Source organism: Melopsittacus undulatus, chromosome 4, assembly GCF_012275295.1.
Source record: "Melopsittacus undulatus isolate bMelUnd1 chromosome 4, bMelUnd1.mat.Z, whole genome shotgun sequence".
Classification (NCBI taxonomy): Eukaryota; Metazoa; Chordata; class Aves; order Psittaciformes; family Psittaculidae; genus Melopsittacus; species Melopsittacus undulatus.
In genome coordinates this window covers 28,702,778-28,846,956 of record NC_047530.1, presented here as the reverse complement: position 1 = coordinate 28,846,956, position 144,179 = coordinate 28,702,778, and the positions used below count along the sequence as shown (strand labels likewise).

General features: G+C 39.8%; 1 protein-coding gene across 3 annotated transcripts; it reads left to right on the top strand.

The window, feature by feature from the left end:
- The first annotated feature begins 46,300 nt into the window (after positions 1 to 46,300).
- Positions 46,301 to 141,676, top strand: SLC24A4 (solute carrier family 24 member 4). Of its 3 annotated transcripts, XM_031049370.2 has the most exons (18): positions 46,301 to 46,598; positions 49,030 to 49,140; positions 104,290 to 104,366; positions 105,277 to 105,351; positions 107,360 to 107,444; positions 108,501 to 108,604; positions 109,616 to 109,690; positions 111,526 to 111,551; positions 112,226 to 112,279; positions 112,481 to 112,623; positions 115,699 to 115,868; positions 117,860 to 118,004; positions 128,664 to 128,830; positions 130,782 to 130,896; positions 132,844 to 132,956; positions 133,581 to 133,646; positions 134,201 to 134,255; positions 135,381 to 135,467. In XM_031049370.2, exons 1-17 carry the CDS (start codon positions 46,442 to 46,444, stop codon positions 134,204 to 134,206), a joined length of 1,689 nt encoding a protein of 562 aa, XP_030905230.1. In that variant the 5' UTR covers positions 46,301 to 46,441; the 3' UTR covers positions 134,207 to 134,255; positions 135,381 to 135,467. The 3 variants fall into 3 exon arrangements, with proteins under 3 accessions (XP_030905230.1, XP_005149569.1, XP_030905231.1); XM_005149512.3 differs by lacking the exon at positions 134,201 to 134,255 and having other exon boundaries at positions 135,381 to 141,676; XM_031049371.2 differs by lacking the exons at positions 130,782 to 130,896; positions 132,844 to 132,956; positions 133,581 to 133,646; positions 134,201 to 134,255; positions 135,381 to 135,467 and adding an exon at positions 129,256 to 129,355.
- The last annotated feature ends 2,503 nt before the right edge of the window (positions 141,677 to 144,179 follow it).

The window sequence follows — 144,179 nt, the reverse complement described above, 5'->3', positions numbered from 1 at the left end:
TGCCCAAAGAGCAAAGAGTCTTATTTTGCAGAGACAAAGCTCCAGAAAATTAATTCAGCAGCAGCTTCAGCTCTTCTTGGGTTCCTCCAAAGCCTATGCGAAAACCACCCTGCAACTGCCAACAACACCTGAATGTCTTGCAAGTCAGAACAGTCAAAGTTCTGCTGCTGTCTTCTTGCTTTGACTTGCATGTGTGTTCAGAAGTGAGGCACCACATCAGTGATTTATTTCAAATGAAGCAACAGCAGACAAAGCTCCAAAGCAATTTTCAGCCTGAGTAATCACTGCAAATTTGCTCCAAATGTTGAACAGATGGAATCTGTATATGACTTCTTTGAGGATAAACACAAGCACCCTGTCATATTTCAATTGCTGATGTAACAACACAATGTGGCTCTTTCTAAAGGGAAAGTACATGAATTTGGGGGTCTGATTATTTGTTTTCTCAGTGCAGTAAAAGATCTGGCGTATTCACTTGCAAATAACACATGACAATTGCCAATTGGTTCCACTCCATTCAAATATTTTCTCAGCAAAGCGGTAGTAGAAGTTCTCTGCAAAAGTTGTATCCTTGATATCAAAACCAATATGTATTTAGTTTGCCTTTGCTTTTGCCACATTTCGTCATTTCTGATATGCAAACTGGCATGAAAACAAGAGGAAGAGAGGGGGTCTTTTCCTGAGTCCTAGCCTCTTCCCTGGTTGAAGAGGAAGGAGACTTGGTAGTTCCCAAACACAGCCCTCCTACAGTCCCCTCATTTCTTCTCTGGCTTTGGGAAAGTCTGTTACCAATTCATGCCTGGTTCTGTGAACTGAGAATAGGTGGTTATTTACCTTCCATAAAATGCTTTGAGAGCTGTTGATGAAAAATACATGTAACTACTCTTACTGTTATGGCTTAAGATGGGGATTTTAAAGGGGGAAAGTGAGATTCTGTTCTACCTCTGTTGCTGCTGTTTGTGGCCCTGCATAAACACTGTTGGGGCAAATAAGGAATAGGGGTAAGACCCCCACTTTCTTATCAAAGGAATGCCTGGAAACCCTGAAGACTTCTGGTAAGTTGCCTGGGGCAGGTTGTCCTGACCATTCATGGGTGTTTCCCAGAAGGGGCCTGTGCCCTTTCCCCCAGCACCTCCATAGATGACTGGGATCACAGTTTTCCTATGAATGTGTGGGAACTCTGTTGCTGTTCCTTGCCTTGATGTCTGGCTTTAACCTCTCTGTATTGTCCTTCTACTCTAAAGAATGATATTCCTCCTACCTTCTTTCCCTCTACTGCATTGGGTCTCCTACTGCCATTTTCACTACCCGAGTGCCTGAGATCACTACCCCTTTTCCCCCTCTGCTAGCTCCAGACCTGTGAGTGATGGGAGGCATCCCAATACCACCCCTCTTGCTGAATCACCAGTACAGCAGGACTCTTCCTTCAGACAACTTGCCCTACTGCAGGCAAGTCCCCTGAGCTTTTCCTGACACCTTTTCCCAATTGCATAAATTCATAACATCCAAAACATATCCTGAATGGAAGAGGGGCAAAGCAGCCAGATGACTGCTGTAGCTGTTTGCAGCATCTGCTAGAACCTCATTAGTATTTTAGCTTTCGGACGTAGTTGCAGGATAGATTTGCAGCTTCATTTGCTTCCAGCAAAAGCTGCTTTAGGCTTACACATGTGAGGCCAAGTACCCTAAGGGAGGATTTAACATGGCATGCCTATGTGTTAGTGTTTTACATAATGTTTAATAAAAATAACAGCTGTCATTTGCTCTTAGTCAGTTGACATGATCTTTAGCAGTTTCCAATACTTATGGCACACTGCTTGCCTGCTGGAGATGCTAAAGGTGTCAAAACTTCACACACAGAATGATGTTTGGGAACGTGTGATATTCTGAACAGTGTGCAGGAATTTCCAGCTTCCACTCTTTCTTTTTAGATCTCACTAATATCATCTGTATAAATACGCAGACATGCAAATTTTCACACCTCAAACTTCCTTTTACTTCTCTGTTAGCCTCCTCCTCTCTGTTTCAATAGACGTCTTCAAATGCTCTGCTGTCGGCAGGTTCTCATCACCAGCCTCCACCATAGAGTCAGTTATAGCTGCCTGAGTCGTTTTTTGGTGTTGTTTTTTTTTTTTTTTACTTTTTTCAATCTTTCCCCCTCCACTAGAAAAAGAGAGAAAGGAAAAAAGAGTTAGAGCAGTGTTCCCAATACAAACCTCCCCAGGGACCTCTCCTCTTGTGCCTGTGAAATCAGTCACTTGAATTTCTCAGCTCTGCCATGGCTGTCACAAAGTGCAGAAGTTGTTTGGTGAGCTTCTTATAGCATAACTTGCTGACTGCTGCCTTGTTTGTGAGCTCTGACTGATCTAATGATAGGGGCTTGCTATCTCCCCTTTGAAATCTATCATACTACAGAGCTGTCAAAATATTTATCAATAATGTTGGTAACTGAGAAGGTTGTAGTCTAGGGGCTGAAAAGCAATCTGCAGTTTTGGTTTTTCACCTCTGCTATTCCAAGCCTGTCCTCTGTGTGTGTCCCCTCTGACATGTGAGCAATTACTTTCAAGCATACAGATTCCATCATATTTTTGTTGCTCTGAATTATTTTTCACTGTTTTTCAGTGATGGGTGGTGCAGTACAAGTCACAGGATAGTCTTCAGATTCTCACATGATCATTCAAAGGAAATTTACTTTAGTGCCCCAAAGCCTCTGCTAGTGCCTGCTTGCTATGTATCTTTTTCAGGTATGTTCTGAGTGGCTGCACAAACCCTTTCAGGGCACATCATCACAGAGCCTCAACATCCTTTAACTAAAACCTCATCACCCTAAATGTGCTTTGATCTTTGCTGGCTTGTTTCCATTTGACATTCTGCCACTGGGAACTGATGAGATTCATCCCACTGTTTCTGTTGTGTGTATTTACTAACATTTTGCTATCTGATGCAGCGCCTTCCCAATACTAAGCTAGGTAATTCTTCTAGTAGTGCTTTGTATTAGAATTAAATGAAAGCACATTTAAAGACACAGTTTTCTACTGAGTAACAGAAAATTAATGTCTTGTTTTTTGCTCCATTCACTCCTTGACAGAGAAAACCACAATTAAAAAAAAACCAAACAAACCAAACAAAAAGCCGAATTTGGAAAATCAGGATGATAAAATCTTGTTAAAAAAATTATTAATGTGTTCAAGGCTAAGCTTTGTCTTGGACCTTGCATAAGGAATTCTGTGGGGGAAGGTGATACCAAGTGTTACTGCTCTGATGCTATGCTCTAGAGCTTTATCCTTCCTCAGTGTCGCTGTGAGGGGGTAGTCTCCAATGCCATAGATCTAACTCATACTGCTTGCAACAATAACAGGCTTTACCCCTGTGTGTCTCTTACCCTGCTCCTGAGGGAGGGGTCTTGGCTTTGTAGGATTGATCCAATTTGATTTTTCAAGACCCATGGCATGAGCAAATATTTTTCCTTTTCACTAATGCCACTGAGAAAGCATTCACTTTTTCTTTTAGTTTGGTATTAGATGGTAGATGCTTTACTGAGGAAAGAGCAAGGAGGGCATGCCCTTGGGGACCTGACCTCAGTGGGGATGTGATACTGCAGATGCTACTAAAAGAAACTGACCACTTGAAAGATCATGAGATTTGTGTGATGTTTCATAAGCTACCCACTTGTTCGTCCGCGGAAACATTGTTAAAAGGGACATGTATTTTATTACACTGCTCTTCCAAATTCAGCGTAGTTTTCCAAACTATTTAAGAAGCTCTATGTGTATTTTGTCATCTTAAAAATATTTAGCCCTGTTGGCACTTCTAAAGTTTTTGCATATTTTAAACTGCTGGAGATCTTTAAATCCTTCCTATTTCAGTTAGCTTTGAAAAAAACTTGTAGTTCCCTGTACTTACACTTTTGAGGGATGAAGCTGAGCCAGAATGCCTTCACAGATCCTGAAAATGGTAATTCCAGAAATGGCAGTTACATGTATGCACCAGGAACCTGGGGAGCTGCAATGTTTCTAGATGCAAATAGATAACATAACTTAGGAAAGTTTAGAGGGTGGCTGTTGACAACAGAGAAGCACCATGTAACAAATGTGGACCAAAGCAAGTACTTTTCTTCATTTTTATTGCTGTTTTCAGTATTACTTTTGGTCACACGTGGTTTCTCAGAGGAAAGCCCCTACTTAAGTCTCTTACTGCAGGTTTATGTGGCAATCTTAGATGTGAAAAGAGAAGAGAAAGAGGGGCTACAGTGAGGAGAACAGGACCAGAAGACTGCTGGGTACATGAACACCAACTAAGCCATGGTGAGAATTTCTTTTCCCTCCATGGGAAATGCTACTAGAAAATAAAATTGATAAAATTCAGTAGGTATTTTTCATTCACAGTGACTGAACTCCAGGAAACTGACAGTTTTTCACCTTAGCCAAGTTCATCTTTAGTTTGGCTTTCCCAAGAAAAATTACTATTATTTTTAAGATTTTACTAGGAATTATTTTGCCGCAGCACACTCTGGTTTTCCCTCAGGTCACACAAATCTTTCACATAAATTGCATACTGTCTGTTGAAAAAAAGTTCTGAAATAAAATTTCTGGCCAGCCTCAGTCTTTGTACCCAGAACTGCAGCTGGTCTGAGGCGTGGAATCAGACTGAACACAGTCATGCTGCAAATGACCTTCTTCCAACATTTCTGAAGGTTGCTAGTTTGTCATCGAACATTTTTGTCTTGGTAGTTCCTGGTATGTGGCAGCTTTGTGTGTTACCAAAGCATCCCTCCTGTGCTGTATATAGCTAGCACTGCAAGTGCTGTGTTTCTAAAGGTAAGAAAGCAGGCTGCCTAGGAGGATGAAAACCTAAGGCCCGGGTATCAGGCCAAGCTGTACTCAGTAGAGGAATCTAACACGCATAAAGAGCACAGCTTCTGTGATTCCCAGGGTGTTGATGTTCTCCTAGCAAGCATGAAAGTAGCCTCAGTGCTGTTCTGACTTGTCCTGGCTTATGATTGCTCCCAGCAGCACTCTTATGCTGGTTAGATCTTCCCAGAGCCCTTCTCCAAGCACTCTCTCCCTATAGGGCATGTACCCATGGTATTAACAGCACACAGTTTATCTTGTCTACTCAACACTACCTGGGGATTTCTCTTTCCAGTGACAATGTGCACCTGCTTCTTGGAACAAGTTTACAGCTTTTTGTTCCTGGAGCTGTGCACAGGTACTGTTTTGATAGCCAGGATCTAGTCAGTAAGAGAGCCATAGGGTCAGCTTCTTTCTTTAGTGAGGAATTTATACTGATGTTTGTATATTCACCCAAAATACAACTAACAGCAAAAAGGGCACATTTACCTTATGGTGTCTAGAAACACAATCCTGCCCTTGTTGAGTTGTGATGTAATTGGTGATGGAGGTCTTGCACTACTGATCTCAAACAAGGATATTTTTCTGCAGCTAATCTTTGAATAGATAAGCAGATCCTTTAACAGGCACCCTGAAGACATTTCCATATATTCTGAAACAAACTGAGTAACTTGATATTTTTCCTAACAAATTATTATTATGGTAATTAAAGGATTTTTTAAAATTATTATTCCCTCATCATCTTGTTGTAAATCATATCTTTACTCCATCACAAATCTGTTGAGAGCATTTGGAGAAAAAGAAAAACCTAAAAATTCATTGCACCCATAATGCTGCCGTGCCTCACAGCTGGTAGCTGCTTGGTGCCCCATTTCAGTGGAGACAGCCTCTGAAAAGATTTCTGTTGTTTTCCAGAAGCCTTTTTGTAAGAACAGTATCAAAAAGAAGATGACAGGGAACATCCATATATATTATTCACTGTTAATGCCAATACCCTCTTTTGGTCTTTTTATAAGTGACACCAGGTGAAGAAATCTGTGACAACCTGCAACAGAGCAACCTACTTAGCTCTGCTTTGAGTTGGGCCTCTTCTTCAGTACAGGACAGCTTAAAACTTTTTTGCCAATATTATTCAGTAATTTTTTTTTATTATTTTTTATTTTTTTCTCACAGGGTCAGCACTGCATTTTGTAAATGTCTTCCTTGTCTGCAATTCCTAATAGTTTTTCAGGTTATGGAAAATGGGATTGTGTAGGAAACTTTCACTTACTTTTCTTTGATTGCCTTTTACATTTTGCCTGGAAAAAAAATCTAATATGTTTCTTCAGTTTTTTAAAATAGCCTCTCTGCTGCCAGTTCCCTTTGCAGGGCCATATACACTGGCACATTTGTGTTCAGCATCCTGCTGGCTCTGCATCATTCAGCTACCACCCTTCTTAGAAAAACAACCTGAGAAGATAATTTCAATTGCAAAATCAACACTTCACTACCAGGTTCATCCTTCCCCACTGCAGATAACTAACTTAATTGAGGTTTTAGGTGGGTCTTACAAACTTCTTTCATTTCTTTCCATTAGCAGTAGAAGCCAGGGGTGACTATGCTTGGAACTTGTTAGACTCAAGTTGTAACTTGTTTGACTGAAGTTACACGCCTGAAGTGCGGTGGGATGAATCCAGGTTACTGCCTCATGCCCTTTGTGTATCTGTAGTTTATAACAGCATCACAGCGACAGGACCCAGTCTCACGTGCCCTTGCTATTCACAGTAAGGTTTGCAGTAGTATTTCCTGTGTGCTCTTTGAGTCCCCTCTGAAAGCAGAACTAGTACGTTCTGGACAGGCTCTGTGGACTGCAGTGAATTGATTGCCCCATCCCTGATTTCCTATTGTCAACTTTTTGCTAGTAGGAAATTGAGGAAGGGAGAATGTAAGGGCAAAATATCCATGAGATTTGCGCTCTTGGGGTAGCCAGGTTATCTGCACTTCTAGAGCTAGTCTCTTCCTCTTGCTGAGACACAGCCCTTTTTTCTGGGTTTGGGTATAAGACTGTGTCAATATAGCTAAACAAAACAACGTCCAGTAGTGAGCTTAAGAACTGGACAGTAATTGACCATCACAGTTGGCAGGTTACTCCGTGCAGTAGCTGGGCTATGCCAAGTTGGCAGTGTGTGGGGCTAAGGGAAGATGTTGCTCCAGAGATCATCTGCCACAGGTAGGATGGAAGACACTGTGCAGTGTCTGACTCCCTCCTCAGTCCCCTGACACACTCCAGCAAGCCTTGCTTCCTCAGACACTCCTGTATGCCCCCATACCATGCTGCATGACATGGATTTCACATGAGCTTGCTATAAAATTACCACTCTCCTGAAATCACATCATGTGTTTAAGTCCCATGATTTCAGGCATTTTGATATAAACACCATCCCCTTGTCCTAGTAATGTCTTAAGAGCACAAAGCATTACATGGCCCCAGAGAACATGCAGGGTCAAGTCTATGCAATGTGGATATGGCCCACTGTGGGTCATCTGGCCTCGGTCTTAGTCTTATTATTATTTAGCTGTATAGATATAGGCAGAGAGCCTGGAAGTTTGGAGCCAAGTACCTCTGTGGGGAAAGATGGGGGTGCTGACTGTAAGTTTGAGAGAGCTCCAGGTGTTTAGAACAAATATGGAAGAGCCATCTGCCGCACAGAGGCACTGCCAAAAGGCTCTTCTTCAGGCCAACAGTAATGCTTTGGGATTTGGAATGCAAGCTGATGGTGCAGTCAAAAAGTGATAAAGGAATCCCTGAAGGGAAGGCTGAAACAGCTATTGCCTGTTGGGATTTATCTGTGCTACTTGTCCAGATCTCCAGCTCGTAGTTTAGGGCAAAAGTCACAGTATGTCCTATTCTATGTATATGAAAGATCTTTAGTAAAGGGAAGCACACACTGAAATCAGGTAGACAATTACACTTGGATGAATGACTCCCTCCTTTATGCTGGGACTTCTGGGAAAGTTGACAGCCTGAGAGCCTGTCTTGGCTTTTAATCCCGTCTGTCGTGTCTTTCCTCCACCCCCCCCACCCCCTTCCCCTTACTTGGTACTGGAATTAAATGCAGCAGAGGTTGTGCCCAATGGGAACTTCTGCACATTTGACACCTCCCTGAGCTCTAGCACGGATAGTTACTGACTAGCAACAAGTGGTTACTGTTTTCTGTTATTATTTTTAGAACCTAGATATGAAAGCAGAGGAGAAATAATAACGTAGTGCATCAGACTTGCAATATTTTGAAACCAGCTATTGAAGTCAGAGGTTCATGCACCAAGCTCTGGTATAGCTGATAATACTGGCAGGAGTTGGGAGTATATGTCTACAATGTGGGGAGGTAACAGCAAATCCCAGGTGATAGGTCTTGCAAATAAACCAGATATGACATCTGTAATTCACAGCCTGTACCAAAACTCAGTGACTGCATTTCATAAGGCTCACCATGAGGCATAAGTTTGAAATTTTCAGGAGTAAGACACCAGCCTTAGGCTCTAACAGCTGGAAATTATGGAGACTGTTCTCCTGGCTTTGCCACTGCAATGCGTTGCAGCGTGAAGGTTCTTCTGCAAGTAATTTAACCTTTGTAACTCCACTTCCTTATCTGCAAAATAGGAGAGTGGGTGATCATGTCTGCAGAAAAGATCCACTTATGAGAAGAACTAAATGACAACTAAGGGGCATGATTGTTTGCCCACATGCTGAGCAAGCCTTTTCTTTGTCCTTGTTTTGTAATTGCCTAATTGTCCTTTCCTTCACCTGGCATGTGGCCATCCTCTAAAGGGAACCAAGTGAGAAGGGCCATACAAGGCAGCCTCAATCACAGCTGTATTCCTGTGCTGAGTATTACCTGCTAGTTTGCTCTAGAAGAGTTTCCACACAGCAAGTGATGGGACCACCAAATCATTCTTTGGATGGGTCTTACTCTCTTCATTGTCTCTAGTGAACAGGAGTTCATTCCCTCGGAATACGGTCCTTAATGTCAAAGCAAAAGCCAATGTCCTTATTTTGCTTGTTTCATGAAAGCTGTGTGAGAGTAATGTTTATGTGACTTTCATTTGGAACCTGAATTCCACTAGGCTCACTCAAATGTTTAATCAGCATTGCTCAAATGTTTTAACAGCTTCCTACTGAACCTCAGGGCTATAATAAAACCTGAAACTGAGCAATTTATTTGGAAGCCTTTAAGACAATTCAGAAAATTATCTTCTTTTCAGAAATGCATCCTCCAGGAGCACAGAAAGTAATAATTTTCCATTTTACCCGCAAAGAAGAATTAAATTTCATTTTTAGTTAGTCTTTTGCACATTTGCATCCTTCCTCTCTAAGGAACTTGTTTTACTAATAACTACAAAGCTTTCCAAGCTCCCAGAAAGAAGCCAGAAAGGACTGTAAGAAGCAGAAGTTTCCACAGGACATCAGGATTGTACATCTACCACAGACACAGTCCATCTGTAGCTCAAACATTGTACCAAAGCCTCCCCCTCCAGCAGTGCAGCCTGCCAGTGCAGAGGCCCTGGGGAGTTAGGTGGGTGCTCTGGTTCCCTTCCAACAATACATCATCCATCAGATGAAGCTGAGCAGAACTCACTTTCTCCCCTCAGTTCTGCCACCATTTTTGAGTCTTACCTGCAAGAACCTCTGCCCTAACCTTTGCTGGTCTGGCAAATACCACTTCCTCGTGTTTTATTGGTTATATTGTATATAACACCCGTTAATGACTAAGCACTCCATCTACAGAGTGATGTCAGACCAAGACAGAAAGGACTGATGAGGAGTTTTGGTGCCTAGATCTGAATCTGCAAGAGTGGGGTTCATCTCTGTTCCCTCTCCCTTCCGATTCCTTCCTAACCTTTGGGGTTTCTGACCTCCATAGGTATTTGCACCTGTTACTAAGATGTTCTGCAGATACCTTCCGAAGTTACTTTTCCTAGGACCAAAGAGGAAAACAGTTTTGGTTATGTGACAGACTGTGTTTGGCTGGAATGGAGTTAATTTTCTTCATAGCAGCCCATATGGTGCTGCTCAGGGGCTCATTCTGGTGCTGCACTTGGTTTGTAGATGTCAAGGGTTTGATACTAGAGAGTGTGGTGTGGGGATGCAGGTGTGGTCTCTGAGCAGAGGCTGGGGTTACTCTATGCTGGACATGGTGCCAGCCAACTCCCCAATGGACCCACAGCAGGATGCAGCTGAGCCTGTCAGCCAAGCTGGTGGCACCTCTGGAAGGTAAGAAAGGAAGAAAATGGCACAGAGAAGAGGAGCAAAAAAGTTAAAAACAGCAAATGTGACACCAAGGTCAGAGATGGCAGGGAGTATGTGCTCCATGGTGACATAGCAGATACCAACCACTGCAGCTCAGGGAGGACCCAAGCCAGAGCAAAGGAAAAGCGTGACAAGGAAGAAGTAGCAGAGAAGGACTCCTCCATGCCACTCAGGGTGAGGGGAAGAGTCTAGAGTGGAGGAGTTAAGTTGAGCCTGCCTCTGCAGAAAAATGGTCAAATTCTTACCACCCTGCCCTGCTGGCTATGTACTACACTGGTGCTCTGTCTTCCCTGTTAAAGTTGTGAGTTTTTAAAAAAGATTAAATGTTGGCTGAACCACAGATGGTAGAGAAGAGAAAGTGGTGCACTGAACTTGGCAGGCTGATGCTGGCTGCTGTCCTGACCAAGTGTTTCATGTGGACAAGTCATTGAAGGAAATGTATGAACATTTCTGATGAAGCCAGTCTCACTTTCTTCTGCTCCATAACATTACCTGGGGAGCCCCAAACACCCTACCCAGGACTGTGAGGTCTCTCTGGTTCTAGTTCAGTTCCCCTTTGGATTTAGCCCTCAAGTCAAAGTCTCAAATTTGTCTTCTTTGTGATTGATCCTACTTTTAAAAACAGGTCTCTAGAAAGGTGAAACAGTGTGCTTTATCCGTATCCGTTAAGTCTGCACATTACACAGGGCCAGTTTGGAGACTCAAGCTTCTGAGCTAAACAAATTTGAGACAAACTTTTGCAAAGACCTAAGAACATTCTCAGAGTTCCCTCCTGAGCCCTCTCCTGAACCCAGCACAGTCATGAAGAGTTGGACAGTAAAGCAGCTAATAACCAGAGTTCCAGGTGCTACTTAGAGCCTCTTCAGATTAATTTTTGAAGTTGTCTTTTTAGAAGTCTTCAATTACTCAGATACTAGCAACAGCCATAAAGCATATTATGAACACAAGTTTTCTGTTCTTTCAGCAGCAATGGCTCTCTGTACATAAAACCCTGAGAGACTGGATGAAAACCAGTGCAAACTACATTACTTGGTGACTGATAGATGAGCACAAGCAGTTGATCCATCTCTGCTTTCAGCAGTAATCTATGATTAAAAACTTCGTTCTCAGGTGTATGGCTTGAGTCCCTCTCTCTGGGAATGTGCAGCTGAGCAATGCAGCTATTTTTTTTCCAAAGAATCCAGTTGTATTTCCTACACCCTAAACTTTTCTGATGCATATGTATATGTTCTGGGGTCATCATGCCCTTTTGTCTGACTCTGACCAAACTTGTGTTCTGTTCTCTTCTAATTTGGGAGAAAACCAAAATCTCTATGACATTAACTTGGTAAATACTTTTTTTCCTTCAAGTTGAATTATCTTGAAAGGCAGATGTAAGCTGAGGGTGAAACTTCACAGCTGAAATACTTTTTTTATATATAGTTTGTTGGGCTGTATCTTGCTTGAAGGTAACTTTGACCCACTACATCTTTAGTTGATACTCACAGAGTTAGAATTACAGCTGTCTATTGGAAACACAGATTTGATTCATATGCTAGTAATATTTATCTTCCATCTTCTCCATCTCTTGCTTGGTTGAGAACTTCTATTATTGGTCTGCATGTGTCAGTCGATGGAAAATTTCTCTGGCACATCCACATGAAGCTTGTGGATGATGTTTACTGCTCCTCAGGCTGTAACAGTAATTATGGTGGTAAGGCACTGGAACAGGTTGCCGAAAGAAGTGGTAAATGCTCCATCTCTGGCAGTGGTTAAGGCCAGGCTGGACAAAGCCTTGGGTGACATTGTCTAGGGTGAGGCATCCCTGTCCATGGCAGGAGGTTGGAACTAGATGATCTTATGTCTTTTCCAGCCCTAACTATTCTGTGATTCTATGACTCTGCATCAAATGGTAGAGTGAAGCCTTTAGAAATAGGAATTTCCTTTAAAATCTGAAGCCTGTGACAATGCTGTCCACATTCTAATGAACCCTAATTACGTATGTATACATAAACTTTTCCCTACTTTTATTTCCATGTTAAAAACATCATTTGTATTAAGTCTTGTTCTGATTTAAGCAGGAGCTCTTAAATTCTTTTAGGTGTCAGTGATTTAATTCTCACCACACAAGGAAATGCTTTTACCCCTAAGTACAGATGGGAAGCCTGTGGTGAAAAACTCTGATATGGCTGCCAATAGGGAGGATTTGGTGGATAAGAGGCAGAGGAAGGCCACATGGGCATATGGCTGTGCTGGAGTCCTATCTACCCATGCAGAGCTCAAGGGATTTGAATTGAGGTGTGGGGAATCATTGTTTCTCATAATGCTTGCAACAGAGGAAACCATGGGCTCTTACTCTCTGTTCTTCAGTGCCACCTTGTAAATGCAGCTTGAGGAGCTGGATAGAAAAGAGCTAGGATGATTTAAATTCATTATAAATAATGAATTAAATAAATAGGCACAGTGGCTATCTCACTGAGTCTCAATGAACTGTCTATGTGTAAACCAAGCAAGCCCTAGGAGAAAAGAAGCCTTTGCATTTTCATTGAGCTCCAGTGTTTCATATTATTTCATAATAACTTTCCCTATTTTATTTCCTTTGTATTGAGCCTAAGATCAAAGCAATAACTTTGTTAAAAAGCAATCAATTCTAATCAATTTAATAAGCAGCAAAGGAATTGTTTTGACTAAATGAAAAGCTGTTAGCCAACTCTCTGTGACTATCTGCCTGTGCTTGCTGGCATTGCTCTATGCTGTATTTTTCAGCTTCCCTTGTCCTTGCCTCTGTTCAGTCTCTGGGCAGTACAGGGCCTACCTCACAGCACTGCCCATATCCGTATGCTTTTCCCAATCTGGGAGTGTGAGCAGCTTTAGTCTATTCAGCTCACACAAGAAAGGCCTGAATAATTACACCTTGGAGACTTTCTGGAGCTGAGGGCAAACAGCAGGCAAGAGGAATTTTATTCACTTCTAATCTAAGCAGAACTTACACAGCTCTTGATAGCCAGTGTGGAACATTTCAGTTTACTTATTTATTTATTTTTACTTACCATTGCCCAGTCCAAAACCAGGCAGTAAGTTGGTGCATGTGTTCAGGTCATTTACTTCCTGGGGCTTTCACATACCAAGGCCACATTTCTGGAATTCCTCCTATTCTTTAAAACATAAAGCTCTCATTAACTCCAAGCTTCTGGTTTAGCTATGTTCCAGGCACCAAACTTTACCTTTTTGCAGACCAGTTAGGACAAGATATTGCTCCTCCAGAGGAGGCTACTGGTAGCAAGGTAGAACATGGTTCAACAGCTTGATTAACTGTTCAACTTGTGCAGCTGATCTGCAATACCAGGCAAGAAAGCAATGGCTGGCACTTGCATTAGCATTAGCTTTGAGATGGGAAATAGCCATTGCTGACTGGTTCTGGCTCTTCTCTCCCAATGCCTATTTTTGATATGCACAAACCTGCAAAGAGGAGCAGGGTAGAAAAAGAAGGAAGAGCAAAATAAATGCACAACAAAGGCTGAAGCATCAGAAAACCATCACCTGCTCTAGTCACAATTCAAATGAGCCAGTCATGCAGGACACCCTGGCAGCACTGCAAAGAGGTGCACTCTTTGCCATAGCCAAGGCAAATATTGCACCAGTGTATACATTCTGCTTACATAGGTTAAAAAACATGTAAAAATGGAAATTTTTATTGCATGGCCTCAGAATTCCCTACAGAAAAGCATCCTCATGACTTCTTCAGGTCTCAAATCAGACTGACCTCAGCTATGAGTTAAAAGACCAGAAGAAAACTTTTATTTTGGCCTCTTTAAATTAGAAAACTATTTATCATGCCTCAGATATCTTTGGTTAAAAGGCTCTGTTTTAATAGTTTTTAAGTGACAAAATCCCACAAAAACCTGGTAGAAAATGTCCTTATTATGTATTCTCACATGGTCTTGCTCGGACACTTGAGAATGATTATAATGATCTGTGGAGCTTGTACTCAAAGGCAATAAATGATTTTGGTTCTTGAGCAGTAAGCAGCCAAAACTGCAATGTCAGAGAAGTATTTTAAATGCTGTTAGTGGGAAGTTTAAATCCACTCAGGCCTTTGTTAGTGTTTGTATATTTTGTAAGACATTCAGATATTACTGAAGGGATGAGCAACAAGACAAAACCACAAAGTGGAGTGGCAGTAGTAGCTACCACTGTAACAGCTGTAGTTAGGTCAAGGACAGACAAAGTCCATTTGTCAGAAGTAAACTATTAAGAGTTTACACTCACCTAGACTTATCTGATCTAATAATCTCTCTGTGGTGAGCTGCCAGTAGGGTTAGCTCTCAGAAAGTGAATGTTAAAGCAGTCTGCGGATTGCTTTGGCAGTAAGGTAGAAGTCCCATCTGCTTCTGTTACCCGCAGGAATTTCAGAAAAACTTATCATGACCTGTGTATGTTTCCATCACACAGATCTCAGACCCACATAAGAAGCAAGGGCCTTGTAAAATGAAATTTTTGTTCATTACATAGAATTTCTCTTTCAAAAAAGTATATAAATAACCCACAGAATTCAATCCCATTGAAGGTATAGGTTGTATAGATCCTATTCCTACCTCTTGGTCTTAATGCTATGGACTTCAAAACACTTCTTAGTTAAGAACTATTCCTTACTCCCCAGGTGAACTGGTAACCAAGTTTTAAGGGTTGCCTAATTACATATTTAACTGTGAGGCTGGAACTCTTCCATCTCTTGGGTGATAAAACTGCCTAAAATACATACTGACCCAAGATACAGTCTCTTAAGTAAATGAAAGGTAGGTTAGAAATTTTCTCACTGGATATTTGCCATTGAGACTAGAATAACTCACAGGGGTCTTGTGGGGAACAGAGCAATAGCACAGAAGATTTGACAACATAACTGAATGCAAGAAAATTCAATGTCTTTAGTAAAGGGGCTGATCCAGCTATACTTAGTGAAGGAAGGGGTTTTACCAATGCTTTTGAAAGCAAATTGAATTGAGATTGGGTAAGCTTTGACAAGTTGCTGGTGGAATGTGATCAGGAGCAGTCAGCATGGCTTCACCAAGAGAAGTCATGCTTGAGCAACCTGATAACCCTCTATGATTAAATGACTGTCTTAGTAGATGATTGTTAAGGCAGTGATATTGTCTACTTTGACTTCAGTTATTGGCACTGTCTCCCAGAAGATCCACATAGAAAAGCTGATGAAGTATGGGCTGAATAAATAAACAGTGAAGTGGACTGAAAATCACCTAAACGGCTAGGCCCAGAGCATGGTCTTCAGTGGAACAAAGTCATAGTGAATAATGAACAGCAAGACGAGAAGGTAGGATGCCACTGCTCTGTCGTCAGTGCTGCCATTTGCTGCCCTGTGACAATTCTGTTACTGAAATTTTCACTCTTATTCATCACCTTAATGCCAAAGACTCAGAAATGATGGACTAAGTTCCCAGTGTGGTTGGTACTTTGCAATTTACTAATTACTGGTAAATCACCAGTAATTAGTGGTTTACCCGAGGGGTCACTATTGGGTCCAATCCCATTTAATTCTTCATTAATGATATGGCTGATGGGGCAGATTAAACCCTCAGCAAAATTGGGAAGAGTGGCTGATACGCTGTCATCCATAGGGACCTTGACAGGCTGGAGAAATAGGCTCATAGGAACTTCAAGTTCAATAAGAGGAAGTGCGAAGTTGCAAGGTACTAGCTGGGGGACACCTTGCTGAAGAACAGCTTGGAAAAAAAGCATCTGGGGGTCCTGGTAGATATGAAGTTGAACAGGAGCCAGCAAAGAAGAGTGAATAGTATCCTGTGTTGCATTAAGCAAAGCGTTACCATCAGGTCCAGGGAGATGACCCTTCCCCTCTACTCAGTGGTAAGGCCACACCTGAAGTGCTGTGTCCAGATCTAGGCTCCCCAGTACAAGAGAGATATGGAAACACTGGAGAGTCCAGCAATGGGCGTTAAGTTGATGAATGGATTGGAGCACGTCTCCTACAAGGAAAGACTGAAAGAGCTGGGACTGTTCAGTCTGAAGAAGAAAAGGCTGAGGAGGAGCAGGTCTTATCAGTGTATGTAGATACCTAAAGAGAATGGAGCCAGGCTCTTTCAGTGGTGTCTACTGACAGGATCAGAGGCAATGGGCACAAACCAAAACACAGGAGGTTCTCTATGAAAATCAGGAAACACTTTTTTGACGGTGATGGTGATCAGAGAGGTTGTGGAATCTCCATCCTTGGAGATACTCAAAAGCCATCTAGACATGCTCCTGGACAACTGGCTCTAGGTGGCCCTGCTTGGTAACTGGGTTGGACCAGATGACTTGCAGAAGTCTTTTCAACCTCAGTCATTCTGTGACTGTGTGATCTTTCCTTGTAACAGACTGTGAAGGCAGAGGATGAACTTATCATATGATTCAAATTTAATATTGAACATTTTTGCTTTAGGTAACTTAATATATCAGAACAATTTCTTGGTGTAGATCTTTTCCCAGACCAAATACTTTGAACTGGAGAGTATTAAAGGAAAAAAATACCTGAGACTGAAGGAAGCACCCACAGGAAGAACACCTAAAAATAGTTATGTCAGACTAATATGAGCTTTTCTGGGTGCCAGATGACTTGTTACCTAATCATGCTCATCCTTTGCCACCCACGACTTCCTCTGGACACACACCTGGGCTTGGGCAGCGTAAGAACAGCACTGGGGATCTTGCATCCTTCTTCTTCAGAAGTAAAAGGTGTGAAACAATTCTGGAAGAGGTGAATCTCAGCTGATATAAGGGCAGGCCCAGGTATACCAGGGTACTGTGAGACAGTCTGACATTGGGCAGAGCTGTACACAGGCACTAAGTAGTTATTAACACTATTAAAGATCTCATGACATGGCACTTAGTTCTCTTCAAGGCACACTCTGCATAATTGTATTTTTCATTGCAAAGCTGTGTAGAGCTTTAATACAAGAGTAATCAATCACTAGTGTGTTTTCTGATGTTTGCTAATGATCGGCTGTGACATGTTATTTTCTATGAAAGCAGCATCTATCTGCATCATTTCTACTATAGACTGATACTGAATAACCTGGCAAATATATTATTAACCTGTTCATTTGACTTTAGTTTGTCTCAATGCTTCAATCTAGGCTGTGAATTCTTTTACTTACAGAGCATTCATCCCTTCTGAAATAGAGCACCCTACTTGCTTCCTTTTTAAATACCTCCACTATAAAAAAATTGCAAACACCAAAGCCAAACCAGAAAACATTGTGGGAATCATCAGATGAATATTATTATTTAAAATTTACTTTCAGGTAATTTTCCTAAAAATATCAGGGATATATTTCTTGTATTTGATAATGCACATCTTGCTGATAAGCCAGGTACTAATTAACATACATTAAGATTCCCTAGTGTTCAGTCAAAGAACAAAGGTCGTGGGAATGATTAACAATCAAAGCTAAAGATAACAGTTGACTTCAGATCAATCTGATCTTTACCAGAATGCATTTGGCTACAAAGACATGAAGTAACCCCTGTAATCCCTTAAGTTGAGGTTACTCCAATCATAAAGAGGCCACAAAAATAGCACTCGAAATTTAAGAGGTTTACGGTGGTCAGTGCCCTAGACTAGTTGTTCCAAAGAAACATCAAAGGAAAGCATTCATTACACAGAAAGCCTGTTTCAGTTTGGGCAGCTGTTGAACACCTATAACATAGCTTTCAAGCTGGAGAAAAATGTACTTCATTTTCCTGTCCTCTATACAGCTGGTTAACTCAGTCCTGTCTTTCCCTCTGCCCCCCCATCTTCAATAAACACAAGAGATCTTCTCTTATATAACATTTAGGTGACTTACTTTCTTTGCAGTGTGCTGTTGCATTCCACTGTAAATATGCTGAGCTTCTTGCTTTTTCACCTTAATGTTCCACTTTAACTATGCTGAATCCTAAAACATATTCTATTCTGGGAGCATCCTAGCTTTTGGCATGCTTATATATCAAGTCCTCAGCAACCTGAAAGTAGAGTGATGGTTAGTGTCCAAGGCTGTAAATCAGCTTAGCTTGGTTGCTGATAGATATGACAGAAACACGTGTCTGCAACTAGTAATTTTCTCTTGCTGGGACATTTTTAGAGGCAAAAAGGGAAGATTTTAACACGTCCAATTGAAAATCTCTCTCAGACACGTTGTCTACATCATCTTAACATACTGTTCTGAGGCTGTTAGTGTAGAAAGGCAGGAACAGCAATTTAAACCTTACTGAAATCAAGCAAATTGGATTGTGGCAGCTAAGTTCAAGTGAAACCTTCTTGTATATTAAGAGCTTACAACTATTTGGCTGGCAGACTCTTAAAAGTCAAAGGAGACTTCTTGATGGTGACGACTCCTACTATTCCACTGGCTGCATGCGTGTAGGTGAAGAATCACAGAGGTACTGAAATGCATAGTGAGTGATGAACAGCAAGATGGGAAGCAGGATGCCACTGCACCATTGTCATTGCTGCCACTTGCTCCCCCTGTGACAAATGATGGAATTGGTTCTCGGTGTGGTAGGAACTCTGCAAACAAGACCAAAAATGCAATTTCTGCCTCCAGCCCCAAGTTTCCATCTAAGAATAAGATACAATCTAAGAGGATGCAGACATCTAAATGTCTATCCTTCCTGGCACACCAAGTTCTGCTGGGAGTATTTTAGCAGGAACAGGCACCTGGTGAGGCCTTTTTTCGTGCCACAAAGAGGTGCTTGTCCTAAGAGCATGAGCTCGGACAGCCACAGTAGGCAGCAAGATGCTTTGTGGGAGTTACCACAGAGAAGCCCTTGCACTTTTCTGTCACCACCAGCACCTGTTATCCCTTTCTTCTCCAGCTGACTGCTGGAATGAGACAGTGGAAAAAGAGAGAGATCAGAGACAAGGTCTGCCCAAAACAGAGCTGCTTCCTTGCAAGTTTGCCCACATAAAGCATCTGTGTTGAGTAGGACCAAGGTGGGAGAGGATTTAGTGGGCAGAAGTGTTCATGGAGAAGTGTTACTGAAGTGCCACAGAAGGAGGTCAGCATTTTAATGGACAGAAGGCCAGAAGGAAAGTTTGGGGGCTTTTGGTTTTAGTCCAAGTCCAGTTCATGGTGTGAGTTTGAGTGAACATCCTACCTTCCTCTGCCCTCCCTGTCATTCAGCTACCTGTATAAGGTAATATTGTGTCCAGTTCTGGGCCCCTCAGTTCAAGAAGGACAGGGAATTGCTTGAAAGAGTCCAGCGCAGAGCCACAAAGATGATGAAGGGAGTGGAACACCTCCCTTATGAGGAGAGGCTGAGGGAGCTGGGTCTCTTTAGCTTGGAGGAGACTGAGGGGTGACCTCATCAGTGTTTACAAATATGTAAAGGGTGGGTGTCAGGATGATGGAGTTAGGCTTTTTTCAGTGATATCCAGTGATAGGACAAGGGGCAATGGGTGTAAACTGGAGCATAGGAGGTTCCATGTGAACATCAGGAAGAACTTCTTTACTGTAAGAGTGACAGAGCACTGGAACAGGTTGCCCAGGGAGGTTGTGGAGTCTCCTACGTTGGAGATATTCAAGGCCTGCCTGGACAAGTTCCTGTGCGATGTACTCTAGGTTAGTTCCTAGGTTCCCCTGCTCTTGCAGGGAGTTGGACTAGATGATCTTTCAAGGTACTTTCCAACCCTTGGGATTCTGTGATTCTGTGTAAGGGTAGTGTTAACTGGAGGGTATGGGGTTAAACTGATACACGTGCAGTGCTTAGAAACCACTGCATGATCCTATTCTCAAGGTGCACAATATTATTTACCCCAACATTGCAAATATGTTCTTCACATTTTTCACAAGATTTTTGGGAACTAGAGATTCTTCTACTTCCAGACACCTCTTGCTTCACTGCAGGTAGACAAAAAGATTAAAACTAGCTCCATAATTTTCAAGAAACTTTGCTAGCCTAAAGGAACAGTCTGAAGACCATGAGGTTGTGGGGGATGAAGATTTCTTCAGTTTCCTTTCCGAAAGACAACTTAATTTAGCCAAACTTCCCATATGCATTAAGCCAACAGACTTTCAGTGGTTTCCCAGGTTACAGTTCATTAGTGTCTGTATCACAGAGAACCAGGAAGCACACTAAAATAAGGACACTGCAGATTTCATTGTTACATAGTGCTAACAGAGAACTCGCCTCTCATGCAGGTGATTAGACAGGCTGTGGTACTTCAAGTATTTTTAACTTGTGATTGATGAGAGGTTTACAAATAGGGGAGCTGGCATAAAGCATCACATGTAAATCCACAGTTCAGAGCATAAGGTGGTGATCTTACAAGTTTATGGCATCTAACAGCCACTGTAACATAAATGATACCCGTGCGTGGGGAGGATTAGTTTGCTGAACACTCTGCTGGACTTCTCTTTCTAGAACCTGCATGCTGGCAGGTTTTCTGACTACAGGAGGGATGCCTTTAGGCCTGGGTGCTGCTGGAAAACAGGCACTGTGAGCTAAGACACCTACCCAAGTGTGTGGTCACAGAAAATAAACACTCTTAGCACTCCCCCGCCCCACTCCAAGGAAATATCTCTTTCAGCTACATGACACACAATGTGCCATTTAATGGTCATGGGGAGACTGGGGAGATTTATTGCATTTTTGTGCATTCAGAGGAAAGGTTCTTCTTGTGGGAAAACCATGGCATTTGCACAGACCTTCAACAGCTTCAGTGGTCACCTTGTAGGCACAGTGATCCAGGCACACAGAGCATCTTTTAAGGACCAGCACCATAAATTATGAGTCTAGGACTCATCTGCTAGAATCTGCATTGCCATATCAACTAGTGCTGATTCCTTGGTTCCTGTACTTCCCTCCCTGGGTGTATGCCACCAGGTGTCTTGTACTAACTCCTAGGGGCATGCAGCTCTGATGGTCAGTGTTTAATACTGCCCAACACCACAGGCTCCAGCACAGTATTATCACAGAGCAATAGCAGTAACAGAAAGTGGCAGGAGTGGGCAGTGCACTTTTGGTACTTGATACTGTTTCAGAAGAACTGTGTAACAATATGCAGTATACAGTCAGAGTCTGGCTTTAGAGACATTAATAACTACACTTCATTGCAATTTAAAGCTACTGAAGGAAAAGATGAAAACAGGCCTCCTCAATACCTTTTCCAACTGTTCTGTGAAGGAGAAGAAGGGATCTTGGTAGAAACTGTCCAGGAGTACATTCCTTCCCCAGCTACTTTTCTGGATTTGTTGATGGATTGCACAGCTCACTGGAATGGTTATTGGTACATTCAGACATCATTTTCATAAGCCCATTATTACCAGAATCTGTGGGCTACTTAATGCTTATATGAGAAGCTAATGAAGGACAAAGATTCTTTACTGCTGATGGTTTCAGTGAAACAACTGTCCGAAACATAAGAAAAAGCTATTGTCAGTAGCAAATTATCATTACAGAGAGTCCCATGAATATGAATCTCTCACAAAAGGTGACATGCTCTTTATTTTGTGGCTCTTGTTCTAATAGTGGCCTTATGGTCCATGTGCGGTATTTCCTTGATGCACCCATCAGGCTTCTTGGTGGGTATCTGCACAGTCCAATATCTCATCAATCTGCAGTTCTGATGGAGTCCTATTAACCCGCCACCTGAGACTTGTTCTTTTTTCTAAAAGCTCCTGTTCTCAGTCCTATTATCTGTGTCATGACTCATATGATCCCTGAGCCAAGCACCCAGGTGTAACACCAGCATTTTAAGCAACATTAATGTCCTGGGTTCAGCAGTACCAGTAATTTTTCTCCTTCTCAGTAGCTGGTGCAGTGCTGTGTTTTTGACTTTCAGCCTGGGAACAGAGCTGATAACACCAATGGTTTTAGTTGTTGCTCAGTAATGTTTACTCTGACCAAGGACTTTGTGAGTCTCATGCTCTGCCAGGGAGGAGGGGAAGCCGGGAGGAAGCAGAAGCAGGACACTTGACCTTAACTAGCCAAAGAGGTATTCCATACCACAGCATGTCATGGCCAGTATATAAACTGAGGGCAGTTACCTGGAAGGGGTAGATCACTGCTCTGGTCAGGCTGGATATCAGTTGGCGGGTGGTGAGCAGTTTTATTTTCTTCCCTTATTTCCCTTATCATTATTATTATTTTGGTGGTAGCAGCAGTGGGTTTGTGTTATACCTTAGTTACTGGACTGTTCTTGCCTCAAGCCGTGGGAGTTACATTCTTTTCATTCTCATCCCCATCCCTCCAAGAGTGGGGGGGGAGGAAAGGGAGGAAGTGGGCGAGCAGTTCCATGGTTCTGGATTGCCGGCTGGGCTTAAACCACAACAGTTAATGTCATTGTGTGTCACTGAGCAAACAAGTGTCATGTGCCCTTCACCTTTGCAAGGTACTTCTCTTATTAACTTGAACTTTCATTTGGGTAGTAGCTTTATCTCTCTAATGGATAAGAGCCAAAGACCTTGGACATCGACTTGGAGGTACTTTAACTCCTATATGGTAAATCAGATTGAATGGGAGTGTGAATTAGAGCACAAATCCTGATTGAATTCAGGGAAATTAAGAGTAACAGGATAGAGAAGTATAGGGCTGGTTAACAGCACTGACATAATTTTCAGATGGGGTCGTGTTTGCTACTCAGCTTAGAAGAAATGTGACATACAAGCTAGATGTCACCAAAAGCTGCTACACTTTCAGTTTCTTTTGTCCTCTCTTGCACATTTAAGAAAATATTATATAAAACAGCCTTGCTTTTCATTAAAAAAAAAGTAATTTCTGCTGAGTTCTACTTGGCTGGTTGGTGAAATGATTTTCCATATATGTCAGGATTATTTGGCTGGGTGGGTATGAGCTATTCCTCATCCCATCAGCCTGTGATTCTTCTGAGATTGCTATAATTGCCATTAAAGTCCCTAAACTCTATATTTTATTATTAGATTTAAGTTAGTCTAAAGATACATAAAGCTGCCAGGGAAAAGTGAACTCCTTGTTCATTTGGTTACTTGAGAAATTCTTGTACATTGTTTATCCATGCTGGTACTTGAAATTACTAGAAAGGCAAATTAGTGCATGGCTTTACTCAAGTTTCCTGTGTGTTGCACAAGCATAAATCCCGAAAATGCATAGCAGCAAGGGAAAATGCCTTGAATGTGGCCGATCAGACTTTCACATAAAAATAAGCCTGTGACAGCGAAAACTGTCTCAATCCCACAAATACTGTCTGGTACTTGAGCCTATAAGTGACCCTATGAGCATCCTCTTCATTGTGTTTTGGGAGGGCAGTTCATGTATAGACCTGCATTCTGGATCAGACCTTTGCAGCTTCACTTCTCTTGGTCATTCTTCATTGATCTTGCTAAGACGGGAGCCCATTCCTTGTTCGCAGAGAGGTTCTTTTTATGTAATTGCTTCACAGTGGTTACAGTTAAAGAAGAAAGTGGTTTTACTGAAGAGGAAGGAAAGGGCTGCAATGTTTCTGTTAGCATCTTCAGTCAGGTAAAGGCACAAAATATGCCCATAGAATCCCACCTGTATGAAGGATTCTCCCATATTTCCACACAGGGACTGAATCTAAGCCTGGTGGAAGTTTTATTAAAAGCTATTTTTAAAACATCTTAACATAATAGAGAACAAAACTGGCTTGATCACTATGTAGCCTTGAGGAGAAGGAAGGGAAGCAATGGGAAGATTTTTTCTATCCTGTAACGGATCTGATTCAGCTTGAGGAGCAAAATACTGGTGAATCCTTTGCTGCAAACTTTCTTGATTTCATGATAGTCCCTGTGCATCTGTATCACTGTGGAGCAGTCACTTCAGGCATAAATACCACAGTTAAATATTTAGTCATCTTGGTACACACAGGATGAGTGACTCGTCAAAGATCATGCAGGAAGTATAGAGCTGAGCAGGGCATTGACCTACAGTTGTCAATAGGACAGCGACATATTCCATATAGGAGAAGCTGTGAGTGATACTTGCTGAGGGGAGTAGCTTGAGAGAGGATGCCTGTAACACTGGAGCAGAGCAGGGGGAGATCAGCATCCAGGAGCCTCACCACAGAGCGACAAGAGCCACTGAGGAGGGAGCCTCAAGTCCTCGACAGAACTTGCCCAAGAGCTCAGCTACCGCGAGGAGGTGACTCACCGGGGGCTGAGCCAGGAGGAGTGGCACCAACTGTGAGTGGTTAAAAACCTACCCCGGGAGCGCAGCGAACAGAGCGGGCAAACAGAGTGGGTTGAGGCAGTTTGCGCGGCAGTTCGTGTGGGCAGGCGAGCAGGATGGTGAGCACTCGCCGTATGACCAAGGTCCAGTCTGGAAGCTCTGCCTTGGCTGCCCTGGTGGTGGCCAGCGTAGGCACCCAGACAGAGCCGGTAAGAGGGGAGGCTGCGGTGCCGAGCTTGGACTGTAGAGAGTGCCTGCACTGGTCTTGTGAGGGAAAGGTGCAGAATGGGCAGGGTTGCGCTCGCTGCTCCCTGATGGAGGTCCTCCTCCAGCAGGTGGCTGAGCTATGGGATGCTGTCAGTAAGCTGCAAGATGTGAGGGAAGCTGAGAGGAAGCAGGACTGCTTGCTCCAGGACCAAACAGGAAAGGGGCCTCAAGATTCCCCTCTAACTCATGGAGGAAAGAAGGAGGCTGTTGATCAGGGAAGCTGGGAATTAGTAACAAAAAAAAAAACAACCAAAGGAGGAAGAGAGCAATTAAAAGCAAGGGGCTTCCTCCTAAATCTGCTGTACCCACCCAGAACTGCTTTGCTGTCCTGCAGGGGGCTGATGAGGAAATGCACTTGCATCAGAAACAGTTGGCTGGTGCACTGGTACAGAAGAACTCTACTGGTGCTGCCAGGAAAGATCGGCGGGTTGTAGTAGTGGGAGACTCTGCCTTGAAAGGGACAGAAGCGCTCATCTGTCAGCCTGACCCGGTCACAAGGGAGGTGTGTTGCCTACCTGGGGCACGGATCAGGGATGTTGCGGAGAGGCTGCCTGCTCTAGTAAGTCCCATGGACTATTACCCACTTCTAGTGATACATGTGGGTGCTAGGGATATAGATAGTAGTAGCCTGAGGGGTATAAAGAAGGACTACAGAGCTCTGGGAGAGGTGGTCAGGGGTTCTGGAGCTCAGATTGTCTTTTCGTCAATTCTCCATGACACAGGGGAGGACCTTCCAAAGGCAAGAAGGATTGGACAGGTTAATAAATGGTTAAAAGGGTGGTGTCATAGTCAAGGGTTTGGGTGTCTTGAACATGGGGCCCACATTTGTAGGCCAGGCCTACTGGGGCTGGTGGAACTGCTCTGATAAAGAAAGGGAAGAGTGGCTTTGCTGGGAGGCTTGCCAGACTTGTCAAGGATGCTTTAAACTAGATGTGTTGGGGGACGGGAGCATCATTCCATCCCAACACACCCAGTCAGTTGCCAGCACATATAATAAATACTCTGAGCAATGTAGTAATATTCTAGCTGCTCCAGCCACTGAGCTGGCTTCATTTGGAGCTCGGATCAGATGCCTCTATACAAATGCCTGTAGCATGGGGAATAAACAAGAGGAATTAGAGATGTGGGCACATCTACGGGGCTATGATATAATAGGCATCACAGAAACATGGTGGGATGGCTCCTTTGACTGGAGTGTTGGAATGGAAGGTTACAGGCTCTTTAGAAAAGACAGGCCGGGTAGGAGGGGAGAGGGAGTTGCCCTTTATATTAGGGATAGGCTGGAGAGTATGGAACTCTGTCTGGGAACAGGTGAGCAGTTAACAGAAAGTTTGTGGGTCAAGGTTAAGGGGAAATCGGTGATGGGACACATTACTGTGGGGATATGTTACAGACTGCCTGATCAAGAGGAACCTGTGGATGAAGAACTCTACAGACAAATACGAAAAGCCTCACGCTCACAGGCCCTTGTTCTCATGGGGGACTTCAACCACCCTGACATCTGTCGGGGTGATGGTATGGCCCGGGACAAGCAATCCAGGAGGTTTCTCAATTGTGTGGAAGACAAGTTCCTTCTGCAAGCAATAGAGGAGCCGACGAGGAGAGGCATGAGATGGTCGAATTCAAGGTCCTCAAGACAGTGAGAAGAGTGTGCAGTAAGCTCACTGCCCTGGACTTCAAGAGAGCAGACTTTGGACTCTTCAGGAACCTGCTTAGCAAGGTTCCATGGGATATAGCCCTAGAGGGCAGGGGGGCCCAAGACTGTTGGATGATATTCAAGGATCACCTGCTACAAGCTCAGGAGTGTTGCATCCCGACTAGAAGGAAGTGCAGCAGGAGGGCCAGGAGACCTCCTTGGATGGATAAGGAGCTGCTGAGAAAAATTCACCAGAAAAAAGAGGCTTATAAAAGGTGGAAACAAGGACAGGTGGCCTGGGATGAATACAGGGATGTTGTCCAGGTAGTTAGGGACAAAGTTAGGAAAGCTAAGGCCCAATTGGAGCTAAACTTGACAAGGGATGTTAAAGATAATAGGAAGGGATTTTATAGGTATGTAGCAGCTAAAAAACAGACTAAGGACAATGTAGGCCCCCTCCGGAAGCTTTCGGGAGAACTGGCTACACAGGACTTGGAGAAGGCTGAGGTTCTGAATGGTTTCTTTGCCACGGTCTTCACTGGCAAAGGCTCTGACCACACCACCCAAGTCTTGGGAGGCAGACACAGGGACTGTGAAAACCTAGACCTCGAGCCCACTGTACAAGAGGACCTGGTTCAAGACCATCTTAAGAACCTGAATGTACACAAGTCCATGGGACCTGATGAAATCCATCTGCGGGTCCTGAAGGAGCTGGCGAATGAAGTTGCAAAGCCACTGGCCATCATATTTGAAAAATCATGGCAGTCACGTGAAGTTCCAAACAACTGGAAAAAGGGAAATATAACCCCCATTTTCAAGAAGTGGAAAATGGATGACACAGGGAATTACAGACCAGTCAGTCTCACCTCTGTGCCTGGCAAAATATGGGAGCAGATTCTCTTGGAAGGCATACTAGGGCACATGAAAAACAACAAGGTGCTTGGTGACAGCCAGCATGGCTTTACTAGGGGAAAATCCTGCCTGATCAATTTGGTGGCCTTCTATGACGGGGCTACAAAAGTGATGGATAGGGGTGGAGCAGTTGACGTCATGTACCTGGACTTGTGCAAAGCATTCGACACTGTCCCACATTACATCCTTGTCTCTAAATTGGAGTGTCATCAATTTGATAGGTGGATAAAGAACTGGCTGGATGGTCGCACTCAAAGAGTTGTGGTCAATGGTTGAATGTCCGGCTGGAGATCAGTAATGAGTAGTGTCCCTCAGGGATCAGTGTTGGGACCGGTCTTGTGTAACATCTTTGTCACTGACATGGACAATGGGATTGAGTGTGCCCTCAGCAAGTTTGCCAATGACACCAAGCTGTGTGGTTCAGTTGATACCCTGGAGGGAAGGAATGCCATTCAGAGGGACCTTGACATGCTTGTGAGGTGGGCTGATGCCAACCTCATGAAGTTTAACCATGCCAAGTGCAAGGTCCTACACCTGGGTCGGAGCAATCCCAGGCACAGCTACAGGTTGGGCAAAAAGGAAATTCAGAGCAGCCCTGCAGAGAAGGACTTGGGGGTGTTGGTCGATGAGAAAATGAACATGAGCCAGCTTCAGTGTGAGCTTACAGCCCAGAAAGCCAACTGTATCCTGGGCTGCATCAAAAGGAGCGTGACCAGCAGGTCAAAGGAGGTGATCCTGCCCCTCTACTCTGCCTTCGTGAGACCCCACTTGCAGTATTGTGTGCAGTTCTGGTGTCCTCAACATAAAAAGAACATGGAACTGTTGGAACAAGTCCAGAGGAGGGCCACGAAGATGATCAGGGGACTGGAGCACCTCCCGTATGAAGACAGGCTGAGAAAGTTGGGGCTGTTCAGCCTGGAGAAGAGAAGGCTACGTGAAGACCTCATAGCAGCCTTCCAGTATCTGAAGGGGGCCTACAGGGATGCTCGAGAGGGACTATTCATTAGGGACTGTAGTGATAGGACAAGGGGTAATGGGTTGAAACTTAAACAGCAGATGTTTAGATTGGATATAAGAAAGAAATTCTTTACTGTTAGGGTGGTGAGGTACTGGAATGGGTTGCCCAGGGAGGTAGTGAATGCTCCATCTCTGGCAGTGTTCAAGCCCAGGTTGGATGAAGCCTTAGGTGATATGGTGTAGTGTGAGGTGTCCCTTCCCTTGGCAGGGGGGTTGGAACTAGATGATCTTAAGGTCCTTTACAACCCTAACTATTCAATGATTCTATGATTCGATGATGATTATACCTCAGAGTTCAGGAATCCTACTTTCAGGAAGTGTGAGATGAATTGACAGAATAATTGGAGAAAGGATGATCTTGTTGCATGGCCTGGGATGTCTGTCTTTCTTAATATTGAATAGCACAAAGGAAAAGCAGGAAAAAACCTCAAAACAAATAAACCTGCTTACAGCAACACTGTACGTTTTCCACCCTTGCATGGCTGGACTTAAGGGAGGATCTGTTTAGTAGCACTAGTATGTAGATAGAATGTAAATCAGTGTAAGCTCAGCCACACCATCAGCTGCAACTGGCAAGAACTTCTACATATGTTAGCAGGAGCATTGAACCAAGACAAACTGTAAAATGACTTTAAAAACCATTTAATCTTTCTAAGGATGTCATAAATAAAAGGTTTCTTTGTGAGAAAAGATCTGGAGAAACAAAGACCAGCATATCACAAAACAGTTAGCTCCTGGATTATCACTTCTAAAAAGGTGAATGTTAGAAACGATAGGGACAAGAGAAATATGCTTGACTAAGGCTATTCAGGGAGTTCACTTAAGTTTACTAAGAGCCATAGGCATCTACACATGAACACATTCATCTGCAAATGCAAAACATACACAGTGAAGAGACTGAGGTAATTAGTTTGCTCATGAAAAAAGAAGAAAAATACACCAATATTTGTTCAAATGCAAAAAGCAGAGAAAAAATCTGAATATAAAAGAAAACATGATTCTATGATGGAGAGTGGCAAATGCTAGTGGAAAATGTCTTGCATATTGGGTCATGTGGAATAACTGTTGCAGGGTTTACAAATAAATAAAACAAACAATAAAAAAGCACTGCAATAAGACAAAAAGCAGGAACTCCAAAATTGAGATTTGATACATATATGGTGATGGAAGGTAAATAATTTTCAAATGTCTGACTAGTCTTGACAGCAAAGGGCAGGCAGTGATACATAAGCAAAAGTAGTGCAACATCAAAAGAGTAAACAGTTTTTTTAAGATCAAGAGGAGAAAAAGTCACACAGAAAGAATGAATCATGTAATGAAGAGAACAGAGTGAGACAGATATTGGATCACAGAGAGCATGGGTAGCTTTCACACCAAAGTCAGGTAAAAGCTATCTGTTAGGAATGCTCAGAAAAATTTTTTCAACTCAGCAAGGAGCTGTAGTCATCAAGTTTGGCACTGCTAACAGAGCAGAAGTACCCTTGATGTGATGGAGGGTATCCTGCAATAAAATACAATATCCTGCATTTCCATGTTAGAACTTAGACTCACAAATCTAAGGACAGGGAGCAGTTCAAAGCACTTTAGTGTTGCCACGAGGAACCCAAAATGGTGAATGCTACTGGATCTGCAATGTTGCTCTACATTACAAGAAAAGGAATGACAAGGGGACAGACTGACAACTGTTTTCTTATCTACAGCAGCCTTCTAGTATGAAAAGACAGCAACAGAAAATAAACTATGCAAGTGTCTGGGGTTCTGCAGTAGCAGTCATTTTTCTCCTTCTTAGTAGCTGGTACAGTGCTGTGGTTTTGACTTTCAGTCTGGGAACAGCGCTGATAACACCGATGGTTTTAGTTGCTGCTCAGTAATGTTTAGCCTGACGGAGGACTTTGTGAGCCTCATGCTCTGCCAGGGAGGAGGGGAAGCCGGGAGGAAGCAGAAACAGGACACCTGACCTAAACTAGCCAAAGAGGTATTCCATACCACAGCATGTCATGGCCAGTATTATAAACTGGGGGCAGTTACCTGGAAGGGGTAGGCTGGGTATCGGCTGGCGGGTGGTGAGCAGTTGTATTCTTTTCCCTTTTTATTTCCCTTATCATTATTATTATTGGTGGTAGCAGTAGTGATTTGTGTTATACCTTAGTTACTGGACTGTTCTTATCTCAACATGTGGGAGTTACATTCTTTCAATTCTCCTCCCTATCCCTCCAGGAGTAGGGGGGGAAGAAGGGAGAGGAGTGAGTGAACAGCTGCGTGGTTTCTGAATGACAGGCTGGGCTTAAACCATGACAGCAAACAATACAGACTCCACTTTCTTGTGAAATATCAGTGAGCCATAGAGGTGAATACAATATCTGTACAAACCCAACCGACTCTTCATACTCAGATTATTCTTTCCAGTATCCCTCTGAATCATTTAAACATTGAAACTTGGAAAATGAGCTACCAATTTTCTAGGTACATTGGTACAATAGTACCTGGAAAATAAGCAAAGTATTTTACTGGAGCAAGATGAGCAAAGACAGCAGACACCTAATGAGACAGGGTATGGATATCTGGCAAATGTTAAGGTATTTTTAACTGCAAAAGGTTAAGCAGCAAAAATACCCCCCATTTCCAGAGCAAAGCTGAACAGGCAGATAAAATTGCTCAGATCTTTAAAAAGTGCCACAAAAAGCAAAGAAAATTGGCAATAAGCTGCAATATGGAGCATTTTGAATAGTTGTTGGTAAAAGAAACCTGGCACAGTGGCTGATGCTGTAGCAGTACCAGCACTAGTCCAGCTTGCAAAGCCTGGAGAGAGACACCAATTAATAAACTAAAGCACTCTGCGAACTGTGAGGTCATGTAGGGATCTAACTGTTTTGGGGTAAATGACAGACTTAAATTTCATGGGGGACATTAATATGTATAGTCCCTACAGACACAAGGCAAAAACATGATGATGCAACACGGTGGTGAGATATTAACTGTCTTGAAATTTGTACATCAGCTCTTAGAAAAGACAAGGGCCAGACAGCCTCGGAGGAAGCACTCAAATCAGAACTGCAGAGGCAGGACCAGGTGCAAGGGATTTCCTGCAGTTCCTGGAGATACACTCTTGCAACAAGTAACTTCTTTGGAAAACTGTATGGTAAATAAAGCATGAACAAACTACTGCTCTAAACCGAGAGGAAAATATTCTCTGTTGCTAAGGGAAGTCAGAGCTTAGTTAACTCATCACTTTTTCTTATCAGATACACATATGTATGGTTACAGAATGTGCCTCCTGATACACATTCATGGAATGATTTCTACATAAATTTATTAACTCATATATAACTTGTTTCACAGACATGATCTTCATGTTTAGTTTTGCCATTTACATTCTAGTAACTACCATTCCTGACTACGGTGCGTGGGGATGTTCCTTTGCTGCCTCTGGGCACTGGCTGCTCTTAGCAACCCAGCATATGGTTTGGTGCCAGCTGATCTGGGTATTTGCCTGGGTTCTTAGACATGTGACATTTAGCCCCTGGCCTGGTCTTCTTAGTGGTGTGCCTTCCTTAACTCAATTTCAGAGAGACAGACAAGAATGCATTTTGCATTTTGCAAATATGCCAGTTTTAGGTAACAATTTAGCTCTTTGTGGGATAATGAAGTATCATCTGGTGTAGTGAAAAGTCTAAAGCACCAGTATGGTGATAACTCTCTGAATATTTTTGTCTACTAGTTTTGGATTTTCAGGCAAAATGTACACACACCACAAATATAACTACGATATGATGGCACCACTTGTCTTCTGTCTTCTTGGTACTGAGGAGTTTGAGGCTTAAAATAGTGATGTGCTTGCCACACGGATAGTATTAGATAGACAGATGGTACACTGTTCTCACTTTGTAATCATACAACTCATATTTCCATGGACCTACGTAGACAAACACGTATCACCTACTGCCTGGTAGTCAGCATGTGAATACAAAAGGTTAACTTGCGTGGTGTGCCATGGCAATTAAAGGATTGTTACAGGTTTTTCTGCACTACTGAGCACATTGGTGCATGCTGATGATTTTCTAGGGGTCTTAAAATATATGTTTCTCTTTCTGTTCTTTTAATAATTCCTGCTGGAATGGAGAAATGTAACAAACTGATATGCATACAAAATGCATTTTCTTCTGCCTTACTGTTCATACAGGTGTGACTTGGAAAGTCGTGTTACACATACATTGTAGTTGCTGAGTTAATTAGTGGCATATCCTATAAATGAGGTCCAGTTTTCAGGGGAATTGTTACCTTTCCTTTGAGGCTTCTTCTAACACACACAGTTGTGTTGTAAGTGTCCTAGTTAGTTCTTTGTTACTCTCTTTTTGCATGAAAAAATTCAATCCATTTTGTAAGTCATTCTCAATACTGGCTGCAGTGATACCACTGTTTGATTTAAGCACGTTTTTTCCTCTAACTTTGCCAGGATTATATGACTTTCTATCCCAATTGTGTAAGCTCTGTAGCAGCTGTTTTGGGTTCTGTATTTATAGCTAAGATTATCTCAATGTGATTTCTATTTCTTTATTTCTGAAATATTACCTTTATTAAACTTTTGCTTTCTTAGATAAAATACAAAACAGCATTGCAGTTGTGCATAGGGAAATCTATTGTATAAATAAGCAGTATCTTTTTCTGCAGATATGGAAAACCTCTTTATTTTGGGAATTTCTAGATACACAAAGGGACTGAACGTCTGCAGCTTCTTTCCACACACTATTGGTTTTACTGGGCTTTCTCCAAATAAAAAAATCAAATTTTAATACCGCATTATTACCCAGAAATTTGTTGCCAGGGCTCTACAGTTGTTTTCCTTAATTTTCACTTCCCTGAAATAGACTTGTTATACAAGCCTCAAAAATGCTCAGACAGAGCACTGGGAAGACTTGGTGAGGCAAATTATCTTTGATTTTTTATGCTGCCCTTTGTACAAGCTTATCTAATCAGATGGTTAGTTCAGGGGCCTGGATCCATCACAGTTGTTAAGATCAACTGTGGTTTGCTGAGTTTTTCCTTTCATCTCTTTCAGCTTCTCTGCAGACAGCAGTTTCCAAATGGATACAAAGCAGCTATTCTTTGTGGAATTACTATGATGAATCGTTGAATAATGATGATTGAGCATAATTCATTTATTACTCTTATTCTTTTCTTCATTGTTATCTCTTTGTTACGTCTTGCTATGGTGTAAGGAAAAGATCTGATTCTTCTTAAGAAAAAAAAATCCTATTGATTTGTCTAGGTGCTGGTTCAGGTTCTGTGCCCTGTTTTACTCATAACCTTGTCAGGGTCCTGATCACAGTTACTGGTGCATTGAACAATAGGAGTAGCATTCAGATTCTGAGAGCTGGAACAGTTGATGAACTGACGAATTCTCAGTTTTTATGTTCTTCAAAAAATTTGTAATATGAGATTGGGAACCATTCAGAGTTCCAGTGTTTTGCTGGTTTATGAGAGCTTTTTATGGTATGAGGCTCTGTGTATGTGATGATATGGACCAACATAAAACATCAGCCATGTCAGCTACTCTGACTCCCATGTGAATTCTGCAGAATACAGCTTTTGTTCTCTTTGTATCTTTCTTAGGACAGATTTCTTTAATTCCTACTGGAATTCATAGTGTAAAGTCACTTTTGGAGAAGCAGAGAATTGATATTGTTTCAGAAACTCATGCATCTGTTTAAAGCTACTGTTCGGTTTTATTTTGATTTTTTTTTTATATAGCAGGCCTAGGCCAGCAAAGCAAAATAAGATGTTGGAAATTAGATGTTTATACCTTTGTTATTGTAAAGAAACAAAAAAAAGCCCTACTGAAGGACCAAACTCCTCCAAGTTTCAGGACTTAAACTAATCTCCAGCTATCTGGCATTAAGAACAATCCTTCTTGATGAAAATCAATTTCATCAATCTTCTTTTGCAACCTCCAGTACTAACTGGTGCTCACAATACGTCCTGGACTAGCTGGGTTTTTTATTTGTTTCCACCTCCAAAATCTCTCCCTATTTTTAATAATTTACATTTTTCAGTCCTTAGCATGGATGGATGGTCAATTGATACTAATTCTTACTAAGCCTCCACATGCACACACACACACATATATTTACAATGTGCAAATTACCTTCATTTTACTTGATAGAGTTATAGAGTGATCTCTTGAGACATGAGAGTGTGTGCATGTTGTAAATAATTCAAGATTGAAAGAAGATGCATGAGCCTTCAGAATAAATATTGCACAGCACCTAAAATCAGACAGACATTTGATTTCACTTCCTTAAAATTCCTCAGGTATCAAAACAGATATGACTGAGAAGTTCAAAAGTACAGTTGAGCTAGAGCTAAAACATTTTATCTCCCTGCCCTCTAAGCCCACTTCTCAGTAAAGTCTGAGACTGTAAAATGTTTTACTTGCTAAATAGCACTAGATTTTTAAAAGTTTCATGATGCTTTAGCACCTTTGAGTTCACCAGAAAAGTCTTAAGTATTCATACTTAGCCAGATATTTTACCAAGACAAAGAAAAGTTTTTCAGTGTTTTGGATCATGTAGTAATGATTTTCTTCTTACTGCTTTTTTATCAGACTGTAAGTAAGAAAAATAGCAGCTAGGATACTTACCTGTAGTAAGCCGGCATTTGAAAATCACTGGTGAGTATACCAATGCTCAGTCTGTTGGTCACAAGTAACTCAGGGTAATCCCCTCCACAAAGCTCTGAGCCAGGAACACTGTGTCAGTGACAGCAAAACCCAGTCTGGGTTTCACATAAGTCAATTCACATTAATTAGTTCATCTGCCTGTTGAAACGAGGGAAAAAAGGTATCAGACTCTGGGCATAATTATTATTCTGTGAGTGACTTTAAGTGTTTCTTTTCTGGATGATCAGCTTGACAATGAGCTAAAAGATTTTTCTTCTCTTAGGACATGGTCCAGGGTCCACTGGAGTCAGTGAGCAGCAACTCAGAGAGAAACACAGAAAATAGAAGGGTAAAGAGATTTTTCAGACAAGAGACGAAATGGGTCTTCATTCAGGAAGGGTACTTGACATAAACATTCAAGAAAGAGCAGCAGTGTATGTGCTTGTCTGCTTCCTATCCACCACAAACTGTGCAGCAGTGCAAATCCCGAAGACTGGGGGTTGCTGCATTCCCACCTCAAGCAGGTGGCACAACAGGACGTCTGCCATGGTAGTTACCGCAGCACATGGAGGGGTAGCCATGCCAAGCACTGAGCAGAAGGAAAGCAGGAGGCAGACTTTCTCTGGAAACTTCTGTTCTGGGGGGACAAAACCAACAAAGCCAAAGCTGTGCCCTTTCACTCGATTTTCACAACAAAGTCACAGCTAAACTTGTGGAGATTTTGTGGTTTTCCTTCATATATAACTAAAAATTAGGGTTAATTTTAAAGCTGAAAATCAAATTTTAAGCCTAGTTAAATCTTCCAGAATACTTGTCCTTTATTAATTAATTAATTAATTTACTTTATTTGGCAGAGTTTGGAAGGCTAAGATAGGAAATACAGCTCAGTGACACAATCGTTTGCTATGTAACGTTCACCTCAATGATCTGATTTATTTCCAGCAATATCAACCATCTTGATAACTTGTGCAGGAAAAGTATGATAGATCTCCAACAGTGAGAAAAACAAATGGCATAAACCACAACCCATCTCTTCTTTTCCTTTGCACAGTCAATGCCAACAGCATAATGAATTCTGTGAGATTCATCAGTCACAGGGCTAAATGCAACTTGGTACTTTTTTTACATGACTGTGAAATGGACAGCAGATCAGTTTGCTCCAGATAAACATTTATTTAGCTGTACTGTTATGTTAATTAGAAGAGACTTGATATATTGTGTGTGTGTGTGTGTGTAGAGAATGATATAAACTATCTTTCTTCAAAAGCTGTGGGCTAACTATATTTTGTGATGACCAATTACAATCTGTCTGATGCCCTGATGCTGAATTGGCTGAATTGTGAATTGGCCTGGTGGTTCTCTTCCATGTGCTCCCAAGGGTAGGGTATGGGTAGGATCTGCTCCCTGGTGTTTGCTGGTAGCAAGGTCCCACCAGTGTCTCAAGCCTCAGTAGACCAGTCCCCTCATGCTCCCTCACAGTAAATTGCAGGCTATGTGGATATTATTTACTATTCGACTCTCCGCCCATCCCTCCAGGAGGAAAGCACTCTCAATAGTGCATGGTTAAATCAGTGCTTCAGGCTTGTAGGATCTGGCTTGCCCACCGTCTTCCCAAGGTACTTCTAATATGCAGTGGTAGCTGTTTAGCTACAGAGTAGATGGTCAAATCTCCAAACTAGAAGCTCCACCTGTAATGCTTTCATCTCCTTGTGGATGCAAGAAGAAAAACATTGTTCCAAGGAGAAAGACTCCTGAGAAACTGAGTCAGTAAAAAACTCAGTTGTTAACAAGCATGACCCTTTGAGCAGGTGTTGGGCATCCTTCCTGAGAAGGGCAGTGGTGGAATGGGTACTGTCAGCTGCCGTCGGCACCAACAGCCAGGTGCTCACCAGTCACACCAGAGCTGTCAGTTTGCTGAAGATGTATCCCACTCTGCCACTCAACAATGACAAAAGTTTTCTAGTGGCCACTGATGGTAGGAATGATTCTTCTTTTAATAATCGAGATGTTTTCCATCATTAGGGAGAGGTTTTAGACATCACTCAGAACCCTTCCTTTGCCCACAAGTGAAACTACTGTGATTTTAAGCATCATCTAAAGAGTTATAAAGAGTAACTAAAGCTCTAGTCTCTAATGTTCCGTTTCTGACTCTGTTCTGAACAGAACATTCTGTATGGCATATTTAAATGTATTAAGTGTTTCTGTGGTCAATTTGCCAATGCATGAAGTGAATATGATCTTCATTAAAGGTATTTATTTTGAGCTTTTCTTGCCTGATACATAGTTGAAGCACTGGATTTTCCTTTGCTACCTTCACTACAGGCAACACATACTTCAGTAAAGCCAAGGCTATGTAAAGTTGCAGGAAATCATATTATGATGTGAGCACAGGCAAAAGCCACGAGTTGTTTCTTCTTATGCCTGGGAGAGGTAATTATGGTATTTCAGGATATATGGTGACAGACTGACAAAGGTATTTATCCACAAGGATAATTTAATTCCCACTTCTGAGCAGAATGACTCTGTGTATTCATTTGCATAATTGGAAGAGACTTGCCACATCCAGCAGCACTTTTACTTCTACTCATGCTAATCTTTTTCCTGTACTCTGACTAAACTTTGCAAATGTCTCGGATCACAACTCTCCAGGGCTCATAGCCCACTGCCGTCAGTAGGGATTGATTCGTTTGAGGAAGTTGGTGTCGCTGACCCTTAACAATGCCATTTCAGTTGGCTGCCACTGTTGATAACTAATGCTGGTGGTCTGCTCCAAAAGTGGTCATCATACCTCTTGTGTCAAAAAGGACCTTAGGTACTGAAAATTCTGATTTTCTCATCACAGGCAAAAAGGTGGCCTCTTGTCACTTATAAGAAAGCAGTAAGCACAAACACATGCTCAGCAGCAGCCCAATTAATTATACTTTTTTTTTTAATTTTAAGTTACCCTAAAGCATGTCTCTGGATTTACTGTTGGATGACTTTCTTTCATGTTTAGCTGCCTCCTCACTCCATTGTTTCCATGGTAACACCATTGAAACATTGCTTCTTTCTGAGGAGGTGAAATGTAAAGTCGATGGAATATTTGAGTGTTTAAATATTTAAATGAAAACAACAAAAAGATGGTGGGGTGAGTCAGACATGACAGGTAGGTGACACCCACAATAGCTGCTATTAAATTTGACTGTGGGGTAGCATTACCTTTGCTGTTCTCCTACTGCAAGCTGAAAAGAGCAGCCAGCTCAGAGGAGCTGTGCTGAACCTGGGCTATTCTGATGTTGAGAGGCAGCGGAGCATGCTTATGACCAAGGTTAGCTGAAGTAGCCTTCTGCAAACCTCTGCAAGGAGTTAGGAAAAGCAAAGAAGTTAATTTGCAGGACTTCTGTATTTATTATTTGCCAGTGATAACATTTCTTGTTAAAATTGGCAATAATTACTAATTGTCTTAGTATTTTACTGTGAAGTCTGTTAGGAAGTTAACATGGAAATAACCATAGAAAATGTTCCTGCCAGTGCCTGAAAATACACCAAGGTTTGCATTGACTGTGGCCTTTCATTAACAGTAACAAACATCAGTTATCTAGGTTTGGAGGAGGCTTTGCTGGGGAAGTGGCAGTTTTTGTAAACTCAAAGGGAGCTTTTATGGAGAATGTTCTTCTTAAAGTACTGCAGCTACAGTGATGTTTCTCACTCCTGCTACACTGGCCCTTTTCAAAATCACAGCAGATGAGCTGGTGTTCAAAGTGGATGTAGGTTTGCTCATTTCCTCAATTTAGGTTGTTAAACTCGCCTTTCTGATCCACTTTGATTAAGGTTCCCTTTTGACAGTTCCCAGAGGTGGCTGTGCCTAGCCCACTTGCTTAGAACCATCTCCCTGCTCTTGTGTACCAAAGCTCTCCCTTCCTTCCCTTAAATACCTCCTCAGAAAAACACTTTTTCCTTTGCTGTTCTGAACCTGGACTCTGAACCAACCATCTGTTCTCCTCTCTTTTATCTGATCATAATGGGGAGCAATTAACCCTCCTTTCTTATCCGTTCCACAGGATACAACATGAAACAGCAATGAAATAAACGATCTGACTTCCTCATACAAAACACTCCATTGAGCACTTTTCCTGCTCACTTGATTTCCCTGATTGCCATTCCCTCTAAACTATCATTTTACATTATTTTATATGCTGAATATATCTTCCTAGGCCAAGGTTGCTTTCTTCCTACTGTCAATAAAGGAACATAATTTCTACTAACTTCACAGAAATAAATGCTAAGAATGTTCTTCCCCATCTCTGATTGATAGCTATGGTTCCTTTTAGCTTAATATGATAGGTTTTCAATAGAACAAATTTTTGTTTGAAAAATCTGTGGTCAGATGAGGGGGGAAATTCCCAGAATTCTCCAAGCTTCTCTCACTAACGGTGTTAAAAAAAGATGCCAGCCAAAGTAGGAGGTGTAAATTTTCTTAATGTTATTCACCATCATTTTATTTTAAAAGCTTTGATAGGCAGTCAAACAGCAATTTCAGCATCAAGATGGTTATTAAGTTTCAGAGCAAGCCCACTCAACATTAGGGAGAGCTAATACTGCCTTAGAAAAAGGGAGTGAACAGGATGACCTCTCTGGGTTCCCTCAAGCATATGTTCTACAAGTCTCTGAATAAAGACAGTTCTCACCTTTTCAATATTGTTGTTTCAAGGACATCAGTTGCCAGGACATACATTTCTGAACTTGTTTACATAGTGTTTGGAGTCTGTAGTTTGTTTTTTTCCACAATCACAAAGGATGAGTGCCTGTTCTTTTCTTAATGATTTTGATGGACTAATCTAATGAAGGAAAGGAGCTGCCCTGTTGAATCTCCCTCTGCTACCCCGACAGGACTTTCACTAAACCTCTTTGGCCTTCAGTCTTTCAAGCACTGACATCATCTGAGGTTTTTTTGTGCATGAAAATTCTTTACAGTTCCCTCCTGTGTATTTGAAAGATCACAGCAGCCTGTGGTTTGGGCTAACAACACATTGCTGTTGAAAAACTTTCTCATTGTAATGAATCAATTTTTGCTTAGTTAATGATCCTTCCCATTCTGAGGGACTAGCAAAGGGTTTTAGAAAAAGATCCCAGTAGGTATGAATGCTGAACAGAAGTGAGGTTGATTGAGGTGTGTGAAAATATCTCCTCAGTAGCTGTTTCGAATTTCACTTCTTTCACAGACATACAAAAACTTTCCAGAAGAAAACAGATGGAGAGCATTTTACAGAACTGAATTTAGTTTCTTTATCTGGGAGAGGAACAAGATTATGGAGAACAAACAAAGGTTGTTGTATAGTGATGGAAGAGTGCTGCAGTTAACTTGCTGAGCCTTGACCAGCCAGAACCCCTCATGTTCAGAGTCATGTCAGCTAACCTCATTCCTCACTGTTATGGGTAAGCACAGTCAAATATCCCCAAGCCTCTGGGAATAGGGCTTAGAGTCAATACTAAGCTCAAACCCATGTGTAGATTTAAAGGGAGATTTGAAGAGGAGGAAGCAATTCTGTTTACAGAGAGTGCAACAAATGAAGCATTTACACTGGGCCTAGAAGATCAAGAAGTGCAGAACAAAGTCATGTGGAGTACAAAGAATAGCAGAAGCAGAGAAGTAAGCAGAAGCGAAAGTGGCAGTGAGTGCAGAGTGGAATAGAAAATCTCTGGCAAAATGTAAACCCAAAAAAATCAGCTGATGCTGGGATTCAGTGGAGATAGCAAGCTTGAGAAACTGAGAAAGACAGAAATGGTACGTGTGCAGGGGAGGATATGCTATGCAACAGAGACCCTGTAATTTAACCCCCATTTCAGTGCGGCTTAATGCATGTGCATGAGTTCTTCAAATCTGGCAAGCATTTAAACAGATGCCTATATCCCTGAGAAATCTAGTGGGTGTTAAACATAGATGTGGTTATGAATTTGGAGGGCTTAGACAATACTATTCAAGGAGACAAATACTGAGGTTTTTCTAACAAACTCCCTTTCTTAGGTAGATATTGATTGAAAACTTATGGGCAGAAGAACACACTGAATCCTACTGATACACACAATGTCTCTCATTCTGTCCATCAAGAGGATATTTTAATGGACTTATAGAATGAATAGAGCCAATGCACATAAATTAAAATGTGTTAACAGCACATGTGGGACACCAGGAGTCAAATGATCTTACTGTCTTGTTGCTTAAAGTAGATCACATCAAGAGTCAAGATCTGGTTGGTACATTTTATTCTTATTGCGTAGCAAGAAAATGACATGTAGCAGGCTGACGCCCTCCTTGGGCTTATGTGAGATTGTTTATGGCATGAGGATATGAGAAACTCTTGCTTGTAGCATTCCTGCATACTGTGGGAGAATTGCATTATTGTTAAGTGACTATTGTTAAACTCCCAAGTAGGGTCTAGGTGAGTGTGTGGCTGCTAGCTAGGTGTTGAATGTGGTGTGTACCACAAATACTCATCAGAAATAGAAAGCATCACCCAAGATTGTCAAAGAGAAATCAGCAGTAGGAAGACTGCAAGATATAAAACACAAGGGGAGAGCTGGGTAAGCTGAAGGAAGATGTGGTTCCATATTACAGTGCAAGACTGACTTCTCAGCATTTAAATTCCGGTTCAGGGTTATTTATAGTGTTGGAAGCAAAACAAAGGTCTGAGATAAACTACAAAAATAACTCAAATAAAGGCAAAAATAAAGGCAAACTTCTGCCTTTGAAGCATACAAAAATACAATATGATAACACAGCTGGCAACTGTCCACTGGAACTGGCAAATGGACAGGAGATAAAAATCTGAAAATGAGCAGAAAGATTGAGGATCTTGGCACAAGGATAGGTCCTTTGATGGGTCCTACAGCTGGAGTTTCTCTGTAAATTTACTGCTCCAAGTTCATAGTTTACACATCACAGAGACTTTGATAAAAACCTCAATACTGATGCCAACAGTGGATCTGCTTTCTAAATTTCAAGTATGGTTCCGCAAAGCGCCTTTCATCAATACGTAAAGAGCCACCTGGGTATATACCTAAGGACATATGGTGGCCTGAATTACAGCTCAACACTTAAGTGTTGCCATGCCTTCTGCAAACTTATATTTTCAAGTAGTATTTATGAGAGCCCCTTCCCCAGGGACCAGGTCCTAACTAAGCACAGCATTGTCCCCTTCTTAACAAACAGGACAGCACCAATCTAAGGCTCCCTCCCTAGCTCCCTCATACAAACTCCCTTGGCTAGACAGCACAAGCAGGATCCCAGTCTCTTCCCTTGCCAACATCTTTCCTCTCAGTTGAGCTTTTATGGCTTATGGAAGATTTTCTGGTCTTTTCTGAGGGAACATCACTGGCTTTTCTTTGATATCATTTCTTGACCTTGCAGACAGTAGGATTGAGACTGGATGCTGGGTATATCAATTGGAGAAGTTGGACTTGACCAGGCTCCTAGGTCTGGTTGGGTGACTGTCACAAAGGATCACCTCTTAATCCTCTGGGCTTCTCAGCTGATGCACTCTCAGCTCTTCTGTACTGGAACAGTCCTTATGGCCAACTAACAGGGTCTCAGTTTCCAGTTATCCTGTTGTGCTGCTGCTGCTTTTCCTGTTCCTTTCAGGGGCTGCCACAGAGAATTAATCCAAACATTGTACTTCTCTTTTGTCTCTCAGAAGTGTCATTATTTTCTTCTCAGATGAGCTGCTTTCATGGACCTCCTGTGAGACACTTCCTTAATTCAAAGCCTTTTGGCTGTTACTCAGTTCAAGATACTAACTGTGCTTGAGATGAAAAACAAATTTGGCAATGCTAGATGAAGCTAGCATTAGTCGGTGTTCCTGGTGAGACATTTTAGCATGGGATATACAAAAAAGTTAAATTATCACAAAGATAAGCACAGTCATACAAAAGAAGAATTGTTTCTTGTGTCTGGTTTTAAGACAAGTACTGTTAAATATTTTCTTCCTCTACACCTTGTTTTGATGATATTTCCCAAATACCTCAAATTTCTAAAATGTTTTTTTTTTCAGGAGGATTCCTAGAACTAAATCAGAAAACATTTTATGATGATAATGAAAACAGAGAATATGCGGATCATCACCAGACCGCTCACTGTGAACACGTCACTCAGAAAACCATGTGTCATGTTTTTTTTTTTGTTTTTCTTTTTTTTTTGAGACTATTAAGGAAATACCCATTGAATTTATATACAGTTGTTTTGGTTGCAGTAAGATAGCAATAATTTCATATTCAAAAAATGAATGTAAATTAATGTAGTGCTGCCTTATGCAGAAAGCAATTTGATTTTTTTTTTTTCCTCTGATATTGCATCACCACTCCTTCATGCACAGCATGGATGTCTCAAATCAGAAGAAAGTGCTGGGACATCATTCCCAGCAGTGACCCCCATGTAGATGTCTTGCATGTGCTCCAATAGATCCTCCAGATGCAGGTCTTGCAAGCTGGTGGGGGAGACGAAACTGGAGCTAAATTCTGCAGCGCCACCAACTCCCCTTGGAGGCATCCTACACAGTTACCTGGCATTTCACAGGAAATACTGAAATAAAAGTGTTTCTGAATTCTATTCTGGAAATTCAGTATTTAAGGACAATTTTGAGGCTACCCTGTGATCACCAGCATGATCAAAAATGCTAATCAGAAGCTTGTATGATTAGGAGATTAGTGCTCTTTGAACTTTGATCTGCCTCATTTGTGCCTCATTACACAGAGGAAGAGACACAATCTGAGAACTGCTGAGAACTGCTTTCATGGGTAGCAGATTTCTTCTGTGTAAGGGATTCACAAAAGATCTCTTCACTTTTTTGGTTTCATTTTCTCGCTTTCAGTTCCTCACAGGGATGGCTCCAGGGTTTCTATAGCCACTGTTACCTCTAAAACAGATAACGTTTGAACAGCCCCAAAAAGCACAAAAAGTATGTCAAAAAAGGCAATATTATACTTGCATTCCTGCAACTAACCATGTGCTTTGGTTTGATCCATGTGATGTTCATAGGACCTGAAAGAATTAATGAAAATCTCTCATATGTGAAACTCTGGACCTGTAACAATGCTTCAATTTCTCTGTCTCTTTGTAAACAACCTATAGACACCAGTATGGAACATCTATGAATGACAGCCTCATCTCCGGACCCAATTTAACCTGAATTCCAGACAAACTTGTGTTGCATGTCATGATATCAGTAACTCTTCAGATCAGGAATGCCATAGCTTCAAAAATGTCTTCAATGTGAAGAGCAAGTAAGAGAATAAATGTGGTAAATACACAAATCACAAGCAACCTCCATCAACTGTTGGGAGAGATGCAGCTACCAGGAAAGACTCTCTGAAACCATGGCCCTGATCAGACTTATCAGAAGAAGATTATAAACATGTGGCAAGTGGATACTGGAAAAAAACCAACAAATCTCTGCTATCCCTCCTAGTGTCATAATTGCTAGATAAATTATTCATACAGATAACTACAGTCATGTCAGCACCATAACTCTTGTTAAACACAGAACAAGGATCTTTGCATTGCACTCTGAATGGAAGGGGAGGCTGTAGCCCCAGAGAAGAGGTGATAAAAAGCCACATGAAGAATTAGCTCCCAGGCATTATGAAAGCTGACATGGTATGCACGACATCTAACTGTGCAGTGGCATCTCTACTGACATAGCACTTGACTAGAGCTTTAAAGGTCTTCAACGAAAAAACGCAGTCTGCTATAAATAATGGTCCTGATCTAAAGAGCTTCAGCTGCCTTTATCCAGCCTCCCATGCCTCTGCATCTAATTAGCGTGTAAGTTCTTTTGGTCAGGGATGGCTTCCATCATTCTGTATGTGAGATTTCCTATGTGGCCATGGAGAGAAATAAAGGGACATAAACTGACTTGTAATCTTCTCAACTACCTTTTTTTTTGTAGTAGGCAAGAGATTTCAGAGTTACTTTTCCTCTCTTAGCAGCTATAAAAGGAATAAGAGAGGAGACCGGGGCATATCTTAGTGCCATTCTTCTAACATGCAGTTATTTTCCTGCTTTAACTTAAATCAGAATGTCAAAGGCCCATCTGAGCCTAGGTGCCCCTGGATCTTGCACATTTAAGGCACACAGATTCCTGTAGCTATGTGCATGCAAAAAAGCAACAAAGTTAACATGACTGCTTCTCTTTGGTTCTCCAGATTTTTACTCCCTTTTGTAGGTGGGACAACCTGGCAGCCTCCAGCACAAAGCTAGAGCAATTCCACATACAGTGTGTACCAAACCACTCTGAGCACTGAACGACTGCATCTCACTATAGCAGATATAATTCAGAAACATAACAAACTCCCCATATTTGCATAAAGATGGGATAACACTGAGGATTAGTAGTATTTTATTTCTGAACATTTGCTTTTGTAGGCTGGGATATTTGTATTATAATACCATTAGAAACAATGCCAGGTACAAAGTGTTGTATGCTCTTAAGTATAAGGATGGAGATCCAGAGGAAATTGCCTGAAAGGCCTTTCATTGTAAATCAAATGCTGTATCAAAAAATCAGATGAGTTAAACTTGTTTTCACTATACAGGCTCCCTGACACACATGGTATTTCTGGATACCTGAAAGGAATACAGAACCAGTGCTGTTGGCAAAGTCCCCAGAGCTGTTCTCATTGTCTAACAGTAATCACTTAATTAACATGAATATAAATTTTAGATAAAAAATAAAAATAAAGCTGTTTTGGGACAGTCTGGAACTAACCACTGTTTAACAAAAGGGGTCCACACGTTCGTTACAGTGTAAGCTACATACAGCGGAGACCGGGGCAGTACCGTTTCCCCCACGCCATGGAAGTCCACCTGACACCAATCTCCTAAGGGCAGGCAGAAGAACCCAGGTGCCACCGACACCCGGCCTGGCCCGTCCCTCCAACGCACCTCGGCCCAACGCACCTCAAGCGCCACAGCACCCGCCACTCCCCGTCAAACACGACACCGAGAGCAGGTACTTCCACGCCGTTTGGGGGAAAGAATTAATTTGGTCAGTTAATTCCGCTCCCCCAGTGGTGGGGGAAGGGTACATGCGCGTTGCCATGGGTGCCGGAGGAGCACCCTGAAAGTTGCGGGAGAGAGGCGGGGAGAAGGGGGCCGGGCTGGGCGCTGTGGGGAACGGCTGCCCTCGGGGGCTAAGCGGCCGCTCGGCGCCGAGCTGAGTACCTCGGGGCTGGTTACTGCTGCCGCGGCGGTGGCTGTTACGCCCACCAGCGGCTGGCGGCGGGAGGGAGGAGGGAAAGGGATAAACTTCATACTTGGCCGGGCGGGCAGGGAGCCGCATGGATGCCGCCGTCCCTCAGCGCTGACTCGCAGCCCGCGGCACGCGGTGGGGCGGCAACAGGAGTGCGGGCCCCCGCCGCGCTGGTTCCTCCGCCGCCAGCCATGGCGCGCGTGGGGCGCAGGGCTCAGCCCGGCCCTTGAGAACGACGCCTCGCCCTCCCCCCTCTCCGCTGTGGCGCCGCCGGCCCCCCCGCACCCCCGCCCGCCGCCACCTGCCTCTGCTTCACTGCTGCCGACCTGAGGCGTCGGGCATCGGCTTCTCCCCGCGCTGCAGCCCTCCCGATATGGAGCCGTCCGCGCGAAGCCGCCGAGAGTGATCCCCACTCTGCGACCGACCGACTGGCCGCCCCCTCGGCGCACCGCGCTTGCTCCCATGGAGCTGGACGAGACGCCGCTCGCCCCCCCGAAAACCATGCTGCTTATGCTGAGGAAAGTTCGCAAGAGGCGGGAGATGTTGCTGCAGCAGCTGGGCTTCATCTGCGCCATCCTCTTCTTCGCCTGGTGCATGTCCAGCCTGCTCTCTAGGTTGGGTGAGTGGCTGTGGCGGCGGGAGCAGCGGACCCCGGCAGGGTTCCGGAGGCTTGGCGGGGACAGGCGGCCGTGGCTGTTCCCACTTTGAGTTTCTCAGTGGATGTAGCCCCGTGATCGGGCGGGCGAGGCCGGGAAGCAGTGCGGGCTCCTCAGGAGAGACCCCTGTGCCGGGCAGGTGTATGGCCGAGGTCCCGGCAACAAGAGGCAGCGCCTGGTGCCAAGAACTACCGAGCCCCGAGCCTGCCGTGACGTTCGGGGGGGCTTCGGGGCTGGAAGCTGAGGGGAATCACGGAACAGCTGAGTGTCTGGAAGCGGCCCTCAAGTAGTTTCCCCGCTGTATCGGAACTGGGTCCTCTCCAGCCGGTTGTGGTCCCCTCTGCAACTTCAAGCCCCCTTTCATTTTCATTTTTAGGTTGTAAACCTTCATCAGCTACAACTGCCTCTTTTCACTATCTTTTCCCTCTAACGCCTCTTCCCTCCCCAAATTACAGTGTGAATTTGACAGAAAATTAGGTATTTTTAGGAAAGAAACAGTGCTAATCTTATGTTTTATAGGGAAAGTCTCTTGCTTTCTTTGTGCAAATACATGCCTTGTTGGTAAACTGATGCATTTGTAATTGACTAAATCATTGTCATTCTTTTATTGTTGTTATTGTTTTTCCTGCCTGCTGTCACAGTTTTGGCTCAAAGCGTGCAGCTTCAGGCCCTCTTCCTGCATCCCTCAAGTACAGAGTCTAAGGTTGCTGGGACAGCACATGGATGGGTCTCTAGGTAGGGCTGCCAGCAGTCCTTGAGGGTTTGAGAACAAAGTCGAGCTAAGCTCAGATCCCATGTCCACATTTAATGTAAAAAATTCAACATTTTTAGCAGAATTAGGAGTAGGTCATCTGCTTAAAATAGAGCTGAGATTAAAATGTGTGCTTTAGGGAAAAAAAATCTGATGGAATTTATCATACTTTCTCATGCTCTTGTGCTCAAATTATTGCCTGCGTTGTTTGAGTTATATCTAGGATGGCAACAAGCCATCCATATAAGAACTCAGTGTGTTAGACCATATTAGCATATTGCTCGTCTTAGAACTTTTTAATTGTGGTTTTATAGTATACTGTTGCTTTCTTTATTTAGAACTGTTTGTCATGCCTGTGCCTCTTCTATTTTTTTTCCTTCTTCTTGCACAAGCTATTTATTTTCATAAACTTACAGTTTCTTGAAAGCAAGTGCTTGGGGCATGATTATGTTTATGTAGTTTGAAAGGGTTTGGTTTTAGTTTTTTTTTTTTTTTGGTAGCAGATAACAGTTTTCCAGAACTTCTCTAGGTTTATATGAAAAATGTCATGACTAATGAAAGTTTTTAATCTTCTGGGTTATCAGCTAAATCCCTCATAACCTAATTTCTGATGGTATGCTGCATCAGGTAGTTTGGGGTATTTTTTTCAGCTGGCTAATTTACGGTATATTGTATCCATAAACACTGACCATCTGTTCTCTCTGTTTCTTATAATTGTGGCTTGGAATATTTTAGCAAATACTCCAGTCAGGCTAACTTCCAAGCTAGATTTTTTATTTATTTTTTTATTTTTAAGAGATACTCTTAGCACAAGCATTGAATATAAATGTTAAGATCAGCTGTGGAAGGATTTTTGTTACTACAATATGTTCATTTGAAATGGATAAGGTTGAGTTGGAAGTGATTTAATTAAGAGGTTCTATTCTTCCCTTGATTATTATAATTGCATACCCTGCATTATCACAAGTGCTTCTTCTGTACTCTATTCAGCATATTCCACTGAGAAAGCTTCTGGAATACAAGTTAAAGCAAAAGCTCCATTGACTACCAAAGAAGTTTGTGTTTCTTAAGACTTGAGGGGGTTTATTTTCAGTTTTCTTTGACAAGTTATGCAGAGACTGATATTATCAAGTATACCCAAACATGGAAAAGATCATCCCCTAGAATTTAGACTAAACCAAAATGTATCTGGAACATGTCCATCTTCATTTTTATTTTTTGAGAAATCAGTAATGTAATTTAATATGTGCAAGTGCAGATGACTAAATGGAAGCGTGACTGTTGCTCCTGTCAGCATAGCTGGACTGGTTTCATCTATAGGAAGTGCTACATGTTGAGTGTCACAGGTGCAGGTTTCAGCATTTTCTTGCTCCAGAGTGTGTTCCTGTTGTGGGTCACAGCCAAGTATTCTGATAACCAGAACATGATAACAGCTCTAATACTGCACCCGCAATAGCTAGTTTCACCCTTTGGAACTAGGAGCACCTTGCGTATGTGTGTTAGCGTTTGCCCTGGTTGCACTTTGATGTTGCTAGACTAACATACGGATGCTCTGCCCTTGCTAGTTGGAGCATATCGTCCAGTTAAGATGATGCAGGAAAAAATTAGTGACAGTGAGCATAGCCTCTTTCTGTTTAATGTAGGCCAAGAATCACCGACTGCAGACAGACGCGTTTTGTCAGAAATATGGAGGAATAGAAGGTTGATGGCATCTCCTAATGGGACACATGAAGAAAAGAACTGTACAGAACCAGGTAAGACGGGAAGACTTTGCAATGTCACATAAGCTCTTGAAATGTATTGTGTAGTGCTGCCATGACCCAGCTGCAGAGATCTGTTAGGGTAAACATGAAAGTATAGAATTTAAAAAAAGGCAGGACTGTTCTGTGTAGAACTAAGATTTATTCTGCTTTATAATGCCATGACTTTATCAAAGGTAAAAATTAATGTATGAATACAAGAATGTTTTGGGGTCAGTGAGACTTGTGCTGACAATTCGATTTTTCTAATTTTGTTTCTTTTGCAAGAAGGATGTTTATTGCTGTTTATACTGCACTGGTAATGAGAGGTGTACTCTTCTTGAATCTGCATGGCTGAACATGCAGTGTTTGAGATACCATCTGAGCACAGTAATTTGTGTTCATTACCATTATACATTTAAGCATATTTTGCTAGTTTAATGTTAAACTATGTTTTGAGAGTGGAAATTTATATTGTGTGGAGGGGGAATGATGAGGTAAGTAATATGTAAACATTGGAATCCATTTTACTTCAGGATATCTGTCCTGGCCAGGCAGTAGTAATTGATTGAGGGCAGGGATAGATGATGCATTTTAATATCAGTGTTAGTCCATAATGCCTTCATCTTCCCATCTGTCTTTCCAATATGTATTTCCTCTTTCTTCATGCCTCTCTGTGGTTTACGGTGTGTGGGAGATGAGGTGTTTTGCCAGTGGGACTAGCCAAATAATTTGAAGTTCAGATATTTTTTTTTTTAATGTGACTTTTTGATCAACTTTTGATGACAGCAGAGTCTGTGCCATTTTCCAAACAATGACAGCGTGAATTCTGGAATACTGTCAGCCCCAGGCACTGGAAGAGTTTAGAGCAGTATGCCTCCCTCAGGTATGTGTTGTGTAGACTGAGGATCACAAGTGTGCTTAAGCGTTTCTGAGGGAGGGCTGGAACATGACTGCACAAAGTAGGTCCAAAAGCTTTAACTGTATCATCCAAGAGCTTCTCTGTGCTTCTGTTAAGAACTTTGTGGATTAGCTTGCTGCCGTCTGCATCTGTAACCTTATGATGCTCTTGATTTGTCTGTTGGAGTTGTTCATAGACAAGAAAGAAGACAGAAATGGCATTTTTGAAACATAACTATTCTTGATTAATAGTCAGAAAACACTATTCTTTCCCACTCCTCTTTCATTTTTCTCCACATACGTGGAGAAAATATGATTGAATGCGTCATTGTGATAATTCTGAACACATACTTTGCAGCACAAGCCAACAAAGGCCACAGAATCGTAGAAGCTTCATCAGAAATATGCCCATCAAAGTTCTTGATAGGGATTTTCATTTAGGATGAATGAGAACTTTTTAGCAATTATTGATAAAACTGCCAAGGGAAAATATATGCTTATGTGTAAACTGGAATACAGGAGCAGTGCTAACTTCTCCAGATGTTTAGAACAAATAGCTCACCTCTGTTCCTATAGAGTTGTAAGAATAATTGAAGAACAGTTAAAATAAATCCAGTTTGGATCATTTTGATACGTGTTCTGAAATTCAGGCTGTTGTGCAGTTTTGTCTATAACCACGAGCAGTGGACATGACTAGCCCAAATATGCCTCAGGATGCTGAGGTCTTAAGAAAAATATAACGAGACTTGCATTAAATTAATGGTTCCTGTTCACGGTGCTGGAATTACCCTTCGTTTTTAAAGATGTTTTCTTCTGTTAAAACACAATTTTATAAATCAAATATGCCACAGGATGCAATTGTAGCATTTTTTTTAGTAACATCCTGTTATTCTACAGTTACGTACAGCTTATCTATGTGTATCTTGTGCAGCTGAAGGAGTGACTTAGATGCTATAAGATTGGCTAGATGTAAGATAGTTGCAACTAAAGGGAGCATCTGAAATGTCTGAAATTGATGTTTATTGGACAGGAAAGGGTCTTTGTGAACCCATGGTTGTTACTGCTCAGTAACAACTTCTGTAGATTTGGTTTTTTTTGGGGTGAGGGTCAGTTTGCTTCCCAAACCAATTATCTGGTAGTGAGAGGTTGAGATTTACCCTGTAATGACCTAAAAACTTATCAAAAAGAAGCAAGTAGCATAGTTCATCTCTATGGGAATATGGCTTGTGTAACCCCGTGACTTCATCTGGAGAAAGCAGTCCCAGCAAAGGTCAAGAGACTTGATAAAGGTAGCATAGAAAATTTGTAAGTGTGGATTTTCAGTTGGAAAGCTTTCAGTCATGCGCTTATCCCAGTGTACTGAAAACCTTAGGAATGTGCTGTCAAGCACTTTAAATGTCTGGATTATTTCTGGTCTTTCTTTTAAATCTTAAGAACAGATAGTTAATATGTATAGATGTTGCATGAATACAGTGGTCTCTGTAGGGGCCTTTGAGATGTATTAATTCTTGCCTATGTAATTCAGCATCTTCCTTAAGCACTAGGGGCCCTGCAAATGCATGTGTATGTATATAGTATATAGCAGTTTTCTTATGTTATGTGGATGTTTTCCTATGTATGTTTAGGATACAAGAACTTCCGAGTACCTTGGGAAATGCAAGTTCTTACTGAGAGCCTATTAATCCTTTCTGTCATTGCAGTGCTATTGCTGTGCGCATTCTTTATGAGCTTCCCACGCAAATCTGCAGCTTCCCTTTTCCCAAAGGCTTTCACCAGAGTTAATTTACCACTTCACCTCCTTTATTCTACTTACATACAAATAAAAAAATATCCCCAGTTGTCAGGAACTGCAGCTACAGAAGTTTGCAAAACCATGAGATCCTTGCAGTTCATGACAGTGGTAAGAAGGGCTTACCGTTGGTCGTATATTTTGGGGAAAAAATTCCATAGGCTTCTAGAAGTAATACTAAAAGCTTGTGGAAGCTCTATGTACTAGAAGCTCATGTAGCCTATACTGCCCGAGATTCTCATTTACAGAGTAGATCATTTTGTATTGTGTTCTTCTGGAGACATTCTTAATGCTTCTAGGGCCATTGAATCAGAACAGAAAAAGCTTTGAAGACTTGGCAATGCTGCTTTAGAAAAGAATCCTGAGGCCCTGACAAAGGAAAGGAATGTGTGTGTGTATAAAAAACTAGGGGAAAAAAGGTTTTCTACACTTGGAGGTTAGAGTGACTGATACTCATGCATATCTTAAGAGGTACTACATGTTTTTTTTGACAGCAACTATCCTGCAGTCTTAAGGAGTTACAGTTTCTATCTATCTCATAACAGCATCAAAGGAACTGTAGGTCAGCTGCAGGAGGTAGTGGAACATTTGTGAGCATCAAGTCAACCTCAGTTCTAGCCTGGACTGAGACAAAATCCTCACCAAGTTAACATGTGTAGCATTTTTCTGTTAAAGATCCTTCCTGACTTGAAACTTCCCCTTCCTTGGAAGCTCCTCTGCCATGAAAAGATATGCCTTTATATTGCTCTGGAGCCAGGCTAGAGGACTCACAGGTTGTATGTAGGAGGCTCTGGACTTCAAAAATTTCACAACACTCTGGGATTTATGAATTGTGAATCTTCTGCTTCTTTTGAATTGAGTATTTCTCCGGATGGCTGCTGTGGATGCCCCTCTGAGGAAAACCAGACTACCTGTTCTTTGTGGGTCTGATACTTTTCCTGGGTTAAATTCTGAGGGAGGCGAGGTTGATCTGACCCTCACTTAAAGCAGAGCAGTCGGAAAGGGAGAGTAGCTGTCTGTAGCTAACATATCTCATTAGTTTGCAACCAATTTTTTTGCCTTATCCAAGCTCTCACTTCCATCTGCCACCAGCTCACTAGCTTGCAGTGCCATCTGCCCAGCAAGTCTGATTTATAGCTTCTCTGCTCCAATGGCTCGCCTCTTGTTTCAAACTGTTCCCATGACTCCATGTCCTCCTGACTAACATTTCCAGAGCAATTACAAGCTAGGGTGACTGGGTGGTGTGATGCTCCTAACCATGTGATTCTGGGTTGTGTTAAGCTGTTAAAGCAACTGATCTGGAATCCTTCCTGTTGAGAATATTGTGAAGTAATCCCTATATGCAGTGCAGAGAATATTTAAACTACTTGCTGTGAATTAGAAGTGTATTGGAATATATTTCTGTTAATCCTCTGACACTAGTCATTGACCTGCCTTGAGGCTGAAGGAGTTGGTGGAGTTTTCTGTCCACTGGTTTGTCAACCATGGATAGTTGATAAGCTACATTGATTTTTTAAATAGCTTTAAATTTGGTTCAAGTATACTTTTCCCATTGTTATTGGTGGGTAAGGAAATTTGTGGGTTGTGGGAAAGGGCAGTGGTTAGCATTTGTTTCTGAGCCATGCTGCCTTTTCACTTTAGAATTAAAAGGTACATTGTAGCAACGCTTCGTTTTGCAGTGAGAGAAGAAAACATCAGTCCTCTATGGTGAAATAAAGTGTGTTTCCCAGCAGCATGTGTAAAACTGAGCTCTGAGTCAGGATCAGAAGTCATTAAATTTGTGTATATTTTAAACTGTTATTTATAACCTTGGACACTCAGTGTAGGATGTGATGCATTGTAGAGAAACTCCAAAAGTCTTGGACAGTTTTGTTAACATACTATGGAGAGCACAAAAGCCTGTTACTTTTCCTACAAAAATCGATGATGGTGTTCTCGCTGACTAAGGAAATCTGGACTAACCCTTCAAAGTAATTTTCCAAAAGGATAGAAAAAGCTATTTCTTGTATGTTTGTACAAGAACTATAGGAATCCTATACTATAGGAAGCATTGATTTCCATCAGTGTTATTTAACAAATGTAGTGCTTAGTTAAATGATTCTTTCTCAGTATGTTGCACTGGTGTATCCTTTTTTTTTTTTTTGCATTAAACCTTATAAACACCTAAATATATAAGATCATAAACTTTGTGTAATGAATGTTAATTTAAACATACTTCTGTTGCTGGTGTAATGTCATTTTGTGCTGATGTAAATCTGCTTTAAACAGTGTGATCTTACGTATTCTAAACAGTGTGCTCATGAGATCAAACTTCAATTTTGTAGCAGGGATAAATACTCTGGAGCCCCACTTTTAAGAAGGTGGTATTAATGATTTTACTGTTGCCCTTTGTTTTAGGAACAGTCTAAATTTGTGAGCTCAGTGTGACGTGCAGGTTCTCTTTCTATGCATTTATACAGCACCTAGCACAGAAAGACTATGGTCTTATTGAGGTAATACAGACAATAAGTGTATTATTTTCAAATATTCCTCACTAGACTTTTAGTTAGACTTGCTCTTTGCCTTGATGCATATAAAATGTGCAACTGTTGCAGTATGATTTACTTATTGATAAAGTGTACATTTTGATTTAAAATGTTTCTTTACTCCAATGTCTTATTCTGTCAAACAGGGAATTTACTTGCCTTAGATATCCTATTCTTGTGTTGGCCTAAAAGGAAATGAAAAAGAGGAAAGGTTTAAGAAAAAACTTTCCAGTTGTTTTAATACATAGGTGCAGTGTCCAGTGAGAGGGCACATTTTCATATATGCACAGATGCATGTATTTATTTAATGGAAAGACTTATTAACCAGCTAGCATGTACCTTATTTCCACAGCCACTTGTCATATGCTTGTGGGGTTTTATCTGTTTTGGGTGGTTGTTCCAAAACAACGTGTGTCTTACATCCCTGTCTGTGTGTTCCCCCAGCACTGATGTCTCTGGACTTGCTCTTGTCTTATCTGTAGATGCTGCTGAATGGTAAACTTCATTGATTGTGATCTCACTTGGATGGTTTCTGTTTCCAGGGGGAGACAGATGTGTGATGCTTTGAAACCACTTCTAGTGAGCTAGTTGAGGGCAAATTACAAACTTTTAATGGCAAGCATTACTTGTCTGGCTCCCAAGATCTTCTAAACAGAATTTTCACTCAGATTTAGCTTGAAATTCTGGCACTCTTTGCCTGGCTTATTGATGTGGGTATTAAAAGAGTTGGCAGATAGATGTCATTGAAGATAACTGTGAAATGTGGGGTTTTGTCTTTTAGTTTGTTGTTTTTTTTTTTTAATAACCTGTTTAGGAAATGTGCTTTGTCTGAAGCTAGAATTTAAAAAATAGCTAAGCTTCTCTCTGAGCTGTTCACTTTCTAGGAGCGTATGAATACTGGCATCCAAAATAGTAGAAAGAAATGAGACAAACATCTCTCTCTGCTTAGGCTCAACATGCCAGTGGCATCCCCTGGAGAACTGAGAACAGAAAACGAACTCCAGGGTAATTTATCCATTTCCCCAGGTCTGGGTACCAAGTTTGCAGGAAGTAGTTTAACACACAATAAATAAATGCCTGACTAAAATGCGATTTAGAGATGTAGTCAACAGGGCAAAGGAAACAAAAATCCCATTTAATATATTACTGTATAATTGTAAACCTAACAAAATGTTGCTTAATATAATCTGTATTTCATATGACTCAAATTTATTTACAGTCTGTTTTGGTCCAGTTGAAGCACACAGTGGATAAGGACTTTCACGAGCCAAGTCTTTGCTGTGAAACCAAGAAGCAGGCTTGAAACAATAATCAGAATTTCTAAAATGTGGCAGCCTCAGAACTGAATTTAACATCTGTGGAAACAGGCAGTTACTTTCTCTGAATGGAGCAAAACACTCAGGTTGAATGCTCTGGAGTGCTAGTTTCCCATATTAGCCCAGCTCTAGTATTTAGATGCCCAATTGCCTGTATTTCAAACCATATTACCTAAACATTTCTCAAATGTTAATTTACTAACAGTACAACATTTCTTTTTCTGTGACTGCGGACAAGGCAGGGAGACAGCAGCTGTGTGAATCAGTGACCTGAGGTCAAAAAGGAAGTATGTGGTAGAGTCATAGAATCAACCAGGCTGGAAAAAACATTCAAAATCAAGTCCAGCCATTACCCAGGTCTGCCAAGAACACCACTAAACCATATTGCTGGGAGCCCCATCTGCACAGTTTTTGAACATTTCCAGGGATTGTGATTCCACCGCTTCCCTGGGCAGCCTGTGCCAATGCCTGATCACTGTCTCTGTAAAGAACTTTTTCCTAATATCCAGTCTAAACCTCCCCTGGCACAACTTAAGGCCATTTCTTCTTGTCCTGTTACTTGTTACTTGGGAGAAGTGACCAACCCCACCACCTCACTACAACCTCCATTCAGGTAGTTGTAGAGAGTGATAAGGTCTCTCCTGAGCCTCCTCTTCTCCAGACTAAACACCACCAGTTCAAAAAATCAAATCCAGATACTTGAGTCTTGACCTAGGCTCCTGCAAAGACTGTTTGACCAGAAGTTTATGCTAATATGATTTTCTGAGTCTCCATCCAACTTGAGTTTTCCTGTGATCTGGTATGGAAACTCAATGAATTACATTTCACTTCGGACATACCTGAAATCCTGAATCAAAGATTTCGAAATCAAAGTTAATGAGACTTGGGCATGCAGGTCTCCATGGTATTGCCGTTAATGTGGGATGTGTGTATTTAGATCTGTTATTCACTAGTATGACCATACAGATAGACTTTTTTGTGTGGAAAGCTGCTCCATTTTTTCACTCAGAAAATTGTGCTGTTGGTATAAAATGAAACTGCCATCCTTATCCATGGCAATTTCATTTTCACTCCTTGGTTTCTACTTTATTGTCTGTGATGTGTCACCACGTGCTGCATTTGAGACAGAAAATGCTGCTGTCTTGTATCATGAACAGTTGTTATCATGCCTCACTTTATGTTGTAAGAAGTGGGTTGAAAAGGCATTGTAAATCATTGTGAGCAATAATTCATACTTTTAGGGTCAGCCTAGGACAGAGTCTTTATGAGGTACTGGATTGTTCTAAAGATGTTAAAACACTGCATTCATTACTTTGTCTCTGCGCTACCAGTATCTTGTCAGTCTATAACTTGGACCACCAGTGTGGAGTATTTGGGCAAAAATGGACAAGCACGTAATTGGGCTGCAGGAAAGTAGATTGTGGAAACCACCTGGAGCTAGAAAATGGCCACCAGAAGCTGCAAGAAGGATAGAGAAAACTTGGGTTTGGAATTGGGTGGTAGAAACACTTAGATTGTCTAGTCATGGAGCATAGAGTTGAAGGAGAGGTGAAAGTGACATAAAGATATGAGTAAAGGAAGGCTAAATTTGGATAATGAACCATGGGAGAATCCTGGGAATAGCAGGGTAAGGAGGCAGGCCCTGGGAAGTAATAGAGAAAGTGATAAAAGGTGTGAAAAATCAATATGCGGTGAGAAGTTTGGTTTTAGTTGGGCAAAGAATCTAGAATCAAAAGCAAAATGAATCTCTAAAAAGGGCTTAAGTTAAAAAGGGGCCACATTTTAGCCTTGTCTTCGGCACATAAAATTGGAAGCATTGACAATTTATATCAAATTTTTAATTTTTTTTTTAGGGTTTGGGGGGGGATGTGGGTTTTTTGTGTGTGTTTTGGGGGTTTGCTTTTTCTTTTTTTTTTTTCTTTTTTTTAATGGTTTGGGTATCAACAAAGAGCATTTTCAGAGATTGTGCTAATGGCACCATCTAAATATAAAGCAATTTAGAAAGCTTCACCAAAACCAGACCCTCCTGAGCCTCAGTGTTAGAGGGTCAGAATGACTGATTTAAAAATACTCTCAGGCACGGCGTGCAATTTCATTACAGTGAATTATTTTTAAACTTTGCTAATATTGCTGGTAAGAACCCTCATAATTGAATTATTTTTTTCAGGAGTTACAGGATTTTATTATACATATCTATTACGTACTCATTAATGCCAGTGACATTTTGCAGTATAGATGTGGTTATCCACCTAGCAGGTGGAAAAACACTCCATGAACCTGCTGACAGTTAAACTGCATCACTCCTACAGGAAGGCAAGACCTTCAGGCAGTAAAGAGTGATGGTTTCCTTTAGTCTTTAAAGTTAACAGGCATTAAAGACACTATAGCAGAAAATGTAATAGCTTTAGAAACTGAGTCAAATTCATTCCTGCTGGGACTCTACTGATAGCCTGAAGTATAGCAGAGCAGACATTTCAGGTAGAACACAGGCCACATATATATGTGCTCATTCATTTGTTTCCTATTTTGAACATGAAATTAACAGTTTACTGTTAATGACAGGTGCTGCTTTAACAATCTTGAGAGTGACATTCTCTACCTGTAGTGAGGAACACTGGCAAATGTGTCTTCCTGCGAGCAGGAAGATAATTTAGACTCCACCTGCTTAGTTTCCATGCATACTTGCTTGTGACTATCCTCGTAGATTGCCAGAACCTGATGAATTATTTTTCTCCTGCATATGATGTACTCATTCAGTGGGCTGAGGGTAATATGACTGAATCTGTTGCACAGGGGTATTTAAACCTTTGAATAGCAAGATGTAAATATTCACAGATGGTGGGAAACATTTAAACTTTGGGAATGGTAAAGTTAAAATGGATGAAATTTATGTTTAGAAGCTTAAAGAGACTGAAATTAAGAAAACAGATTATTTCTACTCTGCCATCCTTGCCTCTCCCCTTCCCCCCACCTTCCTGCTGACTGTGAATCAGCATGTGCTTTGAATTTGGTGCATTCCTAGCCCAAAAGATAGACTTTTCAAGAGAGGCATTTGTTCTTCAGGGCTTCTGCAAGCATATCTGCACCAGTTTACACTGCTTTAATTCCCCTTTGTCTACAGCCATGGCAGTTTACAGTAGCTGAGGTTCTTTCTGCCTTACAGATTGACTGCTGGATGGTGAGATGCTGTTTCTGGTTTAGCTCCTTGGTGAGAATCTTCTCTTTAAATACTTTTCATGCCTTTGTAAAGGTTGCACTCTTTGCCTGATTATTTCACACTTCTTTAAAACCCTCCACAGGATCTTTGGCTACTGTTGTCTAAAATTGTAAGGCTTTTTTTACCTTCTTTAGCCTTTCACAAGCCTTCCTCTTCCCTGTTGCTGCATGACTTTGCCTGCTTGCTTTACCTGCTCCAAAACTTTGAGATGAGTTTTCAGTGTCCGTTTGCCTTTTCTTGTGGTGTTTATGTCGCCCCTTGCAGATTCGTATGTGAAAGAAACCATCAGGAATATTATAATCTTTTTTGAATCTCACTTCATGAACCATGAGTATCATGGTGCTCTCAGGAGATCAGCCAGCCAGGACTGGCTAGACAGAAGTCAAAGCTAGCATATTAATTAGTCCTGTTTCAGTCATGCATAGTAGCTAACTTAAGAGTGGAGAGAGAAGGGTCCCTACAGAGCTATAGTGTTGTCTGTCCTTTTTGTGAGATGCAGTGGCAATCACTAAAAGTGCCTATTGGAAATGGACAAAGAAAAGGAAAAGACTACTGAAGAAGGCAAAGAAACTTGTCCATAGCCTGAAGAGAGAGTCTGTAGCTAAGCTGCATTTTTCCTGCCCTTAATTATAAATTGCAGCCTTGTTAAGTTTATAGAGGCTGGAACCGTTGCCACTACCATCATCACCTCTCTGCCCTCCTTCCTGATCTTGACTTGGCTCTCTTTTTGTGCCCCCCTTTTTTTCTTTTTCCCCATGAGAGAAGTAACTCTTCACAATAATTCCCCCCCCCCCCCCGTATGTTTTTACAAAGCCTAACAAGGGGCACCAAGACTAGTTACTAGTATAAATGGGTCAAGGATATGCCCAGAACTGCTTCAGTATGGTGAATGCTTTGGATTTGCAGTGATACCTAAAGGTTGTCAAGGGAAGTAACCAGCTTGCCTCTAGGAAGTAAAGTGGTTGACACTTCCCAGCCAGTTACATGAGATGGCTAAATTCTACATTAAACAGCAGTCATTTCTTCTCCTCTGCGTAGAGGGAGGAGGACTGATGGAGGAATCTTGGAACATACAGATCTTTTCAATTGCTCCACACGGGGGTGAGGAGCCTGGCCAATCTATGGCCAGCTGCTATTCATAGAGAAATTGAAAAATTGTTGCTAGGAAAATTGCTGGCCTGTGCTGTGGTGGTGGTTTTAGCACCAGGGAATGGGTTTTGGGACCACTGTATAAATCACCAACACTCCTTTGCCATACCAGGGATAAAATGAGCACCTCTTGTTCCTTGCAGTCTGAAAAAAGAAGAAAGTTCAGAGGTATTTTATGTGAGCAATCCTGTGCTTGTGCCTCAGAGGTTTTTGAATATTTGGGATTTTTTTTAGTTTGACTGGGGTATAAGATGGTAAGGGGAGGCTTTGTCTGGTCCATAACTGACTTTTGAGTGCAGAACAAGTACTTGAGATTTGAAGTAACTCAATTATGTTTTCTAATTCTGCATGGGTTTACTGTAGTTATTTGGTTGTTCAGCATTTATTAGGAACAGCACCTGATGGGAGAGTTCTTAATTGGAAAGGCTATCTGGGATCATCTCCAGAACTACTTTAATCTGTGGATATTCAGGGCAACTAAGTTTAGTAAGTACTACTTAGGTAATTAAAGGTTGGAGCTGGGCTGCTTTTTTTGCAAGACACCAGACTAGTAAAGGGAAGTTAGGCAACTTGGTTCAGTGTTATCTTACGCATAGCACAGAGTCTGGTCTCACCCAACTCAGTTTGATTTTTCTAATGAGCTGTGGGATTTTGACAGTAGAAATAGTGTTAGTCTTCATGTAGTCCTGGAGGTAGCGAAACTAACACAAATTGCTTATGCAGAAAAAAGTACTTGTAACTTTATGCAACTACAATATCCATTTTGCACTCTGGTCTCAAATTTGCCTTAAATAAAAAAAAAAAAAAGTAGACTGGCTAAAGAGTAAAGAAGTCTCTGCTAAATAAGTACTTGTGAAATTCTCTTAACTGTTTCACCAGTTTGTACCCATAAAGTAGGTACAAGACCAATTTGCACATTTAAGAGGGACATTACACTAAAAAACTGTGATCATACCAGCAGTTCAGGTTCTTTAAAAGTAATGTGTTTCTGTAAGTTCAGTAGCTTTCAAAATTGGTCAGTTTTGGTGGAATGCATGAAATTATTTCAGAATCTTTCAAAATTTGACGTTTTCTCCCACATTGTATCATCTGCAGGGTTGAATGCTATAACAAATGCAACTAGCATTATTATCCTTTTGGGAGAAGATTGCCAGTGGGATGGGAGTAGTGATGCATGTACTATATGCTGCTTAATGAATTAAATTATCATCTTAACTATAAGAATGCTTCCCTTCTATCTGGTAACTGATTTCAAATATTTCTGTCCTACCACATTGCTGACTCCAGACTGGACTCTCAGAGTTGAGCACTGCTGTGAGACTATGAGGAGGAGAGATAAACCTCTGCCACATTTTTGACAGGCTCCCAACTATGGTCTGTGGATCAACTCTTGTCTTTCTCCAAAGGGTTTTCAGCTGTAAGAGGCAGCACATCTGATAACTTGTGGGAGAGATGATGACCTCCTGTATCTAAAGAGGAGGGTGGAAAATGGCTGTGGTAGACAACACTGATGGTATACCTGTGTGTGCTAAGGCACTTAGCCCTGTGACATCTGTGTTCAGACTGTAGCAGGGAGTGATATCTCATGGTTCTGGACTGTCAACAGACATGATCTGAAACTGACATCTTGATTGTTGTTAAAAAAATTATCATCTGTTTTGAATATAAAATTAAGTTCAGTCACTGTATGAAGTGGAGAGATTTTTTGTTCATGTTTGGAAGTTTTGCAACAAAATCTTGCCTTTTTGTAAGTTACAATATGTTTGTTATTTCTTTTAATGACTATTTTGATGTAATAGCTGAGGTTTGTGTTCAGTAGTTCTGTGCATTGACGTGAAACATGCAGGGCAGCATATTATCCTTGCGCACTGACCTTTACTGCAAGAGACCCATATCCAGTGTTTCAGCATGGTATGGGGACTAGAAAATCCCTAATTCTAGCGCTGGCTGAAGCAGTGACTGCCCCTTGTGATTTTCCCCTGTATTTCTTCACAGAATTTTTTATTTTTTTGTTTTTTTTTTTTTTTTTTTTTTTTTTTTTTTTTTGTCCCTGGGGAGCAAAAAATAGATTGAATGCTATTGGGGAACTTAGATTCCTTTATCTGTTCTGTGCATATTAGCCAGATAGATTGGATGCAGAACATGAAAAACATCTTTATAATAGTAAGTCTTGTTTCTCAGTACTGAGTATGGAGATGACTGCCTTTCCCAGCGGTAGATTTGTACCTACTTAGGCGCTACAGTATAAATTTCTGATTTAGAGCGAGTGTAAATGTGGGGTAGCTTGTCAGTGAGGCACTTGTTTCTTATCCTCAGATTATTAATTGCATTCATCCAACTACTTCTTTTTTTCTCAGCAAAAATACATTTTCTCCTTTTCTGCCTGTGAAGTCCATCTTTTAATATGGGAAAACCAAATGTATTGCTTGTTTTAAAATAGTGTATCAGATTAGACATCTACAGAACTAAAAATCCAAAGTTTTACAGTCAGTGTTCCCAATGAATGCATACAATATATATTCTGCTAGCAAATATATTTGTGTGTAAAGGCAACAACAGTGATTCTGTCACAAGGGTTCTTTAGGTAAATGGTGTAGCATATCCTTCGGTGACTTGCTATTTTAGTTGCACAGTGACTTTATACATTTAATCTTGGAGGGGCAACTTGGATCGTATTATTCAACAGGCATGGATAAAAGCCTCTTGCAATTACGAGATTAACCAGAGTTACACTATGTTTTGATTATTTCTGAAGTGTGATACCTAAATGCATGTGTGCTTTGACTGGACGTGTACTTGACTTGTTTTCTTTTTTCTTTTTTTTTTTTTTAGAGAGAAAGTCTGTTAGGCGAAAGATTGTTGAGGAATTTAAAAGGCTTAAATTCTATAAATTCCATGGATATTCCCTCAGATGCTGCTATGAGTGCAAGGCAGCTTTACCGATGCAAAATAACAACAGGAATAGAAATTTAGTTTAGCTGGCTGTTTAGCTGTTTGGTATATGTTTTATGAGAAAATAATTCAGGTAATTTCATTTATTTTGAAACAAACTCAGGAATGGAGTGTGGGTTTGTTTTTTTTTTCTGGGAAAACATTCACTCTGATATATGAAGATAGAAACAAGTAATGTTGTAAGAGGTTGTGAGGTATTCACCTCACAACCTCTTGGTTATAAAAATCTCTCAAGTATTTTTGGTTTAGTTAGGTTTTTGGTGTCATGTTCTGTCCATCCCATCCCCTCACCAGATTACCAAAAGCTCTAGAGTATGATGCATCATTGTACTCACTAGTTCTTGACTGAAACATTTAACTTTATGGTGTAAAATAATTTTATGGGGGGAAATATCTGTTAATTCAGATGCTTGAAAATTGGACCAGGTTGGCTTTCCTACATCAGCACTGCTATTTCTTGATGTTGTATGACAGCTATTTGATGTAATGCTAGAATTTAAACTTCAGAAAAAGCTGATTAGTTTAAACCTCCCACATAGCAGTGAGGACAGGGTGGAGTGACAGCTGAAGTGACCCACACAAACATGGTTGCACTTCAGTATTGCAGAAATATTCCCATCTCTCAACATTAGTCTAAATGTATGGCTATAGTAGAGGTTTACTTTTGGTGTTTGGGTTAATTTTTCATTTAATTGACATTCTTTTTGGTTCACTTTCTGGAAATTGAGACTATGGAATGGAGTTCTGCAGTTGAAGTACTAGCACATAAACAGCAGTCCCTGGAAGGATGTTTTTGACTCAGGACAGAGCTGTCTGGAACTGGAACTGGAAGTCACAATATCACATACTACAGTGCATTCACTTCACTCTGAAGAGCAGACTTTTAAGTATACTCACAGTGGATCTAATTCATGATTTCACTTTGTTCGCTCAAGCAAACATTTTGATTTTGTACAGGATTTATACACTTTAAAATTAAACATGTAATTAACCTGAAGTTGTTGACCCTCTCTTGAACTGAGACATTTCCAATGCCTTCAGAATCCATCAGGAAGGATCATGCATATTTCAGTATGCATTCAGGCAAAATGAGGATTTAGACTTGTGCAGAAAAAAAACTAATTTGTTTTTGTTGTTAGTTGGTTGGTTGGGTTTTGTGTGTGCGTGGTTTTTTTTGTGGGTTGCTTTTTTTTCCCCCTTTCTTCAAAGGAATATTTTAGTGTTGTGGCCCCACTGGCCCTTCTAAAGCCCCAGTTTACATAAGTAGGGCTCCTCAATACATAGCAAATGCATCATTGGACTGCTAGATGAAGTAGTAGGAGCTAAGGTCTTGCTATTATTACCTGCAGATGTTACCTGTATGGAAATTCTCTGATTTACACCAGGGATGATAACAAGCTTAAGAAGCACTGCTGCTTAAAGTGGGTAATGGAGGTTTTTTTTATATGTCTTTGTTATATTTACATGATTTGTAAAGCTAGTGTGTGAGCTGACCATCTAATGACCTTTAAAAATGCAGCCTTTGGAGAGATGAAGAGGGATTTGTTAGTTGACAGATTTGTGCTAGCAGGCTCCAGGTTATTTACAGAAGTCTGGAATTTTGTGCGCTTGGATTTAAAAAATACTGTGTAATGCAGATCAAAGTGAAGTATTAAAATCTTAATTCCACTGAGAGAAATATCCTTTATTTTGGTATTTTCAGAGACATTATTCTTAATTTGTGTTACTAATGCACCTTATAAAAGAGAAAGAATTTAAAGTTTTCTCTTAATTCATTGTGGAACGATTTTCCTTTCACAGCAAGACTGTCACAGTCTGTGAAGCTTATTTGTAATTTTAAACAGTGAAACTTGTGATATTAAATCATACAGAATCACAGAGTTGCTGTCAGGTGTTTGTATTTCCTTCACTATTTACATACTGAAAATACTGATGTGCTCAATTTTGTCATTAAAATACTGAAATATCCCTATGTCATCAAAATGATTAGAAAGCTTATAGATAAGTAGGAAGAAGGAGGGGAGCCAAGGGAAAGGACATTACAAATCTATTATTGTTGCTGTTCAAGAGGAGCGTTTAAATCAGTACAGATGTAAGATGCTAAACTGTGTTTCTATGGACTTTCACAACCAGTTTAAAATTCATGGGTTATACATCTGAAAAATATCACAGTGAAACTAATCTGCCAGGTGGAAGGCAAAGTAGCCATTGCTTGAGTGTTTCCTTCTTGGAGAGGGAGAGGATGAAAATGAGTTACTTCCTGGCAATCTTCTTGTGCTATCTTTTTCATAAAAGTACCTTGAATCATGGTAGGTGACTTTGGGTGGTAAACCAGAAACTGTGAATTGCTACACTTGAGGCTGTTGTCCTTAACCTGTGGCAGAGCGCCAGATGATGTTAACATGTGTTGTGTCCTCCTTAAAAATTAATTTCTTTACCTATGTGTGCACCTCCAAATCTATGGAACTGATATTGGCAGTTTAATAAAGCAAAATATTGATGTAATATGAGTTGCACTCCTCTCCATAGAAATTGTTTCTCTGACAGTGAAATAACTGGATGTATTACTAAAAATTAATTTGTTCCAGTCTCATTAGAGGCAGGAAAGGGAAATGAAGTGTAGGGTGGGATTTTAAAGTTCTCAACACTTAGATATAGACAGTGAGATTGCCAAAGACATTAAATTCCAACTGAGATCCAGAAAACTGAGAACCTACTACAAAGATTTCACAAAAAAAACACTAAGTGCATCCTTAGGTGCCTGGATATCTTGGCACTTCAACAGTAGGGGAAAAGTTAAAGGAGACTTTTTGCCGTGTTTTAGAAGTGAATTTTCTCTCTGGAGTGTTGTAGGTCTCTAACCTCCAATCATACCTGCAGCACACCCAGTGAAGTTGGTGAAAGCTTCTGAACACAAAATGAGTTTTTGACAAATAGCTCAGGTAGGATTGGGTAAGTTGCCCTCACTACAGTCTTTCATACTGAACACAAGGAGCTGTTGAGGTAAGGAACAAGTGAAGCAGCAGAGAGCAAAAGTTGCCGACTGTAGGAGAAAACTCGTGTTCAGAAGTTAGAAGTTCTTGTGGAGCAGGTTGGGAACTGTGGAGATGTTTTGCCTTGCTAGCAACATTTCGTTATTAATTTTGGACTGACCTATTAGTAAATGTGCAAAGATGCAGATCTGTTATGCTATATGAATCAACTTCAGTCTGTAATTGAGATATTTGTAATTGGTATCTTTTTAGGTACTTTCTTGCATGAGTGATGAGAGAGATGTGAGAATGCTAGTCTGGAAATCGAAGAATTTAGGTTTAACTTCTTTTAATGAAAATTACCACAGTGACTGTGGCTTGTGCTGAACTCATTCTTACTGAGATGTGTAAGAAGTACTTTGAGCATACCTAACTGACCTAGGCTGTCATGGGGCTTTGCCAGATTTTATGCTAGTTTACCCTGCTACTGGAGAGCAGTGGTGCTCTGGTAAAAGCTGGTTGCCTCTTTCCCCAGATGAAGGTTGCTCTGAGCAGGTAAAATTGCCTAGGGAACTTGCCAGATAAACAGGGAGGTGGTGAATTCCTGCTTCCTCCAGGGATAGCAAACCACTAGTGCAGACTTTCTGGATAATTTCTTTAGACTTATTTCCTCAAGCGCTGTATTAGTACTGTTTTAGCTCTAAATTTGATTGTTCTGATCAAATCCTCCATGTCTCAGGCTTATTTATGGAGTTTGACTAAAACCACTTTTGTCTCACAGAAATACAATGAAGTTGCATGCATTAGACTGAGATGCTATGTTACACTAATGGAAGCTGCAGAATACTAGAAAAACAGTCATAACCATACTTGATGCTAGGCAGTTATGTATACCCAAGATACACTTAGATTGTTTCTCAAATTCAATATTACATTTGAAAGAACTCTTTCCTGAAAATATTTAATGACAAAATTACGCACCTTTCAAATGATGTATCAAATCTTCTGCTGTAGCTATTGTATCTGCAAATCTAAAATAATACTCGCCTAATCAAAAACAGTGATGTCAGCGGGTGTTTGGTGGGTTTTTTTTTAACTGTTGAATATTTGGCTCTTTAAACAGTAGTGAGCACTCACCATTAAAAGTTTTTCTCCCTGTAATGCATATTGTGTTGATTGTTTATGATGAGAGTAAATTCCATGTGACATTAACCATTTAAAATTCAGACTGTTAGTCATGTAGACGGTGCTTATCGTTAATGGAGACAAGCATCCCAAATACCTTGCAGGCTGCATTTGGTGCATCTTGTTTTTCTGTTCTAAGCCAAGCATCCTTCATACTCAGTGTTACATGAGAGGGGTTTGATCTCCAGAGTCACAGTTCTAAGTATATTTTGGTAAAGGCTTAGCTAAGATGGTACAAATATTACCAACTTCTTTGTTAATTTGCTGCTATTTCTTAATTTGCTTGTATTTGCTTTGTATTTCTTTACATTTTGACTGCGATTTTTCATTTTGCTTTGCTTTGTCTTGGGATTTTTTGAATTGCTTTCATTAAGAGATTTGTCTGTGACAGATATGATTTTGGAAGAACTTGTGTACATGTGACTTTGAAAGACATTTAGTTGTCTCACTTGTGGTGCTGCAGGCATTTTTGCTCTGTCTCACAGTACAAGTAACGAGGTGTGTAGTGTAACTGGACCTTTCCATTGTTTATTTCTTATTGATTACATGTAGTAGAGGAAAGAAGTTTAGAAAGCGAAAATCAGGATGTTGTTCTTACTGTCACCATCTACATATAGAGAATGTGATGCCAGCTGATTCTCTTTCCCAGGGTCTGGCCCTCATATTGGACTCAAGGAGCATTTTAGGGTTTCTGTCCTTTCCTTGCTCTTCTGGGACTCACAGTTTACACCCTAAATGGTAATACAGAGTGCTTCAAATCTACTTTTCCCACCAAGCAGGCATTGCTGATTTGCTCCTCAAATGCTGTTCAGTGCTGTATTTGTCACATGTATTCCTTCAGTCAGGCAGCCCAGCACCACTGCTGCTGTCACTTACTTCCCGAGTTAGCCTGCTCAGTGCTCTTAGCTTGTGACTGAAACCTGCACTGGAGGATTCACTTCTTCAGAAGCACAATTCTACAGAATCCAAGGCTGTTCCTCATGCACTGCCTCATACATCATCTTACTGGCTGTTATCTTCTGCAGTGTACCTTTGAGCACTTTTTTCTTTTATTTCTTTATTCCTCATGCAAGTACACATAATCTATCATTAGCAGTATTGTGTACCTTGTTCATTCTATGTGTTTTTAAATCCAGTATTTAAACAATTCCCAGTCTTTATATCATCTCTGTATATTCTTACGAATTCCTTTGTGGATGGACATGTCTCACTCCTTATTGATCTCTCTTATGAAGTATGTTACAGTATGTTGAATAGCTGAGATAGTAATTAGATTTCATAAATTTGGGGCATGCATAGGAATGCTAGTTCCATCCAAAGAACACAAACAGTAATAAAGTGGGCACCCTTATTGTAGTGTGGATCTCTTTTTAACTAGAGGAGCTGAGCTGAGAGTGTGTATCTCATGGAGATAGTGAAGGAATTGACCCATCGCAAACGAATTTATGTGGTGCCGCTTGTGCCTCTCCCTCTGCGCTTACAGCTCCCCCTCGTGTTCACTTATTTATCTTATCCCTTTTTTGGGGAATATCCATACCCTCCCAGTTCCTTGTATGAATACTGACATGGTTCCATCTGTTCAGTAATATGTATGTTCTAATTGAGCATATTTCACTGGAAAACAGATTATATTTTTTTCTGCAAGTATGCGTGTTTGCTGAAACATGCAGGCTGAGATATTTTGTTCCCTTTCTTTTTACTCCTATCATGTTGTGAGTTCTCCCCTCTTTGTGAAAAGCGAGTCCACCTCATATCAGTCAGATGGATGCAGTGTAGCACAGGAAATAGAAATTAGGCTGACCAGCCCAACTCATAAAAATAAAAGGAAATATACAGTGTCTGCATAGACACACTCAAGAAGTGCTCATAGCCATGTTCCTCTGCTGCAGCAGAGCATTTCCATTATGTCCTGTTACCTTTGGAACAGCAATCTCTCATTTTCAGGTACTCAGTGGTCAGGTTTTTTTATGATTCTGAACACTTGTATGTAAATTTTATGTCCTGGAGCACTTACTAAATACAGATTTCTTTAGGGAAGAACTCTGAATTTTAAACTCTGAGGGACATGACTGCAAGAGCAAGTCATGTTACTCTGGCGTAATTATCTAAAAAACCCGAGGACTAAGATGCCCAACTGAAACATCCTGTGATGTATGTCATATGGCTGCTATCCCTGATGTGTGTATGTGCCGAGTGGCTGAAGTAGGAGCAGAATACATGGTTGCATTTTGTCAACATTTTGTTAGTGTTTCCAGTATTTGAATATACTAGTGAGTAATAAAGGTAATCTCGAGTGAGTAATAATAAAACCTGGATAGTATATCGTATCCTACTCTGCTTTTGTTTACTCTAGATATTAATGCAAAATTGCTCCTCAGTATAATGTTTAGGAGGTTGTATTTCTTTTTTTTCCCCACTAAGATGTTTTTTCTTGTCCTCCTGCTCTACTAAGGCAGGCTGCCTTAGTAACCGCAAGTCCAACAGAATGAGCTTCCAAGTGACTATTAATACATTTTTGCAACCTCATTAAATGATCTAAAATAGTGTAATTATATAATGCTACATCTGTAGATGTTTCAAGGAAATATTTTTAAAGCAACTGCCAGCTTGATCTCATGCAATACATAATCAAATTATGGCCCTAATCCAGGAGAGCACTTAAGCACATTGTTGACTGGCTCTGCTGAAAATAGAAGTTTTGAGTGTTCTTAAACAGAGACCTTTATGAGAATTTAATTTCTTATTTTTGAACTTACTGTGAGAGAGGGATGCCTTTTCACAAATGGTGAAACAATACTGTTGAAACGAGAGATTGATTACATAAAAAGAAACAAAAGCTATCTTCTAATTATTACCTGGTCCATGCATACATTGGATTATGTTTAAGATTAACATAGAGCAGTGCTTTGACTCTTAAGGAGTGGATGTCATATCACCTCTTCATTTCTTCTGTTATGAGTTTACAATCAAAACTGGAGGTTTCTTCTTGTGTGAACTATTGATCTTCTTCCAGTTATTTCTCCCATTCCCCCACAAGTCCCTCTACAGATCATACAGAACTATTCAGATGACGTTTCTCCAAACTGGGAGCTCAGTAGAATACATGATGTATTAAAGTATCTTTTTTACATAGCTGGTCTACAAAATTCTCATATGTGAGCCCTTTGCATTATAGAGCTAACAATAATGAGTGAAAATAAGTAATGGAACTAGATGGATCTTAAGGTCCTTTCCAACCTAAACCATTCTATGATTTATTCTTACAACGTCTCCTCTACTTAGAGACAGAGAATGATTATTAGGTCCACTTTACAGATAGAGAACTGAGCTCAGGGGCAAATTTAAGCACGTTACAGGACTAAAGGCTATGCGCAAGTTGAAACTAGAAAAGTTCAGAGACTATGCCAGGCAGATTTTTTTCACCATGAGGGAAGCCAATCATTGGACTGGGTCGCTGAGAGAGGCTATACAGTGTCCAGGCCTGGAGATTTCTAATGTAGAACTACAAAGTGATTAAGGCTGGTTTTTACAGCGCTACCTCCTTTGGGCAGTGGGCTGGACTGAAGACCCCCTAAGGTCCCTTCCAGCCTATTTTTTTTCATGATCTTGTGATCTGCAAAGCACAATGAGAAAGAAGCACCAAAATTTACATCAGGGTTCTGGTATGTGCCATGGATATTGTCCATCTTCAGTATCCAGGTGCCAATGCTATTTGCAAACCTGAGCTTCCTCTCCAGGTGTGGTGTAATGTGCTTGGAGCATATAATTTCACTGAGTTTGGCCCAAAATTGGAAAACTGTGGTTGAAGGAGCGGTTGCATTTTGGGTAGCAGCCTAGGAGCTGAGAAGGTTGCTTAGGGAATTAGTAGTGAGTCACTTTGTTTCCATTGCAGCCAAAGTGTATCCAACGCCACATTTCACAGGAGTGTGCTCTCATGACAAGAACGTCAAGTAGTCTAGCTGAGAATATGGTCTACCTTTCTGGCAGAAAAGTGGCCTAAGGGTAAACGTGGGTCAAAGTTGTTTATTAATTTCTACTTTGTGTAATGCAGTTTACCACTTCGTGTCTTTTCTGGAACTGACAGATTAATCTGTGATTGAGAAAGGGGTGTGTTGCTCTATAGCCTCTTGATTCAACTAGCAAGCTGGATGAGGTAGGTATTAAGGGAATTATTTGCATGTATCCTAGATGCTGTCAGTGCCAGCTATTTTTCAACATCTGCATCCAGATCGGAGAGAGACTATAAAACTCAAGAAAGAGGGATGATTATTTTACTGGTCCCCTTTGGCATACCATTACTTCACAATTCTTGCTCCTAGGGCTGGTACCTAAAGATTAGCAGGCTAAATTTTAAGCAGTGTGAAATAATTTCATGTGCTTTATGGGTGGTTCAAATACAGGAGGGACTACTTTCCCATGACTTCTCTCTGAAGTGTCTCCAAAACATTCTACTTGGCAAAACTAAAAGTTTTTCCCAAGACATTATTTTTGTAGGTGTGTAACCCTTTTAATATATGTTTTAAATTCCTAGTTTATTAAAAGTAGATAGGAATTACACTTACCCAAAACACCTGTGATACAAAATGGGCAGCAAATAAATCAAAGATTTGGAGCTAGCAGAAAGCAAAGAAAAAAGTTGAAGGAATATGCACCTTACTCTTATTATGGATGGCCCATCCATATTTTTTTGTTTTCTCACTGACTTTTCTCTTAAGGAAAAGTATTAAATAAGTATTTGTCAGAAAACTGAGTCATCAGTGAACACATGCTAAAACAGAAGAAATTGCGAAGTACATTCTGATCTAAAAAGTGTTGCAGTTGTGAACCATCAAAAAGCTTTTCTAAATCTCTTGAAACAGCATACCTGCTGTACTGTAAGCAAGATAATGTCTGCTGTTTGTTACTGCTATAGATTATTAGATGTGCTGTTTTACAGTGTTAAAGCATCTAGCTGAAATTTTGTTCCGAACATAGTAATTTTCAGTTTATAAAGGGAGTATTTTGATTCTGCTCATATTGTGCTTTCTGGTCATTTCTGTGTAAGAAGTGCTCATAGCCTAAGAAAATTGAGTGCAAGATGTTCATACATAATTATTTAAGCATGCATTTATTGCATGCACAGGCATGGATGTCATACCTGCATTGCACAATAATGCCTCCCACATATGACACAATAAAATGAGAGAAGAAAATCCAGCTAACCATATAAAGAAAGATATGGGTATCTGTAGCAGACTCTGCTTTTTTGATAGCATTTGTGTCTGTATGGGTGAATAAAGGGATGTAGACAGCTTCCCATATGCCAGTGCAAGCAATCTGTCAGAACCTGGCCTTAGGCAAAAGTAATAGCTCTAGGCTGCTACTTCTAGTGCTGTGTAGCTGGGTGAGATTTGTCTGGAAGAATATGAAATCTTAAAGCTGATTCTATGATATGTTGGTTATGGTGATAAAACTGATGTAAAAAGACCTAACCTCTGACCTCTTGTTTCTGACTCATTAGTCCCATTTCCAGTTACCTTTGTTGTGTTGTAAAGCAGCTCAGGTAAAGCTCTAGGTAAAGAGCTGCCCTAATTTGTAGGCATTTTGGAATAGATGTATGTGCATAGTTTGGATGGTGGGGAGAACAAAAGCAGGAAAAAATTGTGCGGCAGGGCAGATGCAATACATAGCTGCTTATGTCTGTTTTGCCACCACCTGAGAATTGGGGTTTTTTTTAATTACATGTGGAGTTATGGCTTCTGTGTAACACCACCTAAGAAGGCTATTCTGCTTCTCTGGCCTGCACTGCCCTGTATTGTGCAGTACCAAAATGCCATAACATGCCCACTAAAGTGCTTTTCTGATTTTGGGACTCCCAAAAATATCTGAGCCTATATGTGATTCTTCCTCTAGCAAGAAAATACCTTCCCTCCCACTCCAGATAATCTAAGGGCTGAGGGTTGCCTTCTGCTCTGAGATGTGAATCTAGAGACATTGAAAAAAGAAATCAGGATGACTTCAGCTTTCTGGAGGGAGAGTAGGTACTGAGTGTTGATCTGATAAATACTGTATTTTGGTATCTGACGATAAATGTGCAGGTCAGGATGATAGTTACGAGCCTCAGATTCTGACCTTAATCTTGGGCAATGCAAATATGAACTCTCCCTTTCTTGGGATGTATTTTTCAAGATGAAACATTCTTCCAGCAGCTGTGATATACACAATAGTGCAGGTATATCAAATGACCAGGTCGGTAATACACCAAAGCTATTTTTGTGTTCCTTGTTACTATGATATTTTCTTCTCTCTCTTTTTGTTGGTTTTTTTTTTTTTCCCCTCTTAGAGATTAGGGTTTACAAACAGTGTTTACTCTTCTGTAGGATCAAGAGCTCTGGAAGGTTGTTCTTGTCTTGCAGAAGTCAACAATTTATAGAGGCATAAATAATACTGACTAATTACTTTCTGTGCCAGATTAAAAAAAATAAAAAATTAATGATCTAGCAGATGATTTCTTTCTGATGACCCAGGCATGAAAATTTTCCATTTGAAATAGTTCATGACAGTATGAAGAAGCTCAGAATATTAAACAACAAAAGGTCTGTTGATGTGTAACAGGCAGGTGTATGATTTAGTTGAGGCCATTGCTGCTATTTTGAAAATGAGCTTAAGACTTATGTTGGTGTGGGAAGTAGTCTATGTAATTGTGTTTTGATTCTAGGTACAGGCCTTCTCATTGGGACTGCCTTAGGGCCCAATTCAAGAAAGCTTCTATGGTATTATTTAAGCTACTGACCTGCAAATTGAAGTACTGCTTTGAAATGGTGTAATAAAGAAATGCAAGCATAAAAGTTACAAGTAGGTGTTTATACTAAACTTTCTATCACTGAAAACTTCAATTAGGTTATTAGTTTCTTCTGTCGATTTGGCTCAAAATCCTATGTAGGTTGAAACAAAGTCAGTCAAATGCAACTCTTCGTTTTTGCTGTGGGATGGTTCACTGAGTATAACATGTTTGTCTTCTGGGGAATGACAGTACACTTCGGAGACTCTCCTTTAGTATTTAGAAAATACAAAAATTACTGTACTACATCTGAGGACCACTTATTTTCCTTTCTTTTGTTGGCCAGATTATGTGTGCAGTGTTGGCTCTTCCAGTGAAGTGGTCGGTGATTTCTCCATCTAGCAGAATTTTTAAAATCTCCTCAGTTTCATAAATCAAATTTTCTGTGACATCAAGTGTACCAAAGCCACTAGAACCAAAGAATTAAAGCTGTGACAGAAGTCTTCTTGCTGCTCTCCACATGTCTCAGTGTTACAGTTATATACAGTGCCTTTAGCATTAGATGGTGTGTTTCTGCACTTGTTTCTTTCATGCCTATTAGAAATAACTTGGAGTTGACTGTCTACAAAATTTGGTCTATTTTATCCTAGAATCAAAGCTGTGTTTAGCTACAGCCAGAGTTTAGTATGGCCTTCTATTTCATGACTTGAAGCTTAGCACAAAGGTGGTGGTGCTGTTGAGGTTTTAAGATGAAACTCATCTTGTAGCTAAGGAACATCAGATTTGTTTTGCCTTATTACTAGCTAGAGTGCTGTTGGCCACACTGTGGCTCTCACTTATTTGATTGTGTGTACTAATTGTGGTACATAAGTATTTTGTGCAAGGAGGGAGCTTGATTTTTATTTTTAGTAGAATGCCCAGACAGTCATAAGATGTAATGCTGTTTTATTTGATGCATGTTCTCTTTCCAGTTAGAAGAATTTTTAATTTCTAGAATAACCTGGTCTTCATTGCTGTAGCTGTACTGTACTACTGTATCAGTACTGTAGGCTGAACTCTTACTTAAAAGCATAACTGTTGTTTAAATCAGTGAGAATCTAGTTTATACGTTCTAGTAACTGTTCAACTGTGTGGATTTCTCTGTCTAGCCTGTAAGTATTACTCAGTGTGGTGCCTAGCTCTCACTGAACACTCAGGAATTAATTAAATGAGAATTCCTGTACATTCAGCTGAAGAGACCAGAAAGAATCTTCTTGGTACACTCATTGAAAGGACCTTCCCACAACATGTTTTTTTCATTTTGAAGAACTTTTAATTCTTTTTCAAAAGTCATTTGTCACTGCTGTTGTCCTTTAGTATTCCTCAGCTGTCTATCATTAGTATTCTTTTTTCTCCACACTCTTGCACTGCCATCTTTGTGGCAGTGACTGTCATACATTTCTTTTTGAGTTGCCCTCTGACTGTCACCAAAACCAAGCCGCTCTTACTGTCTGTTCCAAACACAGGCTATCAGCTTTGGTGAGACCTTAGGAGCTAGCTTATGGCTTGTGGCCAAACATGTGTTCTTTTAAACATTCTTATTATGTAAGAATAAAGAGTGTGTGTAGGTACACATGTCACCAATGGTGTTTGGAAAGATCTGTTCCTTGGCAAATCTGTGGTGGTTCTCTTTTTCCCCACTCTTCTAGTCTTTTCTTCACTCTTTCCCCTGCAATGGAGAAACTAGTGCTGAGTGTGCTGAATCTGTTATCTCTAGAATTTATCTTTCCTTTCATTCTCAGCATGCATTCTTCCTGGGTTTGATACCATTCATGCATGCAACTTCAGTACTGTTATTTTCAGATATGGAAAACAGCTGAAATGTGTAAACACAACAGTCATCTGTTGTATGTGCATCTTTCTGATTCATATGCATATCAATAACGAATAAATGCTAATTCAGGTATAGATTTGCTTCCTCTTGACATTGAAATCCTCACTTTTGAAATGTTCTTTTTCTCAATACAGAGAAGTTTGCTAATGATTTATAATGTAGCTTATGGCTTCATTTTCCTTATTAAAATAATTCCAGTGTACCATTTGGTAGACTTTAACCTTATTTTTTTAATAAAACCCCCAACTGTTAACATGCCATTTTCACACACCAGCCTGAGATGACTCTGAGTATACATATGCATTCTTTGGATTCAGCTGTTTTCTTCATTTTTCACAATATGGATTCACAGCAGTATAATCTGTTCTGGAATTCTGACACTTGAGTGACACAACTGGGGTTTAACACCTCACCAGCAGCCTGACAAGGATCATATATATGGTTAGCATCAGCCCTTCATTTCAAGGGAAGCTGCAAGCCATGGTCTGTTTCCAGCCTTAGTCACTGCAACCATTCCACTATAGTTAGCCTCCATATCTGAACTGTTAATCAGAGATGGCCATCCAAGTAAGGGAGGGTTTTCAGGGTGTTCTGAAAAGATGTGGTGTAGGATGTTGCTTTCACTAAACAGGCTGCAGCAAGTGCTTACCTCTGGGTAGAATACGAAGGAATAGCATCAGTCTTACTTGTGATTGCGTTATGCTTTAATAGCACTGATGTGGGCACATAAGCCTAACGATTTCTCTTGTGAAACAGTGAAGAAAAATGCAGATGAAGTTACCTGCTTCATGTATGTAAGACCTGGGTAACTGTTATTTTGCCTAAATAAAAGTGAATTAATTTGCTGCATTTCGTAATTGCTTTATGTTTGTACAGTAATGTGTAAGTATGGGACTGCAACTAAGATATTCTAGTATAGTAGATTTTTATAGCACTAGAATATAATACTGTTTGTGTCTGTAATGTGTAGATATATACTACATTAACCACCAAAAGCTCCTATCAGGACTAGAACCTGTTTTTTACAAACATTCATGGAGATAAGCTGGTGTCCACTCTTGTGACTCTGGGACACAAGAATGCCTGTGTCTGATCGAAGTAGGCCATCATATTTTGTCTTGTTACAGAACTGAATGCCTCAATGTCCATGTGCTTATGAGCAATTTGAAACATTTTTTTAGATAAATTGTTTAAAATCTTGCCATTTTATATGTTACATCTTAAGCAGTAATTATGCAAAACTGTGCTCTGGGATATGAGATTCTTACCTGATATAGGTGAGTATAATTGTCCTGCAGTCTTTGAAAAACTGTCACTTTTATCCAGCGGGAAATGGAAATCACAAGCAAGTCTATGATAATTTCACAGTAAAAAGCAAATGAATGTTTTAACAATGAGCATAATCCAGCTTCAAAAAAGATTACTTAGCTACGTAATGTATTGTGTGTAAATCCACAGTGGATTAATAAACAAATGATTATATGGGGTTTCTTGGCATAACCTACCCTGTAGCAGGTTGAAGAGAAGATTAAGGTACCTGATCCGAAAGGTCCTTTCTAGCTTCAAAATGTGTGAATCTATGAAAACTGACTGGAAAAGAGGAAGAAGGATTTGCTGTGATAGAAATTTATGCCAGGATAACACTTCACTGATTTTTGCTTGTGTTTAAGAATTTGATACAAAATATTCGGAGGACAAACAATATTGCATTTCTGATTTGAATATTGCAAGAGCAGTAAAAAAAATAATCCCTATAAGGGAGTTTTGAAAGAAACCACACCAGTGGCTTTTTGGAAGAATAACAGTTAGCATGTAGAAACTGGATGGTAAAAAAAAGTCTTGCCCAGTGTGTAAAAGATGATTGCTGCTTGATGTTTCATCTTTTTCTTTTTTACTTGGTTCTTAGGAAATGGGAAAATATACTGAATTTGGATCTAAGAGTAACTGAGAAAATGGGCACCCTGCCTCTTCATTTTGGGGGACTGCAGCTGTTCAGATTTTTTGAAATATGACTAACCCCAGTTGAGTCTTTTTGTTTTTAAATATTTCAGCCTTCATGAAGCAGGACAAATGAGGAAAGTAACTCTAAAAATAGAATTCTTAGTTTGTTTTCTCCTTTCTAACATCAGAAGTAGTGGTGGCCAAGCTGGAAGGCATTTCAGCAGTTCCCAAGGGCCATGAGATTCAATAAACCTATTTTTGCACATATTTGGTGTTATTAGGTTAATGTTTAGATTCTGGTGATACCTAAGTAGAATGGAAGTCATGGTGTGGGCACATAAGCCAATTTTCTGTCAGTTTGCACTATTATTGGTAAAAAAGCAACCTTGAGTTTAGTCATTTGTATGGTAACTCTGGAGGTATATTTGATAAACTGTTAGGCCTGAAAGTTTAGATTTAAAATATTTATATTATGATTGGAGTAGTGATGCACATTATTCATTAGTGCAAGTGCAAAACCACTCTATCTTCCCTTTTCTCTGTGTTTTTTTTGGTTTTTTTTTCTTTTTGCTTTGTGTTTGGATGAATCACATGTGACGCACTAAAAGAAAAATAGAAATTTCCAAGGCAAATTGGATCTTACAGAAGAGGTGAAAGATTCTTGTCAGCTTACTTTATCAAAAGCGAAGACCTAATTAGTTTTTTGGGATACTGACAAGGAGTTACAGATATTTTGCTCAATTTTCTTACAGAGAGAGTAGTTTCTTTGAAAATGATTTTCAAAATTGCTTGATACTGTTTTACCTAATTTAACTGCTGGCAGTTGAAGATGTTCTGATGATGCATACTTTCAACCTCAAAAAAAAAAAAAGAAGCTAAAAACATGAGTGTAGACTGTTCCTAAGGGAAAAAGCTTTAATGACTTTTATACACATAAAATGAGAAATGAAGGGGATAAGCAAATAGCAAGATGAATTTTCAATTAACACTAGCGTATAGCATGTATTTGTGACTTAACATGCTTTTTCTTGCACTGAAACATACCCCTCTCTATTTCAGAAGAACTTGGCAGGTAGTGTCTTTTGCGTAACAAAATTTAAAGTCTAATAAAGGAAATCTACTTGTTCCTTTAGGCTATTTCAGCTTGAGTGACAGTGTTAATAGTCTGGTTTTGGGGGGTTATCTTACAGGACAATGGGAAATTCGTGTGCACAAGCTCTTTGCGTACAGATTCAGAAGTTGTGGAAGTGATTTAGCTTATCAGATGCCTTTTTGTAATGGCATTGCAATTACAAAAAACCTTTTAAAATATTGCCAAAAGTGTGGCACAATTTGAGGGATAAACCTAGCTTAGAAACTTAGCAAGCTTTTGATTGTAAAGAAAGGCCTGTCTGCAAGTTGTTTGGCCTTTATCCAAACTCATGACAATGACATAGCAAGAATGTAGATAGTGTTATCATTGAGTGATTTAGAAAGCCATTGAGTCCATCCTTCAGTATTAGTTTTACCTTTTCTTTTGTACACATTTATAATGAGATAAGCCAGTTTATTCATGGAAATCGTGTTTTATTGTGAAGAATTCTCTTCTCTTTGCAGAATGAAGGACAGTGGATTACCGTGCACAGAAGAAATCAGCTTTACAGAATTTAGACACCAGAATTTGGCAGATTCAAATAAAATTTCTGTGTTCTATTCTAAATTTCAGCACTTTTGTGACTAGACAGCTGCTAGCTTATTCTGTACCTAGCCAGAGATGCATGTCCCTATCAGTAGCCTGGGACAAAAAATAAACACAAGCACTCTAATATCTGCATGTTAAAGTGAATTGGTGTGGCTGAGCACCCCAACTCATTTCTTGTCTCTTGAAAAAGAAAAGTCTAGAGTAGAGGCTTTTAGGGCAGATTTTTTGCTGTCTATACCAGTTCACATCCTATTAGACTTTGTGCAATTATTCTTCATTTATGACAGCACAAGAGGTAAATAAGGTATTTTGTGCTCTTTGGCTTATATGTGTTATATAATAACTTTTCTTTTTTAGCAGAGAAAAGTGAGGGGAAATGGAAGACTTTATAAAGCAATGCATATAGGGTGTCTGTGATGCAGATACATAGACATTTTACAGTATTCCAGGCATGGTTTGCTAAGGCAGTCTATTCTAATATTGATAGAATAATGAAATAATTAATTTCTGTGTTATAATTTGCCAAGCATATGAACAGCTAAGCACAATGCAATTAAGTGTGCTATGTAGTCTTCTGTGTAATCTCAGCAGAATGTCCCCTTCATCACCTGACAGAAAGACCTTGTCTGGTAGTGTCATGGTTTGAGCATGTTTTGAGGGTGTTTTTTGTTCAAGGTTTTTTTTTTTTTCCAGCCAGGTGGGAGGGGAGTCCGGGAGGAAGGAGAGACAGGACACCTGACCCAGGCTAGTCAATGAGGTATTCCATACCATAGCACGTGATGCCCAGGATGCATACTGGGAAAGAGAAAGCTGGAGGGGGGGAGCTGTGGAGGAAAATGGAGGAGGGAGCACATGGTGCTCGGCCGGGCAGGGTGGAGTGAGTTATGGGTCGGTGGCTGGTGGGGTGTTGTATTCTTTTCACTTGCTGTTTGCTGTATCATTAGTATTTGTAGTAGTAAATGGCAGTAGGGGTTTTGTGTTATGCCTTAGCTATTAAACCGTTCTTATCTCAATCCGTGGGGGCTACATTCTTTGGATTCTCCTTCCTAACTCTCCGGGAGTAGGGGGACTTGGTTTAAACCACGACAGGTAGGAATTGAAGGGTAATGCTGCTTTGTATCTTGATCTTTGCTAACCTATCTTATATTTTCACATTGAGATTTCCCATTTTTCCGTTTCTGCTTGAAACACTTAATAAAGGTAAATTACTGGGAAGACAGTGACATGTGTTCAAAGTTGCTTGGCAGTCATCATGATGTGGGAAGTCATGGGGTTTGCCAACAGTGTATTTGTTAATTAAAATTGAACTATCAGTGTTCTAACTAGAATTTTATGAGCCCCTTCTGCATCAAATATTGTTTAGAAATCTGATTAGATATGAATTATGTCTTCAAATTTAAAATTAAAGAGAAAATTAAAAGCACCAAAGGTATTTTATAGTGATGAATTCTGCACTGGTTGACAGGTAAATTTGATGACCTAGTAGGTTTTGTCCTAGTAGGTTTGATGTCCTAGTAGGTTTTGTAGTTTGTATCCATGGCAAGTCACACCAGGTGGTGCTGTAATACATGAGCTTTACAATTCTTATTTCTAGCAAGCTAATGCTTTCTTGGGAATATAAACTGTGTTTTGGCACTTTATTTATTTATTTATTTATTTTTATTCCAGATTCTCTTGAACTGAAAAAGTACAAGCAATAAGGGACTCATCCTGGGCCTTGATCTTACATTAGAGATTATTCTTGAAGTATAGTTACTGGACTGAAATTTCTGAAACAATAGATTTCTTAACATTCAGTTTGACTACCTCATTTTGCAAGCAATATATTTGGTTTGAATACATGTTTTAAATTTTGCATCTATTCGCTAGTAATAGAAATTATTTCTTCTCCTCTTTTAAGCACCTAGAAAATGCTGGCAGGTATGACTTTGGCCTTGTATCAGATAATCATAGAAACATATATAGCCAAGTAGTACTAATCACACCTGTCATGGCTTGAAAAGTCCTCCAGGATTCTGTTTATTTTATCTTCTTCTCCTTTTTTATCACTTTCTTCTCATATTTTATATACTTAATTTTTCCTGTTTTCATTTTTTTGAGGAAGAAATGGATCAACCTCTAGAAATTTTGTATTCTTTACAGGAGCTCATCTCATAGATTGTCAGTATGACAGCTTTTCAACTTGAGATAATTATGCTATTTTACATAACTTTTGCAATTGATATTTGTTTTACTTGAAAAAATTCAAGTTCAGAGTAAAAACTTAATGAAAGTTCTTCCTTTCACTGAGCAGATAAAATCTCTATCCTGTTGTGACCAAAGTTACCTTAACCGATTTTAAGAAATTTTGAAAGATGGAAATGGAAGGGCTAATTATTAGCTTTTTAGGGCTGTATTGTAATACAGAAGAGGATTGTATATTGAAAAAAGTAGGAAGAATATATAGGAAGCCATTGCTCTGGCCAAGTCTCTAGAAGTAAAAAGCCCCAAATCAAAACCTGGTACAGTCTTTGTTTTCTTACAGCTGTGCTTTAAAACCAGAGTCAAATATGTTCTAATTCAGTAAATAAAAAAGAACCTGGAACATTCTTCCCTCCTGTTTGTTTTTTGGTGTTTTTTTTTTTTTGGTTTTTTTTTTTTTTTCTAGGGGGGCCTGTCAGTTTACAAGATGCCAAACAGGATACCTGGAAAGATATTTATCACCACTGAATCCCATTCACCCCCCCCCACCTCCCCTTTAGCTTTCAATGGGAAGAGCAGCCCCAGTTCTTGGCTTAGTATAGCATATGTTAATGACTATCCTTATTTGAGAAAGCATGTACCCATGTTTAAATGTGGTTCGCTAGATCAGGCCTAAAATAAAATGTAGGAAAGTGACTGAGATGCAACAAGTGACTGAGACAGGAAGGCCATGGGTTGGAAGTGCAGTTTAGAAAGGGCTGAGAGCAACTTTGGTGCAAAGAGTGGGAGGCTGAGGTAATCATGGGTGACAAGGTGAAAAAGTGAAGCCAAAAGCTGGTGAAGTGACAGTATATCGTCAGGTTGGATAATTACTCAGATATAGATATCTATGATTGTGATGCTCAGAATTCATTTGGGGCACCTACTCTTAAATAAATCAACCAGAATGAGCTTCCACACCTCCAGTCAAAGAAACAAACACAGGACTGACTGAAAGAAAAACTTGGGGTCATCTGGTTTCATTCTCTTTTGGGACAAAACTGGAATAAGCACTCGTACAGCAGATTCAGGTCTTAACTACCACTCTAAATACCTACCTTCTCCCTCCTCTACACCACCCCTCACACACTCTCTCCCCTCCTACCCCCAGCTTTATTTGAATCACTGTTATAATGAAATATAGGGGCTACTTCTTTGTAAGCATAATTGCATGACTTCTATTGGAACTTTGAAAGTGATATTTGATGGTCTTTAAAAATTTATACCCTACCCCTAATGCTGGGTTCTCTCTTTCTTATTTTGGTATGGAGTTGCTTTTAAGTATGGGTGTTGAGCATGCCACTGCCTTCTTATGTGTCTGGTAACCCATTAGAATGCATGTTATTTTACACTGAACTGAATTTGATCTCAGCTGATGAAATTCTTCTTTTTCTATTTTTCCTTTTTTGGGGAGGATTATGTAACTTATATGGGTGAATGGGAGAGGGAAGCTGTATTAATGGATTGAGTTAAGTGAATTGCACTTGTACAAGGTTTAATTGTACCTGGTAGCGCAGATGTTTCAAACCTGAGCTCACATGCTGTTTTACTTAGTTATGCAATTCAGGAAAATCCAAGCAGAAGAGGATGCTTCCAGTTCATCCAACTCAATTTTTTGCTCAGTGTGGTCAGTCATCTTCAACTCACCTGGTAAAAGGCAGTATTGGTTTTGCTGCTGCAATTCAGTGATAGTCTTTGCTAATAGAAAGGCAAATGCCAGTAGGATCAGATAGTCTCAGAATCTGTAGAGTTTAACACTTCAAAGCGTGAAGAGTACTGTTGTCCAAAATCATTTTCTCTGAGTCCACAATGGCTATTTGTGTCTCTGCACTGTATGTACTCACATTACAGAGTATCTTTTTCCTTTGCTGAATTTCTGTTTATGAAAGAAAATCTTGAGACTATTATGTTTTGTATCACTAAAATCTGAAATATTTCCAGCAAAACCTCCAAAATAATACACACACACAAGCATTTATAGACACATATATCAAAAGTAGAAAAACAAAAGGTAACTCATGTGTGTTATTGTTAACAAAGCTTTTATAGATACACAGATTAAAGTAATAGCCAGTCCGACTAACAAATATCTAGATGATCCAGGTCTCTTGCATCTCAGTAGATGTCTTGAAATTATATTCTTTATTTTTACTGGTATGTTTATGCCGGGTAGCAAGGAAAGTGTATTTTTAGCTTGCTGTTTAATGTAGGTACTATTATTTACAAAATCTTCTATTGTAAAACCTCTTTGTTTCCTAGTCATCAGAAGAGACAAAATTGTGAGAAGGGAAACAGATGAGTTGAATCTAAGTGGTTTATTCAAAGTCATGTGTCAGGGTACTGCCTGAGTTGAGAACAGAGTAGTAGCCCAACTGTTACAATTTATTAATTAATATTGTTCAAATGTCAGCCAAAAAGTAATTTAGATTTTGGCAGAGAAAAGGTTCTTAAATGTAAAGAAAAAATGATGTTGAGTTGGACCAAAATGTGCAGTTTTTTTTTTTTTCAGGGGAAAGCTACCATGAAAATAATTGAGCTGTAGTAAATACTGCTAGGTTTATTTCACTTTGGTTTAGAATTCAGTATTGCAAATTATTAAAGTCTTGCAGATTACCTGCCCTGAACTACAAGTTTTACCTTACTGAAGGTGTTTGATCAGGCTTTTTTTGTATGTTGGGTTTTTTTTTGTAGGCTCTTTGGGAATTCCAGTTTGACTGTGTTGATTAAAATGTTTTGAACATGTGGTTCTCACAGGTTCACTCCCAGTGAAATATGCAGGGCAATTGCCATTTGTTTGTGTGCCCATCTCCTTAGGAAGATCACTGGGACATCTCTTGATCTGTCTGTACACTTCCTCTCATACTACTGTTGCCTACCTCTGTTTCTTCCCTGCACTTGTTGCCTTTGGCGTTGTCCTCTGTTGCGTATCTTCTGCTTTGCTCATAGTTTCCTTGGCCTCCTTTTTCTTTTTGCTTTGGCATAATTAATTTTAAGTTTCTTCTTTCTGTTGCCTTTTCTTTTTTGTAACATCTTCAGCTCTGCTCTGATGGGTTCAGTCATAATGTCTCTCATGGTAGTTTCCAAGTATGTGTATCTGTGTCTGCTTCTCACACATTTTCCTGTTCTCAGATCTTGAACCTTCAGACATTTCTTCCTGGATGTCCTTGTGCCTCATTAGTACATCTCTGAATGTTTACTCAAACATGGTACATCATTTTGCCTCTCAGTATATGCCTTACTGTGCATGTTTTTGTGTAATTTCCCACTTCTCATAATGGGTTGCCCAGGGAGGTTGTGAATGCTCCATCCCTGGCAGTGTTCAAGGTCAGGTTGGATGAAGCCTTGGGTGATATGGTTTAGTGCGAGGTGTCCCTGCCCGTGGCAGGGGGATTGGAGCTAGATGATCTTAAGGTCCTTTCCAACCCTAACTATTCTATGATTCTATGATTCTATTTTCTGTAATTCTGTATGCTCTGCACTTCAGTCATCCCTTTCTCACCTCTTTGTGTCTTCATAAAAAGCCTTTGATTTCTTTTCTGTTACATGCTATTTTTCCCTTAAAACATTTTATTTCCGTAGCAATTTATCAGTAATCTCCTGATCCTGTGTAGTGTAGTCTGTGATGTCCTTTTGGTTTTATAACATTAGCTATTGCACTTAGTTGTTTTATTATGTACATACCTTACACAAATAGTCTATGTGTCTCTTTCGAGAACACGCAGGACTAGTCTAGAGGAGAAAAGACAACACAGAAAGAATCACTCCCCACAACCAGATTTGCCTATCCCACGTTGGCCTTTTCAGTCATCAGCGTGCTTGTAGTAAGCGTGGGTAAAGCCCTTCCCAAATCTTTGTTTGTGAAGTCAAGCCATGGTGATGACCTTACACAAATAGTCTATGTGTAATAATGAATTTTAAGAATGCTGTGAAGATAATCTACTACTTCAGCTTCTCCTAGCAGGGAGAGCATGCCATAGTGATGACTTGTGTGTGAACTGATTTGCAGTTCTTTTTCAGTGCATTTGGTTTGTAGGAAATTGCTTGCAAAATTAGGTTATTACTTTGATTCTTTTTAACATATAAAGAGACCTGTGGTCTTGCTTTCATGTCTCTAGGATGTCAGTATCATAGCATTTAACGGCTTAGTCCTACAGCTGATATTTAAGTCAAATGAATGTAAACTGGCTTTATGGAATTTACTCCAAATGTTTCATTCCTGGAGTCTGTATCCCTTAACCCAGAGCCATGCCTGGTGGTGGGAGGCTGGGCAGTTTTTAGGAGGTTTTGGGAGTCATTTTGTTTGGGTGGTTTATTGTTTGGGTTTTTTTTATTGCTGTTGTTGTTTTTTTTTAATGAAATATTTGATTGCATATCAAATGTGTGGCAACATGTGGCTTTGTAAAGTCTGTGTATGGGTTGTTTGGTTTTTTCTGTAGGCATTAATATTGTTTTGTATCTTATATCTAGTTTTCCTACGATGTTTTTGCAGTCACTACTTTTAGAGGTGCTTTATTCACTGAATTTTAGTCAGCATTCTGATGACTTTCTGTGGCTGCACAGAAAAGATTCAACTCATCTTGTGATTGTTCATGACAGTTATTCATAGAATCACAGAATCATAGAACAGTTAGGGTTGGAAAGGACCTTAAGACCATCTAGTTCCAACCCCTGTGCCATGCACATGGGTACACTCTTCTTTAAAATTTAATTTTGGACAATAATCACCCCCTCCTCAACTTCTTCCTGCTGCCACTGATACCTTCTCACCCTGCTGGCACAGCTGAATCATCCTCTTCTCAGAAGCTGTGCCTGCTTTTGGTTTTCAAGCAAATTTTTTCCCAATTGATGTGGTGGCAGTGGAACCCTGTGGTCAGTACCTCATCACTCCTCCTTGGCTGTGGCCTTCTCTGCCATTGCTGTATATTGCTGGTATTTCTTAAGATCTACAGTTATTAATGTGTATGTCAGAAACTGTCATTTCCTTACATTTTCATTCACAGCCCTTTTTAAGTATGGTGTGCTTCATCTGAAAATTAGGGCAGGCCTCTTCCAATGTGAAATCCCATTTGTGTCTCTGATATCCTGTTTTCCAAATATTTCCACAAATAAGTGAATTTGTTTCAGAATGGCAGTCACATTCCTCACTGCCACAGCATCCCTTGAGTAAAAGTGGTAAAGCTTAGCTTGTGACATTATCAGTATATGTTACTGTATATGGATGGAATTCTCTAATATTCTATTAGACCTTATCCTTGTTTCCTAAAGGGGTTTATATTCTTATTGCTTTCTACAGGGAATTTCTCTGTAGTGTGGCAGCTCTTTTGGTATCACATTTTAAGAGTGCCTAAGTAATTCAGGTCATGTCTGTCTAGGGCTACCACTGGTTTACCATGCAGTTAGAGGAGCATAGTGCCCAACAATGCTTAGATTACAATCTGGGATAAGGAGCCTGGTCTGACATAGATGTGTCAGTACTTTTCCCACCTGTGTGTAGAAAGCAGTACCTGGTGGTTCCAAACATTTAGCAGAGCCTGTGTACTAAGTTAGCCTTATTTTGTTTCTGCTGTTTTTTTAGTAGCTGCGTGAACTGGACATTTGTTAACCTTACTTGTGTGAATCCATTAAAATAAGGCATCAGTGCCATTTATTATAAGTAATGGCTAAAATATCAACATATGTTTCTCAATACATACATTTTGTTTTGCCTACCAGTGATAATTCTTTATAATATTCCTCAGTATAAGTAGTACTGTAGTCTAGTAGAATGTGTCTTTGCTGTTTAGTTATAGCTTTCTTCAGTGAAATAAACTGCAAAGGCAAACATGTCTTTTCACAGTTATCTCTTTTTAGATAAGATCATCACAGGAACTTTATCAGAGTACTTAAACAGGTGCCTGACTCAAACCCCAAGAAGTTTAATTGAAATTGAATCGGTATTAATAATGACTTCTGGTACCGGTGGGCTGGATCTGTGCTTATGTGACAGTACAGGCACTCAGCACTCATAGCCCACTATGGAATCTAGGTCCTTGATTTGTGCCTTGTAGTTGTTAGAAAAAGCCACGAAAAACTTTGTTTCTGTCCTTATTGAGATGGACCATCTGCACGTTTTTTCTGCTTCAGAATTCCTTTGTCTAGTTCTAAACTCATACTTGAGAACAACATCGTGCACTTAAGGCATTTGCACTGTTTATGACACTGAACCTTTCTAATTAAAGAAAAATATGTGGGCTGGAATCTCAAGCTGATGTACATCAGCAAAGCTCCATTAGCTTTTGAAGAGCTATGCTGCTTAATTTTAATATTAGCCTTTCAGCAGAAATATGGTTAAGAAATGAGAGTTAAAAAGAACAGAAATTGAACTGAAATGAGTTTTACTCGAATCTGTTACGTCTGCCAAGTGCAAATATGTTAAAATCCCCATGCTGACAAAAAAAAGAAATCCATACAATTATTTTGCTCACTGAACCTTTTAAGCTGTTGATTCATCTGCAGACACATTTCAAAATCTCTGAACTGCTAAATTTAGGAGAAAAAACCCAACTAAAAAAATCCAAGCTGTGTCTTGGTCAACTGCCTGATAGCTTGGCTTCGTGAGTGAAGATTTTGGGCAGAGCTTTAACCATGCTTATTACAAGCATGGTGACCAAGGGCATGTGGGATATGCAAATCTGGTTTGAAAAGAGTGCTTAGGCAATCAGGCAGTGTTCAACCAGGACTGTCATCTCCTGAGTAATCTCGAGCTACCCATGCGCTGTTCCACCCACATGCAAGGTTGGATGTGCTGCTACCCATGCACCTTGTCACCTACCGATTCGACCCTCTCCTGTCCATACAGACAAGTGAGAGCAAGCCCTTCCAGCCTGCACAGGGGATGTTTTAGGTGAGGCGCAGCTTGTGCAACCTGAGGTTTAACTGCCAGGCCTAGTGAGCTAGGACGGTGACAGCAAAGTCTGCAGGTCCTAGGTTTTGTAAGAGTGTCCTTCTCTTAGATGGAAGACCATACAAGGCCAGATGAGCTCCATCAGCCCAGGTTTGAAGATAAGAGTTTTCCTTCTCCTATGTTTTGAGCGACTGTCATTTCCTGGGTATCAGTCTCGAGCAACTGCTGTCGCAAGCACACTGAGGCACTGGCAGCGCTGCGGTATCGCTGTGTCTAGGTGGGATTCTGATTTAGAGGCGTTCAGCCATAAGCCCACAGATGGTAGCCTCGTGCCAGAGGCTCCTCAGCCAAGTGCATGCACGAGGGGTCTGAACCTGCGGTTCCTCTCATACTGAGCAGGATTACTATTGCAACAGGACATCCTCAGTAGGGTAAAACTAACCTGTCTCACGACAGTCTAATCCCAGCTCACGTTCCCTATTACTGGGTGAACAATCCAATATTTGGTGAATTCTGTGGTAACTTTTCTGACACCTCCTGCTTAAAACCCAAAAACCCAGGAGGATCTGATCGTTTTTTCGTTTACCCAATGAGGCAGGGGGGTGAGTCCCAAGGGAGGCTCTTGCTTCTGGCGCCAAGCACCCAGTGCGCGCTGGGAGTGACCTGCTCCAGGGACAGCGGCAGGTGGGGAGTTGGCTGGGGCGGTACCGCCTGTCCAAGCATAATGCAGGTGTCCTAAGGCGAGCTCAGGGAGGATGGAAACCTCCTGCTGAGCAGAAAGGAAAAAGCTTGCTTGATCTTTATTTTCAGTATGAATACAGACCGTGAAAGTGGGGCCTCACGATCCTTTTGATTAACTGCCTAGTCTTGTATTAAACCACAATATATCCTTTCACAATAAGAATTGGAAGAGGTTTGTTCTGTGGATGTAACAACTGCTGGAAACCAAACTGGTACACATCATCCCCAATGCTGGCATTAACTACACCATGCAGTTGAGAAGATCATGTTTTCTCATTCAGCTTGTGTCTTCACTGCAAAATTAGCTTGAATGATTTATCTTAGATTAGCTTAGTGCACATGAGAGGAACTGCACTGGAAAATAACTTGAGAGCTTTACACAATGACTGAACAACTGCAGAATGACTGTGTTAATGTCTGATGATGAGATGTGCTAATGTAAACTGTAGCTAGTGCTTTCTAATGGGCTAGCCAACTTAAATCAAAGCACTGCCATCCTCAAGTTAAGGTTTTTATAAGGTGTAATCCATAATTAAGAAAGATTTACCAGACCTTATTGTTTCACAAACCAAGTGCAACATTATATGCCCAGTATTTGATGGTGGCTGCGTAACAGAAGAGGCGTTTTCACACAACTAAAGGCTAGAAAAATGGTGTTCATCTGGTAATGTCCTTGGTGTTTGTAACTGGTTTACAAATTCTTGCATCCAGGTAAATACAGATAGGTCAGTCAGCTTGCTGCATTTATCAACTACACTTTGGAGTACAAAGATTATGAGGCATTTTCATATATTTAGTCTCCCCTTTGTGAAAGAGATTGATATTGGAGTCTCCTACGTTGGAGATATTCAAGGCCCGCCTGGACAAGTTCCTGTGTGATGTACTCTAGGTTACCCTGCTCTTGCAGGGGGGTTGGACTAGATGATCTTTTGAGGTCCCTTCCAACCCTTGGGATTCTGTGATATTACACAACAGAGTGACACTGTAAGTTATACTGGTAGATTCAGTAGTCCAAAATGGGCATATAAGTAATCTTTGAAATGTTAGTTTGGTTAGGTGTGGCTCTCTAGGCAGGTGAGATATGATCGATCAGATCAGCATTTTAAAGCCACTAATCCTGTTCTGTTCTCCTTACATCAGCTGAAAGCAGATGAAATTTGTGGTGAGGCTTTGCTGTCTGTGAGTATTTGCTGTCCTAGTCCACATTTACTATTTGTGTGATCATGCTGGTCTTTCAACACCCTTCTGCAGCCAAACTCCATCAGATTTCTTCCTATGACCTGGCTCTGTTTTCTGTCACAGAGCAGTAATACAAGCAACCACCTTAATTCTGCGTGGCGGTTTTTTTTTGTTGGTTTTTTTTTTTTTTCTAACATTTTGAGGCAAACCTAAATAGATCCCTTGAATCAGCTGTTTCTAACTACATGTGTTTTGCTGGTGTTCTCTGGGTGTGATGCTTCTTGAGCATATTTTAGATATTGCTCTTCGAGATTTTGTTTTTAATTTGCTGTATACAATCTCAAAGTGCTTTATATCTCTCTTAAATACCTGCTATTGTTTTATATGCTTATATGAGTATGTCAGTTTCCTATTTCTCCTCTTGTTAAGAATTTAATGCGTATGTCTAACTTTTTTTCTTTCTTAGCTTTCAGATATTGATTCTTTTCCTACCATGTTCTGAGACTCTCTCTTACTCCCTGTCTTCATTTATATAGTTACCACAGTGATATTTATAGAAAGTAATTGTTTCCCATGTGTGTCTCTCTGAGACTCCAGATAAACATACCTTTCGTGCCTCTTGAGGCCAGACAATATAGTTTGGTGCCTGTTAGAGTCATAGAATAGTTAGGATTGGAAAGGACCTTAAGATCATCTAGTTCCAACCCCCCTGCCATGGGCAGGGACACCTCACACTAAACCATATCACCCAAGGCTTCATCCAACCTGGTCTTGAACACTGCCAGGGATGGAGCATTCACAAGCTCCCTGGGCAACCCATTCCAGTACCTCACCACCCTAACAGTAAAGAATTTCTTCCTTATATCCAATCTAAACCTCTGCTGTTTCAGTTTAAACTCATTACCCCCTTGTCCTATCACTACAGTCCCTGATGAGTAGTCCCTCTTCAGCATCCTTGTAGGCCCCTTCAGATACTGGAAGGCTGCTATGAGGTCTCCACACAGCCTACTGTTCTCCAGGGTGAACAGCCTGTCTTCATATGGGACGTGCTCTAGTCCCCTGATCATCCTCGTGGCCCTCCTCTGGACTAGTTCCAACAGTTCCATGTCCTTTTTATGTTGAGGACACCAGAACTGCACACAGTACTCCAGCTGAGTTCTCACAAGAGCGGAGTAGAGAGGCAAGATCACCTCCTTCAACCTGCTGATCATGTTTCTTTAATGCAGCCTAGAATATTGTTGGCTTTCTGGGCTGCGAGCACACACTGCTGGCTCATTTTCAGTTTCTCAAACTGTTGAACCAAGTGCATGTGTCCATTTAGTGCAAACACATTTATGATGTGCTGATTTGGGGTTTTCTGCTGAGGGTTACCCCACAATCTGTATTCATTCTGTGTAGTAAACCAGTGCAGAGTAAGCTGGAGAGAAATCTAGCTACCACTTTCATCATCAGCCAGTGAAGTTTGAAAATAAATTAAATCTGCCTAGCAGTTCTTCAACTGTTTGCAGTTCTGATGGCTGCTTTGGCATGAAAAGTGCTGTTCTCTGACCTGGTTTCAGACTGTGTACATGCACGCAGGACCGTGACAATGTGGTGCTGGTGCTTGTTTTTAGAAAGCAACATGCTAAGCTTACAGCTGGAGTATTTTTGCAGTAATGGAGAAATACCTGAGTTTAAATGAACTAGCTGTAAAGCAGCTAGTTTATCAGCAGTGGAGCAGAAGCTCCAGCTATAACCTATACATCAAGGCTTCCAGTTGGGCTTGTACCGTATGTGGTGAAGCTTGTGTGATAGTTGTTTCTTTTATGACCTGGCTAAATTAAAGAGACATGTTGTATTAGAAGTATCTTTTCTTCTACACTTAACTTCTGAAGTGAACTAAAAAGCTCTTCTGTACTAATCTTTCATGATTGTGCTGGGACATCACTAAATCTATGTTCCTTTTTTTCCCCCTCTTTCTTTGCTTTTGCTAATTTTAATTCTGTGGTCTTTATCCTTGTACTCAGCTTCATATCTCCTTTGTTATGTAAATTGGTACAAGCTTCTGTCCTGGGTTCAGCAGTAGCAGTCTTTTTTTCTCTTTCTTAGTAGCTGGTGCAGTGCTGTGGTTTTGACTTTCAGCCTGGGAACAGCGCTGGTAACACCGATGGTTTTAGTTGCTGCTCGATAGTGTTTAGTCTGACCAAGGACATTGTGAGTCCCATGCTCTGCCCGGGAGGAAGCAGGAACAGGACATCTGACCCAAACTAGCGAAGGAGATACGCCATACCACAGCATGTCATGGCCAGTGTATCAACTGGGGGCAGTTACCCGGAAGGGGTAGATCAATGCTCAGGTTGGGCAGGGTATTGGTCGGCGGGTGGTGAGCAGTTGTATTCTCTTCCCTTATTTCCCTTATCATAATTATTATTATTGGTGGTAGCAGTAGTGGTTTGTGTTATACCTTAGTTACTGGACTGTTCTTATCTCATTCTGTAGGAGTTACGTCCTTTTGATTCTCCTCCCCATTCCTCCAGGAGTGGGGGGGAGGAAGGGAGGGGAGTGAGGGAGAGACTGTGTGGCTGATTGGACTTAAACCACGACAGCTTCATTGCAGCATTCACTTACAGATAGTACGTAATCATGAAACAGGATTTCATATGGACAAAGAAAGTGTGAGGAGGATTGTAAATTCAGATTGTGGAATTATTGTGGTGTTTATTTTTTTTACCTTCCAGCAGTGGACTCTACTGCTGTGTGCCATATGGATTCAGATAGCTTTTATTTTGGAATAATTACCAAGTATTTAGGAAAAAATCACTATCCCTCCCTAAAATTTTAAGTGCCACTTAAGATGCTGCTAAATATGTAGAAGTCTGCAAATCTTTTAAGCTGCTTTTTACTAACCAGATTTCATATCAAATGTGAGGCTCCAGAAGTATATAGTAGGAACTAGGACTGAAAAGTGATCATTTTTGAAGTACTTCAGTATTGTTTACAGCTCCTTACTGAATTTCTAGAGTAAGGAGAAAATGCCCCAAGGGGTATTGTTTGAGGAAAAATAGAACTGTGCGCATCTGTCATTTGAAAAATTATTAATGTAAAAGATGAATCTTGGATGCCTGAAATGGGATTACTTGTGTGGAAAAGGTGAAGTAGGCTGTAGGTGTAAGAGACGTGTTGGCATCATTTTGTATCATCAGGCAAGAAACCGCACATTGGAATGTGCATGTATTTGTGACTCTAAGCTGAAGTATATGAACTGAGGAGTCATGCTAGTAATCCTGTGTGCTCAGAAAGTGTAAATGTAAGCCTGCAAAACTATTAAGTTTGTTTGAAAGAAAAGCAACAATTCTGAATCTCTGGTTTGTCTTCTGAGTTTTGTAAGTCTTTCAGATTTTTGGGCTTGGGCCCCCTTCCACAAGTACAAAGGCTAGATTAAGATTTTCTGTTTTAAGTGAAAGCTAATGTTCTTACATAATTGCAGGATTCCAGAACCATGGCTTCAGGAGAAGTAAAAAACAAATATCACATGGTTTACAACAAAGGAATGAGAGCTGGCTGCACCACATGAGCACGGCTCATAGGGAGGAAACTGTTGTGCTTCTGTTTGTCCCCATGAAAACAAGTTTTTCAAAGCACCGGGGGGTACATGGAACAAAAAATTACTCTAAATACTTTACTCCAAAACCTGACTTCATTATAGAGCCGGCATTTCTTAACACTAGGTGGTGTTGGTTTTTTTTTTTTTGAGAGCTCAATATGTGCAACTTCAAACAATTTTTCAAACTTCATTTTCCTTCTGAAATTAAAAAGAAATTCAGAGAATTAGTGAGCAGATCTTGGCTTGTGGCATCAACAGCCTGATTTTTCTAAGGGCTGAGCATAGTGTCCATGCTGAGCTGATTTCTGTGAAAATCTTGGCTTGCTTGTGCTGAATTCTCTTGGGAATTGGGGTCACCTAATGAACAGCCTTGAGGGACTTCCTCTGCTTCATTACTGTGTCTTTGTATTCTACCTGTTCCCTCTTGATCGATGAAGGTTTTTGGACAAAGCGCAAGAAAACTCACTGTTGAAAATAATTCTGAATGGCAGGGGTGGAGTAAATGTTTGAGTAGTTCTTTTTACTGCTGCCTTCCAGCATTTTCCTTCTATATTTGGAAAGAAAAACTTCTAAGTAAAGGAAACTCAAACAATATCTGTGCCTCACTTTATTTTATGCCTTTCTCTGTTTGGTTCCTGTAGGCCTCAGTTAGTCTACTTTTGCTCTGCTACCTTGTGCCTATTTGTTTCTAGAAAACTAGTTTAACTTAATCTTAGCCTGGTAGAAGATTAATCGGTAGTTCTTGTGCTGTTTCAGCTTGGAGAATAACACAATTTTCCTGGATGTTTAAAATTCCTACTTGAATTGAGTATCAGAAAATAGTTAAAATACGTATATTTAAAATATTTGATTTCCTTTCCCATGCATTTTTAGAAAAAAGTATGTGCCAATACAGCTGTTTTTAAATGAGCCATACTGTAGCTATTGCTGAAATAGAAGGGATTCAGAAGCCTATTATTTTGAATTAACTCTGCTGAAGGCACAATAACACAGTTTCATTTAAAGTGTACTGGAAGGTAGCTGCTCTGGCAGCCCTTGTTGTTCCTTTTTTTTTTTTTCCTTTTTCATGTTTCCACATGTAATCTGTTCTGTTTTCAAATAATCTGGTAACTTTTCTAGCTACCAGCAGTTCAGACTTACTATGTGGTCTGATTTTTGCAGTTTGAGTGTGTTTGTCTATTCTACTGATGATAAAACCCCCAAAACAAGACTTCATTGAGCTTGAGATGATAATGCCAAAACCTTATAGTGTTTGATTCTCCAGCCTGTTTTGCAGCTGGAAGGCTTTCCTGTGAAAAGAAAAAAAAAATGTAAGGAATGATTTTTTCTCTTGGGGTGAAAAATTGCCTGACCTTTTGGTAACTGTACTTTCTTATGAGTCACAGTGTTGATAGTTAATCCAATCATTATCTCTTTTCCTATGATCATTGCTTTCTGCCTGTATTTAAGAAGTGGACAACCAAGCTGAGTCCAAAACCCTGTATAGCCAGAGAACTTCCCCCCTCAAGAGGAACAAGAGGCTGTTGACCATAGATACCACCAACTTTCAGGAACCAAAATATGAGGAAGGATGAAGGCGAGATGGGAAGTTGAATGTGTGAAGCTCAAAGTGAAAAAAACAGGGAAATTCCATGTGAAAGACACCAGTTTTTACTGGTGACTGATGTCAGTAGTTAATTCCCATAAAAATCTTAAGTTACTGCTTTGGCGACCTTGACTCAGGGTAGTGTAAACAAGTATGAGAGAGTAAGTTGAAAAGGGAAGAAGGTGAAAAAGGTTTTGGTAACCTAGTTTAGGAATCTGAGGTGTAAAATAAAAGGGCTGGTGTCCTTAGGTGGGGTTTTGAAGAATACATGTGTGCTTTGTGGAAAACCAGTACTATAATCATGGAAGGTGTTAACAGAATTCAGACCACTGCTCTACACTGAATTAAGATCTTTTAAAGTAAGCTGTTCTTACACTGTAATAAAAATAGGTGTTGTCAATTTCATCTCTGTTCAGCATTGATTTAGAAATGTTAGTGCCCTCATTCTTAGTTAATTTGAACGGACTTCACAATTTGATAGTTGTACTGAAATCTTGGGTCATGGTAGAGGTATTCCAGGCAGGTTCCAGCAGTTTTCTATGGTTAATAAGGTTGAGATGCAGCGGTGTGAAGGTATGAGGCATTAAACATATGAGAAAACAATGTGAAATACCTAACTTTTGTGAGAAGGAAAAGAAAATTCATCATGAGATTCTTGATCTCTAGCTTTTTAAAGGAAGTTTCTAGAGGCTCCACTATCAGGTGGAGCCCAGAGAAGAAAAAAATCCATGATCCCAAACCTTGGTATCCTTTTAGCGTTACCTTGAGGACATTTAAACCATTAATATAAAGCCTGGTACACATGAAAGGCAGTACTCTGATACGCTGATGCATCCCGTGTTGCAGTACTTGTGCATGCATGTGTTGTCACTGACTCCCTAGATAGGGAGATGGGATTTCCTCATGCCTTTCAATTTTATTTCTGTTGGCAGATAATTCTTAATGTATATTTATTTGATTGTTTGACATTACCCTAATGAGTGCAAATACTATTGCTCTTTATAAAAGAGAAAAAAAACTAAATGTAAGTCCAGAGTTTGATAAGGTGTTAATGTTACTTTCTCTTGTGGCAAATCCAATCTTCTATAGATATTTTCATGATTTCATACTGATAGAAGGAGAGTTTTAAAGGCTGTTTCGTTAATATGTCACCCTTTACAGATACTAAAGGGATTTAATAGTTTAGAGTTGAGTCAGTTATTTTCTTTCTAAGCTACCACTTACCATTGCACAGATAATCACATTTGGCAGTCCTCTTTTGGCTGAACAATGAAAATTGAATTAATGTACCACAGAGATAAAATTTGCTCATAATTCTGCTGTTCTTGAAGTGAGGGCTATGGAGGAGGATGCTCTTTGTGCCTATGGTACTTTGCCTACAAATATAAAGCTTGATCTGTGGCATCACACAGTCTTGCACTGATGCACAAATGTCTCTCAAAGAAGTTGGATGGTATTTCCTATCACTTCTTTGCGCTTCATTCAGATGCTCTGCTGCTGTTCAGGTGGTATAATCCATGAAACCAGTTTAGTCAAAAGTTATCTCCGAAGGGATTTCCTTGCAGAATTTTTCAAGTAAAGGTGTGTGTTTCTTTGAATTGCCCATTTGTAATTTGCTGTAACACTGGTGCCTAGATTAGTATCCAGCAGAAGGAGAACTGAGTATTTGAGGGAAAATCCACGTCATCCTGCTTTGAGAACTGGAAACAGCTGTCTAATGGGAATGGGAGCTTAAAGCTTGGTAATTTTTATTTTTTCCTGATGGTATCTGGAATTGGGTTGGTTTGTTTGTGTTTGGGTTTTTTTTTCCTCTTCTTTGGTCCTTCCAAGGTTTTTACTTTACCAGCTTTCATGTATAAAGGCACTTGCTGAGTATACAGTTTTTTTCAAGTGACAATTCAGATTTAAGTGCATGATAGCTTGTGGTGTTAGAAAGGATTCTTCAAAAATTTGAGATTTCTGTGATTTTTTTAATTTTAATTTAGGCTTTGTGTGATTGTGTAAAATTATAGCTTTAATTTATTATGGCACATTTATGATTTTCTAATGACTGTTAAAATTTATTATACCTAATTTAAGAAGTATTAAAAAGGAGGACTTTCATATGGCTGACTTTATGTATCAGTAAGCTAGTTTCACTGTGATAATATGATCTTTGGATTGACTTTGTTTCCATTGTTAACACCGGAATACATAACTAAAATAAGTCAAAACTTCTTTATGAGTAAAAGCAACCTGACTCTTTCCTAAAGTACACAGTTGCTGTCACAATACTGGCAGTGCACAGGTTATGTAAGCAGATCAGATCAGTGTATTATGCTGTTCCCTGAGACTACCTACATGTCTGTTTTGGCTGTCCTGAGCTCATCTCACCATCATTTGTGAGACTGTTACCTTTTCTGTACTGAAGCTAATATGTCAAACGTGACAGGGGACTAGCTGTCTTGATATTGGTGGTAAAGAGAATATGGGAGGAATTTCTCCCGTTGTCGTCAGAATTCTGCTTTCTGTAGAAGTCTTCCCAGTGCACTGATTTTTGAGTAACAGCATGGGTCAAAGCCACAAATGTTTTGAAAGCAAGGGTGATTCTAAGACATACTCACACACTGATTGCAACTTAGCTCACATGGGACCCCTGCATTTAGGGAGGTGTGGATAGAAGAAGTGATGCTTTTTTGGCATTCACTCAAATCTTTGAACAGATTAGTGCAAGTTGCAGTATCATGAAGGCTGTTGAAAGTTCAAGTCTTGGTGCACAAACTGTTGACATTTTGCTGCTGGCACTGGGTAACAATGCATCTCTTTGCTTGACAGGTACAAAGAAGCTCATTCCTGCACACAGAGAAGAGCTTCTTTACTACCACTCAGGCACAAAATAGATGTGCATGAACAGCAGGCCTTGGGAAGATGAGACCCTGCAATGTGGAAAGGGAATTGCTCATAACGAGAAACACACTTAAGTGTAAAGGTGCCTAAAATTGCTTGCGGTATTTAAACAAAGATACAAATTTAAAATATTCAAGCTGGCATGTAAATATGATTATAGAAGAGGGAAAAGCGGAAATATATAATTGTCTTTTGTCTGGTTTTCATCCCCTTATACCTATGTTCTCAGTGAGTCTGATGATCAACAACCCCTGAATGTCAGGGCAAAGGGAGTAGGTATCACAATCTGTAGGCGTAACATGTCCTGAATGGCCAGAGGAGCATGGGCAGAGAAGAAGGTGCAGACATTGAAAGGAGAAGTGGGCTTCTGAGCATGTCATTTGCCTAACCACTTTCTTGCAAAGGCAGAGTGGAACCAATTGCATGTGGCCTTTCAAACAGCCAGAGCTCTCTTCTCCCTATGAGAAGAAATTCAAGAGTTGTAACAGGCTTGAACCCTTAGCAGGTATTAAGAGTTGGCACGTTTGTTGCCTCTATGTGTAAATCAACTGCTGATAAGGTGAAGAAATCACATGTTGAGGCAGGTTATGAAACCACAGATCCACGTGGTTGTTGAGATGGTCTGTCAGGCTTAGGAGATTTTGAACCTTAAGTTCATTGGCAAACTGCCTGTCACAGTATTGATAGGGCATATGGGAACAATGCTCTAATGGTACCCTGAATTAATTCAGCAACAGCCTAAGTCGGGGCAGGTGTCACTGGCATGCCTGGGTTACGCTGGCTGCTGCACACCAGATCTTCCCTCCACAGCCATGCAGACAGCTTAACATGTGCAGCTGCCATTATATTCTGTTCTGAGGCATGCTATTTACATGCCTTGTAGCTCTTTAGCCACAGACAGCTCAGCCTCAGAGCTTTTTACCAAAGGTGAATCATCCTTTCTGTCATGCCTTAATAAAGGATTTTTTGTTTCTGTGACTCAGAGAAAAAGGTGGTGCTGTCCCCTCCAAGTCTTGGCTGGATTAGCTGCTTTTGTTTCCCCACTCATTTCATGATTGGAGAAAGAGAACGAGGTGCAGAATGATCCAGGTCCAATATAGACTTGACTTTCTCGGTGCCCTCCTTTCCCCCTCAGTAAATCTGTGCTCGATAAGATAAGCTGCAGGAGCATTTGCAACAGTGCCAGCAGGATAAATATTTCTGTATTTCTAGCTGATTTTAAGATGATTGGTGTGTGTTCCCCTCCCTTTTTTGGCAAAGGTTAGCCCTCTTAGATGTACTGCTCTTCATTTCATCTTCTTCTCCCATCTGTTCTGTCTCTCTTCAGTAGAAACCGAGCAGATGTAGCTCCCACACAGGCTGCTGGATAGCTCTGTATCCCATACAGGAGAAAATATCTATGTGTGAAGTAGAGTGGTACCCTGCTGCTCTCCCACATCAGATTGTACCATGAGGGCAGACCAGAGGCTCTCTGAAACTGATAATGTCATTTCCCCTCTGTCAGCTCATACAGATGAGGGAATACCACTGTCTCCCCCCCCCAGTTCAGTGATGTTGATTCCCAAGCTGAAGCTAGGAGCCAAGATAATCCAAACAACCTTTTCCTGAGCAACCAGGTTATCGTAACAGTAGGTAAGAAAAACAAATCTTTAAAATATTAAACCCATGATACAGCAAGTAAATAAAGAACAGTGCATGTACATAAGGTATACAGAACTTATAGATGACAGTTATACAAAACCTGTGATTATCTGGATAATAAAGCCGTAAAGACAGCAAATGTTTGCACTGAAAAACTCCAGACTTTACGTTAGAACTCACTGGCAGGTGGCCATTTCATGAAGGAAGAAATTCTACTTGGCAACTCCAGACCCTTGCTTCATTTTGCTGAGTTTTAAAGATTTTGTAGTGTCTCTTTGTGAGAACAATTGTATACTGTGAGTTCTGTGTAAAGAAGAACGTTATCTTTGAGTAAAGTTGTCTTCCTGTTAATTTAAAATAACCTCTGTGAGGCAAGCAGATATTTATTGCAAGTAGTTATTTATTATAAATACTACATGACCAGACTTTATATGAAGCAAGATGGTTTGCGGTTCTCGTGGTTTAAACCAAGTCCACACAGAGCTCGTTCACTTACTCCTCCCCTTTGCTCCCCCAACTCCCAGAGAGTTAGGAAAGGGAACCCAAACAAAGTAGCCCCCATGGGTTGAGATAGTTTAATAGCTAAGCCACAGATAGTTTAAGATAGTTTAATAGCACAGTTTAATAGCTAAGGCACAACACAAATCACTACTGCCATTACTACTACAAATAATAATGATAAAGCCAATAACAAGTGAAGAAAATACAACACCTCACCAGCCACTGACCCATAACTCACCCCACCCTGCCCGACTGAGCATTGACCAATACCTCCTCCATCCCCCCAGAGCTCCAGCCCTTCCAGGTCTCTCGGTTACATCCTGGGCATGACGTGCTATGGTATAGAATACCTCTTTGGCTAGCCTGGGTCAGGTGTCCTGTCTCTCCTTCCTCCTGGCCTCCCCTCCTCCCTGGCAGAGCATGAGCTCAGAAAAGGCCTTGGACAAACCAAACATTTGAGCAGTAACTCAAAACATGCTCACTATCAGTAACCGTTCCCAGCCCGAAAGTCAAAACACAGCACTGCACCAGCTACCAAGAAGGAGAAAAATGACTGCTACTGCTCAAACCAGGACAGCGGTGAAGCTGGTTTGTGTTTGGTTGGTGATCAGATGCCTGGGCTCATTTAATCTTCTGGCTCTTTGACATCTTTTGATTTCCTAGTTGATATTAACTTCAAGCAAGTGAAGTCCCATTAGAAAGATAGCGATTTTTATTCATGCTTCTTGAAATCTCAGTTTATACTGATTTAATAATTTTTAATATTATACTTTGAAATGTTTTACAGTCAACTGAATCAGATTACTGGGTAGGTAATAGCATGCCAGATGACAGCTGTTTTGACAAGTTATGGGACAAGGACATATTCCCTCTGCTATGTGGTGGCAGTAAGGGGGTTGGTGCTCCTGGCACAAGCACCTGTGATCAGAGCTGCAAACCCTTGCATCAGGCTACATGAAAGGATGTGTGCCCCATGTGCAGGCTCACATTATCGCTGCTAGAGACTCAGGTCAGGCTCTGGTCTCTGCTTTCCTAATGCATTGTTGGAATTCTCACAGCCGCAGCTTGAATGAAGGAGACAGAGGGCAAATGGGGAATATGGTAAGAAAAATAGTATGCAGCTCCTGAACACATCCGTGTGAGCATGGTATTTTAGCCAGTGATGCAAGAATGGCCATATTGTGTAAGATGCCAGCAGCTGTAGCTCTGGGTATTTTCTCCCAAAGGACAAGTCTCCTTAATGCTGTTTTAGTTATTAATTATATTAGTTAATTGTTAATGGAAAAAATGGTTACTTTGACTTTTGGAAGGAAGGTGTGATTTATGTAGCATGAGGTTTTAAACACTGTGTGCTGCTGGCTTAGTAATTCATATCTTAATGTCATAACACATTTATGGTAGTGGGCAATAAGGAAAAAAAGCAACTATGGGATCTTCAGCTTTGCATGGAGACACTGTTCAAGTCTTTGTCAAGCTAGACATATGCAACATATGTAGGTGTGTGTAGTAGAGATGAGAAGGGGTGGTTTTGTATTTATATAAAACTCAAAGATTGAGGAGATGCTAAGTCTTTGACATCTTTGAAACTAGATGGTCCTCTCACCTCAGCTAAGATTTTCAAGTGTATTTGGTCATTACATGTAACTCAAATTTAAGATACCACAAAAAGTGTTATCTTCAAAGAGTTACAGTGCAACATTTCCTAAAAAATAAGGCTGGTTTAGAGTGTTTGAAGTCTAGTCTGTAAAAACCATCAACAATACCTCAGATTACTGGTTTCTATGTTCATAGTTATTGTTTGCAAGATTATATTGAGAAATCTAGGAAATATGCCATTGAAATTGAAAATGGAGCAGCATAATTATCATATGTTGTGCTCTTAAGCATTTCTTTAAACTGGCAGATTTTAATATGGGAAAGATGATCATGTATTTCCTCTGCTTCCTTCCTCAAGTTTCAGTGTATTGTGGTAAATTCACAAGAACCTTGTGGAGCTTCTTATGTTGTCAGCTTACATCTACGAGTCCTTGCAGACAGGAACATCTCTTTCTGAATAATAATTTAATGACTTGAGTGTATTTGGATTCCAGTGGCTGAAATAATTTTCACCCTTAAACTTCCCAAACATCTGTCTGAGGCACCGTAAATATCCCTGCCTGTTTTGCCAGTCCAAATGTTTTTTATCTCATATAGGTCTTCAGGCCTTTGTTTTAGTAGCTGTCTCTGTCTCCACCATCTGGAATCCTTTTTTCACTCTGTTGCCTTTGTGTGGAGCACAGATCCTCTAACTGAGGTCCACATGACTTCAGAGTCAAAACTTATGTCTTTGCACATCCTATATCCTTTGCATATACCTACAATTGGTTTCATTCCTCTTTCACCAGATTTAGATAGTAGACTTTTTGGAGGAAGTACTTGGACTCTAATTTGCAAGACTGTGGAGTCCTATGAAAGTTTGTAATGAAGAACCTGCTGGAAGATTACAACCATTGTGTAATTTTTCCGCCAAGGCACATTTAAAGCCAGGAATATTATTTCAGGATGAATTTTTGTGCCCTTGCCTGTTACTTTGGAAGTGTATTTAGAGGAGACATAGAGGAGATGATAGTAAAAACAAGTTGTTAAGATTATGAAATGCAGTATAGTAGAGGGGGGTTTAAGTCACTGCATAACCAGCAGGTTGAGAGAGGTTATCCTGCCTTTCTGTTCTGCTCTGGTGAGACCCCACCTGTGTTCAGCTCTGGGGCTCTCAACATGAGAAGGACACGGTCCTGTTGGAGTGGGTCAAGAGGAGAGACAGAAAGATGATCAGAGGGCTGGAGCACCTCTGCTGCAAAAGAGAGTTGGAGTGGTTCAGTCTGGAGAAGAGAAGGCTCCGGCAAGACTTTCTTGTGGCCTTTCAGTATTTAAAGGGGGCCTATAATAAAGATGGGGACAGACTTTTTCACATGGAAAAGATAAGGGGTGATGGGCAGAAGTTACTGCTGGGCAGATACTTACTGGGCACAAGAAGAAAGTTTTTCACAATGAGAACAATCAGCCATTGGAATAATCTCCCCAGGGAACTGGTGGATCCCCCAACGCTGGACGCTGTTAAGATTCAGCTGGACAGGGTGCTGGGACATGTAGTCACTAGGTTATATTTTACCAAGAAAGGTTGGACGAGATAATCCTTGAGATTCCTTCCAACTTCATATTCTAATGGGACCTGTAGCAGTATGACAAGAGATAATGGTTTAAAACTAAAAGAAGGTAGATTTAGAGTAGATATAAGAAAGAGATTTTTTATGATGAGGGTGGTGAAATAATGGACCAGGCTTCCCAGAGAGGTTGTAGATGCACCACCCCTGGAAACATTGTTTGGACAGGCCTCCGAGCAATCTGATCTAGTTGAAGATGACCCTGCTCATTGTGTGAAGGGGTGTGGAGTAGATAACCTTTAAAGGTCCTTCCAAACCAAACCATTGTATGATTCTATGAATGATGTCATTAATAACACTGAAGTATCAGTTCTCTGTTTTTTTGACAGAGCAGAAAAAAGATTCTGAGGTGGCAAGCTATAATGTAATAAATCGAAAAAATGCACTCATGTTTGGTCATATATTTCTTTAGATGCATCCTTATTTTTCAGTTTCTTGTTTATAGATGATGTAACATTAAAAAAATACGTTTATTTCTCTTTCAGCCATTAATGAATTTCCTGAAGATATATTTACAAATAAAGAACGGCAGCAAGGAGGAGTTCTGCTTCATATCATTGCTGTAAGTTTTCCTTTACTGTGCTCAATTTTTGTTTTCCTTTTGTTAATAAGATGTTAATTATTTTAGTGACCTTACTAAATAGAGCTCTGTGTATATCAGCATGTTTCTAATACTTCGATTTTATTATTTCTGATATGTCTATACATACGTTTTGGGAAAATTGTTTAATGGTGGACTTTTTAGTGTTAGGTTAATGGTTTGACTTGGTGATATTTGAGGCCTTTTCCAACTTAAATGATTCTGTGATTTATTGAAGAAAATTATGCAGGTCTTTTTTTCCTGTTGTGCCTCTGTGCAAAAGATGCAATTGCAATTAGAATATAAAACCCCTGAAGAAATACAGAAAATGTTGTGTGGAGTTTTGTATTTTGTTGTAGAAAAAAACAGCCCAAACCAAGGTCTGCAAAGTCTGTTTTTTTATTACCCGCTCAGGGAAAGAAAAGTAAAAAGGACTTGTGTTTGTTAGACAACAGTAGGATTGGGCCCACTTCTTAAGCACAGGACCTAAAGACACAGAAGACAGTGGGCAATCACTTGTGCAGAGAACCAGCCGTGGTCAGAGTCCACTTATTTATAAGTGTGATTATTTCTTGGATATTGTTAATCAACATGGTGTTACTTTCTATGTAATTACATGGTCTGATAATTCATGGAAAATACAGATGATGACTATGTAACTTTGTAAGCCTTTTCAAGGGTCTGGGAAACATTCTTGTTCTAAACTTAATCTTACATTCAAGAATCTGGTTTTATGGCATAAATTGATCAGCAGAGGGATTTTTATTTGGAATGGAGTAAAAAGTGAAGCTATATATTTCTACTAGTGTGAATAAATATAGCACTGCCTTCTTTCCTCTTTTCATGTACAGGAAAAATTTGAAGTATTTCCTGAATTTATTTTGTTTTACAGGCTCTTTATATGTTTTATGCTTTGGCTATAGTATGTGATGACTTCTTTGTTCCATCTTTAGAGAAAATTTGTGAGGTATGTTAAAGAATTTTATTCATCTTTTGGAAATTCATTTAGACAATATTATAAAATTTAACATTTTGTGCCATTGTTGTTTAGAGTTCATTCCTGTCAACTTTTTGGCCTTGGTACTTTACAAATTTTTTGAGCTTTCCATCAAAAAATTATCCTTTGGTCTGGGCACATTGGTCCCCCTGGCCACACTCAAGGAGAAAAAATGAAAGATTTTATGAGATCAGATGGCAAAATCCACTATTAAATACCTGAAGCATGTAGCTAGGATGGATATGGCATATAGATGAGTTGGGTGTATTAATGTACTCTTAGTTTTAAAAGTCACTTGTGAAAATAAATCATACATAGACAAATTAATGTGTTGGCTATGCAAATTTTATTGCACTTTTACCACTGTATCCACAAGGAGAAAGCAAGCGTATGTGGTCCTAACATAAAGTAGGGAAAATGGAAAAGGCATGGGAAAAGTATGTACCTTGTTTGATATGGAATAAAAGTATGTATTATATATGGAAAGAATAGTAAATAAATATAATTCCTTTATATAACTGTTGAGAAGACTTTGCAAAATTACACGTAAAATTCTAGTTAAGTGAATTGATTGGGACAGTGTAGAATTTGTAGTTGGCCTATAGATGTTGTGTTAGGTAAGGCTTTGGTAAACTACTACAAAATTAATACAAAATACAAAACAGATTTTAATTCCCTTTTCAGGGCAAAATAAAAATCTCTTCTCCTTTGAAATGTGTGTGATCATTTTCTGAAAAACTCCTGTAGCTAATAAAAAAGCCTATTTTGCTATGGATATATGTCCTAAATTCCTGTTAGTATTACTCAGAGCTATGTACTTATTGGTAGAAAAACAGATAGAAGGGCGACAGCTAGTTATAGTAAAATGCTCAAGAGGGATCTTTTCTTTCCTTTTCAGATCTCCTGTCTTTAGCATTCACCTTATACACCATATTTAAGTTGTACCAGTTGGGTTGTACCAATTAAGTTGTCACTTATCCTTCATAAAATTGTTGTCTCTAATGTTCTGCTGAACATTAAAACAGCTAAGAAGAATTCAGATAGCACACTTAGCTTTCAGCTCCTGCAACAGTATGATGGGTAGTAGGTCAAATGGTGCAGTAAGGGCTTTGTTTGTTTTCTCCTGTTCTGTAGGATGCCATTTTCATCAGCTCAAAATGTTGCATACTGCCTGAAAAACACACGCTTTTCCTATCATTCTTTGTCACTAATCACTTTTTGATCCTTGGGATAAAAATGAAATACCAAAGATGAGTCTAGAGACTACAGAAAAGGAAAAAGGTCCTCCATAACACGTTATTTGTAGTTCAAGGGAAAGATCTTCAGACAGTATTAAATTGATACAACCCACTTGTAGAGAGTTACATGAGTTCTGCTGGTCTGAGAGCTCTTATTTCTATCCTATTAGAGCTTAAGAGATGCTGTCATAAAAGTAGATCTATCTGCAGTACACAGGCCTCTCCCTGTGTATGATTACACTAATTTTGTCTGTGTCAGCAGACTCACTTTTGATTAGCACAGTTGCAAAGTGAAGCCAGAATCAGGCCTGCTGTTTCAAGATTTATACTCTGAGGTTATATTTTTCTCTTATGCATTTTTATTTGCAAATTTTAGAAACTCTTAATTCTTGAATGATTGTGTTTAGAGTTCCAAGTGTTAATGAGACCAATTTGAGATGCTTATAATCTTTTTGAATCTGCAGAGATGCTTTTCTCTAAGCTACATGTAAGCCACAGTTGGCTATTCAGTTATATATAAGTAATGTTGTTTGACACTTCCCTGAGTTAGGTTGTAAACATTTTATTTGCCAAAAGTGTATTTGCCTTCTCAAAGGCGTTGTCTTAATTTGTATCATTGTGACTGTTGATCCATTAACAGCACTGTGGCCAGAAAATGAAGAGCTTCTATCTTTGCAGCTCTAGAACTGTGTAATGTAAATACAGTAGCAGTGCTGAAATTACCAATGCTTTTCTTACAGAAACTACATTTGAGTGAAGATGTTGCTGGAGCCACATTCATGGCAGCAGGGAGCTCCACTCCAGAACTGTTTGCGTCTGTTATAGGTATGGAGCCCACACACTAGCTCTTATGAGATCTGCTGTTAAAACAGCAGCAGCAGATCAAGCAGAGGTATCCAAAAGTGCTTTCATTCTGTCAATTTAAAATCAGCAATTGCAGCTGTCAACTAGTCTGCAGTTCATGGTACAATTAACTACTCAAAATATCTCATAAGACTCTGAAGCTCCTCTCAAAACACAGTGATGAATAGCTGTTTCTGAACATAGGAAGTAAAAGAAGAGACTTACTGCAGGCCCCTGGGAGAGAAGTTGAGATATATGAGAATGGATTAAGAGCAGAGGATTAAGAGCAGAGAAAGTCTTGGGGGTGTTGGTTAATGAGAAGCTCAGTGTGACCCAGCAGTTTGAGTTTGTGGCCCAGAAGGCTAAGTGTATTCTGGACTGCATCAAAAGAAGCCTTTCACAACTTACTTAGGTAACCTGTTCCAGTGCCTCACCACTCTTCTAGTGAATAATTTCTTCCTTATATGTAATCTAAATCTACCCACTTTTAGTTTAAAGCCATTACCCCTAGTCTTGTCACTACAGACCCTGGTAAAAAGTCCCTCTCCATCTTTCTTGTAGGCTTCCTTTAAGTACTGGAAGCACTGCTATAAGGTCTCCTGTCTTCTCAAGGCTGAACAACCCCAGCTCTCTCAGCTTTTCTTCATAGGAGAGGTATTCTATCCCTGTAATCACTTTTGTGGCACTTTTCTGGAGCTGCCTCAACAGGTCCATGTCGTTCCTGTGCTGGGGACTCCAGAGCTGGTTGCAGTACTACAGGTGGAGCCTCACCAGAGCAGAGTACAGGGACAGAATCATCTCCCTCTAACTGCTGGCTGCACTTCTTTTGATGCACCCCAGGATATGGTTGGACATTTTCTAACTTATGTCTAGTTTTTCATCCACCAGTACCCCCAAGTCTCTCTCTGCAGGGCTACTCTAAATACCTCCATCTCCCAGACTGTATTGATATTGGGGTTTGCCCTGACCCAGGTGCAGGACCTTGCACTTGGCCTCGTTGAACCTTGTGTAATAATGCGTGTTTTGCTCCCTCTGCAGGTGTATTTATCACTCACGGAGATGTAGGAGTAGGGACCATTGTTGGTTCAGCAGTTTTCAACATCCTCTGCATTGTTGGTGTCTGTGGAATGTTTGCAGGACAGGTTAGTAAGACACTTTCTTCAGTGGAGTTCAGTTGTTTACAATTTAGGGGTTTCCATGAGCAAATATTTAAACAAAAGAAACCCCACAAACAAACAAAAAACCAACACACCCCAGGAATAAGAACAATAACAATAACCTCCAAACAACAACAACAGCAAAACAAAACCAAACCAGAACCAAAACCCACAACCCAACAAACAAACAAACAAGAAACCAAACAACTGAAAAAAGAAGTGTTAGTCAAAGCCAAAAATGAACTGGCATTGTGAAAACTGTCAAATGATACAAATAGCAAATGTTTCCAAACAGTTCAGCTGTAGTTTCAGCACTCTGAACATGTAGCATACATAGGAAGCTGGCTTCTCCTTGTACAATACTGTATTCACTGTCAACCGATTGGTGGCATCTCCTGATCCTTCCTAGTACTGATGGGGATCAAAGATTCTAGGACACAAGATTTGCTCCATCTACTCAGTAGGTGGTTACACTGTGTATCATATTTTTTCAGGAATAAAGTCTGATATATCCACAAATATAATGAAGTGGGAGCCATTGATTTACTTTGGTACAATGAATTGTATTTAACAATTAAAATTGCGACCAATTAAAATATCATTAGTAAGAAATGAATTTCATTAATGAAGTTTCTCTGTGAATTTTATTACTAGTGATTATTGTAGTTCTACTGTCTTAACAAACTGATATATCTTCTGTTAGCATGAAGCTATGATTGGTTCCAGAATCACTGCTAGCAATAATTCTGTTCATACTCCTAAGTGGTTGCAAGATAGAGGCCTTTGATTGGTCTTTAAAATTGCATATTTTATTGGCTGAAGGTATGATAACAAGGCTGCCTCATCTCTGGCAATGTTCAGGACCAGGTTGGAAGGGGCTTTAAGCAACCTGGTCTAGTGGAAGGTGTCCCTGCCCATGGTAGGGAGGTTGGAATTAGGTGGTCTTTAAGGTCCCTTCCAATCCAAACCATTCTATGATTTTATGATATTTTTCAGGTGGTTTGTCTCACGAAATGGGCTGTGTTCCGGGACTCTGTTTACTACACAATATCTGTGATTGTACTTATACTTGTAAGTAGCTCTCTTACCAGTTAATGTGTTTCATTGCTTGGAGTTTTGGAGATCCAGCCAGCTAACCATAGATAAACACTAGTAAACCATGATTTTCCTAGCTAATTCTAGTGACATCTGGAAGTGATAGCTCAGCTCCACAATATGGTCCAAATATGAATACCTCATACAACCGCACAGAATACATGTCCATCAGTGTCTATTCATTTTGTACGCACAATCTGTAAAGTTCTTGCAGGCTAGCAGGCTGGTGTTGTTGCTCACTGCAGTGAGCACTCTCTTCTGACCTAGGGGACTTCCTGTTGTGGAGGTGAAGAATTTTGAGCTGCTGTTTTGAATAGGGAAGGTGGCTGTTTGTTGCTTCTACACAGTAATTTTATTTCTCAGATTCTGGGTAAATTTTTCTAAATGGAGCACAGGTGGGATACCACTTTGTTTATCTAGAGCAGTGTAGTAGTTACAAACACACCTATTTACTGGGTTTGGTGGCAAGAAGGGGAAGAATCCACTTAATTTGATTTGTAATAAATATGGATCACTAGCTGGCCATTCAGTTACAGGAATTATATAAGGAGGAGTAGAATGCGTGTTGATGGCTTGGCTTCGTGAATGAAGATTTTGGGAAGGGCTTTAACAACGCTTACTACAAGCATGGTGACCAAGGGCATGTGGGATATGCAAATCTGGTTTGAAAAGAGTGCTTAGGCAATCAGGCAGTGTTCAACCAGGACTGTCATCTCCTGAGTAATCTCGAGCTACCCATGCGCTGTTCCACCCACATGCAAGGTTGGATGTGCTGCTACCCATGCACCTTGTCACCTACCGATTCGACCCTCTCCTGTCCATACAGACAAGTGAGAGCAAGCCCTTCCAGCCTGCACAGGGGATGTTTTAGGTGAGGCGCAGCTTGTGCAACCTGAGGTTTAACTGCCAGGCCTAGTGAGCTAGGACGGTGACAGCAAAGTCTGCAGGTCCTAGGTTTTGTAAGAGTGTCCTTCTCTTAGATGGAAGACCATACAAGGCCAGATGAGCTCCATCAGCCCAGGTTTGAAGATAAGAGTTTTCCTTCTCCTATGTTTTGAGCAAGACTGTAATTTTCTGGGTCAGTCTCCAGCAACCGCTGTTGTGAGCCCACCAAGGCGCCGGCGGTACTGCAGTATTGCTGCATCTAGGCAGGAGTCTGACTTAGAGGCGTTCAGTCATAAGCCCGCAGATGGTAGCCTCGTGCCAGTGGCTCCTCAGCCAAGTGCATGCACGAGGGGTCTGAACCTGCGGTTCCTCTCATACTGAGCAGGATTACTATTGCAACATCACATCATCAGTAGGGTAAAACTAACCTGTCTCACGACGGTCTAATCCCAGCTCACGTTCCCTATTACTGGGTGAACAATCCAATGTTTGGTGAATTCTACTTCACAATGATAGGAAGTCACTTGGCCTAAACGCAGAGGTAAAATGTCTGTCTTTTCTACCAAAACTAGTCTAGCTGTTAAAAGGACTCAGACCTAGGTCTCTTCAGAATGTATGACTTTGCTGTTATTTACACAGGACAGCATTGTGTGTAATTAGTGTATATCTGTCTCTTTCACATTCTCACATTGTCTTACTCAGTAGTGTTTATAACGATCACTAAGAAGGATCCAAGCCTTATTTACAAGTTTTCTGCTTTGTGAGGGGCACAGTCCATATAGTGAAAGTTTTGGTTAGAAAGGGTCAAAACTCAAGCAGCTTCTGGTTAGATATGATTGATATTTATTAAATAAATTTGACTGATTTTCAAGATAGATCAGAGAAGTGGTCAATTTATGTGTTTATTTTTTTCCCCCTTCTTCTAGTTCATATATGATGAGAAAATAGAATGGTAAGTTGTGTAAATTATTCCCTACAGTACCATCTCTGCCATGGGACTGATCACTAAATAGAGTTGCAGTGTAATTAGCTTTCATTCATACATGCTGGGAATATGAGCTGGATTTGACACCCAGAAAATCATATATATTTTCTTTGGTTATATTTTTTTATGAAAAACTAAAAGAAAATGTAAGAACCTGGGGACATAAACAAAGTAGGCTATATTTAAGGCCTGAAGATTCACATGTGCAGAGAGGAAAAGTAAAGGTCTGCTAATTCTGGCTGTTAGTATTTACGGGGGTGTTAGGTGTCCCAAAGAACAGTCCAACTTGTGATCCTAGTGGAAGAACATAAGCATCTTCTAGAAGAGTCCTCTTGAGTTCCTAGCCTGTGCTTCAGCACTGAAATGACAAAAGGTCTTGGCATTATTATTGTCACGGGGTAGCTGTGGTTTCAGTCTGCATAGCATGTTCCTGAATTACATGCCTTACATATTTGCATGTTTATTGGAACTTGAGAGTCTGCTTCCCCCCCCATTCTGCTGAGACACCGTCTAATCTTAATGATGTGAATCCTATGTATACAAATGTGACTTGTACTAGATGTTTGATTCACCTTGCATAAAACTTGAAGAGCATACAGCTGTTTAATGGCCTTATAACACTTTTTTTTTGTCTCTCTGAGGTGGGAAAGCCTTGTACTCATCATTATGTATTCATTCTACATACTTATCATGAAGTAAGTGCTTTTCTCCTGTGTAGGCCCTTTAGGTCTTAATTGACCACTATTCTTTTGTGTGGTTCTGTCCTTGGTCTTCCTGCTGAGAATGTGCATCTAGTCTTTACTGCTTGCTTGCATAAGTTGTTCTCAGATGCTTAGAAGTTGGACAAGGATATGCAACAATCCAACTTTTTCAGACCTTTTCCTTTGCGCTTTCAGATACAACGTGAGGATGCAAAATTTCTTCAGCCTTAAAAGCAAGAATGTTGGAAATGGTGACACAGTCAACAATGAGCTCGAAGATGGTAATAAATATTATGCCTCTAGTTGTGATGACCCATCCATTCCATTACTATGGAAAGGTAAGGCTGAGCAGACAGGACTTTGAAAGAGTAGTTCACATGGTACCCTTTTTATTATTGTGTATCTAAACAGTGTTACTATTCAGTCAGAAGCAAGAATTTTCATTGGGTTAATTTGATAATTCAGCAGTCAGATTGCCAGATGGAAAAAAAAAGCCAAATAAATTTATTTTTTTATATCTGTATTCTGAAAACAATCTGCTTTGCACATTGGCAGTGTTGCTTCCTTTTTGTCTCCTGCTCATTGATGAGCTACAGCACTGAAAGAAATCTTTGAAATACTTTAATCTCATTTTGCAATTAGTTGCTGTGAACATTGGCTATGATATAGTCAGGTCTTTGGATGTGGAGATATTTACATACGAGGTTCAGAGGATACCTCCTAGGGCAGTAGTTACGTATTCAAGTGAGGACACAGTGAGGGTGATTCAGTGAAAGAACACAGATGTTAGTGGGTCTTATTTCTGAGGTATTTGTTGGGTTAATTGACACTGGGCTGGCTTCACAAGCTGAGCTGCACCTTACCAGCAGCAGCTTTCAGAAACAGGCTAGTAGCCCTGAGGAGACTACAGCTGGTGTCTGCCTTACCTCCAACCAGTGGATAGCAAGTTTTAAGATCTGCCAAATAACCTCCCATGGTTTCACCAAGGTGTAGGTTTAATCTTAATCTGATTTTTACAGGATGGAAGTGATTACTTCCCAAAAAAAGAACATTTGATTTGGGTGAGGAACTTTGTTCCTACCAAGGATGCTTAGTCAGTTGCTCAAGGTGCAGATAAAAGGGGGGTTCACGTGCTGCACAGCTCTTCTCTGTGCTCCCAAGTTTTACTATTTTCAAGAGCATCCAGCAGTACTATATAATAGCTTCCATTACTCAAGTTTGAGAAGAAAAAGGAGAGCTTTCTACCATAGGATAAATTCAGTTTCAAGGGTGAGTTCTATACACACAGGTAAAGACAAAATATTTGTACTTTATAAATAACCCTCGTATTTTAGTACAAGCATGTGGCTCACTGCCCTTGGCTTTTATTGTGTTGACCCAGATTTCCACCAGGTGGCATGGTTCGATTCCTGTCTAAACCCAGCAGCTCCTGAGAAATGGGTTTCTGAGGGCCTCATCAGGACTCAGCTCTAAGTCAGCAAGAAGTTTTCTGTTGATTTTGACAGGGACAGGGTTGTTAGTGATGACACTTCATGGTGAGCAGGAAGTTTAGGTAGTTTGTTGAAGGGAAAAGCCATTCTCATGAGGTATTTTTCTAAGGAATATCACAAAGGAGAAGCCATAAAGGCTTTTCTGTCTCACATTTGTGAAAACTACTTTTGTGATTTTTAGGTGAAGCCTGTGTGTACCATATAGGGCCCGGGTATGTATGTTTATGGGCATAGGGAGTGAGATGGAAGAACTGTTGTGAAAATATAAGAGCAATGTACTTCAGTAACTCAAAACAGCTGTTCTGGGTTTTTTGTGTTTTGGGGTATTTTTTTTTGTTTGTTTGTTTTATAGTGATGTATTCTACACCACTGCTGAGGTGTTTTGTTTTTGTCATGGTATTTCATCAAAGCTCAGTATATTTGGTTACTGTCTCCTTAGCGTGGTAAGAAATAATTCCAGAGTAACTGCAGTGCTTTCATGTTTTTTCATGATACTGTAAGATAAAGAAGCATTTTGAGACCTCACTGGAGAAACTCACTTGAGAGCAGTTAATCTGATTAAACTGTTGAAAAGATACCTGGCCTTTTTTGCCTTTCCAGGATTGCTATCAAACATTTCTTTTTTTTTTTTTAACTAAAACAAATGTTAAGCTGCTGTGGTTGAGGACCTCTTCTATGAGGACTGGTTCCTAGGAAGATTGTCTGGCTATATATTCCTTCACAGATATTCTGCTATGCTCTTAAGAGTCATTGGAATGGGTGTGCTCCATATTTGCATCATCAGCTATAGTACTCAGCAAGGTTAATTTGTTTTAGATGTTGGGGTGGAGGGAGGATAGCTGCTCCTTTATGTTTACCAAAGGCAAAATTACTACTAGTTCTGTTCTCCTGCAAGACAAAACCACAGAGTGGATTTTTTGAATAGGACATATTTCTTTATGAAACCAAAGATCTCTTTATGACACTTCAGGTGACTCCAGTGTACTGATTGAAAATTCATTGTAGTGAAACAAAGGAAGACACTCCAGTGCCAAAGGGTAAAAGATATAGCTGTCTACTGGTGATTTATAGGCTTGATTTTTCTTGTTGAATGATAGTGAAAGGATATACTTTTTCAACTTCAAATGTTAGCAGATGCTTGAGACAGCAGAGCCTTTATTGCATGATATGATTTACTTGCATGCATGGATCCAGTCTTCTTCCTGAAAAACAAAAATAATTCAACACTGTAACAATGCAAAAAACTAACAATATAGATGTCTGTGTGTTTAGAATAGGTCTATTTTAATTCCTTTGAGTTAAATGTTTTCTTAGATTTCCTTTGCTTCCTGACTGGAACCATACACTAATAATTATCTTGCACTTCTACCTCCTAAATTCTCTTCTTCTTCGTAATGTAAGTAACTTAACACAAAAGGGGAGTGAGGTGGGGGGTGAAACTAAGCAAACAGAAAACAAGCATCAAAGAACTTTGGTTGTTTTTTTTCCATGTAGTAATAATGTTTATTAAAGTCATATGCATATTTCCTACACTGCTTTCTAACACCACATGGGTATGTCTCCTGTCTGCTGAGCCTTGCTCTTCTTGCTGTGTGTAGTCTGTCGCATTTGTGAGAATGTTGGCTTGTTTTTAAACTCTGAAATTCCTTACCTGTACTTGTGTTGATTCCCAATATAAGTTTGTTTCTCTGTGTTCTTAACACAGTAGAACAAAACTTGTAACCTTTGTACAAGTTCTTTTATATTAACAAAGGCTTACTTTATACATTTGTTCTTGACAATTGGGGTTTTTTCATTGTTTCAAATCTGGTCATGTTAGAGATACTGAATATTACTCCCTCTGAGTCTAAACAGAATTACTTTGGGTGATGGGAAGCATGGTAAGATGAATTCACAATTAACTTTGTCCATTGCGACCATTAGTGAAGGGGATGCAGCAATATGGCAAAAACAGTGTTGTGATGGTGGATGAGATCATCTGTTCCAGTCCCCCCAAATATCGGTTCCCTGAAGCTGGATTACGGATTATGATTACAAATAAATTTGGACCACGTACGAGAATGCGGATGGCAAGCCGTCTTATCATTAATGAGGTAGGTTCTTTAAGAAAAGAATTAGTTGCTATGAGCAGAGGGGTTGCTAAAGACCCATGGTCATAGTTATTTTGGAATGCAGATTCTCCCATTTTCCTAGGGGTGGGCTAGAGGTATGTCTTTCTCTAACAACTGTGTCACAGCAGATTTGAAGATGGATTCCTAATTGGCAATGCTGCCTGTCTTAATGGGAAGGCAGTCACCAAGAAGGAACTTCCTTATTTCCCATCCAGAAGATGTTTATTTCAGCATGTGTGTGTCTGTATGTGAACACATTTGGGGTTTATCTGCAGCAGTAGAACTGGATTTGATCATTACAAAAGTGGTCAGGCTAAAACAGGAATAATGGACAAGCAAAAATCTCTTAAGAACTGCTCTTATATTAGCAGCACGTCAGGATCACATCAGGTATTTGTCTGCCTTCTTAGTCTGATCTGTATTCTTCAGCTCAAAATTAAAATGATCCAAAATATTTTTGTGAGGGTAATTTGCCCTAGACAGTTTCAGTTATCTCTAACTCGATGTATTGTCACCACCTTTATTGTTATTTCTTGTTTCATATCCTGCAGTTGAAGTGACAGGACTGGCCCTGTGACACTGTTCTGAGCATGTGTGAAATACTGGAGTGAAATTTTTTGACCTTCCAACTTGACTTCTATGAAAGCAGGAATTTATCCTTTGCTCCCTACAATGTCAAATATGAGAGGTTTTTATTCTCACAAATAAAATAATTTCAGCAGTTTAGGAAATACAAGCTTTAGGAAGTTCCTAGAATTTGGATGTCTTAACACAGTTTGTGTGGCTGCCCAGCATTGCAAATAGCCCAGTGAAAGAAAGCAGCACTAATATATTTATAACAAAAGTCCAGTTTAACAGTAAACCAGTGAAATATTTATTAGGAAGTCAGCTGGTGGCATGCAATCAAGAGCAGAAGATCAGAAAGGGCATATAGCAGCAGTTGGCTCCATAAAAGTTCTGCTTGGAAGTCAATTTCACTGGTCAGCAAAAAATTCTTTCTTAATGGATATGTGAACTGATACTTCCTAGTTCAACATCTGCAAAAAAAAACCATTCTTTAAACCAGACCATTTGGATGTACGTTCTTATCTATTCTCACTGCCAATGTTTTGCAAAGTATTCAGATATGAGTTTTCTTTATTTTTAAATAAGCTACAGTGTGTTAATACTAGATTCAGGGGTTTTTTTTTTTTGCATGTTTTGCACTAACTTTATTTTCCAAGGCATTTCAGAACACTTTTAGGAAGCTACAACAATTTGTCATGAAAAAGAGACTTTTCAACCCTGCATTATTTCATCTGACAAACTAAGAATACATTTTTTTAATAAAAGTAGGATATTACTCTTCCATTTCACATTCTCCAGTGTATTATTGGGAAAATATACGGACATTCAAACCCGTCCCTGTAATTGTTGTACTGTTTATTGGAATAAGTCTTCAGGGATAGTTAAGAGCTTCATGAAAGTATATGCTCAGACAAGGGCAACAGGGTTAGTCTTGCTTTTGGAATTATTAGTAAGACCTACACATTAACCTAAATGAATGGGGATAAGAAGGAGGTAGGACAGTTGGATCTGAACAGGAGAGATCCTGGATAATGAGTCATTCATAAGCCAACTCTGATAGTGCAGGAATGTCTTGAGTGTTACCACTAGATTATAGTGCTATTGCTAGTTTGAGTGAGAACTGTTGAGTGAGAAGTGTTTCAGAATAACCATGCTCATTAAAACATTGTGCTGGAAGGATGGATATCACAACTTTCTCCATCATGGCCTAAAAAACTTCTGCCAGTAATTTTCAGGTGGGTGGTCAACACTGGCCTGATGAAGACAGGTAGGCCACAGACAGATTTGTTGCTGCTTGAAAGAAGCATCACAGCTCACATGACTGGAACTGGACAGACAGCAAAACCCAGATTTAACAAAGTCACTATTTTCCAAACTATGGCAGTTTTGTGTTTGATACTGTGCAGCGTCAGCGGTTAATCCAGTCTGCCAATGGCTCAAACAAACCACTTCAGAATAGGAGACATGAGAATATTGAAAATGGGAACATCCCTGTGGTGAACCAAGAGGAGGAAAATGAACAGGACAATCTATCTCCCTTTTCATTGCCAGGTAAGGCTTACTTTACAGGTGTTTATAGTAAGGAAGCAGAAGATAATTAAAATGCCAAACACTAGGTTGTAAGAAAAGACAATATATGCGGGGAGACAAGAGGAGGGGGATTAATTTAACTCTCTGAAGGCTGGATTTGATAACAGTAAAACTGAACTGGAGGCTACATGGCTAAAAGCCAATATTAAGAAAGTGTTTTCCAGCTATTGTGCACGATAACAGTTGAAGTGCTGGCTTGCCAGAGGCAAAAGGAGAGCAGGTAAGGCAGGTTTATATTAAAAAACATGTCGGACCAGCCCATTGAGCACTGTGCTGTTAATAATTTTGAAGTCAGCAGTTAATAATGACCTTCTGGAGATTGCTAGGCCAGAGGCTAGGTTTATAAATATATAATAACTTGATCTAGTTACTGTAGGGGAGGCTTCTTGGATGAAGAAGAAGAAAGGTTTAAGGAGAGAAAGAGTGTTTAATATCTTTGACAGTGTTTAGAATTCTTAGACTAGCGATAGATAATAATATTCACCTTCTGAATTTTTTTTGAAACTGTGGTGTGAAGGGCTATATATAACCAACCTGATTATGTTGGTGCCCTTAATACATTGCTGGTTAACTCTCCTCCAAATGCTTTGGAGATTAGACAGCAGAGATTAGATCCCCCCTACAGACATGTAGTCAGTAGTTGTCTGTCACACAGTTACTGCTAACACAAATATTATTTGGCATAAATGAATATCACATGCAGTGAAAAAGAAGGAATAATTTTCCATGTTGTATATAATTTAGATTTCTTCAAAATCCCATTGCTTCTGTTGCCATCCTTTCAGAAAAGATGTTGGTGACTGAACAAACATAAAAGCATACTATTGAAAGACTAGAGAAAGTCATATGTTTTCATGTGTTACTGTGCTTTTACAGGAGCTTCTTGCAGTCAGCAGTTCTGGACTTTCATGGGGGGTGAAGGATGGAAAACGAACTGATTCACTGAAGATAGGCCCATTACATTAGATGGGCTCCTGATAATCTGTGTAATAATGAAAAAAAGTTTTTATTTTATGGTGATGTAGATGGATGCAAGACAGCCATATGCCCATGCACATGAACATGTTGTTAATAACAGTAACAGTAATACACATCTTTTAAAAGCAAAAAACTTTTGCACAAACCATCTTAAAAATGCAGTGCACATGTTTGCAAAGACTTTTTTTTTTAACTGAGTTGTTTTTAACAAGTTTTTGGATTCAAGTTTTAATTAGGGCAGTGCAATCATACGTTTTTTCTTACATTCCAGGACAGTGCAGAAATCTTAACATGTGTCAAACATTATCTGGAGACCATACTTGGATTTGTTCAAGACTCAGACAGCTTCTTGGTGAATAAGAAAAAGATTTCAGAGTAATGCTTCCTAAGTCTGTGATATTCACAATGGGCAAAATGCTTTGGACAAAAGAAGGAGTTATTAATTAGACCATTGGCCTTTTTTAAATGCAGTTTCTCTGCATTTTTAAGAAAGTCCTGAAGGATAATTGAGGTGTAACAGTCCTAACTGGAACTAGTAATGATACAGTTCATACTGGAATGGAACAAAAGTTCAACGTGAACTTGATGAGTTGCGTAAAAGTGGTAATGTGGTTGTTTAAAATCCTCATAATTATATTCAGGTTTTGTTACCTCTGTTGTCTGGGATGATTATCTATTGGTTGGATTCTCGTTGCTCAACTCATATATTCTGAGGGAGAATTCTTTTATTTTTGCTTTCAGAAGTACTACTTCGATAACTTTGGAGAAAATTGAAAGAACCAGCATCATGCCTTCTTGTTGTTTAAGTGCTGTGGCATGATCAGTAGCCTAAAAAAAACCCTGACATTTAAAGCTGGCTTTAGGGAAAAAGTGTTGCAGACATTTTCCCAGAATCCCCTCTGGTTTTTTTTGGTATATTTTCAGGCCAGGAATAAGGCACATACATTTTCTAAAGATCAGAAGTTCGTTTGTTTTTTCAGTACTATACAGAGTTTTATGAAGAATAGGCTTTAACTTTCCAATATGACTTTCCAAGTCAACTGCTTGAAGTGAGTGACGTAGAAAACTCACTACAGTATTTTAAGAGCTGCAACAGAAATGGCTATGAATTGGTTCAGACCTTTTTTGTGCTGTTCTGTAGTAACCTTTATTTTTATTTTTTTTAGCCTACTTTGGGGTTTGACTTTCCTCCAAATTGCATATTCTAGAGCCTTTTGAAGGAACAAATATTTTCTGAAACAGAAATAAATGTAAGTGAAGTTTAAAGCACTGCATCATCTCTGAATGATTCCCAGCAATCTTTTGCCATCTGTAAGTTTTACTTATTGTTTTCTTTTGTCATCTATCAACAGCAGTGCTTAGCAATAAATGTAGGGCTTTAGCACACAGAAATAGAGGACAAAATTGTTGCATGAAAACAGTCTCAAACAACACCATCCAACCTAGATCCCATATGTCAACCATCCAGAGAGATTCACCTCCAGGGTGTGGTTCTGGCCCATCTTGAGACAAGAGACAACACATGGTTTTTATGGAAACTACATACAGAATCATACAAACCAACCTTTGCCTTTGGTTTCTATGTGGGAGGAAACATACTCTTTAAAAGAGGAATTTCTTTCTTGACCTAACCTTTAGGCTATGATGATTATCTTCCAAGAGAAAGGGTTATTTGATGCTTTACAATTCAATTACTCTAAAGTTGTTTGGAAACGGAGCATAAACTTTAAAAGAAAACCCCAGAGATCAGGATAAAACAGGGTGAAACTGAGCAGGCATATGTTGACAACACCATGGTGTGTAAAAGCCCTTCCATAGCTCAGTAGTCTTTTAGAGCCCAAACTCAGGAAAGCATTTCTGTGCAGCTCTTACTGGATGCTTAAACTCATTTACTGTCATGTGCTCAAGAGCCTTTAAAATAGTCATTATTCTCAGCTCCTGCTGGTTTCATGAAAATGAAGAACTCCCTCTCTTACAGTATTGGGCCATAGATGCTTTATGTAAGTCATGATGGTGGTAGCTAAAATAAGAATAATAATTCCCAGAGCTAAAATGAGATGGCAATAAAGGAGATTAGGAATCCTGCCCATTTTTTAATGGATCCAAAATACAAAGACAACATGTAGGATAGAAACAAAAAGGAATTGACAGTATTTACTAAAAACATAACAATGTTTGTGCTTGGTGGAATCAGATGTCTTGCCCAATATTCTGACTCCACCTATGACTGATGAAGAAGCCAGGGGAAAATGAGGCAGGACAAGCTGGTCTTCAGCTATTTTCAGCTCAAGAAATTTGCTGGACTGGACATAATGTCAGTATTTAAAAATCCTTAAAATAGTTCTTCTTCCTTTACCTGTCTAATTCTTGTTGTATATTTGGAAAATCTAACACCCACAACATTCTTTGGGAAGGAGTTTCATGTTTGTGTGAAGAACTGTCTCCTTTTACTTGCTTTGAACCTGGCTCCTATCTTCATTTGATGTCTTTTATTGGAAAACATAGTGAACAAAGCAAACCCTATGCACCTCACTTGACCAGTCAGGATGCTGTAGCTTCTTGTTATGCCCCCTATGGACTTGTATGTCTTCAAGGCTGAGCTAGAGACAGAAAAATGTTCCATGTTGAATCCTCTACAGTTTCTGCCTCTGCAAACAGTGATGCAGGGAGTTCTAGCTTCTCTGCAATGGCCCTGTTTTCTGCCAGGGCTCCTTTATATTCTGATCACTAGTGGACCCAGCAGACTTCCTGCTTCTATTGTATTTGACGTAATATTTATTGTGAATTTTTGTTCCTCATAGTTGTTCTTCAGACTCTCTTTTTGGCCTGCTTTACGGTACTTTTGCCAAGGTTTCAAAACATCACTTGGGCGGCTGAGTTAGGAAGAGAGCTAGTTTCTGTAACTTTTTTGATGTTGCAAGGGAGAAGTTCATCCAAGAAAGTAGTTCAGAACAGGACCTAACTGCAGTATTTGAAAATGCTTTTTTTGGAAGAATTTTCCTCTTGCTACTGCCTGTATAATGGTGTATTATAATTTTATTTCAAAAGATAAGTATGCTTCTGAGGCACATTTCACTGTTGTCCTCATATATTGCACTTCAATTTATGTTGGGTTCTTGGAGCTCATGAATGAGACTCCTTTAGCAGGAACCTAAACTTGAAAAAGTGCTCCAGAAGAGCAGTGAGTGTGCTCTACCTTGGAGGAGGATACACAGGATAAGTTGGAAGAGAAGTAGGCAAGGATTTAATTCAGTAATTTATCACTTCATTCTGAAAGAACAAAGAGGGACTTGAGGAAGTCTAGAAATCCCAGTTCTCCCTTAAAAAAAATGGATAAAGTAGACCACAAAGTTAAAACATACAAAATAAACCATACCAAAATCCAACCAAGTCAAATAATATATGGGGAGTACCTCTGCTCAATTACATTTTATTTTTGTTGAATATCGTTATGGCCTAAACCTATAATAACTCTGAGAGAAAAGGTTTTTTCTGCATAGTGGAGCAAATTCTTTTTTCTGGACCAGTTCCTGCTGTACCAAAAATATGTCTTTAGAAGAAAATTATTGTCATGAATCCAAATATGCAGAGTGTGGTAAAGGTTCAGGCTGAAAATAGAAATCTGAGTTGTTTTGGATGGATCTCATGGTCTGGAATTTGGATCTTGCATTCTGGAAAATTGAACTTCCGAGAAAAGTGTCAGTAGGTTGGAAAATAGTCTGGTTTGGATGAGGATGAGAAGCAAAATGTCGGTGTTTTCCACAGAAAACAAGAATTGTTTCCAAAGCTCTGTTGCAGGAGAATTGCAATCAAAATGTTTTGTCAGCTACCAATTGGAAGGCTGACAAAGTTTGGCCCTTCTTGGATACCCCTTTAGACCCTGTGTAGCCTGTCTCTAGTGAGGTAACACAAGAGAATCTCTTGCCTCCACAGTTCCTAAAGAAAGCTGCAGAGCTGAAGTCAGTATTTTTCAGGAAGTAGAGGGGCAGCTGCTATGTTAATTTCCCTAACAGCAAATTGATACCATTTTTGCGTAATTTTTACATTTTGCAACAAAGGCACTGGAAGTGGAAAATAATTCTAATGGAAAATTCAGTTAATCTTGTTTGTTCTACTTATTTTGGTTGTTTATATGTTGAGTCCCATACTTGGAACAAAAATCTATATTCCTCTGTTGTGTTTTGGATACTGCACATGCTCAGAAATTAGGCTTTCACGTTAGCTAATATACATACGTTAACTTTTCTAGTCAGTCTTCACTCTGACAAACAGCAGCACTTTGTATCAGAAATTTACTTGCTGTCTGGGTTATTACAGAGCTCCCAGGGTGGTGGTGTGTATGTTACTGTTACACATTTTCAGGTTGAGATTTGAATTAATGTTGGTGATCATATGTGGGTGTAAATACACCTTTGTAAATATAGACCCTAATTAGGACTAAGGGGACAAGTGATTTAAAAATCATTTTTCACTAGAGGAAAAACAGGTGGGGTTTTTTGTTGTGTTTTTTTTGGTGGATTTGTTCTGTTTTGGGGTTGGTGTAGTTTGTTCTGTTTTTAAATGAAAAATGGTGAGAGATTAAAAGTATAAGTAAGGAAATTAAAAATTATAAGGTGGAGCACAAAAAAAATCTGCAGCAGCAGTGATCTTCCTGGGCCAGCCTGGGTATGTCTTATTTTTCTTCAACGTTTACCATTGTCAAAAGTAAAAAAACCCAGAAAAACAGAAATCAGTAGTAAACTCCAGGAAGTCGTTCTCATTTTGCAGATAGACTTAAATTAGAGAAAAACTTTCCTGTTTCTCAAGTTACCTTAAATTAGAGATTTGTATGAATTCATAACAGTACAGTAATGAAAATCCTGTGTGCTAATTAGATCCATGCTTTTCAGGAACGTTAGGTTTTTTTAGATCAGTCAGCTACTAATTGTTTCATGTAAGGAGGTGCTTTTTTTCATGTGAGAAGATTTAGGCATGTTCTGAAGTAGCTAATGTGTGGAGAGGTTGTCTTTAAGGGACTGTCAGGAAGGAAAAGGAAGTCTAAGTGGAAAATCTGTCAAATTTAACTAAGGTAACTTAGATCTGACTCCTGACCAGCATAGTTGCAGTCTGTCTAAACTCACAAAAAGTGTTTTCTATGCAGCTTACTGTCCTGGGTTCAGCAGTAGCAGTCATTTTTGTTCCTTCTTAGTAGCTGGTGCAGCGCTGTGTTTTTGACTTTCAGCCTGGGAACAGTGCTGATAACACCAGTGTTTTTAGTTACTGCTCACATGTTTAGTCTGATCAAGGACTTTGTGAGTCTCAAGCTCTGCCAGGGAGGAGGGGAAGGCGGGAGGAAGCAGAAACAGGACACCTGACCCAAACTAGCCAAAGCGGTATTCCATACCACAGCACCTCATGCCCAGGGTGTAACTGAGAGCTACCTGGAAGAGCTAGTTTACTGCTTGGTCGGGCTGGGTATCAATGGGTGATACTGTATTCTCTTCCCTTGTTATTTCCCTTATCATTATTATTATTGGTGCTAGCAGTAGTGGTTTTGTGTTATACCTTAGTTACTGGACTGTTTTTATCTCAGCCAGTGGGAGTTATATTCACTCTTTCAATTCTCTGCCCCATCCCTCCAGGAGTGGGGGGGGAGGGGGAAGGGAGAAAGTGGAGTGAGCGTGCGGGCTGCATGGGTTACTAATTGCACTTAAACCACAACACTCACTGACTAGGACATGTAGGCTGTATATGCACTCCATGCATTTGGAAGGTCTGTTTTAGACCAGCACTAGCTTGGCCTCATGGCCTAAATGCTCATTATTTGGAGAACTTCTAAGTTTGTGCTTCTGGTTCAGCTGTATACCAAGCAAATCTCATTGGTGTGATACAAGCAAGGCTGCTCTGTTTTGCATACTGAAATACAGTAAATTGCAAATCAAAATACAGTAAATGGGGACAATCAGTTTTACTTCAAGTATATGTTCCTGATCTGAATGAAAACATAAATTTAGCTTCATACTTTCATACTGAGCTCCTCTCAACTCTATGTGAATGTTGCAAAGAGGACAGTGATTGTTTTTCCTGTAAAAGGCACTTTCTTGGGTGCCTTAAGGAAATACTTGTTTCCTTTCCATGGTGTGTGTTGTTGACTTTGTTCACCAAGACACTATTTGTATGTGAAAGTATTTATTGTGAGCATAACATCTGGAAAGATGACAAGCACAGAAATGTATTGGAAATTGGCAAAGGGTTCTTTGTTGTAGGGCTGCTGCTGCATTTTCAGAAATACTGTAATTGGGCTTTCCTGTAATGATACCTCTTTGAAATGCTTAGCATGCTTGGCTAGCAAATACCTGGAGAAACAGAAAAATTGATTTCTAAAGTAAAACAATTTCATGCAAAACCCCTCATCTTTTTGCTTTATAGCAGGGTAAACAGAATATAGACCCACATTGCCTTCTGTGATAAAGCAGTGTTCTTTCATTATTATGGGTACAACAAATGAAATACACCTTTCCTCAGCTATGTGGGTCTGCTTCAGGAGCTTTCAGACTCAGGGCTCACAGGAGTGACCGACACTGCTATTAAGACAGCTAACTAAAGACTTGTAATGGGACTGTTTGTTTTTGCAGAACAGCTATTTATTGGATAATAGCCTTAATGAGGATGATAATTTTCTTCCTTGCAGATGTACTAGGGAGCTGAGCAACAATCATAAAATAATTTGTTGTGAGCTAAAATCATATCCCAATTTAATGAATTTGTCACCAAATCATTTTAATGGTTATTTTAGAGTGGGTGGTCAAAACCAAAACTACAGCAACACAAGAAGTAGTTTCAAAAGACCAAAAAAAAGAAAAACAATAAAATTCTCAGGCTGTCTATTGTTTGTACATTCATCTAAGGCAGGTGAAATGAATGAAGTCATCTATTTCCTCACTTTATTGAGGTTGCTGCTAAACTTACTAAATTCTTACAGAACTACCAGAGTACAGCAGAAGGGTAGGCTTCTTTAGCACTGAATGCTGCACAAGTGGGAGCTGAAGAAAATGGCCCGAGGCAGAACTAAGGCCAGATGTACTTAAGGCTGTATTAAAATTTAGTTTGTAAAAGCTAGCAAACCCTGACACAAAATAGAAGCCAATGTAAAGTGTGTCAAGCAGGCTGTTTTGGCCATGGTGGTTCACTGGCTAATTTCATGTTGGTTTCATTGGTCAGGCTGCTTCTCTCTTAACCCAGCAAACCCCAGAATTACAGTTGTTACCTGAAGTCTCAAGCCTGGCTGCCATGTAGCAAATGAAAATGTCACTCCACAAACCATCTAGCTATAAAAACCAGTTCTAGCTCATGACGTAGTGTGTATGAAGTATCCCCACTAATAGAGCCAGGAATTACAATCTGACAACATCCATTCCAACTGATCAGAGACAAGGGAAAGGCAAGCCCTCCTCCACTAATACTTTGATTTTCCTGGATATGAGCAAGCAATGCTAGTGGTGAGGCACTGCGAATTCTCACAGTTAAACATTTGTTTAAGTAATTCAGGGCACTAGGCAGAATGCCTGACAAGAGACATATTCCCCAGCATGTTTATTCATGTTATGGAAAAGAGAAATGGGATCGAATCTCCCATCTGTAGCAGCACTGAAGTCAGATTACACCCTCATTAGATCAGAATCAGATCCACAATTTTTTCCTGTCAAACAGTCACGCACCCACCCTGTATTTGGAATTGCACGCTGAGGAAATTACTAGCCTAGGTCATGCTGACTTGTTTGATTATGAATCAAGCTTAACAACTTGGGTAGACAAAGAGTACAAATTAACTAGCTAGGAGTCTTTTAATGATCCAAACTGTAACAAATTAAACAGGAGGGTGTATAAATTACCATAGGATATTTATAACCTTGTTAACAGAACTAAAGTGAGATGTGAGCTAAGAAATGTCATTTTTCTGTACAGAAGAGATAAAAGATAACTGTTTTAAGAATCTGTGTAGCAGTATATGTAACCAGAGGGATAAAAGGACTTCCCTGTAAAATCTGTAAGAGATCCCCAGTGACATGTCAAACCCTAGAATTAGAATTGAATCAAAGAGACTTCAGTAGTTTTGTGTTAGAAGTTCCACAGCCACAATCTAAATGGGAATAAAGAGCCAAATTTAGGCTAATATTTCCTGGTGAGTTGATGGCATCTCATAATTCACAAGGAAATCTCAAGTTAAGAAGCTGATACATAGCTTAAGCAAGACAATTTAGTGCTAGCATACCGAAGTGAAGGATAAAGACTTGCTTTTAGACTCACCAACTTATGTTAGACTAGTGAGGAACTTCATAAATCACAAAAATATTACTAATTTTTAAACGTTTTCATATTTCATTTTATTGCATCTGGTGCACACTGGTCCAGAGAACAGATTTAAATCGAATTAAATTCACTGACAAAATCTTCTGTTAACCAAATCCTAAATCCCAAGATCTCTGCTGAAAGAAAATTCCTGTTGAAACTGGCAGGAGCTGTCACTGATTATTACCTGCCCTTTAGCTAAATGACTTCACTAGAAGATGTACCTGCTAATTTTCTTCAATGCGATCAACATTTTATTCAAAATGGCATATTTTATTAATTGCATGCACATCATTATCAGTGGAGATCCTTACTAGCATAATTCTAAAATAATATAAAAAAACCTCCAAACAAAAACTACCGTGCTATTGGCTGTGATACTCTGGTTTAGCCTGATAAATTTGTTATCTTACTTGCAGGATACCTGTTGAAACATATAAATGTAAGTGCACTGTCTATTTATGGCCCAATTATAAAATAGTTCTCTTTTATGTATTGAGATTTATCTGCACATTTACAATACTTTGCTTTTTTTTTTTTTTAAAGCAAGGAGTATACTTGTCTTCAGTAATGACAGTTCTCTGATATTTCTCACCAGCTGATTTACAAAGGAAGTCATATCTTTCGTTTCCTTTCATAGAGGATAAGAGACCATCTCAAAGTGGGGCTATGTGCAACTGGAGAGACTTAGCAAGTGTAGATGTCCTAAGTACCAGTTTAAAGTACTGCACAAGTGATCACAGTGAGGCCTGTAAAACAAGTTTGTTGTATTCATAGGCTGGGTCTATGCTTCTGTTTTCTGTGAGTGTTTTCTGTTGTTGCATGGAAGATACAGGTTATTTTCATGATAAGATTTCCATCTTCCTTTTTAAAAGGTGAGGGAGGTGGGGGGTTTTGTTGCCTTTGGAGGGAGGGAGTTAAGTTTTGGTTTATTGTTGTTGTGGGGGTTTTGTTGGGTTATTGTTGTTGTTGAGCTAATAATAATATGGGTATTTAAAAGAGCAACAAACCTGACTTAATTTTGGGTTTCAAATCATCCAATGCTTTTAAATAATTTTTTAATGCTTTTAAATCATTGTAATTCTGTCATGAATTTACATAGACCTTGTTGGGCTTAACTGTAAGATTCTGGATGTGCATGCAGAGCTTGGCTGAGAGTGACAAGACCAAGTACAGACGAAAGATATACTGGAAAACGAGCTGACATGCACAGTTGTAAACAGCCTTCTAGGATCATCTGCTGTGTTCAGAGAAGTGTAATTGGGTGTGGGATAATGATGGGAAAGCTAAACTAGTTCTTTCTTTGTCCTACAGATGGAAAAATGAACAAAGTTAAATGGATTGTGACATGGCCGTTGATATTTGTGCTCTTTTGCACCATTCCAAACTGCAGCAAACCACGCTGGGAGAGTTATTTTATGTTGACGTTCATCTTGTCTACTCTCTGGATCGCCGTGTTCTCATACTTTATGGTGTGGATGGTAAGTGCATACAGCAGGATTTCCCATACTGAGTGAAATGTGCATCTTGAAATCGGTTATAGCTTTTTTTTGTGTATTTATTTTAAAAGAAAGGCAGGTAATTGTAGTGCAGTGTCTTCAGCTCATACTGTACTTACTATAATTCTAGCTTTCTGCTGTTCTATTCTGCACAAGTAATTGGCCCATTACAGTACAGAAAGGTGCCAGCATGATTTTCAAGAGAATGTGGATATCCACATCTTACTAGTAAAAGGGGGTTTAAATGAAAATGTTTAACTCTCAGTAGCTTGAGACTCCATTAGAAATTTGTCAGTGTATGAGGTGTAGACCTGTAAATTTTTGTCAGTTCAGGAGCACATTTACTTGAAGATTTGAATAAGTTTGGTTTTGGGGTTTTTGTTTACCTTACCCTCTTTGTTTCTCAGGTTTCCATTTTCATTCAGAGAAGAGGAATGAATAGGAAATCTCCTCAAATAGTTTCTGTGATGGAAAAAAATAGATACACCTTTGAAGTATAGGAAGTTACCATTTTCTGCTCTAGAAGATGGAAAAGCAAAAGTTGCATACACCTATAACTGGAAGATTGGTCAGATGTGTTGCTGAAGAATTTATATTCCCATTTTCTTTTAAAATGAAAATAAAGAAACCTTTCTCTGGTTTCATATCAGAAAATACAGTCTCCTATACATACACCCAATCATATGTATGTATATACACGCACGCATGCACACATACTCTTCTAGTCATGCATATGGAAGAGTTTTAGTTCCTGAGCTTCTTAACTGCAGAATCATTTTTGGGTGGAGAACATCTCTACCTTCATTTGCAGACTGCTTCATATTTATGTTTCCTCTCATGGAAGACTTACTTTCTATGCAAGTTTTGCATTGTAAATTAATCTTCTTTTCTCTTAACATAGATTGTTAGAGAAAGTCATATGCCAGGCCTCATTGTGCCTGGCATAATTGTGCCAGAGCCACACTTTTGTTTCATACCATATATCCTTTGCAGGGCCATCCTCTTCATCTTGGCTCCAGTTTAGAGGTCCCCTTCACAAATGAGAGAGATGCTTATGAAGGCTGCAGCACAGCTTATTTTAAGTAGCAACCAGACCTCAATACCCATTGCAACTTGCAGCAGGGGAATCATGCCCACTCCTATTTCTGAGTTACAGCTTGCTCCTGAGAATAAGATTTGTGAGAACATTCCTAAAATACTCCTTTTCTTTGGTGAAGGGTTCAGTTTTCCTCATGTAAGAGAATGGCAAACTAACAGAGCCTTAAAGAGTTCCACTCAGCAGTCTCAGCAAGGAAGCAGCTGGCTGTCCCTTATTCAGTCTTCTCATTCTCACAAGGCTCTTTCCTTTTCAGCTGCCTGTTTTGCCTTTTTTCTTAATGCTTTTTCAGCCTTCTTCAGGTGTTCCAGCTAAACACAATTCCCTGTCTTTTTCAAGAACTCTGCTACAAGCTTCAGCTATTCCTTAAGCTCTTTTAAAGCTGCATCTGGACTCTCAGGGAACAATATAACCAGACTTGCTCACTTTGGGATTTTATCAGAAGTCATGCAAGAAACTGGTTCCTTCTTTGTGTTTTGGGATAAAATAAGTTCTTTATATCCCTGCCCCTGTATCACAAGATAAATTGGTTGAAGTCATTTTGAGAAAATAGAACCTCCTTTAAAAGATCAGTATGTCCCATTAGAAGTACACAAAATGGAGCTTTTTCGTTTGCTCATAAAATATTGAATAATATGACCCAACATACTTTTCATTTTCAGTGTGCTTTTCCTGGTTATTCCATAATTATTTAATTTGCAGAAGTGGGTAAGTATCCTGAGTCTAATCCTGTTAGGGTCCACACCAGAATTCAAAGTTAAAAAGTATGCCACAACTGTATTGGAATGATGATATTGTCCAAATACGATAGGTTAATCTCTTTTTCTTACTGTTCAGGTGACTGTGATTGGATACACCCTTGGGATACCAGATGTGATCATGGGCATTACTTTCCTAGCTGCAGGAACAAGTGTCCCAGACTGTATGGCCAGCTTAATAGTAGCAAGACAAGGTACTGTCTGTTGTAGCATAACTGTAATCTTACATGCATGCTCTGTGATTTGCTTCCTCTGTACACACAATTTCTCAATGCTGTTTTTTATTTTTACTGTTTCAGGGCCTTGATAATTAGCAAAGTGTTTTGGCCTATAATGTGAACCAAAAAAATAATCCCTGTCTTGTTATCTTTTGCTTACTGGGACTAGGCACACCTTAGCGTTCTAGAAGGTCATTCAAAACTCAGATATCCCATGCATGGTATGTGTCAGTCAGTAAAAAGATAAAAATAATAGACAAAACAGGCATATCAGCTATTAGAAACAACATTGAATAATACGTGCTGACTTGCACTTGAATGTGTAAAACTTTCTAGAAGACTTCTCAAACCCAGGGAAGTGAATTAATTTAAGAGGATCTGGCAGAAGTGATGTTGCTTCAGACATGCTTCTCATCCATTTGCAAACCTCTTTCTCATTGGAACATACAAGTAGTTGAAAAAGGTTTTAGCTAAATGTCATCTATGTCCTCATCAGCTTTGCAATTGACCTTGCCGAAGGTTTCCTCATGCATCATTAAGTTTTGAATAAGGTTATTTGCAGATCCTTTTTTACTTGAGAAAAACATTAAGCCTGACAGTGTGATCTCCTGTCCTGCAGTAGAATAAGGAAAGGCCCTAACTGTATTCTTTCCACTATTTCAATTTCCTTAGTCTTTTTTTTTTCTCTCCAGATCGTGAGATTTCCAGCACACAGCATTGGGCAGACAAGAAACGTTCTAAAGTGACAAACTGAGTACCTAAAGCCACACCTTTGTAGCTTGAGATAGGAGTAGTGCTGTTAAATGTTGCCTGATTTGAAAAGAATTCTGTATTTTAAATACCTAATTTTCCAGGTTAAAATCTCACAAAAAAGTAGCACAAAGAAGTATTCTTATGGAACCACTATCCTACTAAATTAGTTTTCCAGATGTAGTATTAAAGTGAACATATTTTTGCAGAAGCAGAAGGAAAAATGTTACATTTTTAAATTAACAGACTGCTTCTTTAGATTAGTTGTTCTATAGTATTAGGCAAAACTAGTGTAGGGATTCTTTCCTCAGAAAGTGAAGAAGCACTACCTTGGCAAAAAGCAGCCATGTTCTCTTTAAGACAATACAGGGACTTTGCATTACTTGTGTTCAAGAGAGATGTTTGCTGAGAGATTGAAGACAAATATCTCAAAACTAGAGATGAACACACCATAATATGGATCCAAAGCATAACCTTCCTGTCAGCAGCTTCCTGTAGGAGGATATAGTACTTGCTGTGATAGTGTCTGTCTCCACTCTGTGCCTAAGAGAAATTAACAAGGGCAGAGAAGAGTTCTGCCCTCCTCACATCCATTGACACTGGTGCAGAATGAGATGACAGCCAATGATGAACACTGGGAGTAAATTTTGAGTAATGCCTCTGGACTTGACCACTATTCACTAATTTATTTTTTCCCCCACTTTTCTGTAGCTTTTTATTGTTCCTGAAGTGAAATCATGGCTGGTTAAGCCCCAGGGAAGTGCTTAATGTCTGACTACCATCTGATTGAGTGCTTTTCAGGATCACGTTGCATCATTCACATGAGATAAAGGCCACATATCCATATACTAAATCAGTACATAATCTCCAAGTTCCCTGTGGTTGCAAGCTACCTAGAACAAGACCTTTTTTAATTTTTGTTTTTTTTAGCTGGCTTTAAACTCTGGTTCACTAGGTGTGTGGTATCCAAAACACAAGGAGGATGTAGTTAGAGTGAGCAGTTTTTGCATACTTCTTTCAGAAGCTGTGCAGAGATTATGGAAGTTGTCTCCCTACCCCAGGTACTCTGGCCAGTCCAAGGGGGCTTGGACCAATGCAAATAATTCCCCTTTAGTTTCCTCTAGTACACAGTCCTATACTTTGTTTTTACCAAAGTTGTTTTTTTCTCTGCAGGCCTTGGTGACATGGCAGTATCCAACACAGTAGGGAGCAATGTCTTTGATATTCTGGTTGGACTTGGCGTTCCATGGGGTTTGCAGACCATGGCAATTGATTGTGGATCAACGGTATGTATACTTGGCAAATCTTTAATTTTTTTTTTATGTCTTAAAAAAAAGTCCTAAAAAGAAAGCACGCAAATAAAATTTAAAAAAAACTCTTACAGCCAGACAACCACCTGCTGAGCATGTTCTTGGTTCCTAAATAAGCTGTCATTCTTTGTGGAGGAACCAGGAGTTAAGGAAGAAATACTCCTTCAACAAGCTGCAGTTAATTCCCAGTTTGTCAACTGGAGCACATTATACTATATAGCAGAAAAATAGTACCATGGTTCATGCACTGTCATTTTTTCACTACACAGCTTCAAGCACTTCTGCCTCCCTGTACCTTAGTATTTTTGACTGTAAGATGAGAATAACAACGTATATGTCTCTCCTGATAATCTTTTAACATAAAATTTTTTATAAGTGCTGATTTTTTTTTTAATGGAGGTGGGATTACTTATACATTGTTTTAGATTCCTTAATCTTCTCATTCTTCATTATGATAAATCTGTTATGGATTTCCATAGTTTAAAATGTTTAAGTCACTATGCAAAACAGAAGGTGGATCATAAATCTATACATTGATTTCTGATCTCCAAAGCACAGTTATATGCTGAGCATTTTAAAAGCCTGTTCTATTTCCCACAGGTTAAGATAAACAGCAAAGGACTGGTCTATTCAGTTGCACTTTTGCTAGGATCAGTGGCACTTACTGTAAGTATTTGACTGTCTCCAATATTTCAATTGCAAAATACTTCTTAGATATTTACATGTTATAGAAGGATAAATTGGAAATAGTTATTATCCCTGAAGCATTGATTTTTGTGAAGTATCATTCTTCTAGCAATACCATGAGTTGAAGAGGTACCATTGTCCTCCGTGAGGACTGAAATCTGACATTTGGTGTTGGTCCCATTGATTTCAGTGGCAGTGTTGAAACTGTGGGATTCAGTAATACTTCTGTGCTTCTGTGTCCTGTTGCATACCTCAGGCCAGTCTCTACTTTGTGTTGGGACAAGACCCAGGTGTGTTTCATCACTCTTTGCCCTTGTCTCTTGATTTCCAGAACCAGACTGGACTAATAATATGCTGTAGCCAAAATCCTTAATGAAGACTGTGAGGACTGTGAACCTTAGGGCTTCACAGAACAGGACTTTAGAATAGGCATGCTAAATGTCACTCAGTATAAGGCACGTACTTTATAACACATGATTTGTTAAGGTGAAACAATAATTCTGTTTCAAAAGTCAATTTTGCTGGTACTTAAGGTCTGATCCTGCTGACTCCCAGGGATCCTTCTGTGGGAAGAATCAAATCCCAAAGGTATAAAAATATCCACTTATACTAATGTCTTTCACTGATTGCCTGTGGAGGTTCTGTAGAGATGGGGATCATCACTGGAGATTTCACGCTGTTGCATGACTAAGTCTTACAAAACTCCACGTCATCTGTGCACAACTTAAGTGATAGAATGATGAGGTCTGTTCACTCTGCCACTAACTTCCTAATGCATCTGGTACATCAGCTGTGGGGGCCTGTTCTTTTCTTATCCCCAGTTCTGCTATACTGCACAGTGCCTGTGAAACAACAAAGGTGTTCTGTAGATATTTGTATCTGCTAATGCTGCATGCATATTGGTAATCAGCACCTTGGGAAAAAATGGGATGATGACGCAGATGTGTTGCTATGCTAGCAGTTCATGCTTTTCTGAAAAGAGTCTTTTCATAGCAGAAGCCGTATCACCTGAGTTTGAAGCATCTATTATTGTCTCATTTGTTCTGCTGGATGCCCTGATGCACACAGACCCTCCCAGCAAAACTCAGTGGCGAGTTTTGAGCAAAACAAATGATAATTCAGAGGCACTTAACACCCTTGAAAATAGATGCCTTCGTGAGGACTTCATTGCTTTGCTACCTTTAACTTGTAACTCCCCTTAGTTCTAGACCTCAGCAAGACATCAAAGAAAGCACCTCTTCTGAAGCCCTTGAGAGAATGAACATTAGGTGCTGGTGTACTACTGAGATACAAAGGATCTGCAAGGGAACACTGCAGGGAGAGGCATTCATGTCGTTTGGTGCATTCTTGTAGTTCATACTGAATCAATGAAAGGGCTGCCTGCGTAGAATGTGCCCTATGTGCTGAAAATGCACCACAGACTGAGCAGTTAGGAGACTATTTCTCAGTTACACAAAGAATGTGTGAAGCGGCCTTAAAATGTGTTCATTTAATATTTTGTAAAAGTAGAAAAACTGACAGTCCGACTAGAGTTCTCAGTTTGGGTTTTTACATTCCTTTTCTTGAGCAGAAAAACATATGTTGTCTTTTTGTTCTGTAAAATACTGAGAATATATTTTTATCCAAATCAAAAGAATCTATTTTTTAGCTTGTAATGATTGTTTCCAAAGTCTCCTGTGGGGCTTTATTAACTAATACTTTCTTTGCTTGCAGGTGCTTGGAATCCATGTAAATAAGTGGAAACTTGACAGGAAATTGGGCATCTACGTGTTGTTTCTTTATGCTGTTTTCCTTTGTTTCTCTATACTGATAGAGTTTAATGTCTTCACCTTTGTCAACTTACCTATGTGCCGAGAAGAACTTTAAACTACAACAAGGAGACAAACTGAAGTTCTTCTGATTACATGGGCTGTAAATGACAGGAGGCATTTCACCTTTTTACCTTCTTTCCATCAGTAATTTGAGTGTCATTCCTGCTTCATCAGCTATCAAGCACTTTTACCTGTCTGGAAGGAAAGCATATCTTTCTTTTAACATGCTAGCTCAAGGCAACCAAAGCGTTTTCCTTCTCTTTGGATATTGCTGCTCAGTCATAAAGCTGTGTGGATCTTATGCAGAACTCTAAAATGATCCATTCCTGGGACATTCTGTTGTGCTTTTCATTCTCCTTTTGCAGACAATCAAGCACCATGGTTAGCAGGCAGACAGGAGAAAAAAACTTTACAATTCTTTTGGTTTTGACATTTACTTTCCATGGAAGGATAAGAGATGAATTTAGAACTTTTCTTGGCTCGGATAAAATATCTCAACTACAGGACTAGAAAGTCCAAGGCACATATCATGGCATGCACTGTTGAGGACATCATTTCCTCCTTCAGGTGCTCTGCTTATAGAGAAACTGCACTGACAGTTTTGGATGACAGTGTTGAATATTTAACACTCTTTTCAATGAACATGAAAATTTGGCAGAGAAAGAAGAGGAAATGGTTCTATGTTGTATCACTTGTGATGATGCACACTAAAAGAATATCTGCATACTGAAGAAGAGCATTACATGCACAAATTCATACTTGAAAAATATGTTTCACCATTAATGAGGAATGCTGTATATATAAATGTAAATGAACATTTGTGGAATATTACACCACAAGAAGAACTTTGCATTGGCCCTTGTGAGTTCATTGTGTAAGTTTAGAAGAAACTAAACAAATAAAATATAACTGGGTGCTCAGTAGCTATCAGTGATTGTTATCAGCTGAGTGTAATATCTGAACATAATACGGACTTTCTGTCAGAAAAACCCCACCCTGATTATGATTTAATTTGATTGGTGGAAGAAGCTTATTTCATCAGTCAAGAAGCTGGTGTATTCTTCTCCATTTTACACTTGTTCCCAGAAGCTTAATGAAGATGAACATCTGACACCGCACAGTGCAGATGAGAAACTCCTACACAAAAGCAAGTCTGTCAAGAGAATATGGTCTTTGTTTTGATTGCATGCAAATTTTAAAGCATGATATGCTTTTTAACCCCCAGTAGAAGCCAGGTTTAGATATCCTTGCCACCAGCATAAATCTGATCTAAAGAATGACTCTGGATATAATTGACAGCAAGATATGTCCCAGAGTATTGAAAATGATGGGTGACATTCCCCATTGTAGCAGTCATATGATTGCAAATCACTGAGACAGCATATTTTAAATTGCTACTAAACTTTAAAAATGTTTTAAAGCTGTATGTGAATTATCACATAAAGTTTCTAAAGAAGCACAGTTAACTTTATACATAGATTTTTAATTTTGTAATGTTTATAAACCAAAACAAATCTATCAATTAACAGTTGATGCATTTTTAAATACATTAATATTTTCCACTTAAGATTATGTATAAAATCCCATCATTGGGTCAATGAGAACATAATATAAAATCTTAGCAAATAAGCACTTTCTCAAAGTTCCTTATTTTGACATGTATAAGAAATAATTGTTTATCATGCAGAATACTGTTTAAACCAGGCAATGTGTTTACAATTAAGACTATTTTAAAATTATTTTGGTACAAATTAAAAGAGTGTATTCTGCTGTTGATTTTATTTATTTTTTTAAAATGAATTGGATCCTTTCAATGTAATCCTAAAGGAAAAAAACAACATATTTATTTGCTTTACACTTTGTCACAAAGATATTAGTGTCCTTTTAGGGGTTTTCACCTTAGTTAAGTAGTTACGTAGTTAAACTAGTCAGTCTTAAGGATGACAACAAATACAGCATTACTAAAATGCTTTCTTGAATAGGCAAGCATGGCAGTAAACACATTTGATCTCAAGTATGACAGTGACCCCATTTCCAGGCATTCAAGACATATTTTTGCTGCAGTGTAAAGCTGAGGAGATGGAATTCATGTTCACCTTTGAGTCTTCCTTTGCAGAAAGGCTATGAAGGTGCAGCATACTGCTGTGCCACTGCATCCCTCTCTATTCTTATTCTCTTCCCTGCTATCTTTCAGCAGGACAGTTGCCTGCTGAAAAATCTGATGGTGGTTTAGATATGAAGCTGAAAGGAGCAAAGAGGCTGAGTAAATGCTGTTTTCCCATGTTCTGCTCTTGAGTGGCCTTGGAGAGCTAGCTATCTCCAAGCAAACATTTGCTACTCTCTGCACAATAGTGGCAGCTCAGATGTCTTTACACAACAGAAGGGTAGTCCCAAAATTTAGTTTTGAATGCCTAATGATCAGCTGTATTTACAGTAATGATGGCACCGATGTTTACAGTGCCAGATCTAGAAAATTGTACTGTACCTTCCTGTTTCTGAGCCAGGCAACTTTAGAAGACTGTGGGCACCAATTTGTTCAGGAGGAGCTGATCCCCAGGCCAAATACCCATGAAATTGTGTTTGCTAATGCCATGAATCCTTTAGACAACATTTAGAATTATTCTGCCTAAGCTGAGTATCACCTGCTTTAGAAAACCAGTGTATTCTGTTGTAACAAGAAACAGCCTCAGAAGGTAATACTGACCTTAAATCACATGGCTATTCCTGTCATCTACAGCCATCCCTAAAACATAGACCCACTTCAAGACAATTTATATTGAGTTCAAATGCTGCGTTTCATGAAGTGGTCTCATGTGCATCTTCTGCTATGAGACAGGTATCATGCCATGTTAACATTAGTTGGATTTTCCCCTGACACCACTGCCTGACCAGGGATGTATTGTTTGCCAAAGAATTATTAGATGTTGTATAAAGGCCTTGATGATACATAATTGTATGAAGTAGTTTAAAGAGTCCCTGTGTAGTCATTATCCATATGCTAAAATAAATAAAGATGGCAGTTATAGACCAGCCCAGGCAGATAAACTGCATGGCCCAAGAAACAGCTGATTGACAAATTGTATGTCAGATAAACCCAGTAGTTCAGGAGGCTGTTGCTGAGTAATAGCAGACTAGTGCCTTTCATATCTATACAAGAAAAAATTTGCTCAAGAAAAACCACTACAAATTTTGCTATTTTCCAGTCAAGAAAAGGAGTGATTTGTACTTGGCTCTCTGCAATTAGTACAGTTCTGTGATGCAGCTGTTCAGATAGTGTCTGTAAAATCTGGTAGCCATTTTGTTGTGCTAACCATTGCAAAAGTTAGCTGGCTGAGTTTGGAATGTATGTCACAATGTTGTGTAAGTTAATGTTCAGCTCAAGAGTGAAAAGAAAGCTGCTGGTGGATGTGAGAGGGAAAACTGTCACTGTGATCTGGAAATTGCCAGCATACTAACACTGAAAAGTAATACAACTCAGAAAAAGATATCCCATATCCAGCAAAGCTTAACTTCAGTAGGATTGATTCCATGCTTAAAGCTAAACATGTATCTAAGTGCCTTGCTGGATTGTGCCCTAAGATGACAGCGGAGCATGGGTTTCTGGGTTTTCTGTCATATCTAAATCTTTAAATATTTCTTAGTTTTGTAGTCTAAAGATTTTGTTTCTGAAATGGAAAGAATCTGTGGACTTCTGCTCTACTGATACCGCTTTGGATTTCCACTCTTGTCAATAAGAGAGCTGGTTCCTTGTCTCAGACTTCAAACTGTGCACCTGCCCAGGTGTAGGAGCAGGATCAAAACTGAATTACAGCTAACCAAAGAGAGCCTTAGCAGGTCTCTTCTGGTGCAGTTCCACTGGAGTAGCCCAGTTCCATGTAGACCCACAAGGGTGCAATCCTGTCTGTATTGAGCAAGTGGGAGTGTTTCTGTTCAGTTCAGCAGTGTTCGATTGCATGCATTTTCCATAACAAATGTACTGCTTTATAAAGTATAGCCTGAGTAAAGATTTCAGTCTCAGGATCTACATGTCTAAATCTAAAAAGCTACAGTTATGGCTATCTTAATGACTATTTCATTATCTGAGGTTTGCTCTCTGGGCGGATGTCTAGCCTGGAAGAACACCCTTAGTCTTCCCAACAGGTACGGCATAGTCAGCTGTCTTTCTCTGGCTCAGTCATTGGTGTGCCAAATTTGTTTTATTTTTATATGCTTGCTGCAGCTGTAAGAAACATATAATTAGTTTATGGTTTAAGATTATACTTGTAAACATTCTGTCAACATCTAAACAAGTGGAAAAGGTCTTCACCTTAGCAATTATAGAGAAGATCTTAGTCTTTTATTTCCTTTGTGACTGTGCTTTAATTACACACACTTGTTTCTATTACGTGTTTGCTCTAGTTGCACAAATCCCTCATGAGTTTTGCTGTGTTCCTTTCTTGGATTTCTTGCAATTATAACACCATTTATTTGCACCCTACAGTTAGATAGTTTTGGTAGAATGCTTTAAGCTGTGTAAATACTGCCTGATTATTCATGCCAAGGAAGGATCAGACCTAACATAATATGAAACAGACACTAAAATAACACTGATAGCCAGGTGAAACCAAAGAATCTTCCTAATTAAAATGAATCACCTTTGAGCATAATGTTCTGTCACTACAAGGCTCATATCTCTCAGTTATTTGTGTTTAAGCACTCAGAAAAAAATCTCTGCAGGTCATGCATTTACTGCACAATTTGCTTTCTATTTCTTTGAGTCTGAACTCCAGAGTTTTTATTTTGCTGGGTGGTGAGATTTATATGACGACAGCATGGTAAATGACAGCATTTAGTTCCAGCAGTTCTGTACCAAACCTTTTATTATTCCCTTGAACTCTTTTGAAAAGTCTGTATGCAACTGATAAATGTTCTGCTGAAGAGAAAAATGTTGTTCAACTGACATGTGCATTCCAGTTTCCGACCTACCTTGTACATGTTTAAGAACCTCCTTTTGAATAACTCAAACATATATTTTTCTCACATTTTGCCCTGTGTGGGATCCTGATATTTTCTCCCCAAAGAAAGCTGTGAAATCCTATATATCTGCCCTGAAATGTGAAGTCCTTCTTCACAGGCTGAGATGTGTAGTGATTGTGGTGATTTATACCTCATCTTGTTCTGCTTGCTACTATACTTCTGACATACAGTGCACTGTCTGAAAGAAATTAATGACTATGGGAAACCAATGCCATTTGGATATTTTATCACAAGAATTACCAGTTTGAATTTAATTCCATTTATTTTTCCTTTTTACTTGCACAAAGAATTTAAGCGATCATTGTCATCTTATGAACAAAATGATCTTTGTAAACTTGAAAAACAAATATAGAAGTTGATTTACAGCAATATGGAATTGTGACAAAAGTCTAAAGGTATTGGAATATATCAAAATCAGAGGTATAATCTCTAGAAGGACTAACACCAGCTGAGTTCTCCATTTCAGAGTGTTTTTACAGCAAGATCATGGCCTTCATTCATATACTAGTTGTGTTCAAAGAACACTTGTAAATCTGCTTCCCCAGCAGCAATTATATTTCAAATGGCTGAAACTCGGCAGCAAAGTTGTGACCAAATTCTTGCCTTCATGTTCTTCGGAGTGGTGCCAGTGCTCATTATGTCCTTGTAGTTGGCACAAATTCATATCAGTTGAACTGAGAGTAGAATTTGACTCCCACTGTCTCTTCCATTGCAAGAAAGTATTCAAAATCATTTATGATCACTGAAATAACTTCAGAACCTTTTAAAATTCCCTGTGTCTCATGCTCGCAGGAATTTGCAGTGCACCCTTAGGAGGTGCAATACCTCTTTAAATATTAGTAAAAGTTTCTAGAACTGCTTACTTTGAAAACAGAAAGGGATGGGTTTATAAGCTGTAAATAACAGAAATCTATCATGTTATTTATTTTTTCAATGACTAGTGACCTTATGCACTGTGAATGCTCTGTGATATGGGGTCCTTTGTACAGATAAATGTGTCATGAAATCCCAATGGATTTAATGTGATAATTTGTTACAAAATGTTGGCATGATATTTGATTATTTTTGTTGTGAAAATTTTAAAAAATAGTTAATTCAGCATTTATAAAAGATTATAGCAGTCAGTATTATAATGCACTATATAAAAATATATACACTATCAATAAATTATTTAAACAACTAGAGTGTTTGCTGGGTGTTGTTTTTTTTCCTCAGATGATAGCATGTAAAATTCTTGTATTTGTTGTTGAAAATCTAAAATTTCAGGACCCAGTTAGGATATGTGACTGCACTTTCTTCATGAAATCTGGACCCTGCTGAACAGAATAACAGAAGGCCCACATTGTCATCTCTTCCAGGGAGTATCACCTGGATCAAGCCGTTATTTGAGGTGAGCTAAATGTACGCATCTGATTTGCACCAATACCAAAACACAATTTGCTCTTTTGGGACTAGAAATATGTGATTTGCTGAGGAGACAGTTTGCTATCCTGAGGCAGTGATCCAGAAGCAATGGTGGGAGTCTCAGAAACACTTCGATCAAGAGCATTTTGGCTGCTTTGTCCCATGGTATAGTTGCATTCGCCAGGTTCACGCTGAGTACTGGATACTGACTAGACGAGATGGAAGCAAGGTCTAATAGCTGCATGGCACTACCTTCCTTTCATTGGAAGGCTTACCTGGGCTCTGGAGATACTGTGAAGAGAAGGAATAATCGCTCTTACCCTTGATTGCCTGCTTTCAACATCCCTGCAATCCATCTCAGGGTCTGTGATGGTTTCTGGTATATGTGCATTGTCTCTGGCACAATCTCTTCAGGGCTGACAAGAAACTTTTTAATGCAGTTCTTGGGGAAAAGAGAAGCTAAGAGTTAACTTCATCTAATGTGCTGGTGTATTAACAGTTTCATTGTCATGAATACTCCTAGACAGTGACTAGGACATGCAAGTTAAAACAGACATTGACCTTATTAACCACAATGCACGCTTTTAAAATCCTTGTTGCTGTATAAACCTGTCATTAGCCACCGTGGCTTTTGTGCATCTATGAAGAGCCCTAGTGAAGTGGAGAAAGGGATATCCTGCATTCTTTGACTTTTTGCATAAGGGCTCATTCTTTGGTGTATGCTATGTTATTTTTTTCTAAGCCGGGAAAGGGAGACGATTCCTTCTTACACATAGAAGTAACTTTTAAATGTGGGAAGTACCCCTTCTTTTAATCCCCATAGATTTGACATGATGACCCATCATGACCTGTTATGTAATAGGCTCTATAAAAAGCACATAATCTACAGATTAGTGACACAATAGCATGACAATTCCTGCAGGCCCTTATCATATGCCGTATTATTGATGCAGCTGCTTCCTACTGTATGGAAAGCAGAACTGTCATATAATCTGTGCATATGCTGAAAGCACTATTATAGCCAAAGTGCTCATTGTACTTATGTGCTTCCTTCATAAGCCATTTAAAATCTTTCCAACTCAGCTGCATAAAAACACAAACAGCAACTGCAGCAATGTGTAGCTTAATATGGAAAAGGTAAGTCCTAGGAAAGACAAGATCTGTCAAGAAGTGGCATTTTGCAGTGACTGGATATTATTTTGACATTTAGGTTTTGTATAATTGTTTACTTACAAAGCCTGTTACTAGAACACAATGTCACATTCCAAACCTGCCAAATCTCTGGCTTAAAAAAAATACCCAGCAAAGCTTGGACAAAATGTACTACGTTGACTTCATTTTAAATAATTTACAAAATACTTAATTGTGCTACAGAAAAACTAAATATAAATGAGGGTATTTTTATTAAGTTTGGTCAGTATCTTTAAAGAAACTAATTTCAAAACTTCAGATTTCTGAAACTACATTCTTTAGATTACAAATAGTGTGAAAAATTTCACAAAAAAATAAAATACACAGCTTCTCTCAAAGCATGTGAAACTGACAGAGCAGCACAATACTGAATTTTTGTATTACTCATTTTTTTGCTGGGTATTTTTATATCGAAGACCTTTTGTGTTTTCTTCCCTAACAACATCTTTGGAAACACCTAATGCTCTCTGCACACAGATTCCCCCATCTGGGCAGGTCCATGCAGAGCAGCACACCTTTACAGTTTTTCATCTCAGCAAACTTATTTGCCAGCAAAGCAGTAGTACATTCTGAGTGGGACTGGTCCCTGCTGAACTGCAGTGGAGGTAAACGGAAACCTGGGGTAGAGTTGAATTTGTGTGATGCATCTAGAAGATGGCTCTTATGCCAATACCCAAGGTATATTTCAAAGGTGCCGAGCTGGTGAACAAATCTAGAGCATATTTCTTTCTTTGACCTATGTGCCCAGAACCAATAGAAGGATTCAGAACTAAGATCTGACAAGTCTGCAGTAAGAGGTGAGCGACTGTTAAACAACCAGTTTGTTTAAGAGGGTTCACTAAATGAGTTTGTCATTGGCTGAAAACAACTACATGAGTTGGAGCAAGGAGCTCCTTAGTTTAGTATAAAAAAGCATTTTGAGATACAGTAAGTGAAAATTTAAAACTAGACAAGTCAAGGTAAAATACCAGATGTGAATTTAAATATCAACAGTTAACTACTAAGACACTTTACATAGAAGGGTGGTAAATTTCCCATCACAGAATCATAGAATTGTAGAATAGTTAGGATTGGAAAGGACCTCAAGATC

Coding starts and splice junctions, on each gene's coding strand:
- SLC24A4 (XM_005149512.3), top strand. CDS start 46,442: ATGGAGCTGGACGAGACGCCGCTCGCCCCCCCGAAAACCATGCTGCTT. Junction 111,552..112,225: donor TATGATGAGAAAATAGAATG/GTAAGTTGTGTA, acceptor TGTCTCTCTGAG/GTGGGAAAGCCTTGTACTCA. Junction 115,869..117,859: donor GCCGTCTTATCATTAATGAG/GTAGGTTCTTTA, acceptor GATACTGTGCAG/CGTCAGCGGTTAATCCAGTC.